The sequence below is a fragment of the Ranitomeya imitator genome, chromosome 3 (assembly GCF_032444005.1).
Source record: "Ranitomeya imitator isolate aRanImi1 chromosome 3, aRanImi1.pri, whole genome shotgun sequence".
In the NCBI taxonomy this organism is placed as follows: domain Eukaryota; kingdom Metazoa; phylum Chordata; class Amphibia; order Anura; family Dendrobatidae; genus Ranitomeya; species Ranitomeya imitator.
In genome coordinates, this window is record NC_091284.1 from 570,715,521 (window position 1) to 570,859,699 (window position 144,179).

Here is a 144,179-nt window from a genome sequence, read left to right on the forward strand (position 1 = left end):
GGCTACATTGCTTGACTAATCTCGTTAGAGATGATGCCCTACCGGTTGGTTGAAAGCGAAGCTTTCAAAGCCCTGATGGCCTAAACAGTACCACGCTATGACCTACCCAGTTGACACTTCTTTGCGAGAAAAGCCATCCCAGCACTCCACCAACATGTCAAAGAACGGATTATACATGCACTGAGGCAATCGGTCAGTAGAAAGGCGCACCTCACAACAGATGCATGGACCAGTAGGCATGGCCAGGGACGTTATGTGTCCATCACGGCACACTGGGTTAATGTGGTGGATGCAGGGTCCACAGGGAACAGCCATAGTGGCACAGTTCTGCCTAGCCCACAGTCTAGGAAACAGTTGGCTGTAGGCATTCACCCCCCCTCCTCCTCCTCCTCCAGAAGCGAAAGCTCGTCGACAGAGCGCAGTCGCATGACCACTCCATCCACTGCTGCCAGTGTTGCACCCCAGGTGTCCCATTATCGAACAGCTTGTGGTAAGCGTCAGCAGGATGTGCTGCAAATGAAGTGTTTGGGTGACAATAGACACACCGCAGAAGTACTGGCCGAGTACTTGCAGCAAGAAACTGAGTCATGGCTGGGCAGTGTACATCTTGAGGCAGGCAAGGTAGTCAGTGATAACGGAAGGAATTTTATGGTTGCCATAGCCCTTTCAGAACTAAAACACATACCTTGCCCGGCTCACACCTTGAACCTGGTGGTGCAGTGCTTCCTCAAAAATTACCCTGATTTACCAGCCCTGCTCCTGAAGATGCGCAGACTTTGCTCGCACATCCGCCGCTCGCCCGTACACTCCAGCCGTATGCTGAACCATCAGCGATTGCTGAATCTTCCCCAGCATGCCTAATAATCAACTTTGCAGCAAGGTGGAACTCCACACTGCACATGCTTCAGAAGGTGTGCGAACAGAGGCGTGCTGTCATGTATTTGTGGGAGGATACACATACACGGGCAGGCAGTTGGATGGCAGACATGGAGTTGTCTGGTGTGCAGTGGTCGAAGCTCCAAGACCTCTGTCAAGTCTTCAGTGTTTTGAGGAATGCACACGGCTGGTCAGTGCAGACGTCGCCATCATAAGCATGAGCATCCCACTAATGCGTCTGCTGATGCAAAGTTTGATGCACATCAAGGAGCAGGCGTCTGCGGCCGAGGAGGAGGGAAGCCTTGACGACAGTCAGCCATTGTCTGCTCAGGGAAGTCTCCGGGATGAGGTGGCAGATGAAGAGGAGGAGTAGGATGGGGATGAATATTTATGGGAGGAGGATGCTTCTCAGGGGGCAATAGAAACTGGTGGCATTGCAAGGTCAGGTACAGGGTTTTTGCGGGCCACAAGTGATGTAGATTTTCAAGAAAGTGCTCATCAACCCAGCACAAGCAGTGAATTGACACCCGGAACGTTGGCCCACATGGCAGAGTATGCCTTGCGTATCCTAGAATGGGACCCCCGCATTTTCAAAATGATGACCGGCGATGACGATTACTGGTTGGCCTGCCTCCTGGATCCACAATACAAAGGAAAATTACAAAATATCATGCCACATGAGTACCTTGAGCAAATATTGGCTACCAAACAAGCAACTCTTGTAGACCGTTTGGTTCAGGCATTCCCAGCACACAGCGGTGGTGATGGTTCTCACACGGGCTGTAGGGGGCAACATGACAGAGGTGTTAGAGGTGCACAAAGCCGAAATGGTGTTGGACAGAGGGGATTTATGACCAGGTTGTGGAGTGATTTCGCAATGACCACAGACATGACAGGTACTGCTGCATCGATTCAAAGTGACAGGAGACAGCATTTGGCCAGTATGGTTACCAACTATTTTTCCGCCATTATCGATGTTCTCCCTCACAGGTCATTCCCCTTTGATTACTGGGCATCTAAACTAGATACCTGGCCCGAATTGGCAGAATATGCATTACAGGAGCTCGCTTGCCCAGCTGCTAGTGTGCTCTCAGAAAGAGTGTTCAGTGCTGCTGGTTTAATACTGACCGAAAAAAGGTCACGTCTGGCTCCCCGAAATGTTGATGATCTAACCTTCATTAAAATGAACCAATCATGGATTTTGAACTATTTTGCCCCACCTTCCCCTGCTGACACGTAGCTTGCCAGAAAAATTTCTTGTTTTTGGGCTCCTCTTACTGATTGCTCCAATTCTGCCATTTGCAGGTGCCGAATGTCCACCATAGGCCATTTGTATACCTCCCTAAATGGGCTGACTCCCCTCACAGGGCCGTGGTCACAACTTGGCGCAAGCACCCGTGCGAGTGCCGTTTGCCTGGACAGGTGGGTGTGCCCACTCTGGGGCGACGCCACTGGCACAGGGTCCCTCATAGTACAATGAAGTGTCTCTGATGGTGGTGGTGCACAACCAATGTCAGACACACCGTCGTAATATGAGGGGCCCTGTGCCAGTACCACCGCACACAAGAGAGTGTTCCCCCCAGCTCAAACTGTGCTCTACCACTTGCAAAACTTACCTCTCCCTGCCCCACCACTGTGTAGTCTGTGCTGTTAAATCCTTAAATGGTACTGCCATTACAAATTTGTTGCAATGATAGATGATAGTAAAAATATACAGGGGCCCTGGCCTCCATTTAGATCCCTTAATACTTTGGGCCAACTACCACTGTCTGCAACTCTGCAGAGGAGCCAACCCCTGTACCTCGCTATGCCACCAGTTTATTTATGAACAATGCCTTGGCAGATATTTAGCCCACTTTAGCATTTTGGCCTACTAACTGTGTCAGCCACTTATAACAGTTGTCCTCCGCTGAACAAAGCTATGCCACCTGTATACTCCTGTTACCAATTGTGAACTGCATGTAGCCTACTTACTTATTTGTGCCTAGTAACTGTGTCAGCCTCTCATAACAGTTGTCCTCCCACGCTGAACAAAGGTAGGCCACCTGGTTAGTCCTGCTAGCAGTTTTGAACTGCATTCAGCCACCTTTTTTATGTTAGGCCTCTGTCTGTCTGTCTGCGCCACACATTATAACTGTCCCCCGCTGAAAAATGGTAGGCCGCCTGGTTTTTCCTGCTAGCAGTTTTGAACTGCATGAAGCCACCTTTTTTTATGTTAGGCCTCTGTCTGTCTGTCTGTCTGCGCCACACATTACAACTGTCCCCTGCTGAAACAACCTAGGCCGCCTGGTTTTTCCTGCTAGCAGTTTCGAACTGCATTTAGCCACCTTTTTTATGTTAGGCCTCTGTCTGTCTGTCTGTCTGCGCCACACATTACAACTGTCCCCTGCTGAAACAACCTAGGCCGCCTGGTTATTTCTGCTAGCAGTTTCGAACTGCATTTAGCCACCTTTTTTTATTTTAGGCCTCTGTCTGTCTGTGCCACACATTACAACTGTCCCCCGCAGAAACAAGCTAGGCTGCTTGGTTAGTCCTGCTAGCAGTTTTGAACTGCATTTAGCCACCTTTTTTATGTTAGGCCTCTGTCTGTCTGTCTGTCTGCGCCACACATTACAACTGTCCCCCGCTGAAAGAAGCTAGGCCGCCTGGTTATTCCTGCTAGCAGTTTCAAACTGCATTTAGCCACATTTTTTTATTTTAGACATCTGTCTGTCTGTCTGTCTGTCTGTCTGCGCCACACATTACAACTGTCCCCCGCTGAAACAAGATAGGCCACCTGGTTAGTCCTGCTAGCAGTTTTGAACTGCATTTAGCCACCTTTTTTATGTTAGGCCTCTGTCTGTCTGTCTGCGCCACACATTACAACTGTCCCCCGCTGAAACAAGATAGGCCGCCTGGTTATTCCTGCTAGCAGTTTTGAACTGCATTTAGCCACCTTTTTTATGTTAGGCCTCTGTCTGTCTGTCTGCGCCACACATTACAACTGTCCCCCGCTGAAACAAGCTAGACCGCCTGGTTATTCCTGCTAGCAGTTTCAAACTGCAAGCAGCCACCTTTTTTTATTTTAGGCCTCTGTCTATCTGTCTGTCTGCACCACACATTAAAACTGTCCCCCGCTGAAACAAGCTAGGCCACCTGGTTAGCCCTGCTAGCAGTTTTGAACTGCATTTAGCCACCTTTTTTATGTTAGGCCTCTGTCTGTCTGTCTGTCTGCGCCACACATTACAACTGTCACCCACTGATACAAGCTAGGCCGCCTGGTTATTCCTGCTAGCAGTTTCGAACTGCATTTAGCCACTTTTTTTATTTTAGGCCTCTGTCTGTCTGTCTGTTTGCACCACACATTACAACTGTCCTCCGCTGAACAAAGCTATGCCGCCTGTGTACTACTCAAACAAATTTTGAACTGACATTAGCCTACTTTTTTTATTTTAGGCCTACTCTGTCTGTCTGAGCCACTTGTTACAGTTGTCCTCCGCTGAACCAAGCTATGCCGCCTGTGTACTCCTCTTACCAATTTAGAACAGCATTTAGCCTACTTACTTATTTGGGCCTAGTAACTGTGTCAGACTCAGGGCCGGCGTCAGCACCCGGCACAGCGGGCAAATGCCGGGGCCTTGGGAAGAAAGGGGGGCCCACTAGCAGCTGGGAGAGCAGAGCAGGAGATAACATGCTCTCTCCGCCCACAAAGTCACTGCTGGCTGCGTTCTCTTAACCCCTATGTGCCAGCTCTGACACAAGCATCTTCTCACTCAGTCAGTGCAGCCAGGCAGGCACACATAGGGGTTAACAGAAGGCAGCCAGCGTGACTGTTTGTGGGCGGAGAGAGCAGTTCTCTGCTCTGGCCCCTGGCTGGCTGCAGACAGTGCTGCTGAGCTGAACTTATCAGGAAGATTCCGGAGGAGCTAGTCCTACCAGAGTGCAAAGGTATCCAGCAATAATTGCAGTTGGTCCTGTGGCTCAGTCTGCTGCTGTCTGTCTCTGCTGCCTAAAAATGTGGGTGATGTCTGGAGGAGCAGCTGGTGGGGTGCAGCCTGCAGCCACCCAGCTCTCCCAGAACCCCAGAATACATGCATGCTGCACCAAACCTGCACCAGTGGGGTAGGAAGAAGCTTAACCCCTTCCCATCTGTATGAAGGTTATTGCTAAACCTTAAATATAACAATCTGACCCGCATAAATGGGGTTAACCAGATGCCAGGAGGAAGGGGAGCTGCTGCCATGTGGGCTGTAGGTTGGGGCCCCGTGGCCCCATGCTGGTGACTGGAGGGACTCTGCCCAGTGCTGGCATGTGGGTGATTTCTGCTCCGGAGTCTCAGCTTCTCTCCTACACATCACACTGTGCAGTCACAGCAACATTGGTTGTGTCTGTCCAGGTCCCAGCAGCTGCCACCGCTCCCACCAAGGACATGGCATCACTTAACCCTTCCCCTGCAGCCACCGGCAACAAATCCACATTATTCCTTGATTAAATCAGGTTCCAACCCAATAGAGGAGCAGACATTTCCTGCTGCCATTAGGGTCCGGGAAGGGGTGACATTGGCTGCCCTGCTACTCTGTAGTGGGGGGTGACAAGTGTAACATGGGGTAACGATGAAGGAGAAATGCACAGGATAATAGTGAGCGCGACAGAGGGCAGTGTATGGTATGGAGCAGTCACGGGTGGGCTACAGGATCCCCCCATACTGTACATGATTGCTCGGGACAGGGAGGCGTTTAATGAGCTTCTAATGACGGGGCACTAATTGGGTCATTAGGGTTTGTGGAAAGGATTCAGCATCAGGTCCCTCATTAATGCCCGAGCGATGTTACTTTGTAGCACAGATCTGTTAGGGCCGCAAAACCAAACAACGTTGTTTATGTAGAAAAGTCTTTGTTTCATAGAAAAACTCAAAACAGAAAAGCACCTCTCCTGTATATATACACTGCACAGCACCTTTCCTCCTGTATATATACACTGCACAGTACCACTCCTCCTGTCCTGTATATATACACTGCAGAATTTACAATAGCTGTCACTCATGTAAGAAGTGAAATCTGGCATTGTACTATACATTTCTCTGCCATATCTGTGCATCATAAATCGGGTATGTGTTAAAGGGGGGGGCCCACTGAGACTCTTTCGCCCGGGGCCCTCAAAAACCTGGAGCCGGCCCTGGTCAGACTCTCACAACAGTTGTCCTCCACCACTGAACCCAGCTATGCCGCCTGTGTACTCCTCTTACTAATTGTGAACTGAATATAGCCTTCTTTTTTATTTTAGGCCTACGCTGTGTGTCAGAGCCACTAATTACACTTGTCCTCCTCTGCTGAACCACGCTATGCCGCCTGTGTACTCCTCTTACAAATTTTGAACTGCAATTAGCCACATTTTTATTTTAGGCATACTCTGTCTGTGTGAGCCACTTATTACAGTTGTCCTCCGCTGAACAAAGCTATGCCGCCTGTGTACTCCACTTTCCAATTTTGAACTGAATTTTGCCTACTTACTTATTTAGGCCTACTAACTGTGTCTGCCTCCCATTACAGTTGTCCTCCACTGAATTTGGCCTACTTCTTTGGTGGGGCCTACAAATGGTGTGTGCTGCTTGGTGTTCTCCACTGAATAAAGCTGAGCCTCAATTTTCATCCGGTGTCAGATATTAAACTGTATTTGGCATACTTCTTTGGTTGGGCGTACAAATGGTGTGCGCCGCTGCTTGGTGTTCTCCACTGAATAAAGCTGAGCCTCAATTTTCATCCGGTGTCTGAAATTACACTGCATTTGGCCTACTGGTTTGGTTACGCCTACTAACGGTGTCTGCCGCTGTTTGTTGTTCTCCTTCAACTGTACAAAGCTGAGCTTCAATTTTCATCCTGGTTAGGATATTAAACTGCATTTGGCTACTGGTTTGGTTACACCTACTAACGGTGTCTGCCGCTCCTTGCCTTTCTCCTCCACTGAACAAAGCTGAGCTTCAATTTTCATCCTGGTTAGGATATTACACTACACTTGGCGTACTGGTTTGTTAACGCCTACTAACGGTGTCTGCCGCTCCTTGCTTTTCTCCTCCACTGAACAAAGCTGAGCTTCAACTTTCATCCTGGTTAGGATATTACACTGCATTTGGTCTACTGGTTTGGTTACGCCTACTAACGGTGTGTGTTGTTCTCCTTCAACTGTACAAAGCTGAGCTTCAATTTTCATCCTGGTTAGGATATTACACTGCATTTGGCCTACTAGTTTGGTTAGGTCTACTAACGGTGTCTGCCGCTCCTTGCCTTTCTCCTCCACTGAACAAAGCTGAGCTTCAATTTTCATCCTGGTTAGGATATTACACTGCATTTGGCCTACTGGCTTGGTTACACCTACTAATGCTGTCTGCCGCTGCTTGTTGTTCTCCTGCAACTGTACAAAGCTGAGCTTCGATTTTCATCCTGGTTAGGATATTACCCTGCATTTGGCCTACTGGTTTGGTTACTCCTACTAACGGTATCTGCCGCTGCTTGTTGTTTTCCTTCAACTCTACAAAGCTGAGCTTCAATTTTCATCCTGGTTTGGATATTACACTGCATTTGGCCTACTGGTTTGGTTACGCCTACTAACGGTGTCTGCCGCTGCTTGTTGTTCTCCTTCAACTGTACACAGCTGAGCTTCAATTTTGATCCTGGTTAGGATATTACAAAGCATTTGGCCCTTTGGTTTGGTTACACCTACTAACGGTGTCTGCTGCTCCTTGCCTTTCTCCTCCACTGAACAAAGCTGAGCTTCAATTTTCATCCTGGTTAGTATATTACCCTGCATTTGGCCTACTGGTTTGGTTACGCCTACCAACGGTATCTGCCGCTGCTTGTTGTTTTCCTTCAACTCTACAAAGCTGAGCTTCAATTTTCATCCTGGTTTGGATATTACACTGCATTTGGCCTACTGGTTTGGTTACGCCTACTAATGGTGTCTGCCGCTGCTTGTTGTTCTCCTTCAACTGTACAAAGCTGAGCTTCAATTTTCAACCTGGTTAGGATATTACACAGCATTTGGCCTACTGGTTTGGTTATGCCTACTAACGGTGTCTGCCGCTCCTTGCCTTTCTTCTCCACTGAACAAAGCTGAGCTTCAATTATCATCCTGGTTAGGATATTACACTACATTTGGCCTACTGGTTTGGTTACGCCTACTAACGGTGTCTGCCGCTTCTTGCCTTTCTCCTCCACTGAACAAAGCTGAGCTTCAATTTTCATCCTGGTTAGGATATTACACTACATTTGGCCTACTGGTTTGGTTACGCCTACTAACGGTGTCTGCCGCTCCTTGCCTTTCTCCTCCACTGAACAAAGCTGAGCTTCAATTTTCATCCTGGTTAGGATATTACACTGCATTTGGCCTACTGGTTTGGTTACGCCTACTAACGGTGTCTGCCGCTGCTTGTTGTTCTCCTTCAACTGTACACAGCTGAGCTTCAATTTTGATCCTGGTTAGGATATTACAAAGCATTTGGCCCTCTGGTTTGGTTACACCTACTAATGGTGTCTGCCGCTCCTTGCCTTTCTCCTCCACTGAACAAAGCTGAGCTTCAATTTTCATCCTGGTTAGTATATTACCCTGCATTTGGCCTACTGGTTTGGTTACGCCTACTAACGGTATCTGCCGCTGCTTGTTGTTTTCCTTCAACTCTACAAAGCTGAGCTTCAATTTTCATCCTGGTTTGGATATTACACTGCATTTGGCCTTCTGGTTTGGTTACGCCTACTAACGGTGTCTGCCGCTGCTTGTTGTTCTCCTTCAACTGTATAAAGCTGAGCTTCAATTTTCAACCTGGTTAGGATATTACACATCATTTGGCCTACTGGTTTGGTTATGCCTACTAACGGTGTCTGCCGCTCCTTGCCTTTCTCCTCCACTGAACAAAGCTGAGCTTTAATTTTCATCCTGGTTAGCATATTACACTGTCTAGAACGGAACGACAAGGTTTCAGACATCAGAATAGGTTGTGTTATTATTGTGGCGATGCTTCTCATGTCATTTCTGTCTGCCCTAAGCGGACAAAGAGGATCGCCAGTTCAATTACCATCCGTACTGTACAACCTAAATTTTTGTTATCTGTGTCCTTGATCTGCTCATTGTCATCATTTTCTGTCATGGCGTTTGTGGATTCAGGCGCCGCCTTGAACTTAATGGACTTTGAGTTTGCTAAGCGTTGTGGTTTTCCCTTGCAGCCTTTGCAGAACCCTATTCCTTTAAGGGGCATTGATGCTACACCCTTGGCTAAAAATAAGCCCCAGTTTTGGACACAGGTGATGACGCCAGCCCATCAGGAAGATTGTCGATATCTGGTGTTGCATAATTTTCATGATGCTATCGTGCTGGGTTTTCCGTGGTTGCAGGTACATAATCCTGTGTTGGATTGGAAGTCCATGTCTGTGACTAGTTGGGGTTGTCAGAGGGTTCATAATGATGTTCCTTTGATGTCAATCACCTCTTCTTCCTCTTCTGAAATTCCAGAGTTTTTGTCTGATTTTCAGGATGTATTCGATGAGCCCAAGTCCAGTTTCCTTCCACCATACAGGGACTGCGATTGTGCTATTGACTTAATTCCAGGCTGTAAGTTTCCTAAGGGTCGGCTCTTCAACCTGTCTGTGCCTGAACATACCGCCATGCGGAGCTATATTAAGGAGTCTTTGGAGAAAGGGCATATTCGACCATCTTCTTCACCGTTGGGAGCGGGGTTCTTTTTTGTTGCTAAAAAAGATGGTTCCTTGAGACCCTGTATTGATTATCGCCTCTTGAATAAGATCACGGTCAAGTTTTAATACCATTTACCTTTGCTTTCCGATTTGTTTGCTAGGACTAAGGGAGCTAGTTGGTTTACGAAGATTGACCTTCAGGGGGCATATAATCTTGTTCGTATTAAGCAGGGTGATGAATGGAAAACTGCGTTTTAACACGCCCGAAGGCCATTTTGAATACCTTGTGATGCCATTTGGACTCTCTAATGCTCCATCTGTTTTTCAGTCCTTCATGCATGATATCTTCCGGACTTATCTTGATAAATTCTTGATTGTATGTTTGGACGATATTTTGATTTTTTCCGATGATTGGGAGTCTCATGTGCAACAGGTCAGGATGGTATTTCAGATCCTTCGTGACAATGCTTTGTTTGTGAAAGGGTCTAAGTGTCTCTTTGGGGTGCAGAAGGTTTCTTTTTTGGGCTTCATTTTTTCTCCCTCGTCTATAGAGATGGATCCGGTTAAGGTTCAGGCCATTCATGATTGGATTCAGCCCACATCCGTGAAGAGTCTTCAGAAATTTTTGGGTTTTGCAAATTTTTTCGCCGTTTCATTGCTAATTTTTCCAGCATGGTTAAACCCTTGACCGATTTGACGAAGAAAGGCGCTGATGTGGCGAATTGGTCCTCTGCGGCTGTCTCTGCCTTTCAGGAGCTTAAACGTCGATTTACTTCTGCTCCGGTGTTGCGCCAACCGGATGTTTCTCTTCCGTTTCAGGTTGAGGTTGACGCTTCTGAGATTAGGGCAGGGGCCGTTTTGTCTCAGAGGGATCCTGTTGGTTCCTTAATGAAACCGTGTGCCTTCTTTTCCCGTAAGTTTTCGCCTGCTGAACGCAATTATGATGTCGGCAATCGGGAGTTGTTGGCTATGAAGTGGGCGTTTGAGGAGTGGCGACATTCGCTTGAGGGAGCTAAGCACCGTATTGTGGTCTTGACCGATCATAAGAATCTGATTTACCTCGAGTCTGCCAAACAGCTGAATCCTAGACAGGCTCGATGGGCCTTGTTTTTTTCCCGTTTTGATTTTATGGTCTCGTATCTTCCGGGTTCTAAGAATATTAAGGCTGATGCCCTCTCTAGGAGTTTTGTGCCTAATTCTCCTGAGGTCTTAGAACCGGTCGGTATTCTGAAAGAAGGGGTGGTCCTTTCTGCCATTTCCCCTGATTTACGACGGGTTCTTCAGGAGTTTCAGGCTGACAAACCTGACCGCTGTCCTGTGGGGAAACTGTTTGTTCCTGACAGATGGACTAGTAGAGTGACTTCTGAGGTTCACTGTTCCATGTTGGCTGGTCATCCTGGCATTTTTGGTACCAGAGACTTGGTTGGTAGGTCCTTTTGGTAGCCTTCTTTGTTGCGTGATGTACATTCTTTTGTGCAGTCCTGTGGGACTTGTGCGCGGGCCAAGCCTTGTTGTTCCCGTGCTAGTGGGTTGTTTTTGCCATTGCCAGTCCCTGAGAGGCCCTGGATGCATATTTCGATGGATTTTATTTCTGATCTTCCGGTCTCCCAGAAGATGTCTGTTATCTAGGTTGTTTGTGACTAGTGTTGAGCATTCCGATACCGCAAGTATCGGGTATCGGCCGATATTTGCGGTATCGGAATTCCGATACCGAATTCCGATACTTCCCGCGTATCGGATACCGGAATCGGAAGTTCCCAGAATTCAAATTGAACGCAGCAGCCAATGAGGAATGAATGAAAGTGTGGGCACATCCTGTTTAGCATGGTGGGCATGTAAGTACTGGCAAGGCTGGGATTGGCTGCTGAAATGATGTCACTCTGCACTATAAAAAAGCGCTGCCGCCATTTTGCGCTCACTCTGCTGTGATTTCAGTTAGGGACAGGACGCTGTGTTCTAACTGAGGGCCAGTTGAGCTTGCTAACTGCTTTATTTTCCTTTCCAAAGGCTAATTTAGCAAAACGCTGTGTGTTCTTCACTGTTCACCTTGCTCTTGCCTTGCAGCGCTGTTTTAACAGCGTTCTGCAAGGTCTCTGTGTGTGTGTGTGTGCAGCTCACTCTGTAGTCTGTGTGCAGCCATATACCCGGTTGTATTCAGCTCAGGGGGGTTCACACTGCCTCACACAGTTGTTCTTTTTTGCTCTTAGTGCAGCCTGCTGCACATTTTTTCTCAAATTTCCTATTAGTGTTTTTCCATCAGTCTCCAGCTCTATTGTGGAAAAACACTACATAGGATAACCTAGAGGGGGGTTTTAGGGCCTTGCAGCGCCGTTTACGGCTGTCTGCACGGTCTCCGTGTGAGCCCAGCTCGCCCTGCAGTCTGTGTGCAGCCATAGCCGGTTGGATTCAGCTCAGGGTTCGTTACTGGCTCATACCTTGAGAAAAATTTTCCTTTTTTTCAAATAGTGCAGCCTGTTTAAAATTTGAAAAAAAAAATTCCTATTAGTGTCTTTCCACTCGTATCCAGCTAAATAGTGGAAAAACACTATATAGGATAACCTAGAGGAGGGTTTTTTGGCCTTGCAGCGCCGTTTACGGCTGTCTGCACGGTCTCCGTGTGAGCCCAGCTCGCCCTGTAGTCTGTGTGCAGCCATAGCCGGTTGGATTCAGCTCAGGGTTCGTTACTGGCTCATACCTTGAGAAAAATTTTCCTTTTTTTCAAATAGTGCAGCCTGTTTAAAATTTGAAAAAAAAAATCCTATAAGTGTCTTTCCACTCGTATCCAGCTAAATAGTGGAAAAACACTATATAGGATAACCTAGAGGGTTTTTTTGGGGCCTTGCAGCGCCGTTTACGGCTGTCTGCACGGTCTCTGTGTGAGCGCAGCTCGCCCTGTAGTCTGTGTGCAGCCATAGCCGGTTGGATTCAGCTCAGGGTGCGTTACTGCCTCATACCTTGAAAAACAATTTCCTTTTTTTCAAATAGTGCAGCCAGTTTAAAATTTGAAAAAAAAAATTCCTATTAGTGTCTTTCCACTTGTATCCAGCTAAATAGTGGAAAAACACTATATAGGATAACCTAGAGGAGGGTTTTTTGGCCTTGCAGCGCCGTTTACGGCTGTCTGCACGGTCTCCGTGTGATTTAAACTAGCTCTGTAGCCCAATCTGCACCAAAAAAAAAGTTAAGTTCACCAAACACAACTTAACACTTGTGTAGGCCACATTTGAAAAATAATAAAGTTTAGTCCACAATTTACAACATTAGTGTTTCTTACACCTGTTAGGAGGAGCATTACAGGAATAAGCACACTAAGGCCTTAGTACTTTTCTGCTTATCTTTATCTGTCAACCAAGATGAAGAGGGCAGGGAGTAAGGCACGTGGGCGTGGGCGCGGAGCAGGGAGAGGAGCAGGGAGAGGACGTGGTGATTCTGTGCCTGCTGCGGGCGCCGGTGACTCGTCGTCACTCAGTTTCAGCAGGGAACAGTCCTTCATGCGCAGCTTTGTCGGAGAGCGCCGTGCACCGCTGCTGCGTGAAGACCAAATTGAAGCCGTTGTCGGGTGGATGGCAGCTAACGCCTCGGCATCGACTTCAGTTAGTGCCACATCCTCTCAGGCACAGAGCACTGGAGAGCAGCCATCTGTCTCTTCACCACCTGCCAAATTGGCCAGGCAGTCAGAGAGCCCAGGACAGGAGCCGTCTCTACTTCTGTTCTCTGAATCTCTTGGCTTGGAAACAGGGGGCCAGCCAAGCAGCATTGGAGAAATGGAAGAAGAGGCAGTGTGCAGTGATGCCCAACACCTTTTTCTCTCTGACTCTGAAGAGGCAGGTGGGCCAGTGCCTCCGGTGACCACAGCGCAGTACGCATCTGATGATGAAACTCAGGTGCCGCTTTCTCGTGCGTACTGTGCTGCTGAGACTACCCAGGAGGAGCAGTTGGTGGCAGAGGGCAGTGGAGATGATGAGGTCCTTGACCCATCGTGGCGTGAGGAACAGGAAGGTGGTGGGAGCAGCTCAGAGGAAGAGCTTCCTCTTACGGGCCAAAGAGGGAGAGGGAGGGGGAAGACTGCGGAGCCTGTAGCCTCCACTTTGGCACCCGTTAGGAGCCTGTCTCTTTCCAAAGCCAAAAAGGGCGCTCCCAAGACTTGCAGTGCCTGGTCCTTTTTTGACACAGTTGCAGATGACATTTGTTTTGTCAAATGCAAGCTGTGTCATCATAAAGTAAAAAGAGGGAAAAATGTCAGCAACCTCAATACCACAAATATGTGGAAACATGTGCGGACCAGGCACGCGGTGGAGTTACAGAAACACACTGAAGATGTAGGCCAACCAACAGCGGCAGCTACCACCTCTTCAGCTCGTGTTGCCTCTTCCTCCAGCTCACGCACAGCTGGTTTGGCTTCCTCCCAGAGACCTTGTGTAATTCCACCCACAGCACCACCTTCCCAGTCATCCTCACACTCCCAGTCTACTCTACAGCCATCGGTAGTACAGGCATGGGAGAAAAGGCGGGCATTCTCGGCCAACCACCCACGAGCACAGGCTCTGAATGCAGGCATTGCCAAACTGTTGTCCCTGGAAATGCTCTCGTTCAGGCTGGTGGAGACTGACAGCTTCCGTGACTTGATGGCATTGGCAGTCCCACAGTACCAGGTGCCCAGCCGCTTTTACTTCAGCAGGCAGGCTGTCCCTGCCCTGCACAGGCATGTTGAGGCAAACATAAAACATGCGCTACTGAACGCCGTCAGTAGCAAGGTCCACCTCACCACCGATGCGTGGACCAGTCAGCATGGACAGGGGCGATATGTTTCCCTCACTGCCCATTGGGTTAATGTTGTTGAGCCAGGTACAGATCGTGCGAGTGGCGCAGGACGTGTCCTGCCCACTCCAAGGATTGCAGGAATCCAGTCTGTACGCATCGACTCCTCCTCTTACACCAGTTCCTCTGATTCCTCTCTGCAGGATCCGTCACAGTCCACCCCCACATGGACCCGTGAACGTTTACCTATGACCGACATGAGCACAGCCGTGGCCAAACGTCAGCAGGCCGTCTTGAAACTAGTTTCATTGGGGCATCGAAGCCACACAGCGCAGGAGCTCTGGAATGCCATCAAGCAGGAGAGCGATGTGTGGTTACTGCCAGCGAATCTCCAGCCAGGCATGGTAGTGTGTGACAATGGCCGAAATCTGGTGGCAGCTTTGGCCCTTGGCAACCTCACTCACATCCCATGTCTGGCACATGTGCTCAATTTGGTTGTGCAGAGTTTTCTGAGGGACTATCCGGATCTTGATGCCCTGCTGCACAAGGTCCGCCTAGAGTGTGCTCACTTGCGGCGTTCCAGCTTGGCCAGATCCCGCATTGCTGCTCTGCAGCGCAGATTCCGCCTTCCGGAACACCGCATCATATGTGACCTACCTACCCGGTGGAATTCCACGTTACATATGTTGGAGCGGTTGTGTGAGCAGCAGCAAGCAGTTATGGAGTACCAGCTGCATCAGGCGCAAAGAAGTCGCAGTCAGCGCCGATCAGACTTCACAACCACAGAGTGGGCCACTCTGAAGGACGTCTGCCAGGTTTTGCGTCCTTTTGATTATTCCACGCGGATGGCAAGTGCAGATGATGCACTAGTCAGCATGACTGTCCCCCTTATCTGCCTGCTTCAGCAAACTTTGCAAGGGTTAAGGGATGATGTGGTGGAAGAGGTGGAGGATGAGGAGTCACCTTTTCCATCAGCTTCTGGAGAGTCAGCGCCACGTGGTTCCTCACAAAGGGGTACGCAGGGGCCAATTTGTGAGGAGGATGAGGAGGAGTCAATGGACGAGGAAGAGCTGCGTCCAGAGGAGGGAGCGACACAATTGTCCAGTAGTCAGTGTGTACAGCGAGGGTGGGGTGATGACGAGCGGGCAGAGATCATGTCTCAAGCAGGGGACAGCGTTTCTGGGCCGGTTGGCACTCTGCAGCACATGGTGGATTTTATGCTGCAGTGCCTGAGAAATGACCGCCGCATCGACCACATTCTCAACATGCCTGATTATTGGGTGTTCACCCTCCTCGATCCTCGCTACCGGGACAACGTCCAAAACCTCATCCCTGCGTTGACCCGGGAACGTAAATTGCGGGAGTACCACGACACACTGGTGAATTCCATCATCTTCTCCTGTCCAACTGAGAGGAGTGCTGCTAGTGCTTTACAAAGCAGCTCAGTGCGTCGAGGCAGTGGGGGAGGCTCTGCCCAAAGAGGGAGCAGAAGCAGTGCCTCTGCCCAAGGCAAGCCGAGTATGGCACAACTCTGGCACACTTTTGTGTGCCCGCCCCAAATGTCTACACCATCACCGGCGGCTCCAGTCAACAGGAGGCAACGGTTCCGTCAGATGGTGACAGACTACATGGCTTGCCCTCTTACTGTACTCCCCGACGGCTCTTCCCCGTTCAAGTTTTGGGTCTCTAAGCTGGATACATGGCCAGAGCTAAGTCAGTATGCATTGGAGGTGCTGGCTTGCCCTGCGGCTAGTGTCTTATCGGAACGTGTCTTTAGTGCCGCAGGTGGTGTACTAACAGACCGTCGCATGCGACTATCCTCCGATAACGTTGACCGGCTTACTTTCCTGAAAATGAACCAGGCCTGGATCTCGCAGGAATTTGCCACTCCTCTGCCTGATTAATTAATTGGGTGTCATCCAGGTCTTCTGCTGTGTTCATCTTTCTACCACCTGAAATGCTATTCCTGGGCTCCAACACCGCCAGTTGCGGCTCAGAAGTGCAGGCTGCACAGTCAAAACATACGACCCAGTGTTATTGGGTTTCAGTAACGTCAGCTGATCCCCAGCTGTGTAGCCGGCAATGTGTCCTGCGACCGCTACGCTGGCACAACAACCTGAATGTAAGGGAACCTGCCCCCCCCCCCCGTCGTTTGTTACTGAAAGAGCCATCTTGTGCAGCAGTAATGCTGCACAAGGAAAAGGTAGCTATTTTTTTTGGGCTCCTTGCACACGCAGAACTTAACACTTATAAAATGTGTTCACTGATACCGTTATACCGTCCCAGAGCTGGGACTTTCCTTCGTAATGTGACGCAGCACAGCCGTCATTCCTACCCCCTTGGTGCCATGCGCTGCCTCCTCAGCGTTGTTTTAAGCTGTCACGGAGCCTGCGCTGTTCTGTTATCCCTTGGCCATGCCCTATTTGCGCTGCCTGTCTTCTGACATAATTTGGTGTCAGGCTGGCTGCGCCTGTGCGGCCGCGCTGCCATAGATCCCGCCTCGCAGTGTCTTCTGATTGAGTCACACTGCGGGCCTGGGATCCATGGGCATGCGCAGTGCATATCTTCCCCTCGGGCTCTCGCTCATTTCCCTCCGCCTTCTTTAGACTGTGCGCCGTCAGCTGATCCCTAATAGCATGCCACGGCCGTGACAACGCACAGTCTGAAGAAGAGGGAAGGAGGGGAGTGAGAGTCGAGGATATGCACTGTGCATGCCCATGGATCCAAGGCCCGCAGTGGGATTACGTTAGACGAGACTGCGAGGTGGGATCTGGAGCAGCGTGGACGCACAGGCACTGACAGCCTGACACCAAATTATGTCAGAAGACAGGCAGCGCTAATTGGGCATGGCCAAGGGATAACAGAACAGCGCAGTCTCCGTGACAGCTTAAAACAACGCTGAGGAGGCAGCACACGGCACCAAGGGGATAGGAATGACAGCTGTGCTGTGTCCCATTACGAAGGAAATTCGCACCTCCGTGACGGTTTAACGGTATAAGGGGACACATTTTTAGTGTTTACTTCTGTGTTTGCAAGGAGCATAATTAAAAGAGCAACCTTTTCCTTTTGCATCCTTAGCGCTGCACAAGATGGCTCTTTCAGCTACAAACGTCTTGGGGGGGGGTTAAAGGTTCCCTTTCAACTTGCTCCAATCAGGCTTCGGCCTACACTCTGTTCCTCTGCTCCTCCTGCTGTCCCTGGGCTCTAACACCGCCAGTTGGTGCCTGGAAGTGCTGTGTGCACAGTCAACAGTCGCTCCTCTGTTATTGGGGTTCAGTAACGTCAGCTGATCCCCAGCTGTGTGTGCGGTAATACCTCCAATCTGCTCCTCCTGCTGTCCCTGGGCTCTAACACCGCCAGTTGGTGCCTGGAAGTGCTGTGTGCACAGTCAACAGTCGCTCCTCTGTTATTGGGGTTCAGTAACGTCAGCTGATCCCCAGCTGTGTGTGCGGTAATACCTCCAATCTGCTCCTCCTGCTGTCCCTGGGCTCTAACACCGCCAGTTGGTGCCTGGAAGTGCTGTGTGCACAGTCAACAGTCGCTCCTCTGTTATTGGGGTTCAGTAACGTCAGCTGATCCCCAGCTGTGTATCCGGCAACGTGTCATGCGACCGCCACGCTGGCACAACTAAAATGTAAGGGGACCTGTCCCCCCCCCCCCTAGGCGTTTGTTACTGAAAGAGCCACCATGTGCAGCACTAATACTGCACAAGGGAAAGGTCGCTCTTGAAATTAGGCTCCTTGGAAACGCTGAACTACACACTCATGTAATGTGTCCCCTCACACCGTCCAACCGTCCCAGAGGTGGGACTTTCCTTTGTAATGTGACGCAGCACAGCCGTCATTGCTACCCCCTTGGCACCGTGCGCTGCCTCCTTAGCGTTGTTTGATTCCGTCATGGACCCTGCACTGTTATGTTATCCCTTGGCCATGCACAGTTTGCGCTGCCCGTCCTCTGACATCATTTGTTGTCGTCCTGGCTGCGCCTGTGCGTCCACGCTGCCCGAAATCCCACCTCGCAGTGTCGTCTAATGTGATCCCACAGTGGGCCTGGTATCCATGGCCATGCGCAGTGCATATACTAGCCTCTCATTCCCCATCTTCATGCTTCTTCAGACTAGGCGGCGTCAGCTGATCCCTAATAGCATGCCACGGCCGTGACGCCGCACAGTCTGAAGAAGCATGAAGGAGGTGAGTGAGAGGCGATGATATGCACTGCGCATGCCCATGGGTCCCAGGCCCGCAGTGGGATTACATTTGATGACACTGCAAGGTTGGATCTCGGGCAGCTTTGACGCACAGGCACTGCCAGCCTGACACCTAAATGATGTCAGAAGACGGGCACCGCTAACTGTGCATGGCCAAGGGATAACATTACAGCGCGGGCTCCGTGACAGAACCAAACAACGATGAGGAGGTGGCGCACGGCACCAAGGGGGTTGGAATGACGGCTGTGCTGTGTCACATTACAAAGGAAAGTCCCACTTCCGGGATGGTTTGAAGGTGTGAGGGGACACATTATATGAGTGTGTACTTCAGCGTTTACAAGGAGCATTATTTTCGGAGCCACCATTTTCGATGTGCAGTATTACTGCTGTACAAGATGGCTCTTTCAGCAACAAATGCCTGGGGGGGGGGTTAAAGGTTCCCTTTACACTTGCTCCACTGCAGGCTTCGGCCTACACTCTGCTCCTCTTTGATTCCCTGGGTTTCAACACTGTCAGTTGACACCTGGAAGTGTTGTCTACACAGAAAAAACACTAGGTGATGTGTCAGTGGGGTTCAGCACCGCCAGCTGTTCCCCTGCTGTGTAGTCGGCATCGTGTCCAGCACAAGCCACGCTGGCACAACCGACCAAAAGCTTCCACCAGTGCAGGCTTCGGCCTACACTTTGCTCCTCTCCTCCTCCTCCTGCTGACCCTGGGCTCTAACACCGCTAGTTTTTGCCCGGAACTGCTAGCTGCACAGAGAAAAACACCAGCCAATGTGTTAGTGGGGTTCAGCAACGCCAGCTGTTCCCCTGCTGTGTAGCTGGCAACGTGTCCTGCAAACGCCACGCAGGCACATGAACTGAAATTGAAGGGAGCCTGGCCCCCTCTCCCCCAGGTGTTTCTATGTATAACAGCCACCTTGTACAGCAGTACTGCTGCATTTGTACAAGGTGGCTGACTTTTTATCCTTGCCCACGTGGAACTCAACACGTACAAAATGTGTCTCTTTGAGACCATTCCACTGTCCCTGAGGTGTGACTTTCCTTTCTAATGATACGCAGCACCCCCCCTTGGTAACGCTTCCCGTCTTCTGACATCATCGGTTGACTAGTTGCGCCTGTGCGTCCGCCCTGCCTGAATAAAATGCTCCTCGTTGTCTTAATTATTTTGACTGCGAGGGTGTGATTGATGGGCACGAGCAGTGCATATCTTCGCCTGTCTTAACTCATCTCCTTCCGCCTTCTTCAGACTGTGCAGCCTCATGGCCGCGGCATGCGAGAAGGGATCAGATGAGGCCGCCCAGTCTGAAGCAGGTGTAAGGACATGTGTGAGCGGCAAACATATTTAGTGCACCAGGGCACGAATCCCAGCACCGCAGTGTGATTTTTTAAAAACACACTGTGGGTCTGGGATTCATGTCCACCGCTAACCGCAACGGCCAACATGAAATGAGGTCATAAGACAGGAAGCGCTCACAGCGCATGGCCAAGGGATCACACAATAGCGCAGACTCCTGTACAGCAAATAACAACGCTCAGGAATCTGCGCACAGCAGCTATGTGTTAATTTTGACACCTGTGCTGCATCTCCGTAAAAAGGAAAGTCACGCCTCCACTACTGTTTGACAGTATAATGGGCTAAACAGTGTACATGTTTTATTCATCGTGTGCAAGGAGCAAATTAAATAGAGCAACCTTTTACTTGAGCAGCATTAATGCTGCACAAGGTGTGGCTCTTGTACCTTGCAACACCTGAGGGGGGGGTTAAAGGTAACCTTTGAAATTGGTTCAACTAGGCTTCGGCCTACACTCTGCTCCTCTACTCCTCCTGCTGACCCTGGGCTCTAAAAACGCTAGTTTTTGCCCGGAAATGCTAGCTGCACAGAGAAAAACACCAGCCAATGTGTTAGTGGGGTTCAGCAACGCCCGCTGTTCCCCCGCTGTGTAGCCGGCATCGTGTCCAGCAAAAGCCACGCTGGCACAACCGACCAAAAGCTGCCACCAGTGCAGGCTTCGGCCTACACTTTGCTCCTCTCCTCCTCCTGCTGACCCTGGGCTCAAACACCGCTAGTTTTTGCCCGGAAATGCTAGCTGCACAGAGAAAAACACCAGCCAATGTGTTAGTGGGGTTCAGCAACGCCAGCTGTTTCCCTGCTGTGTAGCTTGCATCGTGTCCAGCACAAGCCACGCTGGCACAACCGACCAAAAGCTGCCACCAGTGCAGGCTTCGGCCTACACTTTGCTCCTCTCCTCCTCCTCCTGCTGACCCTGGGCTCTAACACCGCTAGTTTTTGCCCGGACATGCAATCTGCACAGAGAAAAACACCAGTCAATGTGTCAGTGGGGTTCAGCAACGCCAGCTGTTCCCCTGCTGTGTAGCTTGCAACGTGACCTGCAAACGCCACGCAGGCACATGAACTGAAATTGAAGGGAGCCTGCCCCCCACCCCCAGGTGTTTCTATGTATAACAGCCACCTTGTACAGCAGTACTGCTGCATTTGTACAAGGTGGCTGACTTTTTCTCCTTGCCCACGTGGAACTCAACACGTACAAAATGTGTCTCATTAGAGACCATTACAATGTCCCTGAGGTGTGACTTTCCTTTGTAATGACACGCAGCACCACCCTTGTTAGCGCTGCCCGTCTTTTGACATCATTGGTTAGCTGGCTGCGCCTGTGCATCTCCCCTGCTCGAAACAACGCCCCTCGGTGTCTTATTTTTTTGGACAGCGAGGGTGTGATTGATGGGCATGTGCAGTGCATATGTTTGCCTGTGTTCACTCATCTCCTTCCGCCTTCTTCAGACTGGGTGTCCTCATGGCCGTGGCAGGCGATAAGGGATCAGATGAGGCCGCCCAGTCTGAAGCAGGTGTAAGGACATGTGTGAGCGTCAAACATATTTACTGCACAAGGCCACGAATCCCAGCCACGCAGTGTGATTTTTTGAAAACACACTGTGGGTCTGGGATTCATGTCCATCGCTAACCGCAACGGCCAACATAAAATGAGGTCAGAAGACAGGAAGCGCTCACAGCGCATAGCCAAGGGATCACAAGAGCGCAGACTCCTGTACAGCAACTAACAACGCTCAGGAAGCTGCGCCCATGCAAAAAGGTGTTATTTTCGACACCTGTGCTGCTTTTCTTTAAAAAGACAAGTCACGCCTCCACTACTGTTTAACAGTATAATGGGCTAAATAGTGTACGTGTTGCATTCAGCGTGTGCAAGTAGACAAATTAATAGAGCAACCTTTTACTTGTGCAGCATTAATGCTGCAGAAGGAGTGGCTCTTGTACTTTGTAACACCTGAGGGGGGGTTAAAGGTAACCTTTGAGATTGGTTCAACTAGGCTTCGGCCTACACTCTGCTCCTCTCCTCCTCCTGCTGACCCTGGGCTCTAACACCGCTAGTTTTTGCCCGGAAATGCTAGCTGCACAGAGAAAAACACCAGCCAATGTGTTAGTGGGGTTCAGCCCCGCCAGCTTTTCCCCCGCTGTGTAGCCGGCATCGTGTCCAGCAAAAGCCACGCTGGCACAACCGACCAAAAGCTGCCACCAGTGCAGGCTTCGGCCTACACTTTGCTCCTCTCCTCCTCCTCCTGCTGACCCTGGGCTCTAACACCGCTAGTTTTTGCCCGGACATGCGATCTGCACAGAGAAAAACACCAGTCAATGTGTCAGTGGGGTTCAGCAACGCCAGCTGTTCCCCTGCTGTGTAGCTTGCAACGTGACCTGCAAACGCCACGCAGGCACATGAACTGAAATTGAAGGGAGCCTGCCCCCCACCCCCAGGTGTTTCTATGTATAACAGCCACCTTGTACAGCAGTACTGCTGCATTTGTACAAGGTGGCTGATGTTTTCTCCTTGCCCACGTGGAACTCAACACGTACAAAATGTGTCTCTTTGAGACCATTCCACTGTCCCTGAGGTGTGACTTTCCTTTCTAATGATACGCAGCATCCCCCTTGGTAGCGCTTCCCGTCTTCTGACATCATTGGTTGGCTACTTGCGCCTGTTCGTCCGCCCTGCCTGAATAAAATGCTCCTCATTGTCTTACTTATTTTGACTGCGAGGGTGTGATTGATGGGCACGAGCAGTGCATATCTTCGCCTGTCTTAACTCATCTCCTTCCGCCTTCTTCAGACTGTGCAGCCTCATGGCCGCGGCATGCGAGAAGGGATCAGCAGAGGCCGCCCAGTCTGAAGCAGGTGTAAGGACGTGTGTGAGCGGCCAAAATATTTACTGCTCAAGGCCACGAATCCCAGCACCGCAGTGTGGCTTTATGAAAAGACACTGTGGGTCTGGGATTTATGGCCATCGTTAACCGCACCGGCCAACATGAAATGATGTCATAAGATGGGCAGCGCTAACAGGGCATTGCCAAGGGATAACACAAGAGCGCAGACTCCTGTACAGCAAATAACAACGCTCAGGAAGCTGCGCCAAGCACCAAGGCGTTATTTTGGACACCTGTGCTGCGTCTCATCAAAAAACCAAGTCACGCATCCGCTACAGTTTGACTGTAGAATGGGGTAAATTGTGTATGTCTTTCATTCAGCGTGTGCAAGTAGACAAATTAATAGAGCAACCTTTCACTTGTGCAGCATTAATACTGCACAAGGTGTGTCTCTTGTACTTTGTAACACCTGAGGGGGGGGTTAAAGGTAACCTTTGAAATTGGTTCAACTAGGCTTTGGCCTACACTCTGCTCCTCTCCTCCTCCTCCTGCTTCAACACGGGCTCTAACATCGCTAGTTTTTGCCCGCAAGTGCTAGCTGCACAGAGAAAAACACACGCCATTGTGTTAGTGGGGTTTAGCAACGCCAGCTGTTCCCCCAGTGTGTAGCCGGCAAAGTGTCCTGCAAACGCAACGCAGACACAAAGCTGCCTCCAGTGCAGGCTTCGGCCTACACTCATCTCCCCCTGCTTACCCTTTGCTCCAACACCGCTAGTTGGGGCTCTAGGAAGACAATCTTTAATAGGCAACGCATCCGGGTTCCAGCACCGCCAGCTGGTTCTCGGCAGTGTTCTTGTCACAGGTACTCCCTCGTGCCAAGCCTGGTTTCAGCACCGTCAGCTGTTTCCGGGTTGTGTCAAGCTCACTGAGACGCCTATGCTTGCCCCGTCGTGGTGCGGTGGAGTTAGCCAACTCCAGGGTGCCTCCAGTTTAGGAGCTTCCTATGTGGGCTGCGTGAACTGGTAGTCAAGGCTGGTTCTGTAGTGCGAGTAGGCCCAGCTCCCCCTGTAGGACTGTTGGGGTTCGGTAACTGCGGCTGCCTCGCGGCCTAGCTGTTCTCTCCTCTCCTGTGGACCTTCGGGTCCACCACCTGGTTCCAGCACCGTCAGCTGGTTCCGGGCCGAGCCTTTGGCTTAGGTGCCTCCTCCTGGGTATCCGAGTTCCGCCAACGCCAGGCGGTCCTTGGTAGTGCTTTTAAGCGCGGGCACCTACAGCTTAGTAACCGGGTTCCAGCACCGTCAGCTGGTCCTCGGTCGTGCCATTGGCTCTTGCACACTGGGGCAACGCATCTGGGTTCCAGCACCGCCAGCTGGTTCTCGGCAGTGTTCTTGTCACAGGTACTCCCTCGTGCCAAGCCTGGTTTCAGCACCGTCAGCTGTTTCCGGGTTGTGTCAACTTCACTGAGACGCCTATGCTTGCCCCGTCGTGGTGCGGTCGAGTTAGCCAACTCCAGGGTGCCTCCAGTTTAGGAGCTTCCTATGTGGGCTGCGTGAACTGGTAGTCAAGGCTGGTTCTGTAGTGCCAGTAGGCCCAGCTCCCCCTGTAGGACTGTTGGGGTTCGGTAACTGCGGCTGCCTCGCGGCCTAGCTGTTCTCTCCTCTCCTGTGGACCTTCGGGTCCACCACCTGGTTCCAGCACCGTCAGCTGGTTCCAGGCCGAGCCTTTGGCTTAGGTGCCTCCTCCTGGGTATCCGAGTTCCGCCAACGCCAGGCGGTCCTTGGTAGTGCTTTTAAGCGCGGGCACCTACAGCTTAGTAACCGGGTTCCAGCACCGTCAGCTGGTCCTCGGTCGTGCCATTGGCTCTTGCACACTGGGGCAACGCATCCGGGTTCCAGCACCGCCAGCTGGTTCTCGGCAGTGTTCTTGTCACAGGTACTCCCTCGTGCCAAGCCTGGTTTCAGCACCGTCAGCTGTTTCCAGGTTGTGTCAACTTCACTGAGACGCCTATGCTTGCCCCGTCGTGGTGCGGTCGAGTTAGCCAACTCCAGGGTGCCTCCAGTTTAGGAGCTTCCTATGTGGGCTGCGTGAACTGGTAGTCAAGGCTGGTTCTGTAGTGCCAGTAGGCCCAGCTCCCCCTGTAGGACTGTTGGGGTTCGGTAACTGCGGCTGCCTCGCGGCCTAGCTGTTCTCTCCTCTCCTGTGGACCTTCGGGTCCACCACCTGGTTCCAGCACCGTCAGCTGGTTCCGGGCCGAGCCTTTGGCTTAGGTGCCTCCTCCTGGGTATCCGAGTTCCGCCAACGCCAGGCGGTCCTTGGTAGTGCTTTTAAGCGCGGGCACCTACAGCTTAGTAACCGGGTTCCAGCACCGTCAGCTGGTCCTCGGTCGTGCCATTGGCTCTTGCACACTGGGGCAACGCATCCGGGTTCCAGCACCGCCAGCTGGTTCTCGGCAGTGTTCTTGTCACAGGTACTCCCTCGTGCCAAGCCTGGTTTCAGCACCGTCAGCTGTTTCCGGGTTGTGTCAACTTCACTGAGACGCCTATGCTTGCCCCGTCGTGGTGCGGTCGAGTTAGCCAACTCCAGGGTGCCTCCAGTTTAGGAGCTTCCTATGTGGGCTGCGTGAACTGGTAGTCAAGGCTGGTTCTGTAGTGCCAGTAGGCCCAGCTCCCCCTGTAGGACTGTTGGGGTTCGGTAACTGCGGCTGCCTCGCGGCCTAGCTGTTCTCTCCTCTCCTGTGGGCCTTCGGGTCCACCACCTGGTTCCAGCACCGTCAGCTGGTTCTAGGCAGTGTCTTTTGCTCTTGTACCTTCTGCTCCCCATCCTGGTTCCAGTAACGTCAGCTGGTTCCGGGCAGAGCCTTTGGCTTAGGTGCCTCCTTCTGGGTATCCAAGTTCCACCAACGTCAGGTGGTCCTTGGTAGTGCTTTCAGGCACGGGTACCTCCTGCTTAGTAACCGGGTTCCAGTAACGTCAGCTGGTCCTCGGTAGTTCCATTGGCTCTTGGACCTTCGGCTACCCATCCGGGTTCCAGTACCGTCAGCTGGTTCTCGGCAGTGTCTTTTGCTCTTGTACCTTCTGCTCCCCATCCTGGTTCCAGTAACGTCAGCTGGTTCCGGGCAGAGCCTTTGGCTTAGGTGCCTCCTTCTGGGTATCCGAGTTCCGCCAACGTCAGGCGGTCCTTGGTAGTGCTTTTTAGCATGGGTACCTCCTGCTTAGTAACCGGGTTCCAGTAACGTCAGCTGGTCCTCGGTAGTTCCATAGGCTCTTGAACCTTCGGGTAGCCATCCGAGTTCCAGTTCCATCAGCTGGTTCTTGGCATTTTCTCAGCCTTCTTGTACCTTCTGCTACATTTCCAAGTTTAAGACCCTAAAGTCGACGACCCGGAAGACCACCCCGATGACGACTACGACGACGACCCGGAAGACCACCCCGATGACGACGACGACGACGGCGGAGACGACGACGACGACGGCGGAGACGACGACGGCGGAGACGACGACGGCGGAGACGACGACGGCGGAGATGACGACACTGAAGACGACGACCCTGGAGACGACGACATGGAAGACCGAGAAGCAGAAGAACAAGAGGCTGCAGAACAAAGAGCAGAAGAACATTAAGCATAACACTTAATATCAGAGCAAAAGATATTATCTAAATTATATGCAGAAGAAGACTAAGCAGTGTATGGGGGTGAGTCCGTTCCTCCTCGTGTTGCCCCTGGATAAAGCCTGATGCTGCAGGCCAAACTGAACGCGGACAAATGTAACTTTTGTGACTGGCAGAACGGAAGGTGTAATCTTCAAACTTTTATAGATAACAACTACGGGAATGCCTGTCACAAATGAGAATATGATGAAGAAGTAGAATAGGAAGAATAATAACAGTGGAATAAAAAGAATATGTAGAATAGGAAGAATAATAATAGTTGAAGAAAATGAATATGAAGAATGTAATAAAAAAAAAAAATAGGTAGAAGATGAAGAAGAAGATGAATAAGGTGAAGAAGTTGATGTCAAAGATGCTGATGATGATGAAGATGAAAGTGTGGGAAAAGGAAAAAAAAGAAGGGGAAGGTCGTGGAATAGTGAAACATCAATATCTGACAAAATAAAAAAAAATTTACATAGTCAATATCTTTTTCAATCCGAACGTCTTTAAAAAAAAAAAAATCATGCTATTCTATTTGATTGGGCTAATCCTCATTGCCTTTAATGTCTCCGCCACCTCCCCCAATACATCCTACATTATTCTTAGTTGTTTTCCTTCATGTAGAATGAACCTACAAGGAAAGAAAGGGTTTATTTTAATTCCGATATTTTGGTCCCATTGACTTGCATTGGGATCGGGTATCGGTATCGGCGATATCCGATATTTTTTGAATATCGGCCGATCCAAACCGATACCGATACTTTCCGATATCGGAAGGTATCGCTCAACACTATTTGTGACCGGTTCCCTAAGATGGTTCATTTGGTGCCTTTGCCTAAATTGCCTTCCTCTTCTGGTTTGGTTCCGTTGTTTTTTCAGCATGTGGTTCGTTTGCATGGTATTCCCGGAAAATATTGTGTCCGACAGAGGTTCCCAGTTTGTTTCTAAGTTTTGGCGGGCCTTTTGTGCTAAGCTGGGCATTGATTTGTCTTTTTCTTCTGCATTTGATCCTCAGACAAATGGCCAGACCGAGCAAACTAATCAGACTTTGGAGACATATTTGAGATGCTTTGTGTCTGCTGATCAGGATGATTGGGTGGCCTTCTTGCCATTGGCTGAGTTTGCCCTTAATAATCGGGCTAGTTCGGCTACTTTGGTTTCGCCTTTCTTTTGTAATTTTGGTTTTCATCCTCGTTTTTCTTCTGGGCAGGTTGAGCCTTCTGACTGTCCTGGTGTGGATTCTGTGGTTGACAGGTTGCAGCAGATTTGGGCTCATGTGGTGGACAATTTGGTGTTGTCTCAGGAGGAGGCTCAACGTTTTGCTAACCGTCGTCGGTGTGTTGGTTCCCGGCTTCGGGTTGGGGATCTGCTCTGGTTGTCTTCCCGTCATGTTCCTATAAAGGTTTCTTCCCCTAAGTTTAAGCCTCGGTTTATTGGTCCTTATAAGATTTCTGAGATTATTAATCCGGTGTCTTTTCGATTGCCGCTTCCGGCCTCTTTTGCTATCCATAATGTCTTCCATAGATCTTTATTGCGGAAATATGTGGAGCCCATTGTTCCCTCTGTTGATCCTCCGGCCCCTGTGTTGGTTGATGGGGAGTTGGAATATGTTGTTGAGAAGATTTTGGATTCCCATTTTTCGAGGCGAAAGCTTCAGTACCTTGTCAAATGGAAGGGTTATGGCCAGAAGGATAATTCTTGGGTTTTTGCCTCTGATGTCCATGCCGCTGATTTGGTTCGTGCCTTTCATCTGGCTCATCCTGATCGGCCTGGGGGCTCTGGTGTGGGTTCGCTGACCCCTCCTCAAGGGGGGGTACTGTTGTGAATTCTGCTTTTGGGCTCCCTCCGGTGGCTGTAGGTGGTAATGCAGTTGTCCCTGGCCTGCAGTTCTGGACAGGTGTATCTGCTGATTGCAAATCTGACTGGAGTATTTAGGTTTGCAGGACTCATTAGTCCTTGCCAGTTGTCAATGTTTCTTGTGAAGTGTTGGATCACTTTCTGGCTTCTCCTGCTTAGCTGCCAATTCAGCAACAGATAAGTGTCTGGTTCTTTTTCTGTGGCACACATGCAGTGTGCTTGTATTCTGTGTTATTCTTTTTTTTTTATCTTTTGTCCAGCTTAGACTGTGTCAGTTTTCTCAGTCTTGTTGGATTCTCTGGAGTTGCAGATATACACTCCACATATTTAGTTAGATGGTGGAGTTTTTGTATTTTCTGCTGTGGATATTTTGGGAAGGATTTTTAATACTGACCGCTTAGTATCCTGTTCTATTCTTTCCTATTTAGCTAGTGTGGCCTCATTTGCTAAATCTTGTTTCCTGCCTGTGTGTGTCTTTTCCTCTACTACTCACAGTCATTATTTGTGGGGGGCTGCCTATTCTTTGGGCTTCTGCTCTGAGGCAAGATAGTATTCCTATTTCCATCTATAGGGGTATTTAGTCCTCCGGCTGTGTCGAGGTGTCTAGGTTTTGTTAGGCACACCCCACGGCTACTTCTAGTTGCGGTGTTAAGATCAGGGTTTGCGGTCAGTATAGTTACCACCTACTCCAGTGAAAGTTTTCATGCTGCTCCAAGGTCACCAGATCATAACAGATATTACACTGCATTTGGCCTACTGGTTTGGTTACGCCTACTAATGGTGTCTGCCGCTCCTTGCCTTTCTTCTCCACTGAACAAAGCTGAGCTTCAATTTTCATCCTGGTTAGGATATTACACTGCATTTGGCCTACTGGTTTGGTTACGCCTACTAACGGTGTCTGCCGCTGCTTGTTGTTCTCCTTTACCTGTACAAAGTTGAGCTTCAATTTTCATCCTGGTCAGGATATTACACTGCATTTGTCCTACTGGTTTGGTTACGCCTACTAATGGTGTCTGCTGCTCCTTGCCTTTCTCCTCCACTGAACAAAGCTGAGCTTCAATTTTCATTCTTGTTTAGGATATTACACTGCATTTGACCTACTGGTTTGATTACGCCTACTACGGTTGTCTGCCGCTCCTTGCATTTCTCCTCCACTGAACAAAGCTGAGCCTCAATTTTCATCCTGTTTCGGATGTTAAACTGCATTTGGCCTACTTGTTTGTCTGGGCCTACTAACGGTGTCTGCTGCTGCTTCTTGTTCTCCTCCACTGAACAAAGCAATGCCCCCTGTTTACTCCTGTTACCAATTTTGAACTGCATTTAGCCTACTTTTTTATTTTAGGCCTACTAACTGTGTATGCCACTCATTACAGTTGTCCTCCACTGAACAAAGCAATGCCGCCTGTTTAGTCCTGTTACCAATTTTAAACTGCATTTAGGCTACTTTATTATTTGGGCCTATATCGGTGTTTCCTCCTCATCCTGCCCATTGCCCAGCCACTGCTAGATGAGTCTGCTGGTACATTGACCCAGACCACTACATTCCCCTTGCACTCTACACAGTCAGAATCTGACCCTGCTGAAAGTCAGGTTCCCCTTTCCGCATACTATACCACCTTACACGGGGACAAAGAGGAAGGTGCACATGAAAGTGCAGGTTCCTTCATCAGGTAGGGGGCATACTCGTTGGCGACATCACTGGCACAGGGCCCCTCATAGTAAGCAAAAGTGTCTCTGCCGGTGGGAGGTGCCCCTGCCGGCATACACACCGCCGTACTTTGAGGGGCCCTGTGCCAGTGCCAATGCGAACGAGTGGGCCCCCCTGCTTGCTCAGGATCACAGCACTTGCAAAGTTTAAATGCTTACCTCTCCCTGCTCCACTGCCGTGAAGTAGTCTGCGTTTCCTGGGCCCACAAAAAACTTGAACCAGCCCTACCCCCCACAACTGTAGCCAAATGACCCCCAATTTTCAATGACTAACTATTATTATAAGGTATATTAAGATTGACAAGCTTAAGTAACAATAATTGATGTTCTTGACATTAAAATGGGCACTGTAGGTGTTTTCCTGTCCTCCACTCACTGTCGACTTTGATTCCCCATTGACTTACATTGGGTTTCATGTTTCGGTCGCTCCACGACTTTTTGCAATAATCGGCCGAATTCACCCTATTTTTTACAAAGTCGGGTTTCGTTCAAGCCGACTCGATCTGAAAAAAGGAGTAGTCGCTCAACCCTAGTTATCACCAAAAAGAGCTATCTTCATCTCATAAGACCAGAGAATCTTATTTCTCATAGTCTGTATGTCCTTCATGTGTTTTTTAGCATATGTCTTCCACTGAGGAACAGCTTACATCGGGCCACTCTGCCATAAAGGCCCGACTGGTGGAGGGCTGCAGTGATGGTTGACTTTGTGGAACTTTCTCCCATCTACATACTGCATCTCTTGAGCTCAGCCACAGTGGTCTCAGCGTTCTTCTTTGCCTCTCTCATCAAGGCTCTTCTCAGTTTGGCTGGACGGCCAGGTCTAGGAAGACTTCTGGTGGTTCCAAACTTCTTCCATTTAAGGATTATGGCGGTCACTGTACTCTTAGGAACCTTGAATACTGCACTTTTTTTGCAATTTCACCGCACTTGGAATTTTTATCCCATTTTCTAGTACATGACATGCTAAAACCAATGATGTCATTCAAAAGTACAGCTTATCCTGCAAAAAATAAGACCTCATATGGCCATATTGACAGAAAAATAAAAAAGTTATGACTCTGGGAAGGAGGGGAGCGAAAACAAAAACGAAAAAATGAAAATACCTTGGGTCAGGAAGGGGTTAATGTCCTGCGGTGGGAAGGAGGTTGTCATTCAGGATTTTACGCTACACGGCTCCATCCATTCTCCAATTGATGTGGTGAAGTAGTCATGTGCCCTTAGCAGAGAAACATCCCCAAAACATAATGTTTCCATCTCCATGCTTGACAGTTGCGACAATGTTCTTTGGGTCAAAAGCAGCATTTCCTTCCTCCAAACGGCGAGTTGAGTTAATGCCAAAGACCTCGAATTTTTTGTCTCAGCTGACCATAGCACCTTCTCCCAATCACTCACAGAATCATCCAGGTGTTCATTGGCAAACTTCAGATGAGCCTACATATGTGCCTTCTTGAGCAGGGGGACCTGGAGGATTTTAAACCTTTACGGCGTAATGTGTTACCAATGGTTTTCTTGGTGACTGTTGTCGCAGCTGCCTTGGATCATTAACAAGTACCCCCATGTAGTTTTAGGCTGATCTCTCACCTTCCTCATAATCAAGGATACCCCACGAGGTGAAATTTTGCATTGTGCCCCAGATTGTTGTCAATTGACAGTCATTTTGTATTTCTTCCGTTTTCTTAGTATTGCACCAATGGTTGTCTCCTTCTCACCCAGCATCTTATTTATGGTTTTGTAGCCCATTCCAGCTTTGTGCAGATCTATGATCTTGTCCCTGAATCTTTGTAAAGCTCTTTGGTCTTGCCCATGTTGTAGAGATTAGAGTCTGACTGATTAATTGAGTCTGTGGACGGGAGACTTTTATAAAGGTGACTATGTAAGTCCTCTTTCACACTTCCATCTTTCAGCTCCCGTCACAATCCGTCGATTTTTGAGAATGCAGGAGTCTGCAAAAAATTTTTCTCACAGACTTGTATTAGCGATGGATTGTGACGGATGGCCATCTGTTTCATCCATCGTACACTGGATCCTGCGTAAAAAAAAATGTCCATTGGGCAGAGAAAACGTTCAGAGGAACGCTTTTTCTGCACGTCGGAAAATCGGTCAGCGACGCATCCTGCGCTGCCCGTCTCTGGCTACAATGGAAGCCTATGGTCGCAGGAAGCGTCGCTGAGTGTGAAAAGCAGAAATCCAGCGATGGGTCCCGTTTAGAGTTGAGTGACTTGTACTTTTTTACTTTTTTCGGATCGAGTCGGGTTTCGCGGGTGAAATTGGCCGATTATTGCTAAAAGTCGGGGGCCGACTGAAACAAGAAACCCAATGCAAGTCAAAGGGGAATCAAAGTCGGCACTGAGTGGAGGACAGGAAAACACCTACAGTGCCCATTTTAATGCCAAAAACATCAATTTTTATTACTTAAGCTTGTCAATCTTAATTTACTTTATAATAATAGTTAGGCATTGAAAACTGGGGGTCATTCGGCTAAAGTTGTGGGGGTGTAGGGCTGGCTCAAGATTTTTGTGGGCCCAGGAAACGCAGAATACGTCACGGCGGTGGAGCAGGGAGAGGTAAGTATTTAAACTTTGCAAGTGCTGTGATCCTGAGCAAGCAGGGGGGCACACTCATTGGCACTGGCACAGGGCCCCTCATTAGTACGGCGGTGTGTTTGACGGCGGGTGGCACCTCCCACTGGCAGAAACACTTTTGCGTACTATGAGTGGCCCTGTGCCAGTGACGTCGCCAACGAGTATGCCCCCTACCTGATGAAGGAACCTGCACTTTCATCTGCACCTTCCTCTTTGTCTCCGTGTAAGGTAGTATAGTATGCGGGAAGGGGAACCTGACTTTCAGCAGGGTCAGATTCTGGCTGTGTAGAGTGCAAGGGGAATGTAGTGGTCTGGGTCAATGTACCAGCAGACTCATCTAGCAGTGGCTGGGCAATGGGCAGGATGAGGAGAAAACACAGATATAGGCCCAAATAATAAAGTAGGCTAAATGCAGTTCAAAATTGGTAACAGGACTAAACAGGCGGCATTGCTTTGTTCAGTGGAGGACAACTGTAATGAATGGCAGACACAGTTGGTAGGCCCAAATAATAAAGTAGGCTAAATGCAGTTCAAAATTGGTAACAGGACTAAACAGGCAGCATTGCTTTGTTCAGTGGAGGACAACTATAATGAGTGGCGCAGACACCGTTAGCAGGCCCCAAAAAAAAGTAGCCTAAATGCAGTTCAAAATTGGTAACAGGACTAAACAGGTGGCATAGCTAGGTATAGGGGTGGGCTCCTCTGCTGAGTAGCAGACAGTGGTAGTAGGCGCAAAGTATTAACTGGTCTAAATGGAGGCCAGGGCCCCTGTATATTTTAACTATCATCTATCATTTCAACAAATTTGTATTGGCAGTGCCATTGAAGGATTTAACAGCACATACTATACAGTGGTGGAGCAGGGAGAGGTAAGAACTGCAAGTGGTAGAGCACTGTTTGACCTGGGGGGGAACACTCTCTCGTGGGCGGCAGTACTGGCACAGGGCCCCTCATATTACGATGGTGTGTCTGACGTTGGTTGTGCACCACCACCATCAGAGACACTTCATTGTACTATGAGGAACCCTGTGCCGTCGCCCAAGAGTGGGCACACCCATCTGTCCAGGCAAACGGCACTCGCATGGGTGCTTGCACCAAGTGGTGACCACGGCCCTGTGGGGGGAGTCAGCCCATTTAGGGAGGTCTAAAAACAGCCTTTGATGAACATTCAGCAGCTGCAAATGGAGGAATTGGAGCAGTCAGTAAGAGGAGGCCAAAAGCAAGACATTTTTAAGGCAAGCTACGTGTCAGCAGGGGAAGGTTGGGCAAAATAATTTGAAATCAATGATTGGTTCATTTTAAAGAAGGTTAGATCATCAACCTTTTCGGGTAGCCAGACATGTCCTTTTTTCGGTCAGTATTGAACCAGCAGCACTGAAGACTCTTTCTGATAGCACACTAGCAGCTGGGCAAGTGAGCTCCTGTAATGCATATTCTGCCAATTCAGGCCAGGTGTCTATTTTAGATGCCCAGTAATCAAAGGGGAATGAGCTGTGAGGGAGAACATCGATAAGGGAGGAAAATTAGTTGGTAATCATACGGGACAAATGCTGCCTCCTGTCACTTTGAATTGATGCAGCAGTACCTGTCATGTCTGCGGTGATTGCGAAATCACTCCACAACCTGGTCATAAAACCCCTCTGTCCAACGCCACTTCGGATTTGTGCACCTCTCACACCTCTGCCATGTTGCCCCCTACAGCTCGTGTGAGAACCTTCACCGCCTCTGTGTGCTGGGAATGCCTGAACCAAACGGTCTACAAGAGTTGCTTGCTTGGTAGCCAATATTTGCTCCAGGTTCTCATGTGGCATGATATTTTGTAATTTCCCTTTATAGCGAGGATCAAGGAGGCAGGCCAACCAGTAATCGTCATCGGTCATCATTTTGATAATGCAGGGGTCCCTTTTTAGGATATGCAAGGCATACTCTGCCATGTGGGCCAATGTTCCAGGTGTCAATTCACTGCTTGTGCTGGGTTGAGGAGCACTTTCTTGAAAATCAACATCACTTGTGGCCCGCAAAAACCCTGTACCTGACCTTGCAATGCCACCAGTTTCTACTGCCCCCGAGAAGCATCCTCCTCCCATAAATATTCATCCTCCTTCTCCTCCTCTTTGTCCGCCACCTCGTCCAGGAGAGTTCCCTGAGCAGACAATGGCTGACTGTCATCAAGGCTTCCCTCCTCATCTGCTGCAGACGCCAGCTTCTTAATGTGCGTCAAACTTTGCATCAGCAGACACATTGGTGGGATGCTCATGCTTATGATGGCATCGTCTGCACTTAGCAGCCATGTGCATTCCTCAAAACACTGAAGGACTTGACAGAGGTCTTGGAGCTTTGACCACTGCACACCAGACAACTCCATGTCTGCCATCCAACTGCGTGTCCGTGTATGTGTATCCTCACACAAATTAATTACAGCATGCCTCTGTTCGCACAGCCTCTGAACCATGTGCAGTGTGGAGTTCCACCTTGTTGCAACGTCGATTATTAGGCGGTGCTGGGGAAGTTTCAACGATCGCTGATGGTTCAGCATATGGCTGGAGTGTACGGGCGACCGGCGGATGTGTGAGCAAAGTCTTCGCAGCTTCAGGAGCAGGGCTGGTAACTCCGGATAATTTTTGAGGAAGCACTGCACCACCAGGTTCAAGGTGTGAGCCAGGCAAGGTATGTGTTTAAGTTCTGAAAGGGCTATGGCAGCCATAAAATTCATTCCGTTATCACTGACTACCTTGACTGCCTCAAGATGTACACTGCACAGCCATGACTGAGTTTCTTGCTGCAAGTACTCGGCCAGTACTTCCGCGGTGTGTCTGTTGTCGCCCAAACACTTCATTTCTAACACAACCTGCTAATGCTTACAACTAGCTGTTCGATAATGGGACACCTCGTGTGCAACACTGGCCGCTGCGGATGGAGTGGTTGTGCAACTGCGCTCTGTGGATGAGCTTTTGCTTCTGGAGGAGGAGGAGGAGGAGGGGTGGCGAACGCCTACAGCCAACTGTTTCCTAGACCATGGGCTAGGCAGAACTGTCCCACTATGGCTGTCCCCTGTGGACCCTGCAACCATCACATTAACCCAGTGTGCCGTGATGGACACGTAACATCCCTTGCCATGCCTACTCATCCATGCATCTGTTGTGAGGTGCACCTTTCTACTGACTGATTGCCTCAGTGCATGGACAATGCGGTCTTTGACATGCTGGTGGAGGGCTGGAATGGCTTTTCTCGCAAAGAAGTGTTGAATGGGTAGGTCATAGTGTGGTACTGCGTAGGCCATCCGGGCTTTGAAAGCTTCGCTTTCAACCAACCAGTAGCGCATCATCTCTAATGAGATTAGTCTAGCAATGTGGGCGTCCAAACCCTGTGTATGCGGATGAGAGGATGAGTACTTTCTTTTCCTAATGAGAGTTTCTTGTAGGGTGAGCTGGACTAGAGAGGTGTATATGGTGGAACTAGCGGTGATGGTGAACATGGCGGATTGAGAGAGGGTTGGTGATGGTATTCTCAATGTTGGCCTACATACAGTGTTTCCTACCAATAACCTTGTGATTCCCTGACTGCTTTGGCCTTGCGACGATACCTCCATATTTACTACTGCTGGTGTCCTAACAGGTGGGCTTACAGTGAGGGAAGCAATGTAGCGTTGCTGACTACCTTCATTCTGAGCAGGTGGACCAACGGTACGGGACATTTGGTAGTTAGTCCAGGCTTGCAAGTGCATGCTGGTTAAATGTCTAAGCATGCATGTTGTATTTAAATTTTGAAGATTCTTCCCTCTACTAAAGGTCTTTGAGCATTTCTTACAGATAACTTTTGACTGATCATTTGGATCTTGGTTAAAAAATTGCCACACTGCACTCTTCCTACTATGGAATACCTTTTTAGGCATTGCACGCTGTGCTACTTTCACCGCATGGCCACGTTGTCCTAAAACTGTTTTTGTTTTTGACAAACGGTTTTGGCCTGATACGGGCCTGCCAGATGAGAAGCTGTTGCTATGTAGATGGCTGCTGCGGATCATCCTCCTTCTGAGCTACTGGCAGCGGCAACCTCTTCCTCCAATGGCTGCCAATCTGGGTCAACAACTGGGTCATCTATCACCTCCTCTTCAATGTCATGTGCATCTTCCTCTGTGTCACCGTGTAATGTGCTATAGCGTTCGGGACGGGGCACCATAGTCTCATCAAAGTCAGATTCTGGCTCAGTACACTGCAAGGGCAATGTAGTGATCTGAGTCAATGGAACAGCATTATAATCTAGCTGTGGCTGTGCATCAGTGCACTCCATGTCCGATTCATCTTGTAATGGGCAGTTAACAATTTCCCGTTGTAACCCAGGCACGGTATGTGTAAAGAGCTCCATGGAGTAACGTGTAGTGTTACCTGATGCATCCTTCACTTTTGGTTTGGGTGAAGGACACAAGGAAACGTCTTGTTCCTGACCGGGAGCATCCACTGATGACTCGCTGCTTTTATATTTGGAACTTTCTGAATAGGAGGCGAAAGAGCTAGAGGCTGAGTCAGCATGGAAAGCCAAAACTTTTTCCTGCTGCTCCGGCTTTAAAAGCCATTGTCCTACTCCCAGATAAGGGAGCCTTCGAGGCCTTGTGTAGCCAGACGATGACGCTGGCTCAACACCTCCAGCCTTGGGTGCTATTGTGCTTTTGCCACTACCACCAGATGCACCACCACCACCATTAGTACCAGCTCACAACCACCGCCCACGGCCTCTTCCACCTGACTTCCTCATTTTATGGAACATCTAACCAAAATAACAACCGTTATATGGTACTGTAAAGAAGGTAGAGGGTGTATATAAACGTGTTGAGATTTTAAATCTCCCTTTTTTTGGGGGAGACTGAACAAAAAATCAGGCCCTGTGCAAAAAAACAACACAATGTAAGTGGCTGAAAGTGGCTGGCTGATATACCATAAACTAACAGGACTGCAGTATATCCACTTTGTGATAATTTGAATCTCACTTTTTTGGAGGGGAGAATAAACTAAACCTCAGGCCCTGTGCATAAAACAATACAATGTAAGTGGCAGAAAGTGGCTGGCTGATCTACCACAAACTAACAGGACTGCAGTATATCCACTTTGTGATAATTTGAATCTCACTTTTTTGGGGGGGAGACTAAACCAAACCTCAGGCCCTGTGCATAAAACAACACAATGTAAGTGGCAGAAAGTGGCAGGCTGATATACCACAAACTAACAGGACTGCAGTATATCCACTTTGTGATTATTTGAATCTCACTTTTTTTGGGGGGAGACTAAACCAAAACTCAGGCCCTGTGCATAAAACAATACAATGTAAGTGGCAGAAAGTGGCTGGTTGATATACCACAAACTAACAGGACAGAAGTATATCCACTTTTTGAGAATTTGAATCTCCCTCTTTTTTGGGGAGCCTGAACCACAGCTTAGGCCCAGTGTATATAACAACGCTATCTAAGTGGCAGAAAGTGACTGGCCGATATAAGACAAACTAACATGACAGAAGTATATCCACTTTGTGAGAAATTGAATCTCCCTTTTTTGGGGGTGAGACTGAACCACAACTTAGGCCCAGTGTATATAACAACGAAATCTAAGCGGCAGAAAGTGGCTGGCTGACATATGACAAACTAACAGGACTGAAGTATATCCACTTTGTGAGAATTTGAATCTCACTTTTTTGGGGGGGAGAAAACCAAAACTCAGGCCCAGTGTATAAAGCAACATAATGTAAGTGGCAGAAAGTGGCTGGAAGATATATGAAAAAATACAAGGACTGTAGTACAATTTCAATCTCCCTACAATGATCTCAGGAAAAGTATGGCAGCAATAAAAAGGACTGCTGCACACAAAATTGTGGACAAATAAACAAGATAACTGTGCAGAAAGGAGCAACAGGTTTTTTGCTTTTAAAAAAGCAGTTGGTTTGCACAGCGGCGAGCAAACAGCAATGCAGCTATCAGGGAGCCTTATAAGGCAGCCTAATAAGCTACAGAGCTGATGCACAAAAATATAGCCTCCACTGTCCCTGCAAACAAATGGTGGTGTTGGACAGTGGAAATCACTACAGCACAAGCAGTTTCGGGTCTTAATCTTCCCTCCCTAACTATATCCCTTATTCTAATGCAGCTGCGGCAACCTCTCCCTATGCTACGATTGGCAGGAGTAAGATGGAGGTCGGCGTGCACACCCCTTTATAGCCCCTGTGATGCCGCAGAAAGCAAGCCAATCACTGTCATGCCCTTCTCTAAGATGGTGGGGACTGAGACCTATGTCTTCTCGCTGCCCACACTCTGCGTCCTCCTTCATTGGCTGAAAAATGGTGCTGAAAGCGTCATACGAAACGCGACTTTGTCGCGAAGATCTACGACCTCATGGCCAATCCCACACTAGGATCGGGTCGGGTTTCATGAAACCCGACTTTGCCGAAAGTCGGCGATTTTTGAATTTGTCCGATCCGTTTCGCTCAACCCTACCCTAGACTTATTGAGGAGGGAATCCAAGTGGATTTATAATTTGCATAGTCTGGCCCCAGCTGGTATTAATAAGGAGCTCCTCTATACGGGTTTTTACAAACAGACTTAGTAGGATAGTAAATATGTTGTATCAGTATAATGCCCCCCTTTTTTGACTTGTATTCCTTTATCTTTTCAGATTGATTTGTTACTAATGTTCTATTGTTCTCCCTACGCAAGCATCACACGAGTACATCTGGATTCCCACGTCGTCTTCGAAATGTATACAGAATATGTGTTTTTATCTGTGTACTGTATATCTTGTAAGAGGTTTATTTATGTTGCTACCAGCTGTACCCGCCCCTGTATAGGGATTTACCTTCCCCTATTTGACCTTGACATTTGTCCTTACTCTTTTGGTTTGGGGAAGGTTCCGGCATGTAGGGTGGTACTATGCTTGGGGGTGTGTGTGTTATATTATATATTTTTACCTCTATTAGATAACAAATGAAGCAGAGTAGGCACTTTTTTACCTATGGTTGGGCTCTCTATGGTCAAAATAACAAGAAAGGATATAATTGAAAGATCAATCTGGTGTCCGTTGTGACTATTCAGTTGATTAGGGGGTTGTGGTCCTTTTGATATCTATGAGGGATTTGACTATGGGGAATTATTTATTCCTCGCTGATATGACCCCACTCAACCTACTTCAAGGGATGTTCTTTTTGAACATCCTTTTCTAGGAGTCTATTCACATGGATCCTATGTATGGGCACATTTTTTGCCCTCACTTAAATCTACGTGCATACTGCTGATGGGGTCGGCTTGGATCCCTGTGGTATTTCTCTCTCCCTATACCCCTATTGGTTGAAGTGGTGTGGGTATATTGTTTGCTTTCTAGGGAGCTTGAGCCCTTGGGGTAATATGTGAGGTTTATACCTTCGGGCCTCCACTGCCTGCGATTCTGGGGAAATGCTTCTCCCTTTTTTATGTGTGTGGTTTCACTGGAGTGTGGGTTTAACATTTATATATAGACCTGTAATACAAGCACATGAATGCGACTGAATATTGACATGATATTCCCTTGCCATCGGTGTAAAATAAGATTGCAAACACTTAATAGCGTTGCCTCTGCGATAAACTTATATGATTAGATTTGCAGGTGCAATGGGTAAGAACCTTAATGCTATCCATTATTATAGGGTCTTGTGCGCTGGCGAAATTAGTTCCGGCGTGCATTCGTATCATTCTCACATGATCGGTATTGACTGGGGGCTTGCGTCATAAGTGCCGGTCACTTATTTATGGCTGATAAAGGAGTGCCAAGGTTCATTGTTCATGGGCCTGTACAAAAGGACATATGTTGTCATAGGTGATGTATTATACTATGCAGTATTGGGGGACGACCCTATTGGCTGTAATCTGAGCAACTAATGGCTGTCAAGGTGATCTCTGCACATGCGCAATATGCTAGCTGAGTGCTTTGAATTGTATGTACGTTTGTGGTTTCCTTCCATTCTTACCATACACGCAGCCTTGTAAATAGTTATGTGTTCACACTGTTCTCACTGCAAGGGTGCAAGCGCGCTTAGCAATAGCTGTGGCATTTGCTGTCGCTATGGTGGTTTGTGCGCAGACGCACTTGATCTCGGCGCATTTGCTATGGGAATATATACGTGCATGCGCCTATCGGGATAGGGGGTGAGTGTATTTTCCCGGAAGTTCTTTTGAATGAACAGCAAGACGTGAGGTCCCTGCACGCTGCCGTACCCTCACAGGTGATGATTATTCTATGGTAATATTTCTATATAAATTCGGCGGGGTTGAGTATGACTTACATTTCCCCTGAGGAAGACACATTAGCAGCGTTGATGCGCGTGGGGCTATGGTTCCTCCACGGACAACACGTGGTAATGCGTGATTGCACTTGCAAATCTGACCACCATTATGGACTTTGTACACCGGCCATTCGTAGAGGGTTAGTGGTATTAGCCAGGATGCTCTGTCTAGGCTGGACATTATTTGTATGGCGGCGGGGGGTCAGTAGGACTTATGTTACCAGGCACCAGGTGGCGTTTTTGGTAGTGCATTGTAACTTTATATAATATAGGGTTGGCAGGATGCATGGGTGTTATACTTTACCTGAACAGGATACTTATTGCTGTATTTCCCATGTCCTTGTACCAAAACCTGTGTGATACTATCAATGGTATATATTGGGTCAGCTGGCAGCACACTGAATAGTGTTTTGATATCTAGTCAATGAGATGTATATTTGTTTGCCTGTATTTAGCCTGTTTATACCGTGTATTTTTCCATATGTATGCAGTACCATGAAAATGTTTTTCTGTCCGTTTGGGGTGACCATGTTTGGGCTACTTAGCCCTTTTGACTTTTAAATGTTTTTAAATGTGTTACTTATCTTGCCTTTTCTGTATAGCTATAATAATAAAATTTAATATTCAGGTTGATCCCATTGGTGTGCATATCCTTTTCTTGTCTTATTCTTCTGTGTTGTTCCATATGCACATAGTAACATAGTAACATAGTAACATAGTTAGTAAGGCCGAAAAAAGACATTTGTCCATCCAGTTCAGCCTATATTCCATCATAATAAATACCCAGATCTACGTCCTTCTACAGAACCTAATAATTGTATGATACAATATTGATCTGCTCCAGGAAGACATCCAGGCCTCTCTTGAACCCCTCAACTGAGTTCGCCATCACCACCTCCTCAGGCAAGCAATTCCAGATTCTCACTGCCCTAACAGTAAAGAATCCTCTTCTATGTTGGTGGAAAAACCTTCTCTCCTCCAGACGCAAAGAATGCCCCCTTGTGCCTGTCACCTTCCTTGGTATAAACAGATCCTCAGCGAGATATTTGTATTGTCCCCTTATATACTTATACATGGTTATTAGATCGCCCCTCAGTCGTCTTTTTTCTAGACTAAATAATCCTAATTTCGCTAATCTATCTGGGTATTGTAGTTCTCCCATCCCCTTTATTAATTTTGTTGCCCTCCTTTGTACTCTCTCTAGTTCCATTATATCCTTCCTGAGCACCGGTGCCCAAAACTGGACACAGTACTCCATGTGCGGTCTAACTAGGGATTTGTACAGAGGCAGTATAATGCTCTCATCATGTGTATCCAGACCTCTTTTAATGCACCCCATGATCCTGTTTGCCTTGGCAGCTGCTGCCTGGCACTGGCTGCTCCAGGTAAGTTTATCATTAACTAGGATCCCCAAGTCCTTCTCCCTGTCAGATTTACCCAGTGGTTTCCCATTCAGTGTGTAATGGTGATATTGATTCCCTCTTCCCATGTGTATAACCTTACATTTATCATTATTAAACCTCATCTGCCACCTTTCAGCCCAAGTTTCCAACTTATCCAGATCCATCTGTAGCAGAATACTATCTTCTCTTGTATTAACTGCTTTACATAGTTTTGTATCATCTGCAAATATCGATATTTTACTGTGTAAACCTTCTACCAGATCATTAATGAATATGTTGAAGAGAACAGGTCCCAATACTGACCCCTGCGGTACCCCACTGGTCACAGCGACCCAGTTAGAGACTATACCATTTATAACCACCCTCTGCTTTCTATCACTAAGCCAGTTACTAACCCATTTACACACATTTTCCCCCAGACCAAGCATTCTCATTTTGTGTACCAACCTCTTGTGCGGCACGGTATCAAACGCTTTGGAAAAATCGAGATATACCACGTCCACATGGCAGATCCCTGTTGTGGATATTTATGCGGTGCCCGCTATATATCTTCTTTTTTACGCCACACGCATCACATATCACTGCGTTAAATATTGTACAATTTTAGTACTACAAATGTTTTATTTTAGTGTCATAACCTAGATATTGACACACTTTTGATGGGCCCAAAAAAATCAAGGCCATCTTTTGATCACTCTGTTATCTCCGTCAGATACACGGTGTATCTGTAGTGTCCAAATCCTTGCTTTGCAGGCATATATTGCATTTTTTGGTCTGCTACCCTTGCTGTATACAGTATTTTGTTGTTTTTAAAATTGTAAAAAATACAGTCCACACATTGAAACAGTCTGTTATCTCAGACACGTTTGGTCTATCTGTCGTCTGCAAATCTTGGCTTTTCAGCCATAAGTTACAGTCTTTGGGCTGATACCCTTAGTGTATACATTATTTGTGGTTTTAAAAAAATTGTAAAAATACAGGCCACATATTGAAACAGTCTGTTATCTCCATCAGATGCCGTTCTATGTGTGGTTTAAAAAAGGTTGTTTTTCATGCATACATTCCAATTTTTTGTCTGTCTAATACCCTAGGTCTATACACTATCTTGGTAAAAAAAATACAACATAAATTACAGTGTGGTAGTTCCTCATCTATCTGTGGGATGCAAAGTGTGCTTTTGAGGCTTCAATTCTCCTTTTTTGCGGTGTGTTACCCTAGCTCTAAACACTATTTAGCATTAAAAAAAATATATACAGGCCAATAGTCTGGTATCTCAGTCAAACACCAGATGTATCTGTGGCCTACAAATTGTGGTATTTCAGGGCTATATTCCACTGTATTTGCTGTCTTGACCTGATTTCTATGCACTATTTTGGGGGCCAAAATAGTAACACAGGCCACATATTTTACAGTGTGGTATCTACGTGACACCTCTCATATATCTTTGGTCTACAAAGAGTGCTTTTCTGGCTTCCATTCTCCTTTTTTTTGGTGTATGTTACCCTAGCTCTAAACAGTAAACACTATTTGGGGCCGAATTTAAAAAAAAATAAATTACTTCCCATGGGGAAATGTTTCATAGTTACATAGTTACATAGTTATTAAGGTTGAAGGAAGACTATAAGTCCATCTAGTTCAACCCATAGCCTAACCTAACATGCCCTAACATGTTGATCTAGAGGAAGGCAAAACAAAATCCATGTGGCAAGAGTAGGCTCCACATTGGGGAAAAAAATTCCTTCCCGACTCCACATACGGCAATCAGACTAGTTCCCTGGATCAACGCCCTATCAAGGAATCTAGTGTATATACCCTGTAACATTATACTTTTCCAGAAAGGTATCCAGTCCCCTCTTAAATTTAAGTAATGAATCACTCATTACAACATCATACGGCAGAGAGTTCCATAGTCTCACTGCTCTTACAGTAAAGAATCCGCGTCTGTTATTATGCTTAAACCTTTTTTCCTCCAAACGCAGAGGATGCCCCCTTGTCCCGGTTTCAGGTCTATGATTAAAAAGATCATCAGAAAGGTCTTTGTACTGTCCCCTCATATATTTATACATTAACATAAGATCACCCCTTAGTCTTCGTTTTTCCAAACTAAATAGCCCCAAATGTAATAACCTATCTTGGTATTGCAGACCCCCCAGTCCTCTAATAACCTTGGTCGCTCTTCTCTGCACCCACTCTAGTTCAGCTATGTCTTTCTTATACACCGGAGACCAGAACTGTGCACAGTATTCTAAGTGTGGTCGAACTAGTGACTTGTATATCGGTAAAATTATGTTCTCCTCATGAGCATCTATGCCTCTTTTAATGCATCCCATTATTTTATTTGCCTTTGTAGCAGCTGCCTGACACTGGCCACTGAATATGAGTTTGTCATCCACCCATACACCCATGTCTTTTTCATTGACGGTTTTGCCCAGAGTTTTAGAATTAAGCACATAATTATACATCTTATTACTTCTACCCAAGTGCATGACCTTACATTTGTCCCCATTAAAGCTCATTTGCCATTTATCAGCCCAAGCTTCTAGTTTACATAAATCATCCTGTAATATAAAATTGTCCTCCTCTGTATTGATTACCCTGCAGAGTTTAGTGTCATCTGCAAATATTGAAATTCTACTCTGAATGCCCCCTACAAGGTCATAAATAAATATGTTAAAAAGAAGAGGGCCCAATACTGACCCCTGTGGTACCCCACTGCTAACCGCTACCCAGTCCGAGTGTGCTCCATTAATAAACACCCTTTGTTTCCTATCCCTGAGCCAGCTCTCAACCCACTTGCACATATTTTCCCCTATCCCCATTATTCTCATTTTATGTATCAACCTTTTGTGTGGCACCATATCAAAAGCTTTTGAAAAGTCCATATACACTACATCCACTTGGTTCCCTTGGTCCAATCCGGAACTTACCTCTTCATAGAAACTGATCAAATTAGTCTGACATGAACGGTCCCTAGTAAACCCGTGCTGATACTGGGTCATGAGGTTATTCCTCTTCAGATACTCCAGTATAGCATCCCTTAGAATGCCCTCCAGGATTTTACCCACAGTAGAGGTTAAGCTTACTGGCCTATAATTTCCGAGTTCAGTTTTTGTCCCCTTTTTGAATATTGGCACCACATTTGCTATACGCCAGTCCTGTGGTACAGACCCTGTTATTATGGAGTCTTTAAAGATTAAAATTAATGGTCTATCAATGACTGTACTTAATTACTGCAGTACTCGAGGGTGTATCCCATCCGGGCCCGGAGATTTGTCAATTTTAGTGATTTTTAGATGCCGCCGCACTTCCTGCTGGGTTAAGCAGGTGACATTTAATTGGGAATTTTTATCACTAGTCATTTTGTCTGCCATGGGATTTTCTTGTGTAAATACTGATGAAAAAAAGTCATTTAGCATATTGGCTTTTTCCTCATCCTCATCCACCATTTCACCCAGACTATCTTTAAGGGGGCCAACACTATCATTTTTTAGTTTCCTACTATTTATGTAGTTAAAGAATATTTTAGGATTATTTTTACTCTCTCTGGCAATGAGTCTCTCTGTCTCAATCTTTGCTGCCTTGATTTGCTTTTTACAGAATTTATTTAATTTTCTATATTTATTTAATGCCTCATCACTACCTACTTCCTTTAATTCTCTAAATGCTTTCTTTTTGTCACTTATTGCGCCCCTTACAGCTCTATTTAGCCATATTGGTTTCCTCCTATTTCTAGTATGTTTATTCCCATACGGTATATACTGTGCACAGGTCCTATCCAGGATGCTAATAAACGTCTCCCATTTACTTTGTGTATTTTTGTGTCTCAGGATATCGTCCCAGTTAATTGCACCAAGATCCTCTCTCATCCGTTGGAAATTTGCCCTCCTGAAGTTTAGTGTCCTTGTAACCCCTCTATTACACATCTTTTTAAAGGATAATTGAAAAATTATTATTTTGTGATCGCTATTACCCAAGTGACCCCCAACCCTTATATTTGATATGCGGTCTGGCCTGTTGGTTAATATTAGGTCTAGCAGTGCCCCCCTTCTTGTTGGGTCCTGAACCAGTTGTGAAAGGTAATTGTCTCTCATAGTTGTCAAAAACCGATTACCTTTGCTGGAACTGCAGGTTTCTGTTCCCCAATCTATTTCAGGGTAGTTGAAGTCCCCCATAATAATGACTAGGGTTGAGCGACCTTGACCTTTTTAGAGTCGAGTCGTGTTTCGCGAAACCCGACTATCTTAGAAGTCGAGTCGAGTGGAATCGGCCGATTATGGCGAAACGTCGGGTATCGCCCGAAACACGAAACCCAATGCAAGTCAATGGGGGAGCATAGTCGGCAGTGAGTGGAGGCCAGGAAAACACCTACACTGCCCATTTTAATGGCAAAAACATCCATTCTTGTTACAGAAGCTTGTCAATCGTAATTTAGCTTATAATAATTGGAAGGCATTTGAAATTGGGGGTCATTTGGCTAAAGTTGTGGGGGGTAGGGCTGGTTCAAGTAATTAGTGGGCCCAGTAAATCTGGACCACGTCACGGCAGTGGAGCAGGGAGAGGTAAGTATTTCAACTTTGCAAGTGCTGTGATCCGGAGCAAGCAGGGGGGGCCCACTCGTTGGCATTGGCACTGGCACAGGGCCCCTCAAAGTACAGCGGTGTGTTTGCACGGCGGGGGCGCCTCCCACCGGCAGCAACACTTTTGCATACTATGAGAGGCCCTGTGCCAGTGACGTCGCCAACTAGTATTCCTCCCCCCACCTGATGAAGGAACCTGCACTTTCATCTGCACCTTCCTCTTTGTCCCCGTGTAAGGTGGTATGGTATGCGGGAAGAGGAACCTGACTTTCAGCAGGGTCACAATCTTGCTGTGTAGCGTGCACGGGGAATGTTGCGTTATGGGTCAATGTACCAGCAGACTCATCTATCACTGGCTGGGCAATGGGCAGGATGAGGAGGAAACACAGATATAGGCCCAAAGAATAAAGTTGGCTAAATGCAGTTCAAAATTGGTAACACAGGACTAACCAGGGGGCATTGCAGTGGAGGACAACTGGAATGAGAGGCTGACACAGAGAGTAGGCCCAAATCAGTAAGTAGTCGAAATGCAGTTCAAAATTGGCAACCGTAGTAAACAGGCGGCCCAGCTTTGTTCAGTGGAGGAGAACAGCAAGGAGTGGCAGACACCGATAGTAGGCCCCAACCCAACTAGTAGGCCAAATGCAGTCTAACATTAACAACTACTTAACGAGAGCCTGAAAATGGAATTTCAGGACAGGAAACCAGGAGAACAGCAAGGAGTGGCAGACACCGATAGTAGGCCCTAAACCAACTAGTACGCCAAATGCAGTTGTTCCATTTAACCACAATTTAATGAGAGCCTGAAGATAGAAGTTCAGGAAAGGCAACCTGGAGAACACCTTGGAGTGTAACACACCATCTCTCTACACCCCATACCCAATTTGTAGGCCTAATGCAGTGTAGTTTTCTACAACTACTAAACGAGAGTCGGAAGACCGAAGCAATGTGGACGAAACCTGGGGAACACCTTGGAGTGGAACACACCATCTCTCTACACCCCATACCCAATTTGTAGGCCTAATGCAGTGTAGTTTCCAACAACTACTAAACGAGAGCATGAAGATCGAAGCAATGGACAGGAAACCTGGGGAACACCTTGGAGTGGAACACACCATCTCTCTACACCCCATACCCAATTTGTAGGCCTAATGCAGTGTAGTTTCCAACAACTACTAAACGAGAGCAGGAAGATCGAAGCTCAGGAAACGCAACCTGGAGAACACCTTGGAGTGGAACACACCATCTCTCTACACCCCATACCCAATTTGTAGGCCTAATGCAGCGTAGTTTCCAACAACTACTAAACGAGAGCATGAAGATCGAAGTAATGGAGAGGAAACCTGGGGAACACCTTGGAGTGTAACACACCATCTCTCTACACCCCATACCCAATTTGTAGGCCTAATGCAGTGTAGTTTCCAACAACTACTAAACGAGAGCCAGAAGATCGAAGCTCAGGAAAGGCAACCTGGAGAACACCTTGGAGTGGAACACACCATCTCTCTACACCCCATACCCAATTTGTAGGCCTAATGCAGCGTAGTTTCCAACAACTACTAAACGAGAGCATGAAGATCGAAGCAATGGAGAGGAAACCTGGGGAACACCTTGGAGTGTAACACACCATCTCTCTACACCCCATACCCAATTTGTAGGCCTAATGCAGTGTAGTTTCCAACAACTACTAAACGAGAGCCGGAAGATCGAAGCTCAGGAAAGGCAACCTGGAGAACACCTTGGAGTGGAACACACCATCTCTCTACACCCCATACCCAATTTGTAGGCCTAATGCAGTGTAGTTTCCAACAACTACTAAATGAGAGCATGAAGATCGAAGCATTGGCGAGGAAACCTGGGGAACACCTTGGAGTGGAACACACCATCTCTCTACACCCCATACCCAATTTGTAGGCCTAATGCAGTGTAGTTTCCAACAACTACTAAACGAGAGCATGAAGATCGAAGCATTGGCGAGGAAACCTGGGGAATACCTTGGAGTGGAACACACCATCTCTCTACACCCCATACCCAATTTGTAGGCCTAATGCAGTGTAGTTTCCAACAACTAGTAAACAAGAGCATCAAGATCAAAGTAATGGAGAGGAAACCTGGGGAACACCTTGGAGTGTAAAACACCATCTCTCTACACCCCATACCCAATTTGTAGGCCTAATGCAGTGTAGTTTCCAACAACTACTAAACGAGAGCATTAAGATCGAAGCAATGGTGAGGAAACCTGGGGCACACCTTGGGGAGGCAGACACCGTTAGTAGGCCCTACCAAAGTTGTACCCCCAATGCAGTTTTAAAATTCCTAGAGGCTGAAAACAAGACTATTGACGCTCAGCTTTTTTCAAAGGAACACAGCTGAATTGAGTGGCGCAGACAGACACAGGTAGCCAAAAATGTGGCTCACTGCAGCTTAAAAAAGTTACAGGGGTACACAAGCAGCAGTGCTCTGGGCAGTGGAGGACAATTTCAATAGTGGACCGCAGACAGACTTTGTACGCCTACTATTAAAAAAAGGATGCTCTATGCAATTAAAAATAGGTTCCAGGGGTCCACGGGCAGCAGTGGTGTGGTCAGTGGACGAGTATTGGAAGGAGGGACCGCAGACAGGCGTAGTAGGCCTAACATAACAAAATTAGGCTGTAGACACTGTAAAATTGGTTCCCGGGGTACACGGGCAGCAGTGGTGTGGTCAGCGGAGGAAAATTGGAATTAGGGACTGCAGACAGACTTTGTAGGCTGTCCCCTGTGGACCATGCATCCAACACATTAACCCAGTGCGCCGTAATGGACACGTAACTTTTTGTGGACATGCCTACTGGTCCATGCGTCTCTTGTCAGGTGCACCTTTCTACTGTTTGATTGCCTGAGTGCTATGACAATGCAGACTTTTTCATGCCGCTGGAGGGCTGGGATGGCTTTTCTCGCAAAAGAAATGTCGACTGGGTAGCTTGAACCGTTGCACAGCGTAGTTCATCTGGGCTTTCTAAATATAAAACAAAGAAAAAAAGGAGGCTACATGCACTTTCAGCTGGGTTCCAGGGGTACACAGCCAGCATTGGTCTGGTCAGTGGAGAACTATTGGAAGGAAGGACCGCAGACAGGCATCGAAGGCGTAACATAATAACAGATGGCTGTAGGCAATTTTAAATTGGTTCCAGGGTTACACGGGCAGCAGTGGTGTGGTCAGTGGAGGCCTAGTGGAAGGAGTGACCGCAGACAGGCATCGAAGGCGTAACATAATAACAGATGGCTGTAGGCAATTTTAAATTGGTTCCAGGGTTACACGGGCAGCAGTGGTGTGGTCAGTGGAGGCCTAGTGGAAGGAGTGACCGCAGACAGGCATCGAAGGCCTAACATAATACCAGATGGCTGTAGGCAATTTTAAATTGGTTCCATGGGTACACGGGCAGCAGTGGTGTGGTCAGTGGAGGCCTAGTGGAAGGAGTGACCGCAAACAGGCATCGAAGGCCTAACATAATAACAGATGGCTGTAGGCAATTTTAAATTGGTTCCAGGGGAACACGGGCAGCAGTGGCCTGGTCAGTGTAGTAGTAGTAGAAAGAACGGACCGCAGACAGGCTTCGAAGGCCTAACATAAAAAAATTGGGCTGGCTGTAGGCAATTTTAAATTGGTTCCAGGGGTACACGGGCAGCAGTGGTGTGGTCAGTGGAGGCCTAGTGGAAGGAGTGACCGCAGACAGGCATCGAAGGCCTAACATAATAACACATGGCTGTAGGCAATTTTAAATTGGTTCCAGGGGAACACGGGCAGCAGTGGCCTGGTCAGTGTAGTAGTAGTAGAAAGAACGGACCGCAGACAGGCATCGAAGGCCTAAAATAAAAAAATTGGGCTGGCTGTAGGCAATTTTTTTTTTTTTTTTTTAAACAATAAATTTTTATTGAAAGTTTTCGGTTTACATTTACGTGATAATCAAGATAATCAAAAAAAAAATCAGGATAAGTCTTTACATACAATCTGAACAATAGTGCATGTGGTTAACTGACATGCAATCATACAACCTAACCAAAGTAAGGGAAAGGGGGAGTGGGGGAGGGGAGCCCGAGTAAAGAGGTGTATAACGTCTAAAGGGTTTGGTAGGTTATTCTGAATCCGACTGAATGTAGTTAGTTGGGTATAGTACCGGTGTGGCAAAAGGGGTATGGTTGGTGTATTCCGCCCAGGGGAGCCATATTTTCTCGAATTTTCCAACTTTGTCCATTAGTATAGCCGACAATTTCTCATTGATCATGTACCAGGTGAGGCGTGTTTTGACTGCGGAAAAGTCTAAGTTTGGTTTTTTCCATGCCAAAGCAATGATTTGTTTCGCTGCTAAAAATATAAATGAGATAAGGGATCGGGTATGATTAGGGATGTTGGGGATGCGCTTGTTAAGTAGTGCCTCCCATGGGTTTTTTTTAAGGTTAATGTTCGCTATGGAAAAAACCAAATGGTATATCCTAATCCAGAACCTTCTGACAATCGGGCAAAGCCACCATATATGGAACATGTCTCCTGTTGAATTGCAACCTCTGAAGCAATTTGGGGAGTGGTTAGCCACAGCTTTAGCTACTCTAGCGGGGGTCAGATACCATCGGGTTAACACTTTGTAGTTGGTTTCTAACATAAGTGTGTTTAACATTCCTCCAGTAGATGAGGACCAAATTTGGGACCATTCCGAGTCTGTCAGGGTAGATCCGATGTCCGACTCCCAACGAACGGTATATTTCAAACAATGCCTATGGGAAGGGGCATTAATGTATGAGTAGAGGAGAGAAATAATCCCCGAGGCATGTGGGTTTTGACGACACTTTTGTTCAAAAGGGGTCATGGAGTAAGGAGGGGTAGAATTTTTTAATAAGGAGTTGGCAAAGTTTTTTAATTGTAAGTATCGAAAGATTTCTCCGGAGGGGAAGTGGTACTTTTCCTGTAGAGCCGCGAATGGGATTATCCCATCAATATTGAACAGCTGGTGAACCCTGGTTATGCCGGCTTCGACCCATCTATAAAAACTTTTGATAGATCCCACGCCTGGGGGGAATAGGGTATTACCCCAAATGGGAGCGAGGGGTAAAAAGGGTGAGATCAGTTGTGAGGAATATTTTAAAGTGTCCCAGATTGTAAGAGAATGCTTTATAATGGGGTTCGAGATATGTTTGCGTTGAGTTGGGAGGATCCATAGTACTGTGTCTAGAGTACTGGGTTGCATTTCGAATGCTTCCAGGGATAGCCATAATGGGGGTTCGTTATAAGCATGGTATAAAGTCAGTTGGCCTAATTGAGCTGCGCGGTAATATTTCAAGAGGTTGGGGACTCCCAAACCCCCTTTTAGGCGATGGCGGTATAAAGTAGCCTTGTTAACTCTCGGGATGCCTCCTCTCCATACGAAGGTGTCTATAGACCTTTGGGCCATTTTAAGGAAGTGTGAGGGGATAGGTATAGGCAGAACGCGAAATAGATAGAGCAATTTAGGGAGGATTGTCATTTTTAGCGCACGTACTCGGCCCAACCAAGAGAGATGTAGTTTCTCCCATGATTGGAGCAGAAGGCGAAGTTTCCGGAGCATAGGAGGATAATTAGCCGCATAAAGGGAGTCTAGGTTAGCTGTTAGTTTAATCCCCAAATAGTCCAAATGGTCAGTGGCCCATTGGAACGGAAAGTTGTGCTGAAGTAGTGAAACAGTAGGTCGCGAAAGGGATATGTTCATAGCGTAGGATTTGCTGGTGTTTAAGTGGAGGCCGGATATAGTTTCGAAGCTTTCTAGGGTATGTAAGAGGGCCGGCAAGGAAGTCTTAGGGGACGACAAAAGCAAAAGCATGTCGTCAGCAATTAAAAGAAGTTTATGAGAAACTGACGCCACTTCCACTCCCTGAACTTCAGAATTAAGGCGCATATGAATAGCTAAAGGTTCAAGCGCCAAAAGAAACAACAGGGGTGAAAGGGGACATCCCTGCCTGGTTCCCCTACTAATAGGGAAATACGTGGAGGAAAAGCCATTATAACGTACGTAGGCCGAAGGGGAGCTATAGAGAGCGTAAATCCAAGAGAGAAAGTGGTCGGGAAACTTCCATCTCCGCAGCACCGCAAACAAATATGGCCATGAGATAGAGTCAAAGGCTTTCTTGAAGTCTAATGACAGTAGCATACTTGGTATGTCACGGTGTTTGCAGAGGTGCAACAGATGGGAGACCCTCCGTATATTGTCTGAAGCTTGTCTCCGAGGGACAAAACCCACTTGATCTTTGTGGATTAGGGTACCCAGGCCAGAGTTCAGTCTTTGGGATAATATTTTGGCTAAAATTTTGAGATCTATGTTGATAAGGGATATTGGTCTATAATTAGACCAGAGTAGGTGGTCTGTGTTGGGTTTAGGTATCATAGATATTGCAGCAATTAGAGAGGCTGCACCTGGCTTATTGCCTTCTCTCAAAGAGTTAAAGTAATTAGTGAGGTGGGGGATCAGAATTGGAGCATATTTCTTATAGTAGAGGGCCGTAAAACCATCGGGGCCTGGTTTTTTATTGGTTTTCAAGTGTTGAATGGCTAGTTCGATTTCACTTGGCGTTACGGCTTGGTTGAGGAGTTCAATCAAATCGGAGCTAAGAGCTGGAAGGGGAATAGAGTCTAAAAATGTCTCTATCGTTTCTGAATTCGAGGTAATTGGGGCCTTGTACAGCTGCCTAAGTTTTTGTTGGAAAAAGTGGGAAATTTGTTGTGGATTAGATGTGATACCAGCAGGTGTGCGTATTCGAATAGGGGGCCTGGGTAAGGGTAGGCATTTTAAGCGTCGAGCTAAATTAGAGTTATTTTTATTATTGAGAGCGTAGAAGCGTTGCTGTGACCATCGTATGGCCCGGTCTGCGATCTCAGTGAGACTAAGATCTAATTCAGTGCGAGCATGGAGAAGGTCGCGATACGTAGTTGGTGAAGGAGTGCTTTTCATCTGAGACTCTAAGGCTGACACCCTGCCCTCCAGTTCAGCTATCCTCGCGTTCCTGTCTTTTTTCTTGCGGGAGGCCTCTTGAATGCAGAGACCTCTAAGCACTGCTTTATGTGCTTCCCAAAGGGAGATTGGCGATGTAGCTGAATGTTGATTCAAGGAGAAATAATCATCAATGTGATTTTTCAGCCTTTGAGAAATATCGGGATAAGAGAGCAGTGAGTCATTCAGAGCCCAGTTGAATGAACGGGGCCGTGGGTGGAGCGTCGAGCATGTGAGGAGATTTGGGGAGTGATCCGACCAGGGTGTAGAAAGAATGGATATATTAGAGATGTTTGGGAGGAAGGATGGGTTAGCGAATATGTGGTCGATTCTAGTGTGCACTAAGTGGCGTGCGGAGAAGTACGTGTAGTCTCTATTGGAGGGGTGGATCTCCCTCCATAAGTCCACCCAGTGGTGTTGGGCGAGAATCTTATTAAGAGCGGTTGAATCCGCAGAAGGGTAAGGCTGCGGGGGATTAGAGGAATGGGGACTTGAGGATTTATGGAGGCTAGCTTTCAGTATGCAATTGGAGTCTCCACATAGTATTGTGGTGCCTTGGGCATGTTCGGAGACTAATTCCAATAACTGGGAAAAGAAGGCAGCTTGGTGGGAGTTGGGAGCATAATAGGAGACTAAAGTGACCAGTTCATCTGATATCAAACCTGTCACCATGATATAGCGTCCTTCCTTATCAGCCACTGACGACTTAAAAACGAAGGGGACAGATTTTTTAAAACAGACCGCGACTCCTTTGGTTTTATTTGGGGCGTTCGCCATGTAGAAAAGTGGATACGAAGTGGACATAAATTTGGGGTAGGAGCTGGTTGAGAAGTGCGTCTCTTGGAGGCAAACCACATCTGCCTGTTGGGATCTATAATAACGAAAGGCCTTAGTGCGTTTGTGAGGGGAATTTAGGCCCCTCACATTGTGTGATAGGATCGTTAATGGCATGATAGATGGTTGTTGAATTTGCTTATGTTGGCAGTAAGTTTTGGGTCGTTGGCGGAGTTAGAGAAATTATTGTTAGGTGGACCAAATTGGTAGAGTGTACTCGGGCGAGTAGTAGGGATGGAAGGGAGGGCAGGTTGAACAATAACTATGATTAGGAAAGGGTAGGAAGAACTCGTTGGGAAGGGGGGGGTGGGACTGTTGTTGGCTAAGCACATAGTGCGAAGCATCAGTGTACAAGGACACTGTGGGGTCATGAGGGTCCGCTAGGGGGCACAATGAAACATATTTAAATGTCGTGAAGAACGGGAGTGAGAACGAGATAGTGGGTTAAGTTAAACTGGAAATTCAATTTCACAGGCTAGGAGTGGGCTTTTCATAGTGCCGGGGGAATTAGGGATAGAGGGCGTAGTGCGAGACCTGAAAATAACCATTATATTAAACATAGCTAATTAACGCCTTAATATGGTCTAGTGAAATATTTGAAACCTGGCTGCCCATTTAAAAGGCCTGACAGAATTCTACAACTTAACACGCTATAAAGAGGAGAAAAGAGAAAAAAAAAAAAAAAAAAACACTATGAAAACTCGTGTAATAAACATAGTCACTTGTCTGAAGTGAAGAGCAAGTCAAATGGCGTTGTCAGTCTGGAAGTTCGGTTGAAGCGAAAGCTGTAACGGCTTCTGTAGGGTAGGTAGTGGAGCTGTACGCTCCAAGAACGCCTGTAACAATAAACTGAAAAAGAACACATATGAACTATTTGTTCCATTGAACATTATAACGTATAGGCTAGCGTGTTGTATCCGGGACTACGCTATGAGGTTGTCCTGAAGAGAAGCCTATGGAGTAGTATAGGCACGAACTAAAGTTAGTGGATATCCAGCACGTCATGGGGGAGCCGGAGGATCACGTGGTCTGGGACGGAGGGTCGCAGGTTGGGGCCTCGAGGAAGAAGGTGGGGGGGATGATGGGAGGTCCATGAGTTGTAGTTTAGACAAGCAACGGCTCGCTCCTTCAGGGGAGAGAACTGTATGGACCATATCGAGATGAGAGAAGATCAGTTTAAATGGGAAGCCCCAGCGGTACTTGATGTTGTTGGAGCGTAGGACCTCCAGGTATGGTTTCATAGCACGTCTTTTGGCGATGGTAGTAGGGGCCAAGTCGGAGAACAGTTCATATGAGTGGCCTTGGAATACCAGCGGTGACGAATTTCTTGCTGCCTGTAAGAGCTGTTCCTTGGTTTTGTAATGATGTAATTTAAGGATGATATCCCTTGGTGGACCTTCCGGTTTGCGTTTGCTCAGGGCTCTATGAATTCGGTCCATTTCTAGGCGCTCTATAGGGATTCCTGGTATTAGTTCTTGAAAGAGAGCCATCGCCGTGGACTGGAGATCGGTGATTGTTTCGGGTATGCCCCTGATTCTGATGTTGCACCTGCGGGCTCGATTTTCGAAATCCTCCAGTCTGTTGTTGAGGGTGTGAATTTCGTCGTGTAGCATCTCGATGTCTTTCTCGTGAGTAGCAAGGGTTGTGTGGGTAGCGTCCATTTTGTCCTCCAGGTCAGAGGTACGGGAACCGAGTTCTCTGATCTCCTTGGTTAAATCCTTGGTCAATTTTTCTGACATTTTGAGTAATTCTGAGTGTAAAATTGATTGAAACTGTGATAGTAAGGCAGATTGATCTGAGGTTGAGGTATTAGGGGTCTTGGTTGTTAAAGCTGGAATCATTTCAGAGTCCGCACCCTCAGGTATAGACGAGTTAGAGGATTCTGACTGGGAGAAGGGGCCAGAAGACATATCGCCGTCCAGATCTGTTAAAGCGGCAAATCTGTTGCTGGGTTGTTTTGAGCTGGCTCTGCGTGCTTTAGGCATGAGGGCGAGTTGAGTAGGAAAGGGCCTCCGTGGTGCTTATCCCGTTCAAGGAAAGAGGGTCAGTAGGAGGGCATATTGCAGAGCGACCCCTAGCGGATATAGGGGGGGCACTTTAAGGCATTACAAAAGTCTTAAGGTGTATTATAAGCTGGGCTTATTTGGGGTGGAGACTGCGATGGGAGGGTTGGTATGATGGTATATAGCCGAGAGGATGATTTTTAAAGTAATCCTCATAATGTGCACGGAATTAGAGCTCAACATGGACACTAGGTGTCGCTATTGTATCAGTGAAGACGGTTGGTGACCAGCTGAGTCTTTTTTGTGTATTATAGAATGTATCACCAGTTCTTAGATTGAGCACTAGGTGTCACCAAACGTCTTTCTTCTAGGGCACCCTCTTTATCCCACTGTATATGACACTTTAGTGGAATGCAGACAGAATTAGCCTAGCTTGCCAGAGTATACTTGTATAGCTCAATGTAGCTATGGAGCCTGCAGGCTCAGCAAAACAGTGCACTGTAAAGTCAGTAAATTGTTGCAATTATGACCCCAGGGGAGAGGAGGGTCAGGGAAGCAAGGCTGAGAACCAAAAGAGTCCAGCATACAGTATACAGTATCTCTGTTCAATGCACTCCCTTCCTCTCTGCAGCGTAATGAGAGATAACAGTAGCCCCAGCGATAGGAGACAACAGAAACTCAGCAGGGTGAAAGATAAGTTGGATCTCTAGCAGGTTTATCCTCAGTGCAGGCTGAGGGAGCAGAGGGGAGGAGCACAGACAATAATGCAGACTAATGCAGACGCTGGGAGCCGGCCAGTGTTTATGTAGTTAATGAGGGAGCAAGGGTCCCCGTCTCTCAGGGCACTCAGGGCACACACTGCACATTCCCCCTCTCATACCTCCAGGATTTCCAGCTAGTCCGTCCAGAGCCAAGTACCAGCACTCCGAGTCCCTCTCCTTCCAGGTGCACTGTTAGAAAATGGCTGCCGCCTCATGCAGACACTGCTCTCCACCAAGGTATCTCTGAATTAAATCCAGCTGCGGCCGTGATACCGACCTCCTCAGAAGCCGGATGCCTCCAGGTGCCCAGGGGAGCCCAGCGATACCGGTACCAGAACTCTCTGGGTAATATAGCTGCGGGTTATGGTTCAGGGTAATCAGAGCTCCAGCCAGGCACGTCTTTCCTGCTCCACTACAAAGCCACGCCCCCATCTGTGGCTGTAGGCAATTTTAAATTGGTTCCAGGGGTACACGGGCAGCAGTGGTGTGGTCAGTGGAGGCCTAGTGGAAGGAGTGACCGCAAACAGGCATCGAAGGCCTAACATAATAACAGGTGACTGTAGGCAATTTTAAATTGGTTCCAGGGGAACACGGGCAGCAGTGGCCTGGTCAGTGTAGTAGTAGTAGTAGAAAGAACGGACCGCAGACAGGCTTCGAAGGCCTAACATAATAAAATTGGGCTGGCTGTCGGCAATTTTAAATTGGTTCCAGGGGTACACGGGCAGCAGTGGTGTGGTCAGTGGAGGCCTAGTGGAAGGATGGACCGCAGACAGGCTTCGAAGGCCTAACATAAAAAAATAGGGCTGTTGGCAATTTAAAATTGGTTCCAGTGGTACAAGGGCAGCAGTACAATGGTCAGTGGAGGCCTAGTGGAAGGAGGGACCGCAGACAGGCTTCGAAGGCCTAACATAAAAAAATAGGGCTGTTGACAATTTAAAATTGGTTCCAGTGGTACAAGGGCAGCAGTACAATGGTCAGTGGAGGCCTAGTGGAAGGAGGGACCGCAGACAGGCTTCGAAGGCCTAACATAAAAAAATAGGGCTGTTGGCAATTTAAAATTGGTTCCAGGGGTACACGGGCAGCAGTACAATGGTCAGTGGAGGCCTAGTGGAAGGAGGGACCGCAGACAGGCTTCGAAGGCCTAACATAACAAAAATGTCAATACAATGGTATTGTCAGTGCCAGGCATTGAAGGATGTCAGCGCATAGACTAAACATTGGTGGAGCTGTGAGAGATAATTTTGCAAGTGGTAGAGCACTGTTTGAGCTGGGGGGGTGGGGGAACTGTCTTGTGGCCGGCGGTACAGGCCCAGGGCCCCTCATATTACAACGGTGTGTCTGACGTTGGGTGCGCACCACCACCGCCAGAGACACTTTATTGTACTATGAGGGACCCAGTGGCAGTGCCGTCGACCAAAAGCGGGCACACTCACCTCTTCAGACAAACAGCACTCTCACGGGTGCTGGCGCCAAGTGGCGATACCACGGCCCCGTGTGGGGAGTTTGGCCATTTAGTGAGGTGTAAACATGTCGTATGCTGGACAATCAGGTGCAGAAAATTACGAGATTGGAAAAGTCATTCAGAATAGTCCACAGGCAAGACCTTTTCATAGGAAAGCTAGGTGTCAGCCGGGCAAGGTGGGGCAAAAGATTTCGAAATCCAGTTGTGGTTCATTTTAATGAAGGTTAGATCATCTACATTTTGGGTAGCCAGACGAGTCCTTTTTTCTGTTAGTATTGAACCTGCAGCACTGAATACTCTTTCTGATAGGACACTAGCTGCCGGGCAAGCAAGCTCCTGCAATGCATATTCTGCCAATTCTGGCCAGGTGTCTAATTTGGATGCCCAGTAATCAAATGGGAATGACGGTTGAGGGAGAACGTCGATAAGGGATGAAAAATAGTTTGTAACCATACTGGACAAATGTTGTCTCCTGTCACTTTGAATTGATGCTGCAGTACCTGTCCTGTCTGCGGTCATAGCAAAATCACTCCACAACCTGGTCAGAAAACCCCTCTGGCCAACGCCACTTCTGATTTCTGCCCCTCTAACACCTCTGGTCTGCTGGCCCCTGCAGCTCATGTGAGAACGATCACGGGCGCTGTGTGCAGGAAATGCCAGAAGCAAACGGTCAACAAGAGTTGATTGTTTGGTTGCTAATATTATTTCCAAGTTGTCATGTGGCATTATATTTTGCAATTTGCCTTTATAGCGAGGATCAAGGAGGCAGGCCAACCAGTAATCGTCATCGTTCATCATTTTAGTAATGCGTGTGTCCCTTTTGAGGATACGTAAGGCATAATCCACCATGTGGGCCAAAGTTCCAGTTCTCAAATCTGCGGTTGTGCTTGGTTGAGGGGCAGTTTCAGGCAAATCCACGTCACTTGTGTCCCTCCAAAAACCAGAACCCGGCCTTGCCGCGCCAACAATTTCCAGTGGCCCCGGAAAAGCTTCCTCATTAAAAATATAATCATCCCCATCATCCTCCTCGTCCTCCTCCTCCTCTTCGCCCGCTACCTCGTCCTGCACACTGCCCTGGCCAGACAATGGCTGACTGTCATCAAGGCTTTCCTCTTCCTCAGCTGCAGACGCCTGATCCTTTATGTGCGTCAAACTTTGCATCAGCAGACGCATTAGGGGGATGCTCATGCTTATTATGGCGTTGTCTGCACTAACCAGCCGTGTGCATTCCTCAAAACACTGAAGGACTTGACACATGTCTTGAATCTTCGACCACTGCACACCTGACAACTCCATGTCTGCCATCCTACTGCCTGCCCGTGTATGTGTATCCTCCCACAAAAACATAACAGCCCGCCTCTGTTCGCACAGTCTCTGAAGCATGTGCAGTGTTGAGTTCCACCTTGTTGCAACGTCTATGATTAAGCGATGCTGGGGAAGGTTCAAAGAACGCTGATAGGTCTGCATACGGCTGGAGTGTACGGGCGAACGGCGGATATGTGAGCAAAGTCCACGCACTTTGAGGAGCAGGTCGGATAACCCCGGATAACTTTTCAGGAAGCACTGCACCACCAGGTTTAAGGTGTGAGCCAGGCAAGGAATGTGTTTCAGTTGGGAAAGGGAGATGGCAGCCATGAAATTCCTTCCGTTATCACTCACTACCTTGCCTGCCTCAAGATCTACAGTGCCCAGCCACGACTGCGTTTCTTTCTGCAAGAACTCGGACAGAACTTCCGCGGTGTGTCTGTTGTCACCCAAACACTTCATAGCCAATACAGCCTGCTGACGTTTGCCAGTAGCTGCCCCATAATGGGAGACCTGGTGTGCAACAGTGGCAGCTGCGGATGGAGTGGTTGTGCGACTGCGGTCTGTGGATGAGCTCTCGCTTCTGCAGGAGGACGAGGAGGAGGAGGAGGGGGTGCGAACGGCTACAGCCAACTGTTTCCTAGACCGTGGGCTAGGCAGAACTGTCCCAAACTTGCTGTCCCCTGTGGACCCTGCATCCACAACATTCACCCAGTGTGCCGTGATGGACACGTAACGTCCCTGGCCATGCCTACTGGTCCATGCATCTGTTGTCAGGTGCACCTTTGTGCTCACAGATTGCCTGAGTGCATGGACGATGCGCTCTTTAACATGCTGGTGGAGGGCTGGGATGGCTTTTCTGGAAAAAAAGTGTCGACTGGGTAGCTCGTAGCGTGGTACAGCGTAGTCCATCAGGGCTTTGAAAGCTTCGCTTTCAACTAACCGGTAGGGCATCATCTCTAATGAGATTAGTCTAGCTATGTGGGCGTTCAAACCCTGTGTACGCGGATGCGAGGCTAAGTACTTCCTTTTTCTAACCATAGTCTCATGTAGGGTGAGCTGGACTGGAGAGCTGGAGATCGTGGAACTAGCGGGGGTGCCGGTGGACATGGCAGACTGAGAGACGGTGGGAGATGGTATTGTTGCCGCCGGTGCCCTAGATGCAGTGTTTCCTACTACGAAACTGGTGATTCCCTGACCCTGACTGCTTTGGCCTGGCAAAGAAACCTGCACAGATACTGCAGGTGGTGCGGAAAATGGTGGCCCTACACTGCCGGAAGGGATGTTGCGTTGATGACTAGCTTCATTGGCCGAGGGTGCTACAACCTTAAGGGACGTTTGGTAGTTAGTCCAAGCTTGCAAATGCATGGTGGTTAAATGTCTATGCATGCAACTTGTATTGAGACTTTTCAGATTCTGCCCTCTGCTTAAGGTAGTTGAACATTTTTGACAGATGACTTTGCGCTGATCAATTGGATGTTGTTTAAAAAAATGCCAGACTGCACTCTTTCTAGCATCGGATACCTTTTCAGGCATTGCAGACTGAGCTTTAACCGGATGGCCACGCTGTCCTCCAACAGGTTTTGGCTTTGCCACGCGTTTTGGGCAAGATACGGGCCCGGCAGATGGAACCTGTTGCGATGTTGATGCCTGCTGCGGCCCCTCCTCCTCCGCTTCAGAACTGCTGCCGCCTGCACCCTGTTCCCCCAATGGCTGCCAATCGGGGTCAAGAACTGGGTCATCTATTACCTCTTCTTGTAGCTCGTGTGCAACTTCATCTGTGTCACCGTGTCGGTCGGTGGTATAGCGTTCATGATGGGGCAACATATTCTCATCAGGGTCTGAATCTTGATCATTACCCTGCGAGGGCAATGTTGTGGTCTGAGTCTAAGGACCAGCATAGTAGTCTGGCTGTGGCTGTGCATCAGTGCACTCCATGTCAGATTCAACTTGTAAAGGGCATGGACTGTTAACTGCTTCACTTTCTAAGCCAGGGACGGTATGTGTAAAGAGGTCCATGGAGTAACCCGTTGTGTCGCCTGCTGCATTCTTCTCTGTTGTTGTTTTTGCTGAAGAGGACAAGGAAGCGACTTGTCCCTGACCGTGAACATCCACTAACGACGCGCTGCTTTTACATTTACCAGTTTCACGAGAGGAGGCAAAAGAGCTAGAGGCTGAGTCAGCAAGATAAGCCAAAACTTGCTCTTGCTGCTCCGGCTTTAAAAGCGGTTTTCCTACTCCCAGAAAAGGGAGCGTTCGAGGCCTTGTGTAGCCAGACGACGAACCTGGCTCCACAGCTCCAGACTTAGGTGCAATATTTTTTTTCCCACGACCACCTGATGCTCCACCACTACCACTACCCTCATTACCAGCTGACAATGAACGCCCCCGGCCACGACCTCTTCCACCAGACTTCCTCATTGTTTTAAAAACGTAACCAAACTAACGGTATTTGTTGCTGTCACACAACTTACACGGTGAGTTATAACTTCAGTATGATTTAGCTACCCCTTTACAGGTGGGTGAGACCACAACGATAATCAGGCACAATGTTACACACTCTGTTTTTGGTGGCACCAAATGAGAGAGATGCCACACACGCAGGACTGTCACTGAAGCACAAATGTTAATATTAATCTCCCACTGTTTTTTTTTATTTTTTATTTTTTTTTCAGGGAGACTTTAGAAACAAAATAAAATAAAATGATTTTTTCAGGAAGAATTTAGAAACCAAATAACATAAAATGATTTTTCCAGTGACAATTTAGAAACCAAATAAAAAAAAAATAAAAAAAAAGGCTTTCTATGCCCCACTGAGTGAGAGATGCCACACACAGGAGTCAGGAGTGGCACACAAGCCCAGAGGCCAATATTTTTCTCCCAATGATTGATGTAGTGATTTTTTCAGGTAGATTTTGGAACCCAAATCAAGCAAAAAAAATAATAGGCTTTCTATGGCCCAAAATTGGAGAGAGAGAGATGGCACACCCAGGAGTCAAGACTGGCACACAAGCAGAAAGGGCAATATTAATCTCCCACTGTTTTTTTTTTTTTTTCAGGGAGACTTTAGAAAAAAAAATAATAGAATAAAATGATTTTTTCAGGAAGAATTTAGAAACCAAATAAAATAAAATGATTTTTTCAGGGAGAATTTAGAAAACAAATAAAACAAAAAATAGGCTTTCTATGGCCCACTGAGTGAGAGATGACGCACACAGGAGTCAGGAGTGGCACACAAGCCCAGAGGCCAATATTGTTCTCCCAATGATTGATGTAGTGATTTTTTCAGGTAGATTTTGGAACCCAAATCAAGCTAAAAAAATAATAGGCTTTCTATGGCCCACAATTGGAGAGAGAGAGAGAGATGGCACAGCCAGGAGTCAAGACTGGCACACAAGCAGAAAGGGCAATATTAATCTCCCACTGATTTGTTTTTGTTTTTTTTTTCAGGGAGACTTTAGAAAAAAAAATAATAGAATAAAATGATTTTTTCAGGAAGAATTTAGAAAACAAATAAAATAAAATGATTTTTTCAGGGAGAATTTAGATAACAAATAAAACAAAAAATAGGCTTTCTATGGCCCACTGAGTGAGAGATGACGCACACAGGAGTCAGGAGTGGCACACAAGCCCAGAGGCCAATATTGTTCTCCCAATGATTGATGTAGTGATTTTTTCAGGTAGATTTTGGAACCCAAATCAAGCTAAAAAAAATAATAGGCTTTCTATAGCCCACAATTGGAGAGAGAGAGAGAGAGATGGCACACCCAGGAGTCAAGACTGGCACACAAGCAGAAATGGCAATATTAATCTCCCACTGATTTTTTTTTTTTTCAGGGAGACTTTAGAAAAAAGAAATAATAGAATAAAATGATTTTTTCAGGAAGAATTTAGAAACCAAATAAAATAAAATGATTTTTTCAGGGAGAATTTAGAAAACAAATAAAACAAAAAATAGGCTTTCTATGGCCCACTGAGTGAGAGATGACACACACAGGAGTCAGGAGTGGCACACAAGCCCAGAGGCCAATATTGTTCTCCCAATGATTGATGTAGTGATTTTTTCAGGTAGATTTTGGAACCCAAATCAAGCTAAAAAAATAATAGGCTTTCTATAGCCCACAATTGGAGAGAGAGAGAGAGATGGCACACCCAGGAGTCAAGACTGGCACACAAGCAGAAATGGCAATATTAATCTCCCACTGATTTTTTTTTTTTCAGGGAGACTTTAGAAAAAAAAAATAATAGAATAAAATGATTTTTTCAGGAAGAATTTAGAAACCAAATAAAATAAAATGATTTCTTCAGGGAGAATTTAGAAAACAAATAAAACAAAAAATAGGCTTTCTATGGCCCACTGAGTGATAGATGACGCACACAGGAGTCAGGAGTGGCACACAAGCCCAGAGGCCAATATTTATCTCCCATTGATTGATTTAGTGATTTTTTCAGGTAGATTTTGGAACCCAAATCAAGCAAAAAAAATAATAGGCTTTCTATGGCCCACAATTGGAGAGAGAGAGAGAGATGGCACACCCAGGAGTCAAGACTGGCACACAAGCAGAAAGGGCAATATTAATCTCCCACTGATTTGTTTTTTTTTTATTTTTTTCAGGGAGACTTTAGAAAAAAAAAATAATAAAAAAAAATGATTTTTTCAGGAAGAATTTAGAAACCAAATAAAATAAAATGATTTTTTCAGGGAGAATTTAGAAAACAAATAAAACAAAAAATAGGCTTTCTATGGCCCTCTGAGTGAGAGATGATGCACACAGGAGTCAGGAGTGGCACACAAGCCCAGAGGCCAATATTGTTCTCCCAATGATTGATGTAGTGATGTTTTCAGGTAGATTTTGGAACCCAAATCAAGCAAAAAAAATAATAGGCTTTCTATGGCCCACAATTGGAGAGAGAGAGAGAGATGGCACACCCAGGAGTCAAGACTGGCACACAAGCAGAAATGGCAATATTAATCTCCCACTGATTTTTTTTTTTTTCAGGGAGACTTTAGAAAAAAAAAATAATAGAATAAAATGATTTTTTCAGGAAGAATTTAGAAACCAAATAAAATAAAATGATTTTTTCAGGGAGAATTTAGAAAACAAATAAAACAAAAAATAGGCTTTCTATGGCCCACTGAGTGAGAGATGACGCACACAGGAGTCAGGAGTGGCACACAAGCCCAGAGGCCAATATTGTTCTCCCAATGATTGATGTAGTGATTTTTCAGGTAGATTTTGGAACCCAAATCAAGCTAAAAAAATAATAGGCTTTCTATAGCCCACAATTGGAGAGAGAGAGAGAGATGGCACACCCAGGAGTCAAGACTGGCACACAAGCAGAAATGGCAATATTAATCTCCCACTGATTTTTTTTTTTTTCAGGGAGACTTTAGAAAAAAAAAATAATAGAATAAAGTGATTTTTTCAGGAAGAATTTAGAAACCAAATAAAATAAAATGATTTCTTCAGGGAGAATTTAGAAAACAAAAAAAACAAAAAATAGGCTTTCTATGGCCCACTGAGTGAGAGATGACGCACACAGGAGTCAGGAGTGGCACACAAGCCCAGAGGCCAATATTTATCTCCCATTGATTGATTTAGTGATTTTTTCAGGTAGATTTTGGAACCCAAATCAAGCAAAAAAAAATAATAGGCTTTCTATGGCCCACAATTGGAGAGAGAGAGAGAGATGGCACACCCAGGAGTCAAGACTGGCACACAAGCAGAAAGGGCAATATTAATCTCCCACTGATTTGTTTTTTTGTTTTTTTTTCAGGGAGACTTTAGAAAAAAAAATAATTAAAAAAAATGATTTTTTCAGGAAGAATTTAGAAACCAAACAAAATAAAATGATTTTTTCAGGGAGAATTTAGAAAACAAATAAAACAAAAAATAGGCTTTCTATGGCCCACTGAGTGAGAGATGACGCACACAGGAGTCAGGAGTGGCACACAAGCCCAGAGGCCAATATTGTTCTCCCAATGATTGATGTAGTGATTTTTTCAGGTAGATTTTGGAACCCAAATCAAGCAAAAAAAAATAATAGGCTTTCTATGGCCCACAATTGGAGAGAGAGAGAGAGATGGCACAACCAGGAGTCAAGACTGGCACACAAGCAGAAAGGGCAATATTAATCTCCCACTGATTTTTTTTTTTTTCAGGGAGACTTTAGAAAAAAAAATAATAAAAAAAAATGATTTTTTCAGGAAGAATTTAGAAACCAAATAAAATAAAATGATTTTTTCAGGGAGAATTTAGAAAACAAATAAAACAAAAAATAGGCTTTCTATGGCCCACTGACTGAGATATGGCACACACAGGAGTCAGGAGTGGCACACAAGCCCAGAGGCCAATATTAATCTCCCACTTTTTTTTTTTCAGGGAAAATTTATAAACCCAATAAAAAAAATTATAAATAGGCTTTCTATGGCCCACTATTTGTGAGAGAGATGGCACGCTTAGGACTGGCACACAAGCCCAAAGGCCAATATTAATCTCCCACTGATTGATTTATTGATTTTTTCAGGTAGAATTTAGAACCCAAATAAAGCAAAAAAAAAAAAGGCTTTCTATGGCCCACTGAGTGAGTGATGATGCACACAGGAGTCAGGAGTGGCACACAAGCCCTGAGGCCAATATTTTTCTCCCACTGATTGATGTAGTGATTTTTTCAGGTAGATTTTGGAACCCAAATCAAGCAAAAAAATAAATAGGCTTTCTATGGCCCACTGACTGAGAGATGGCACACACAGGAGTCAGGAGTGGCACACAAGCCCTGAGGCCAATATTTTTCTCCCACTGATTGATGTAGTGATTTTTTCAGGTAGATTTTAGAACCCAAATCAAGCAAAAAAATAAATAGGCTTTCTATGGCCCACTGAGTGAGAGATGGCACAGACAGGGATGGCACTCTAGCAGAAATGCCAATCTTAATCTCCCACAAAAAAAAAGGAACTGTCCTTCAATTACTATCTCCCTGCAGTAATCTCAGCCAGGTATGGCAGGCAGCAATAAGGAGTGGACTGATGCACAAATTAAATAAAAAGTGTGGACAAACAAACAAGATAGCTGTGCAGAAAGGAAGGAACAAGAGGATTTGTGCTTTGAAAAAAGCAGTTGGTTTGCACAGCGGCGTACACACAGCAATGCAGCTATCAGGGAGCCTTCTAGGGCAGCCCAATGAGCTACAGCGCTGAGGGAAAAAAAAAAAATGTAGCTTCCACTGTCCCTGCACACCGAAGGTGGTGTTGGACAGTGCAAATCGCTGCAGCACAAGCGGTTTGGTGGTTAATGGACCCTGCCTAACGCTATCCCTGCTTCTGACGAAGCGGCAGCAACCTCTCCCTAAGCTCAGATCAGCAGCAGTAACATGGCGGTCGGCGGGAACGCCCCTTTATAGCCCCTGTGACGCCGCAGACAGCAAGCCAATCACTGCAATGCCCTTCTCTAAGATGGTGGGGACCAGGACCTATGTCATCACGCTGCCCACACTCTGCGTTTACCTTCATTGGCTGAGAAATGGCGCTTTTCGCGTCATTGAAACGCGACTTTGGCGCGAAAGTCGCGTACCGCATGGCCAACCCCGCACAGGGGTCGGATCGGGTTTCATGAAACCCGACTTTGCCAAAAGTCGGCGACTTTTGAAAATGAACGACCCGTTTCGCTCAACCCTAATAATGACTTCTCCTTGAGTCGCAGCTTCATCTATTTGCTTTATGAGGATATTCTCCATTGCTTTCATTATTTTTGGAGATTTATAACAAACCCCTATCAGTAATTTATTATTTTTTCCCCCTCCCCTTATCTCCAGCCACAAGGATTCTACATTTTCATTAAATTCACCTATATTATCATGCAGGATGGGTTTTACGGACGATTTTACATATAGACATACCCTACCCCCTCGCTTATCTGTATGGTCATTTCTGAACAGGCTATAGCCCTGCAAGTTAACAGCCCAGTCATGGCTCTCATCCAGCCATGTCTCAGATATCCCCACCATATCATAATTATGCTCCAACAACATTAGTTCTAATTCGTCCATTTTGTTGGCGGGGCTTCTGGCATTAGTATACATACATTTTATGTATCTCTCTGCACCTCTATTCTTTCTTAAATTATTAACTGTTCTAACCCCACCCCCCATGCCAACGCCACCCCCAACTTCCTTATTTGTGCCCATTTCTCTGTCTGCACTATCTTCCCCTCCTATAAATTGAATACCCTCCCCCCCAATTCCTAGTTTAAACACTCCTCCAACCTTCTAGCCATTTTCTCCCCCAACACAGCTGCAGCCTCCCCATTGAGGTGCAGCCCGTCCCTAGCGTAGAGCCTGTAGCCAACTGAGAAGTCGTCCCAGTTCTGCAGGAACCCAAACCCCTCCTTCCTACACCAATTCTTGAGCCACTTATTAACCTCCCTAATCTCCCGTTGCCTCTCTGGCGTGGCACGTGGTACAGGCAGTATTTTGGAAAATACCACGTTGGAGGTCCTTGCTTTCAGCTTGCAGCCTAATTCCCTGAAATCATCTTTAAGGACCCTCCACCTACCTCTAACTTTGTCATTTGTGCCAATGTGCACCATGACCGCTGGGTCCCCACCAGCCCCTCCCAGTAATCTGTCCACCCGATCAGCAATGTGTTGGACTCGAGCGCCTGGAAGGCAGTACACCGTTCGACGATCCCTGTCTTTGTGACAGATTGCCCTATCTGTTCCCCTAATAATTGAGTCACCCACTACCAGCACCTGTCTGGCCTGCCCTGCTCTCCTATTTCCCTCCTTACTGGAACAGTCACTCCTCCGGCTTTCAGAGGACATGCCTGGCTGCAGCAGTGCTACCCCTGTACTGGCACCCCCCTCATCTGCCAACTTAGCAAACTTATTGTGGTGTTCCAGATCAGGACTAGCCTCCCTGGCACTCTTCCCTCTACCCCGCTTCCTAACAGTCACCCAGCCTGCTACTTCATCGTCCTGCAGCTCCATCCCACCATCCCCCCCCCATCTGTCCCATTGAGCGTCTGCTCAGTGAGCAGAACACTCCTCTCCATATTGTCTATGGATCTCAGTGTTGCCAGCTGCACATTTAGATTCAGAATCTGGTTTTCCAAATGCACAACGTGCTCACATCTCGCACAGCAGTATGCACCCTCGATCGGCTGCTCAAGGACTGCATACATGTGGCAAGATGTACACTGGATGGCATTATCAAGAGTGGAGCACATTTCCTAATGGGGATTGCACCAGACAGAAAAGTTAAATAAAAAAAAAAAAATTAAATACAAAGTATTAATAAAAAAAAAAAAAAACAGACAGCAATTCAGTAATTCCTCCCTTGGAAACTCCCTGACTCCAAAGTCACTGAATCACAAGTCACACTTACCGCTGTTCACACTTACACTCAGCTCACACTCAGCTCGCTCACACTCGCTCTGCTGAAGATTTATAGATTTTTTTTTCTCTAGTTCCCTTAACAGCAATCCACCTTGCTGTCCAAATGCACTTCCAAAAAGGACAGCTTTTAGTGCACGGGCATTTCAAGTCTAGGAGACCCGCCCCTTTAAATTGGAACTAGTTTTTAATGAGGCCTTCCTCCACATCTTATCATCCACTGCCACTAGATTACCAAGGTTAACGTGTTCCGTGCTGCTACTGTCAGTCAATTTTTTGGCAAGTGTGTCTATGATCCCCATAAAAAAAGTTTAAAAAATTCCCTCCTATTGGTAAATGTTTGTCAGCCCATACACTTATTGTATGGGCATTACGAGTCTAGGAGACCCGCTCTTTTGTAATGTGACTTTTTTTATGAGGCCCTTCTCCATGTTTCTTCCAAAGGGGGATTGGGGTGCGTGCAAATTTGGGTCAAGGCGGCCCTTGTATTCAGTGCATAAGGAAATTGTATGGCAGGACCAACTGAAGACTGTGAAGTGGGTTTTCCTGTGGCCATCCAGTACCTGGGTTCAAAATTTATTGGGTTGCATATGACTTGATAGCAGGGCAGGCCTTGCATTCAATTCAATATTTTTTCAGGAAGACCTCCTGTACCTCTCGTGAAAGGGGTATTGGGTGCGTTGTAATTCTTGGCAGCCAAGCCACTCACTACATAGGCAATAACAGCATAAGAGATCCACTGTTTAATAATGGAACTTTAAGAATTTAATGCTGCATGATGCCCCCCTAAAAATAGGCTTTGTGACTTTAGGAGTCCCTCCTTCAGAATTGAAACAAGATGTGTCTCCTTATGTGTCACACACCACATGGCCACCTAGGGATGTTAAATGTTACAATGACATTTCCCAGTGAATATATATGTATTGGTTGAAAGCAATGTTAAAGTTGAAAAACGCATCAAAAACACTGCGTGTGAAGATAGCCCAAGAGCTGGAGGAACATTTTGGTCTGGGGTAAATAATTTTGTTTTATATACAAGTCATTAGCCTGGAAAGGATGTACCTTAACATATTTCCCAGCAATATCCATTTTGGTTTAGTTTTGTATGTTTTTGGGTGCATCTGTAAAAATGGCGTGAAACTCTGACAACATTACTTACAGCTGTGACCTAAGAGTCAGAAACGCTTCCAGGGGCGATCCCCGTGATGTTCCTGTGTCATTTGAACAGTGTTACAATCATTTTCAGATGGTTTTAGACCTTAAAAGGACCCCTGGGGGATCGCAGTAAAAATACTCGAGTTTCCCATAGACTTACATTGAGCTCGTTGCTCGGGTCGAGTACCCGAGTATTCCAATTTGCTCGACCCGAGCAACAAGCACTCGAGTATTTTAGGCTACTTTCACACTAGCGTCGGTAAGGAGCCGTCGCCATGCGTCGGCCCGACGTACCGACGCACGTTGTGAAAGAAATGAACAACGGGGCAGCGGATGCAGTTTTTCAATGCATCCGCTGCCCCATCGTAATGTCCGGGGAGGAGGGGGCGGAGTTTCGGCCATGCATGTGCCGTCGAAAATGGCAGACTCGATGCACAAAAAAAAGTTATATGCCCGTATTGTATGTTCACTGTCACATGGATCACATAATGATATTTAACTTATAAAAAGTGTATGGTATTAGTAATATGGTTAAAGAGATGCAATTGCACAATACCTCACTATTTGCACTTGTACCTTGCTTGAGGAAGGTTCTGTGCCATTAGGGCTTTATATAGTTCACCTTTCTTTTGCATTTTGAATTGAAGTCTTGCCTCCCTTTACATATTTTATTCCAGAGATATCCATATTTTTCATATATGTAAAAGTGCTGTTCGGGGCTATAGGCTGGACACAAATCTTCCTGACAATCTGCATCCAGAGCTTATTTTAAATGAAAAGGGCATTACCAGTGTGATGTGCAATGGATGCTCTCTGCTCTCCTGATCTTACTGTAAAACTCTGTGTGTTTATAATGGCCACATCTGCAGGTTCTTCTCAGCTTCCATCTCACAGACAGACAATGTTACATTATTGATATAATACAGCAGAGGTGTGAGAGCTGCAGCTGCTAGCATGTTTGTTACTAGAAAAAGTTCAGTTCTAGAGTTATGTGTTAGTTACTTGTCTCACACTGATAACACCCCTTTAATTTAAAATAATCTCTGGAGGCAGATTCTCATGCAGATCAGTGTCTTGCCTAGCTCGTTTACATATCAGAAAAACAAACAGTTCTCTGCAATACGACATTAAATCGCAAATATCAGGGTATCATTTTATTCAGCTTCCTATGGTCTATATCACCATAAAAATTGTTTGGGAGTATTGCTCCTACTGATCAATTCCCTTTAACAGTTTTTAAATGTGCCTTGAAAAAGGATCAGGGCATAGCTAATGGTAGCAATACAATGCACCAAATTTAAGCTATGAAAAATATTGGCACAATACATTGTTTTTTTGCGCACACTAGACGAAACATAGACTTAGAAAAATAAATATATTTCACATAACTAGTGAGTAGAACCAAATTGTTTTTTTCTGGCCAACTAATAACACTGGGGAACAATTTGAAAAAAAATTTCTGTTGAGTTAGGTTTTTGAGCTGATTTATACTAAAATTGGCATGCTGATTCCAAAAATGTAGTCAGTTTTTTTCTAGCACGTCAAGTTTTTCCTCCACAACTTACCTGCCAGAGAAGCACAATTGCACTGATATCTGTAATAAGACTTGTTATCTGATTACAATTCGACTCATATAGAGCAACTTGTAAGAGTAGTCACAACTGAGACAGTGTGGTGAGAGGTGTGTGCAGCTCCCAATACGTCATAATTATCAATATCTTTACACAAAAAATTTATCATAGTAGGAATAAATAGGATTTGTGATAGCTTTTCTCTTTACATTGGGCGCTTAGTTGTAATTTATATATCTTTTATGATTTTTTTCTTTGTTAGTTTTCAAAGCTTGTAACTTTCCATCTCAGTGTTTTATTTACATATGTACTTATTTCCTTTGTTTCAGATCATGTCTGCTCCTTCTTCCTTTCGTCGTAAATGCCTATTTGTACTATTTAAAAAAAAACACTTTTTAGGTACAGTAGTTTACGTATTTTTGAGAAGACAAAAATCCTATAGTTCAAAAACTTGACGTGATAGAGAAAAACTGAGATCATTTCTGGATTCAGCATCCAAAAATTAGTTAAGAACAGTTGTCTGACCTAACTCCTAAAAAATTGTGTTCCCCAGTGTAATGCATACATGTAACAGTTCTGATACCTGTCTTCTCCTTATACAGAGCGACAGTAAATTTTAGTACAGATTTTTACTAGTCATGTAATGAAGCCTCAGATACTTATATCATTTTTGTATCCATGAAGATTAAAGCTAATAAGTCGTCTGCAATTTAAACTCCTTAGCTTAAGTGCAGTCCTCCGGAGAAAAGTCTGTTAACTAAATTGGACCATATAAGTGAAATCCAGTAATTGCATCCTGTAAAAGAAAATGTCCTTATAACACACCAATTTTGAAGCTCATTAATTTTTCTAGCAGATCATGTATGTATGTTGAATATGATTGTAAAACCTTAGGAGTTCTTCATTCTCAAAGGGATAAGAATATAATTACTTGTTATTCAACAAGATTCACATTATTCAGAATGATCCCTTAGAACAGGGGTGTCAAGCTGCATTCCTCAAAGGCTGCAAACAGGTCATGTTTTCAGGATTTCCTTGTACTGCACAGGTGATAATTTAATCACCTACACACATAATGATTGCAGCACCTTGTGCAATGCTAAGGAAATCTTGAAAACACGCATGGTTTGCGGCCCTCGAGGAATGCAGTTTGACACCCTTGCCTTAGAAACTATCCCTAAGGAATTGCAATAAAACATGTACAAGAACCAGCATTCTTCTATTTATACTTTATAAGTGGAACACAATTGTGAAGTTGAACGAAATTTATTGGTTATTTTACACTTCTTTGGGAATTCAAAAACTGAAAATTGGAGCGTGCAATATTTTTCGGCCCCTTTACTTTCAGTGCAGCAAACTCACTACAGAAGTTCTTTGTCGATCTCTGAATGATCCAATGTTGTCCTAAATGCCTAATGATGATAAATATAATCCACCTGTGTGTAATCAAGTCTCCGTATAAATGCACCTGCTCTGTGATAGTCACAGGGTTCCGTTTGAAGCACAGAGAGCATCATGAAGACCAAGAAACACAACAGACAGGTCCGTGATACTGCTGTGGAGAAGTTTAAAGCCAGATTTGGATACAAAATGATTTCCAAAACTTTAGACATCCCAAGGTGCACTGTGCAAGCAATCATATTGCAATGGAAGGAGCATCATGCCACAGCAAATCTACCAAGACCCGGCCGTCCCTATAAACTTTCATCTCAAACAAGGAGAAGACTGATCAGAGATGCAGCCAAGAGGCCCATGATCACTCTGGATGAACCGCAGAGATCTACAGCTGAGGTGGGATAGTCTGTGTTAGGGCTAGCGGAACGCACCAAGTAAAAATAGATGTTTATTATAAATGGTGCATTCGCAGCCCGGGGTCCACCGTGCAGGAGAACCTGCTGCTAGTGAATGGTGGCACTGTTTGGCAGTATAGACTAGCTCTGTTACCTCACAGAGCAGCCGTGAGAGGAAAGCACTGTTAGCCTCACAGGACCACAAGCTTGCTGACGAACTGATAGCAGTCAGTGGTTATGCACACACACAATCTCCTCACCGGAGAAGCCAGTATTCTAGGGGCTTATTTCAGCCAGGTCCCTGAACACACTCATGCATAACCACACTGGCGCAAAGCACATATATGAATTGACACTAGCGCATGGCTGTTTGGCCATGCGAGCCTTATATAGCTGCAGCAAGTAAAAGACCTTCCTAGAAGGACCAGTGAAAGACTGCCATACCTGAGCATGTGACCCTAAATCTCCACTGAGAGATCTTGCCCTGGGCATGCTCAGTGTGCAAAGCAGGACTTAGTCCTAGCACCTACAGGACCTTCCTGAAAGGACCAATGGACTTAGCTGCAGTATCTGACCATGTGACCCTCGATCTCCACTGAGAGATCTTACTCAGGGCATGCTCAGAATGAGAAAAGTCCCAGAAGTCTCTGCTCGCCGCTGCCCAGCACTGACTTCAATGGCAGAAGCAGGAAAAGCAGCAGTAACTCTTTGTACAGAGTGGGACTGAGCAAGACGCTGGGACTGACGTCCCCGCTGAGCAGGCTCCACTGCGGCAGGAGAAGAATGGGAGACCGCAGCGGAGATGGCCCAAGATTCCCCCTGTGCAGAGGCGGGAACTCGACCCCTAACATGGCCCCCCTCCTTGGGCCTTGCTACACTCGAAGGCGGCAATGAGCTGCGGAGCCCGAATGTGCTCAACAGGCTCCCAGGACCTATCCTCAGGACCGTAACCCTTCCAGTCCCCCAAATACATTTTTTTGCCACGTACCACCTTGCACCCCAAAATAGTGTTCACCTCGAAATCGTCCGTAGACAAACTCGATGTCCTGGCAGATGACTCAGAAAACCGGGACATGTATACGGGTTTAAGGAGGGACACATGAAAGGTGTCGGTGATACCTAGGCGTGGAGGAAGGGCTAGACGGTAGACCACAGGATTAACCTGTTCGAGGACCTTGAAGGGACCCATTTAGCGAGGTGCAAACTAAGTGGACTCTACACGCAGCCTGATGTTACGGGCGGAGAGCCACACCAAATCGCCAGGAGCAAAGGTCGGGGCAGGGCGCCAATGTGCATCAGCGGAGGACCTCATTCTCTCCTTGGAGGCCCGGATGGCATCCTGAGTGCAGTCCCAAATGTCCCGTGCCTCCACTGCCCAGTCTGCCACCCTGGAGTCAGCGGAGATGGCCCAAGATTACCCCTGTGCAGAGGCGGGAACTCGTCCCCTAACAGTCTGTCCATGGGACAACAATCAGTCGTACACTGCACAAATCTGGCCTTTATGAAAGAGTGGCAAGAAGAAAGCCATTTCTCAAAGATATCCATAAAAAGTGTTGTTTGCAACAAGCCACCTGGGAGACACACCAAACATGTAGAAGAAGGTGCTCTGGTCAGATGAAACCAAAATCAAACTTTTTGACAACAAAGAAAAACGATATGTTTGGTGTAAAGGCAATGCAGCTCATCACCTTGAACACACCATCCCCACTGTCAAACATGGTGGCAGAATCATGGTTTGGGCCTGCTTTTCTTCAGCAGGGACAGGGAAGATGGTTAAAATTGGTTAAAGTTGATAGGAAGATGGATGGAGCCAAATACAGGACCATTCTTGAAAAGAACCTGTTTGAGTTCGCAAAACACCTGAGACTGGGGCGGATATTTGTCTTCCAACAAGACAATGATCCCAAACATAAAGCAAAATCTACAATGGAATGGTTCAAAAATAAACGTATCCAGGTGTTAGAATGGCCAAGTCAAAGTCCAGACCTCAATCCAATCGAGAATCTGTGGAAAGAGTTGAAAACTGCTGTTCACAAACTATTTCCATCAAACCTCACTAAGCTCGAGCTGTCATATTGAAAAAATTCATTTTTTTCCAAGAAAATCTTGTTTTAGACCTGAATTTCTCACGTTTATCAGAAATAACATCAAAAAGTGAACCCCACAATTCATTACCCACTTTATTATGAGCGCAGTGATATCCCATATTTAGTCAAAAAGTTCTGTTTGGACAAATGGCAGGGCTTGGACAGAAAGGGGCACAATGTGACAAATTTGGCTTTATTTGAAATAGATTGTTATACTAGCAGACCCTTTATGGTTCAAGAGCAACAGAAATCCCCCATAAATGTCTTTTTTTATAAATTGTACCCTCCAATCTATTTATCTAGGGAGGTAATGAGAAGTTTGATGCCACCATTTTTTTATGCAGTTGATGAAGCTTGAAAATTTACAATTTGCATTTTTTTCACTGTCTCTTTTATGATTCTTTTTTGTAAGTTCTGAGGAACACACCTCAAATTTTATTTCACTAATTTTTAAGTGTTCAGAAATACATCCAATATGGCACCAATTTGAGTACTGGTGACAAAGCAGTGTCTATAATAGATGGCACACCATTTGGTCTTTATGGTGAAATTGAAGATCCAGGACCCATTCAAAGCTTCTAGAGACATTGAGCAAGCAAGAAAGTCCTTCCAGGAATTATTACTCACAGAGGGAGGCATTTTCCTAAAACACATTGGCTGATTATAAAATTGGTCTTGCTAACAAAACAGTTGTCCTGCATTTGCATATATTGTAGCAGGAAGAATAAACTGTACTGGAATGAAGGGCAAAATGTGGAGGAAAATGCAGCCAACTATGTGGCAAAGCGGAGTTTGTTCCAAAGATGAAAGAACGCCATCAGGGCTAGAATGACACACACTTTCAGAGACTGGTCGTACAACGTCCTTTTAGCTCTATCAATCCCAATATGAGAGACAAATGTGCCAATAGACGTGGTACACCATAGCAAGCTCCCACCCGCCAAGGTCAGAACGGCTATATGCACAAAACAACCAGTTCTCTATAGAAAGTATTGTCTGGTACCAGAGGTTCGGCAAGAACCATAAAGTAAAGCCCATAGTGTATAAGTACGGACCTTCCTAATTTTTTAGAAATCCTACAATAAAATGATCATGCCCGTATCATCAACATAAATATAAGTAATATAAATGGAAGCCAAAGTTTTGTGTAGCAAGACAGTCGTAAAAACAGTCAAAGTTAGATGGTCAAAAATGTTTGTGAGTAATCAAGTCCTAGCATTCATTTTCAGATGATCTCACTTTTCAAGATCATATCTGGGGTCCACATTCTAACGCTTATTGACGTGAGTACGTGGACGAGAATTTGTTGGAATAGTAGTTTGGTATGGGATTGATCGAGTCCTAGAATTTTCAGATGACCTGACTTTGCAAGAACATTTGTGGGGTCCACACTCTAGATCGCACAGACGTGGGTACGTGGATGAGAATTTGTTGGGATAGTAGTTTGGTATGGGATTGATCAAGTTCTGGAATTAATTGTGAAATGGGGTAAAATGGGATCTACTAATTAAAATATTCTTTATCAATTGTTCCAAATTGTTCTACTAGAGCCACTAAGCAGAAAATAAAAATTATTGAAAAAACAAACAAACTAATAATTGTAGGTGGTGTGGTAGGTCTCAAAACAGGGGGAAATACAAAGGCCTGGTTGGAATGGGCATATGGAGCAAAAGAATTGGAAATCACTCCGTCTCCCATGGTTTCTGCAAACTCGGCATCTTTTTTGAGGATACCTTTGGGTGGGAGTGAAAGGGACAGGGTGGGGAAAATGGCATTCTGCAAGTCTCCGGGAATCCTCAAAGTCGAAGGCTTCCCCCGGTGCCATTGACTCAAATATGAGGCTCTTAACAACTCTTTCCTGAAAGTGCAGGAATGTAAGTGGTCCTTGGTAGGGTTGAGCGAAACGGGTCGGCCTTTTTCAGAAGGTGCCGACTTTTGGCAAAGTCGGGTTTCATGAAACCCGACCCGACCCCTGTGTGGGGTCGGCCATAAGGTCGGCGATCTTCTGAATCTGGTATCGGAATTCTGATACCGAGTTCCGATATGTTTGCACTATCGGAAATCGGTTTCGGAATCCATATTTAAGTGTAAAATAAAGAATTAAAATAAAAAATATTGCTATACTCACCCTCTGACACGCCCTGGTACTAACCGGCAACCTTCCTTCCTTAGAATCAGCGCGTGAAAGACCTTAGATGACGTCGCGGCTTGTGATTGGTCGCGCGACCGCCCATGTGACCGCTCACGCGACCAATCACAAGCCGCGATGTCACCGAAGGTCCTTCAAGCGCTGATTCTTAGGAAGGAAGGCTGCCGGAAAGAAGCAGGGCGCCTCCGAGGGTGAGTATATACCTAATAGGAATATACCTAATAGGAATATACTCACCCTCGGAGGCGCCCTGCTTCTTTCCGGCAGCCTTCCTTCCTAAGAATCAGCGCTTGAAGGACCTTCAGTGACGTCGCGACTTGTGATTGGTCGCGTGAGCGGTCACATGGGCGGTCGCGTGACCAATCACAAGCCGCGACGCCATCTAAGGTCTATTACGCGCTGATTCTAAGGAAGGAAGGCTGCCAGTTAGTACCAGGGCGCATCAGAGGGTGAGTATAGCAATATTTTTTATTTTAATTCTTTATTTTACACTTAAATATGGATCCCAGGGCCTGAAGGAGAGTTTCTTCTCCTTCAGACCCTGGGAACCATAGTATCCCATTGCACTGCATTGGGTTTCGTGTTTCGGCCGACCTCGACCCCAACTTTTCTATAGGATCGGCCGATTTCACTCGACCCAACTTTTGAGAAAGTCGGGTTTCGTGAAACCCGACCCGATCCTATAAAAGTAAAAGTCGCTCAACCCTAGTCCTTGGGACTTTTTATACAGGACAAAGCTGTTATATGTGGCAGTTTGAATAAGGTAGATTACCACCTTTTTGTACCAGGCCCTGGTCTTCCTCTTGACCAGGTATGGTTGCAGAACCTGGTCAGACAAGTCTACGCCACCCATATATTTGTTATAGTCTGTGATGCAGACTGGTTTTTCCTTGTCCCTGGTGGCACCCCTCTCTCTGACCATCACATTGGTGTCCGCATGCAGTGTGGAAAGCATGTAGACGTCCTTCCTGTCTTTCCACTTCACTGCAAGAAGTTGGTCACTTGCGAGTGAGAATGATGCCCCCCTCAACAAACGTCTGGACACCAACTGTGACAGAAATCCCACTCTGTTTTTCCTGACTGTCCCACAGACCCCTGTATTTGCAGCATGGAGAAATTTGTATAGGGGGATGCTCGTGTAGTAGTTGTCAGTATACACGTGGTACCCTTGATGGAGAAAGGGCGTCATTATCTCCCAGACAATTTTGCATGGGATACCAATTGTCTGGGGGCAGTTTGGGGGGGTTATTTGGTGGTCCCTACCTTCATAAATTAGGAAGGTGGATGTGTACCCTGATGAGCTCTCACAAGTTTTGTATAATTTTATGCTGTATTTGGCTCTCTTGGAGCGAATAAATTGGCGCAATGACAGACGGCCCTTGTAGCTCATCAAGGACTCGTCGACTGCCACATTTTGCTCTGGGGTATAGGAATTTAGAAATGACGTTTTTAGGAGGGAAATTAGGGGTCTCAATTTATTTAGCCGATCGTAGTTGGGGTCAGTTCTTGGGGGGGCTTGGGAATTGTCACTGAAGTGGAGCAATCTCATCAGGGCTTCATAACGGACTCGGGACATGACGGCTGCAAATACAGGGCTGCTGTGGACAGCTTTTGTTGCCCAGTAAGAGCGGAGTGTGTTTTTTTTTTTTTACAAAACCCATATTCAGGGTGAGGCCTAAGAATTTTTTTTATTTCGGGGACATTTGTGGGGACCCAGGAATGGGAATGAAAGGCAGTGGGTTTTTGGGAAATATATTGCTGGGCATATAGGTTTGATTGGTGGACGATTAATTGCAGGACTTTGGGGCTAATGAAAAAAATCAATGGGGGTAAAAGTGGCGACATCTACTCTTATTCCAGGGATTGCAGAAAAAAGGGAAATTTGAGGGGAAAATGAGGTGTCATTAATTATACCACAGTGGTGGGGGGACTGCGGTACTTGGTCCTGCCTCTGAAGCTTCAGCAATGATGACCTACTCCGCTACCACCGGGCTGGGGGATCCCGTGGAGGAAGAGTCATCATCACTGTCTGAAAGCTGCTCAGCTTCAGAGGCAGATTCTGTTTCACTGCCGAAGCTGCCGGAGCAAAGTAGGCTGTAAGCTTGCTCCGTGCTGAAAGTTCTGCGGACCATTTTATTTATTTCCTCTGCTAACCCTAATATGTGTAACCCTAACCCTAATGTGTAACCATAACCCTAATATGCGTAACCCTAAACCTAATGTGTGTAACCCTAAGATGCGTAACCCTAACCCTAATATGCGTAACCATAATATGCATAACCCTAACCCTAATATACGTAACCCTAAGCCTAATATGTGTAACCCTAAAAAATAAAAAAAAAGTATTAGAAAAAAAATTATAATTTTTTTTTTATTTTTATAATCCTCTGCTGATGATGCAGGGATTACGGAGAACGGGGGTGGGTAAATGGGATGCTGGCGGATGCAGAAATGATGTTTTTTATCACTGACAGGGCAGCACTTGAAATGTAGTCTCTCTCTCTCTTCTCTCCCAGAACAACTACAAGGAGAGAAGAGAGAGGTACAGCCCAAGTGCTGCCATATTTATCAAATATTAGGGATTTTCATCACTGTGATAGGACATATCACAGTAATCAAAACCCAGCAACCAATAAAAAAATTCTCACTGGTTGCCGGGTGTCCGCTGGCAGATCTTGGTGGGCGCACTGCGCATGTGCCCGCCATTTTCTTCCAGCCGAGAAGAAGGGGGTCGGGAGCTGTAGGCCGGGGGCCAGAGACCAGGGACTGGGGATCATCATCTGTGGGGACTAATAGGTACCGTGGGGGGCTCGGGGGACCCTATTTCTCTCCCCTCTGATGTGTGATCACATCAGAGGGAAGAGAAAATGCAAAACAAACTTTTTTATATATATACTAGCTGAAGAGCCCGGCGTTGCCTGGGCATAGTAAATATCTGTGGTTAGTTATAGCACCTCACATCTCTTATTTTCCCATCATGCCTCTCATTTTCTCCCTTACACCTCTCATTTTCTCCCTTACACCTCTCATTTTCCCCCCTCACTCCTCTTATTTTCCCCATCACTCCCCCCTAACACTTGTCATTTCGACCTCACATCTGTCATTTTCCGATCACTCCACTATTTTCCCTCACTCCTCTCATTTTGCACTCACACCTTTTCATTTTCACCTCACACCCCTCATTTTCACCTCAGTATATACATGTTTGTCATCTCCCTTATATATAGTATACACCTGTATGTCATCTCCAGTATATAGTATATACCTGTATGTCATCTCCCCTGTAAATAGTATATACCTGCTGTATGTCATCTCCTCCTGTATATTGTATATACCCATGTGTCATCTCTTCCTGTATATATTATATACCTGTATGTCATCTCTTCTGTATATACTATATACCTGTATGTCATCTCCTCCTATATATAGTATATACCTGTATGTCATCTCCTGTATATAGTATATACCTGTAAGCAGTTTCTACCTTGTGGTAATAAAAGGACTAGAAATAGGAAAACCCAATGTGGCTAAAGAAAGAAGTAAGACAGGCAATTAACAGTAAAAAGAAAGCATTTGCACTACTAAAGCAGGATGGCACCATTGAAGCTCTAAAAAACTATAGGGAGAAAAATACTTTATCTAAAAAACTAATTAAAGCTGCCAAAAAGGAAACAGAGAAGCACATTGCTAAGGAAAGTAATCCCAAACTGTTCTTCAACTATATCAATAGTAAAAGAATAAAAACTGAAAATGTAGGCCCCTTAAAAAATAGTGAGGAAAGAATGGTTGTAGATGACGAGGAAAAAGCTAACATATTAAACACCTTCTTCTCCACGGTATTCACAGTGGAAAATGAAATGCTAGGTGAAATCCCAAGAAACAATGAAAACCCTATATTGAGGGTCACCAATCTAACCCAAGAAGAGGTGCGAAACCGGCTAAATAAGATTAAAATAGATAAATCTCCGGGTCCGGATGGCATACACCCACGAGTACTAAGAGAACTAAGTAATGTAATAGATAAACCATTATTTCTTATTTTTAGGGACTCTATAGCGACGGGGTCTGTTCCGCAGGACTGGCGCATAGCAAATGTGGTGCCAATATTCAAAAAGGGCTCTAAAAGTGAACCTGGAAATTATAGGCCAGTAAGTCTAACCTCTATTGTTGGTAAAATATTTGAAGGGTTTCTGAGGGATGTTATTCTGGATTATCTCAATGAGAATAACTGTTTAACTCCATATCAGCATGGGTTTATGAGAAATCGCTCCTGTCAAACCAATCTAATAAGTTTTTATGAAGAGGTAAGCTATAGGCTGGACCACGGTGAGTCATTGGACGTGGTATATCTCGATTTTTCCAAAGCGTTTGATACCGTGCCGCACAAGAGGTTGGTACACAAAATGAGAATGCTTGGTCTGGGGGAAAATGTGTGTAAATGGGTTAGTAACTGGCTTAGTCATAGAAAGCAGAGGGTGGTTATAAATGGTATAATCTCTAACTGGGTCGCTGTGACCAGTGGGGTACCGCAGGGGTCAGTATTGGGACCTGTTCTCTTCAACATATTCATTAATGATCTGGTAGAAGGTTTACACAGTAAAATATCGATATTTGCAGATGATACAAAACTATGTAAAGCAGTTAATACAAGAGAAGATAGTATTCTGCTACAGATGGATCTGGATAAGTTGGAAACTTGGGCTGAAAGGTGGCAGATGAGGTTTAACAATGATAGATGTAAGGTTATACACATGGGAAGAAGGAATCAATATCACCATTACACACTGAACGGGAAACCACTGGGTAAATCTGACAGGGAGAAGGACTTGGGGATCCTAGTTAATGATAAACTTACCTGGAGCAGCCAGTGCCAGGCAGCAGCTGCCAAGGCAAACAGGTTCATGGGGTGCATTAAAAGAGGTCTGGATACACATGATGAGAGCATTATACTGCCTCTGTACAAATCCCTAGTTAGACCGCACATGGAGTACTGTGTCCAGTTTTGGGCACCGGTGCTCAGGAAGGATGTAATGGAACTAGAGAGAGTACAAAGGAGGGCAACAAAATTAATAAAGGGGATGGGAGAACTACAATACCCAGATAGATTAGCGAAATTAGGATTATTTAGTCTAGAAAAAAGACGACTGAGGGGCGATCTAATAACCATGTATAAGTATATAAGGGGACAATACAAATATCTCGCTGAGGATCTGTTTATACCAAGGAAGGTGACGGGCACAAAGGGGCATTCTTTGCGTCTGGAGGAGAGAAGGTTTTTCCACCAACATAGAAGAGGATTCTTTACTGTTAGGGCAGTGAGAATCTGGAATTGCTTGCCTGAGGAGGTGGTGTGTTGTGAGTTCTGTGATCAAGCTCCCTCCTGTGGTCACGAGTGGTACTGCGGCTTCTGAGTTTCCTTCCTCAGGTCATGAGGTTAAGTCGTTAGGTGCTGCTCTATTTAACTCCACCTAGTGCTTTTATCCTGGCCTCCAGTCAATGTTCTAGTATTGGTCTTGCTTCCTCCTAGATCGTTCCTGTGGCCTGTCTGCTCAGCATAAGCTAAGTTCTGCTTGTGTTACTTTTTGTTGCTTTATTTTCTGTCCAGCTTGCGTTTTTGGTTTTGCTTGCTTGCTGGAAGCTCTGAGACGCAGAGGGAGCACCTCCGTACCGTTAGTCGGTGCGGAGGGTCTTTTTGCCCCTCTGCGTGGTTGTTTGTAGGTTTTTGTGTTGACCTCAAAGCTATCTTTCCTATCCTCGGTCTATTCAGTAAGTCGGGCCTCACTTTGCTAAATCTATTTCATCTCTGTGTTTGTGTTTTCATCTTACTCACAGTCATTATATGTGGGGGGCTGCCTTTTCCTTTGGGGAATTTCTCTGAGGCAAGGTAGGCTTATTTTTCTATCTTCAGGTCTAGCTAGTTTCTCAGGCTGTGCCGAGTTGCATAGTGAGCGTTAGGCGCAATCCACGGCTACCTCTAGTGTTGTTTGATAGGTTTAGGGATTGTGGTCAGCAGAGTTCCCACGTCTCAGAGCTCGTCCTATGTTTTGTGGTTTTTGTCAGGTCACTTGTTGTGCTCTAAACTTCAAGGTCCATTGTGGTTCTGAATTACCTATTCATAACAGTACTGGAGGCCCAAAGTACAATGCTTCTCAATAGAGGGAAAAAAGAAGTTATGAGACCATTTTTTTTTCTTTGCACTGTGTTTTGCCTTTTTTTTCCCCTAGACATTTGGGTGGTTCAGGACACAGGTGTGGTGATGGACATTAAAGGTCTGTCTTTATGTGTGGATCTTCTCACTGCAAGAGTACAAAATATTCAAGACTTTGTGGCTCAGAATTCTATGTTAGAACCAAGAATTCCTATTCCTGATTTGTTTTCTGGAGATAGAGCTAAATTTCTGAGTTTCAAAAATAATTGTAAACTGTTTCTGGCGTTGAAACCTCGCTCCTCTGGTGACCCAGTTGAACAAGTTAAGATCATTATTTCTTTATTACGTGGCGACCCTCAAGACTGGGCATTTTCCCTTGCGCCAGAAGATCCTGCATTACGTAATATTGATGCGTTTTTTCTGGCGCTCGGATTACTGTACGATGAACATAATTCAGTGGATCAGGCAGAGAAAAATTTGCTGGCTCTGTGTCAGGGTCAGAATGAGATAGAGATTTATTGTCAGAAGTTTAGAAAGTGGTCTGTGCTCACTCAGTGGAATGAATGTGCTTTGGCAACAATCTTCAGAAAGGGTCTCTCTGAAGCCCTTAAGGATGTCATGGTGGGATTTCCTATGCCTGCTGGTCTGAATGAGTCTATGTTTTTGGCCATTCAGATCGGTCGACGCTTGCGTGAGCGTAAATCTGTGCACCATTTGGCGGTATTATCTGAGCATAAACCTGAGCCTATGCAGTGCGATAGGACTTTGACCAGAGCTGAAAGGCAAGAACACAGACATCAGAATGGGCTGTGTTTCTACTGTGGTGATTCCACTCATGCCATCTCCGATTGTCCTAAGCGCACTAAGCGGTTCGCTAAGTCTGCCACCATTGGTACGGTACAGTCGAAATTTCTTTTGTCCGTTACTTTGATCTGCTCTTTGTCTTCCTATTCTGTCATGGCATTTGTGGATTCAGGCGCTGCCCTGAATTTGATGGACTTGGAGTTTGCTAGGCGCTGTGGGTTTGTCTTGGAGCCCTTGCAGTGTCTTATTCCATTGAGAGGAATTGATGCTACGCCTTTGGCCAAGAATAAGCCTCAGTATTGGACCCAGCTGACCATGTGCATGGCTCCTGCGCACCAGGAGGATATTCGCTTTCTGGTGTTGCAAAATCTGCATGATGTGGTCGTGTTGGGGTTGCCATGGCTACAAGTCCATAACCCATGCCAAAAGGAGAGCAATTCAGAGCAATGATTTATAAAACAAACTTTAATTGTCATAAATAATACAAAAACATATATCAAAATATTACACTATCTAATGACTAGAGCACAGGATGAATGTCCCAGGAATGCTGGAAAAGCGCCCATCCCCCCGCTCCCCCAGATGTAAATACCCTTGTAATGGTATGCATAAGAAAAAGCACCTACACTATCCAACCAAAGTCACCCCAAAGCAGTGGGACTCTATAGTAATGCCATTAAGTATGGTGGTGGAAAAAGGGTGCTAGCACTTACCACTACACAGAGGTAGGGGGGGGCGGTCAGGCGATGGTCCATCGCCTGACCGCCCCCCCCTACCTCTGTGTAGTGGTAAGTGCTAGCACCCTTTTTCCACCACCATACTTAATGGCATTACTATAGAGTCCCACTGCTTTGGGGTGACTTTGGTTGGATAGTGTAGGTGCTTTTTCTTATGCATACCATTACAAGGGTATTTACATCTGGGGGAGCGGGGGGATGGGCGCTTTTCCAGCATTCCTGGTACATTCATCCTGTGCTCTAGTCATTAGATAGTGTAATATTTTGATATATGTTTTTGTATTATTTATGACAATTAAAGTTTGTTTTATAAATCATTGCTCTGAATTGCTCTCCTTTTGGCATGGTTTGTTTTGAGCTGATTTGGTGAGGTCGGGGTCTTTTGGCGTATTTACTGCCAGACCCCGTGCGCTCACAATATGTATTTGGGAGTTTTGTATTCAAGTCCATAACCCAGTATTAGATTGGAAATCTATGTCTGTGTCCAGCTGGGGTTGTCAGGGGGTACATGGTGATGTTCCATTTCTGTCTATCTCATCATCCACCCCTTCTGAGGTCCCAGAGTTCTTGTCTGATTACCGGGATGTATTCGATGAGCCCAAGTCCAATGCCCTACCTCCGCATAGGGATTGTGATTGTGCTATCGAGTTGATTCCTGGCAGTAAGTTTCCTAAGGGGCGACTGTTTAATTTATCTGTACCTGAGCACGCCGCTATGCGGAGTTACGTAAAAGAATCCTTGGAGAAGGGTCATATTCGCCCGTCGTCATCGCCATTGGGAGCAGGGTTCTATTTTGTGGCCAAGAAGGATGGTTCGCTGAGACCTTGTATTGATTACCGCCTTCTAAATAAAATCACGGTCAAATTTCAGTACCCCTTGCTGCTGCTATCTGATTTGTTTGCTCTGATTAAGGGGGCTAGTTGGTTCACCAAGATAGATCTTCGTGGTGCATATAATCTTGTGCGTATTAAACGGGGCGATGAATGGAAAACTGCATTTAATACGCCCGAGGGCCATTTTGAGTACCTAGTTATGCCATTCGGACTTGCCAATGCTCCATCAGTGTTTCAGTCCTTTATGCATGACATCTTCCGAGAGTACCTGGATAAATTCCTGATTGTATACTTGGATGATATTTTGGTCTTCTCGGATGATTGGGAGTCTCATGTGAAGCAGGTCAGAATGGTGTTCCAGGTCCTGCGTGCTAATTCTTTGTTTGTGAAGGGATCAAAGTGTCTCTTCGGTGTTCAGAAGGTTTCATTTTTGGGGTTCATTTTTTCCCCTTCTAACATCGAGATGGACCCTGTTAAGGTCCAGGCTATTTATGATTGGACTCAGCCGACATCTCTGAAGAGTCTGCAAAAGTTCCTTGGTTTTGCTAATTTTTATCGTCGCTTCATCTGTAATTTTTCTAGTATTGCTAAACCATTGACCGATTTGACCAAGAAGGGTGCTGATGTGGTCAATTGGTCTTCTGCTGCTGTGGAAGCTTTTCAAGAGTTAAAGCGTCTTTTTTCTTCTGCCCCTGTGTTGTGTCAACCAGATGTTTCGCTTCCATTCCAGGTTGAGGTTGATGCTTCTGAAATTGGAGCGGGGGCTGTTTTGTCGCAAAGAGGTGCTGATTGCTCGGTGATGAAGCCATGCGCCTTCTTTTCCAGGAAGTTTTCGCCTGCTGAGCGAAATTATGATGTTGGCAATCGAGAGATGCTGGCCATGAAATGGGCATTCGAAGAGTGGCGTCATTGGCTTGAAGGAGCTAAGCATCGCGTGGTGGTCTTAACTGATCACAAGAACTTGACTTATCTCGAGTCTGCCAAACGGTTGAATCCTAGACAGGCTCATTGGTCGCTGTTTTTCTCCCGTTTTGACTTTGTGGTTTCGTTCCTTCCGGGCTCTAAAAATGTGAAGGCGGATGCCCTGTCTAGGAGTTTTGTGCCCGACTCTCCGGGTTTGCCTGAGCCGGCGGGTATTCTCAAAGAGGGAGTAATTGTGTCTGCCATCTCCCCTGATTTGCGGCGGGTGCTACAAAAATTTCAGGCTAATAAACCTGATCGTTGCCCAGCAGAGAAACTGTTTGTCCCTGATAGGTGGACGAATAAAGTTATCTCTGAGGTTCATTGTTCGGTGTTGGCTGATCATCCTGGAATCTTTGGTACCAGAGATTTGGTGGCTAGATCCTTTTGGTGGCCGTCTGTCGCGGGATGTGCGTTCTTTTGTGCAGTCCTGTGGGATTTGTGCTCGGGCTAAGCCCTGCTGTTCTCGTGCCAGTGGGTTGCTTTTGCCCTTGCCGATCCCGAAGAGGCCTTGGACACGTATCTCTATGGATTTTATTTCGGATCTCCCCGTCTCTCAAAAAATGTCGGTCATTTGGGTAGTTTGTGATCGCTTCTCTAAGATGATCCATTTGGTACCCTTGTCTAAATTACCTTCCTCCCCTGATTTGGTGCCATTGTTCTTCCAGCATGTGGTTCGTTTACATGGCATTCCAGAGAACATCGTTTCTGACAGAGGTTCCCAGTTTGCTTCAAGGTTTTGGCGAGCCTTTTGGGCTAGGATGGGCATTGATTTGTCTTTTTCATTGGCTTTCCATCCTCAGACAAATGGCCAGACTGAACGAACCAATCAGACCTTGGAAACATATCTGAGATGTTTTGTTTCTGCTGATCAGGATGATTGGGTGTCCTTTTGCCGTTGGCTGAGTTCGCTCTTAATAATCGGGCCAGCTCGGCTACCTTGGTTTCACCGTTTTTCTGCAATTCTGGGTTCCATCCTCGTTTCTCTTCAGGGCAGGTTGAGTCTTCTGACTGTCCTGGTGTGGATACTGTGGTGGACAGGTTGCAGCGGATTTGGACTCATGTAGTGGACAATTTTACCTTGTCCCAGGAGAAGGCTCAACGTTTCGCTAATCGCAGACGCTGTGTGGGTCCCCGACTTCGTGTTGGGGATTTGGTTTGGTTGTCATCTCGTTATATTCCTATGAAGGTTTCCTCTCCTAAGTTTAAGCCTCGTTTTATTGGTCTGTATAGGATTTCTGAGGTTCTTAATCCTGTGTCTTTTCATTTGACCCTTCCAGATTCTTTTTCCATCCATAATGTATTCCATAGGTCATTGTTGCGGAGATACGTGGCGCCTGTGGTTCCATCTGTTGATCCTCCTGCCCCGGTTTTGGTGGAGGGGGAGTTGGAGTATATAGTGGAGAAGATTTTGGATTCTCATGTGTCGAGACGGAAACTCCAGTATCTGGTTAAGTGGAAGGGTTATGGTCAGGAAGATAATTCCTGGGTCTTTGCCTCTGATGTCCATGCTGCCGATCTTGTTCGTGCCTTTCATATGGCTCATCCTGGTCGGCCTGGGGGCTCTGGTGAGGGTTCGGTGACCCCTCCTCAAGGGGGGGTTACTGTTGTGAGTTCTGTGATCAAGCTCCCTCCTGTGGTCACGAGTGGTACTGCGGCTTCTGAGTTTCCTTCCTCAGGTCATGAGGTTAAGTCGTTAGGTGCTGCTCTATTTAACTCCACCTAGTGCTTTTATCCTGGCCTCCAGTCAATGTTCTAGTATTGGTCTTGCTTCCTCCTGGATCGTTCCTGTGGCCTGTCTGCTCAGCATAAGCTAAGTTCTGCTTGTGTTACTTTTTGTTGCTTTATTTTCTGTCCAGCTTGCGTTTTTGGTTTTGCTTGCTTGCTGGAAGCTCTGAGACGCAGAGGGAGCACCTCCGTACCGTTAGTCGGTGCGGAGGGTCTTTCTGCCCCTCTGCGTGGTTGTTTGTAGGTTTTTGTGTTGACCGCAAAGCTATCTTTCCTATCCTCGGTCTATTCAGTAAGTCGGGCCTCACTTTGCTAAATCTATTTCATCTCTGTGTTTGTGTTTTCATCTTACTCACAGTCATTATATGTGGAGGCTGCCTTTTCCTTTGGTGAATTTCTCTGAGGCAAGGTAGGCATATTTTTCTATCTTCAGGTCTAGCTAGTTTCTCAGGCTGTGCCGAGTTGCATAGGGAGCGTTAGGAGCAATCCACGGCTACCTCTAGTGTTGTTTGAGGGATTGCGGTCAGCAGAGTTCCCACGTCTCAGAGCTCGTCCTATGTTTTGTGGTTTTTGTCAGGTCACTTTTTGTGCTCTAAACTTCAAGGTCTATTGTGGTTCTGAATTACCTATTCATAACAGTGGTGATGGCGAACTCAGTCGAGGGGTTCAAGAGAGGCCTGGATGTCTTCCTGGAGCAGAACAATATTGTATCATACAATTATTAGGTTCTGTAGAAGGACGTAGATCTGGGGATTTATTATGATGGAATACTGTATAGGCTGAACTGAATGGACAAATGTCTTTTTTCGGCCTTACTAACTATGTTACTATGTTACTATGTATGTCATCTCCCCTTTATATATTATATACCTGCTGTATGTCATCTCCTCTATATACCTATGTGTCATCTCCTCTTTTATATAGTATATAGCTGTATGTCATCTCCTCCTGTATATAGTATATACGTGTGTCATCTCCTCCTGTATTTAGTATATACCTGTGTATCATCTGCTCCTGTATATAGTATTTACCTGTGTTTCATCTACTCCAGTATATAGTATATACCTGTATGTCATCTCCTCCTGTATATAGTATATACCCTTGTGTCATCTCCACTGTATATACCTGTGTCATCGCCCCTGTATACCTGTATATAGTATGTACCTGTATGTCATCTCCCCTGTATATAATATATACCTGTAAGTCATCTCCTCCTGTATATAGTATATACCTGTATGTAATCTCCTCCTGTATATAGTATAAACCTGTATGTCATCTCCTCCTGTATATAGTATATACTTGTGTGTCATCTCCCCTGTGTTAGGTCTCGAGTTTCCGCTTCTGCGCAGGGGGAATCTCGAGCCATCTCCGTGCGGTCTCCCATTCTTATCCAGCCGCAGTGGAGTCTGCTCAGCAGGGACGTCGGTCCCAGCGTCTTGCTCAGTCTCACTCTGTACAGAGAGTTACTGCTGCTTCTTCAGCTTCTGCCATTAAAGCCAGTGCTGGTCAGCAGCGAGCGGACTTCTCTGGGACTAAGTCCTTGTCTGCACACACTGAGCATGCCCAGGGCAAGATCTCCCGTTGGAGATCGAGGGTCATGTGCTCAGGCTCTGCAGCACATTCCATTGGTCCTCTTGGCAGGTCTTGGAAGGGCAAAGTTTCTGTGGCCACTTCCTGTGCTGCAACTATATAAACTGCGCATGACCGCACGGCCATGGGCTAGTGTACATTTGCAGACGTGTGTTTGTTGTGAGTGCAATTCGTCCTTGGATACCCCTTCCCTATTGAATGTCTGTTCGCGGAAGGTGTATGGTTGCTATCTAGCGCCCGACTTATCCTACAGCACAAATCACACATTACAGCGTCCAGTTGCTGTGACCGCCAGTACGGCGCCGTGCACTTCATCTGTGCTTTCCTTACCCAAGCCTGGGTGGTTAGTGGCGTTCGTCAGTGCGGCACCGCATGCACTCTTGTGCCTTAATATTGTTATTGAGTTTCCTTACACACCCAGTTGCGGTGTTGTGCCAGCAAGGGTCTAATCGGACTTCAATCCTAGTTGGGGTTGAGTTTGCTGACTACTTGCTCGCGCTCTATGTGCGGTACCGCGGTCCTGTGATGCAACAGGATCGCTTCCTTCACGCTGGGTGAAGTTTAACCCACGTGTGTATACTTATGAGTACCGCCATATAGTCCGTCATTACTTGGCAGCAGGTTCCATCTCTGCACGGTGGACCCCGGGCTGCGAACGCACCATACTCTATCTGTCTTATTATTTGGTGCGTTCCGCTAGCCCTAACACTACACTAGCGCCGGGGTCAGGCTAGTAATGACGGACAAACAGCAATCCTTGCGGTATTCCAGCAGCTGGAGCGTAGGTTGGCGGCTCTTGAGAGCGCAACCTCAGCTGTGGATGTTACCGCAGTTGCTGTACAGGCTGCTAGCGTGGCTGCAGCAACCCTGTCCATTGCCACCCCTGCTCCAACATTTTCTCGCCTCCCGCTGCCAGAAAAATTTTCTGGTGATAGCAAATTTTGTAGGGGATTTGTGAGTCAGTGCTCTATTCATCTCGAGCTCCTGGCTGCACGTTTTCCCACAGAGCAGGCTAAGGTGGGATTTATAGTGTCTCTCTTGTCGGACAGGGCATTGGAATGGGCTACGCCGCTATGGGAGCGTGGCGATCATGTGGTGCAGAGTGCTCCGCTGTTTCTGAGCACTCTGAAACAGGTCTTTTTAGGACCTCAAGTCACCCATGATACTGCGCTCCAACTGCTGGCATTAACTCAGGGTGAGTCCTTGGTCAGTCATTTTGCCGTCCAATTCCGCACTTTAGCTTCTGAGCTGGATTGGTCAGATAAAGCTATTATCCCCATATTTTGGAGGGGCCTGGCTGATCACGTTAAGGACGCTCTGGCCACTAGGGAGATTCCTGCCACACTGGAGGAGTTAATAACTGTCTCCACTCGAATTGACGAGCGGAGGTTAGAGCGAGCCCAGTGTAGGCAGAGGTTTCGTCTGGCTCCTACCTTCGCCAATCCTCTGGAATCTCCGGTCCTGGTTCCTGAGTCACATGAGGCCAGGGAAGTGTCACAAGCGGGATCTAAGTCCCAGACCGCTTGTGCACTCAAGGTCTGTCATGTTTGCCAGCAGTCAGGACATCTAGCCACCAGATGTTCTCAGCGGTCGAGGAAACGTCAGCGTCTAGTGGTAGTAGGTGGAGGTACACTAGACACGGCGACGTTTGCCTCTAAATTGTCCTTTAAGGGGACAATTACTATAGGCTCATTCTCCCACTCGGTAGAGCTCTGCGTGGATTCTGGGGCGGAGGGCAATTTTATGTCTTCTGCCTTCGCCCAACGTCACGCAATACCCCTGGTTATGCTAGCTCAACCAGTAACGGTACGAGTGGTGAATGGGTCGACACTGCCCTCACAGATAACACACCAGAACATCCCCTTTACTCTGTCCATGTCACCATCTCATCAGGAGATTATATCTCTGCTCGTCATTCCTGAGGGAATTGATGAGGTCCTGTTGGGAATACCTTGGCTACAGTACCACTCTCCTCATATCGAGTGGTCCTCTGGCAGAATCCTGGGATGGGGCGAATCTTGTGGGGGTAGGTGTCAGAGGGAGTGCGTTCAGGTTGCTACTACAGAGGTACCCGCAGATCTTTCCTCTCTCCCCAAGCAGTATTGGTCTTATGCAGACGTGTTCTCCAAAAAGGCGGCGGAGATCTGTTGTGAATTCTGTGGCTGAGTTCACTTCTGTGGTCACAAGTGGTATTGCAGTCTCTGGGCTTCCTCCCTCAGGTGTTTTGGTGAGCTCGTTGGCTGCCTTGCTATTTAGCTCCACCTGAGTCTGTCTTCCTTGCTCCTTGTCAATGTTCCAGTGTTGGATCTGAGCTACTGCATCTTTCCTTGGGCCTGCTGCTCTGCTAGATAAGTGCTTCTAGTTTGTTTTCTGTTTTTTTCTGTCCAGCTTGCTATTGTCTTTTGCTGGAAGCTCTGAGAAGCAGAGGGGTGCACCGCCGTGCTGTTAGTTCGGCACGGTGGGTCTTTTTGCCCCTTTGCGTGGTTTTCGTTTTAGGGTTTTTTGTAGACTGCATAGTTCTCTTTGCTATCCTCGCTCTGTCTAGAATATCGGGCCTCACTTTGCTGAATCTATTTCATTCCTACGTTTGTCTTTTCATCTTGCTAACAGTCATTATATGTGGGGGGCTGCCTATTCCTTTGGGGTATTTCTCTGAGGTAAGTCAGGCTTGTATTTCTATCTTCAGGCTAGTCAGCTCCTCAGGCAGTGCCGAGTTGCATAGGTAGTTGATAGGCGCAATCCACTGCTGCTTCCAGTTGTGTGAGGATAGATCAGGTACTGCAGTCTACAGAGATTCCACGTCTCAGAGCTCGTCCTATTGTTTTTGGTTATTGCCAGATCTCTGTATGTGCGCTGATTACTACACGCTGTGTTGCCTGATTGCCAGCCATAACAGAGATCCTTCTGCCCCATCGCCCCTATGACTGTCCTATTGATCTCTTGCCTGGTGCTGAGCCTCCCCGGGGTCGAGTCTATCCGCTATCTCTCCCGGAGACTGAGGCCATGTCACAGTACATCCAGGAAAATCTGGCAAGAGGATTCATTAGGAAGACAGTGTCACCTGTTGGGGCAGGGTTCTTCTTCGTGCAGAAGAAGAATGGGGAACTACGTCCATGCATAGACTACAGGGGTCTTAACTAGGGTTGAACGACCTTCACTTTTATAGGATCGGGTCGGGTTTCACGAAACCCGACTTTTGGAAAAGTCGGGTCGAGTGAAATCGGCCGATCCTATAAAAAAGTCGGGGTCGGCCGAAACTCGAAACCCAATGCAGTGCATTGGGTTTCCATGGTTCCCAGGGTCTGAAGGAGCGGAAACTCTCCTTCAGGCCCTGGGATCCATATTTAAGTGTAAAATATAGAATTAAAATAAAAAATATTGCAATACTTACCCTCTGACGCGCCCTGGTACTAACCGGCAGCCTTCCTCCTTCGAATCCGCGCTTCTAGGACCTTGCCGTGACGTCGCGGTGACGTCGCGGCTTGTGATTGGCCGCGCGGCCGCCCATGTGACCGCTCGCGCGGCCAATCACAAGCCGCGACGTCACCCGCGACGTCACCGAAGGTCCTGGAAGGGCTGATTCTTAGGAAGGAAGGCTGTCGGAAGGAAGCAGGGCGCTTCCGAGGGTGAGTATATTCCTATTAGGTATATACTCACACTCGGAAGCGCCCTGCTTCCTTCCGACAGCCTTCCTTCCTAAGAATCAGCCCTTCCAGGACCTTCGGTGACGTCGCGGGTGACGTCGCGGCTTGTGATTGGCCGCGCGAGCAGTCACATGGGCGGCCGCGCGGCCAATCACAAGCCGCGACGTCACGGCAAGGTCCTAGAAGCGCGGATTCGAAGGAGGAAGGCTGCCGGTTAGTACCAGGGCGCGTCAGAGGGTAAGTATTGCAATATTTTTTATTTTAATTCTATATTTTACACTTTAATCTGAATTCCGATACCAATTCCCGATATCTTAAACATATCGGGAATCGGGATCGGAATTCCGATTCCAGATTCAAAAGATCGCCGACTTCATGGCCGACCCCCCACTGGGGTCGGGTCGGGTTTCATGAAACCCGACCTTGCCAAAAGTCGGTGATTTTTGAACAATTTCGACCCGTTTCGCTCAACCCTAGTCTTAACGCCATCACCGTTAAAAATAAGTATCCTTTGCCCTTGATATCTGAGCTCTTCGATAGGCTTCGGGGAGCAAGGGTATTTACTAAACTAGATCTGCGGGGTGCTTACAACCTGATTTGCATCCGTGAGGGGGACGAATGGAAGACGGCTTTTAACACCATGGATGGGCACTATGAATATCTGGTGATGCCCTTCGGGCTCTGTAATGCCCCAGCCGTTTTCCAAGACTTTGTGAACAATATCTTCCGGGATATGCTTTCCACCTCGGTCGTAGTCTATCTGGATGATATTCTCATCTACTCTCCGGATATTGACTCCCACCGGAGAGATGTTTGCAAAGTCTTCGACCTCCTACGGGCAAACTCCCTCTATGCCAAGTTGGAGAAGTGTATGTTTGAGCAGGAGTCCTTACCTTTCCTGGGCTACATCATCTCTGCCCAGGGGTTGGCTATGGATCCTGCCAAACTACAGGCTGTGATGGACTGGCAGGAACCCCATTCTCTTAAAGCGGTGCAGCGCTTTATGGGATTCATTAATTATTATCGCCAGTTCATTCCGCACTTCTCAACTTTGGTAGCTCCCTTGGTTGCCCTCACCAAGAAGGGGGCGAATCCCAAATTGTGGTCTGAGGAGGTCTCCAAGGCCTTTAACTCCATAAAGTCACACTTCGCTAGCTCTCCCATCCTACATCGCCCCGATGTTGATAAGCCATTTATCATGGAGGTGGATGCCTCTTCTGTTGGTGCTGGAGCAGTCCTCTTCCAAAAGGATGCTCATGGTCGGAAGCATCCTTGCTTCTTTTTCTCCAAGACCTTCTCACCAGCAGAGAGGAATTATTCCATCGGGGACAGGGAGTTGCTAGCCATGAAGTTGGCTTTCTCGGAGTGGAGACATCTCTTGGAGGGAGCACGTTTTCCCTTCCAAGTCTTCACAGACCATAAAAATTTGGTGTACCTGCAGACAGCCCAGCGGTTGAATTCTCGCCAGGCCAGATGGTCCTTATTCTTCTCCCGGTTTCATTTCACCCTCCATTTTCTTTCTGGGGAGAAGAACACTCGGGCCGACGCTCTCTGTCGCTCCGTTGTGTCATCTGCGAAGGAGGAGGAGGAGCCTCGGCTTATTGTCCCCACCGAGAGCTTGAGAACTGTGGCCCCGGTTTCGCTAGAGTCTGTGCCCCCGGGCAAGACTTTTGTTCCATCCAGTTTGCGACCGGAGGTTCTCTCTTGGGGACACTCGTCCAGGGTGGGTGGACATTTTGGTACCAAAAGGACATCTGAGTTACTGGCGAGGACATACTGGTGGCCGCATATGGCTCGTGATGTCGCAGAGTATGTTCGGGCGTGTGTGTCTTGCGCCAAGAACAAGACTCCGCGGCAACGGCCAGCTGGTTTGCTTTATCCTCTGCCGGTGGCGGACAGGCCCTGGGAGATGGTCGGGATGGACTTTGTGGTGGGCTTACCCAAGTCTCGTAACTGCACCATTATCTGGGTGATCACCGACCATTTTTCCAAAATGGTGCACTTGGTGCCTCTTCCACGGCTACCTTCTGCACGGGCGTTGGCTGTCTTGTTCGTCAAGCATATCTTTCGCCTACACGGTATGCCAGACAAAATTGTTAGTGACCGGGGTCCCCAGTTTGCGTCTCGATTCTGGAGAGAGCTTTGTCGTCTGCTCAGTATTGAGTTGAATCTCTCTTCGGCATATCATCCCAAGACGAATGGGTTGGTAGAGAGGGCCAACCAGACCTTGGTCACATATTTACAACATTTTGTTTCTGCCAGGCAGGATGACTGGGCATCCTTGCTACCGTGGGCAGAGTTTGCACTTAACAATGTCGTAGCCGACTCCACCGGTCAGACTCCATTCCTCCTAAATTACGGCCAGCATCCGCGTGTTCCTGTGCCCATGCCTGTGTCTTCTGCTGACTCCAGGGTGGCAGACTGGGCTGTGGAGGCACGGGACATTTGGGACCGCACGCAGAATGCCATTCGGGCCTCCAAGGAGAGAATGAGGTCCACTAAGTTTGCTCCTCGCTACTTGGGTCCCTTCAAGGTTCTCGAACATGTTAATCCTGTGGTCTACCTTTTGGCTCTTCCTCCACGCTTGGGTATCACCGACACCTTTCATGTGTCCCTCTTGAAACCCGTATACATGTCCCGGTTTTCCGAGTCATCTGCCGGGACATCGGGTTCGTCTACGGATGATTACGAGGTGAACGCTATTTTGGGGTGCAAGGTGGTACGCGGCAAAAAGTTCTATCTGGTGGATTGGAAGGGTTATGGCCCAGAGGACAGGTCATGGGAGCCTGCTGAAAACATTCGGGCCCCACAGCTCATTGCTGCCTTCGAGAGTAGCGAGGCCCAAGGAGGGGGGGGCACTAGGAGGGGAGGTAATGTTAGGTCTCGAGTTTCCGCTTCTGCAGAGGGGGAATCTCGAGCCATCTCCGCTGCGGTCTCCCATTCTTATCCAGTCGCAGTGGAGTCTGCTCAGCAGGGACGTCGGTCCCAGCATCTTGCTCAGTCTCACTCTGTACAGAGAGTTACTGCTGCTTCTTCAGCTTCTGCCATTAAAGCCAGTGCTGGTCAGCAGCGAGCGGACTTCTCTGGGACTAAGTCCTAGTCTGCACACACTGAGCATGCCCAGGGCAAGATCTCCCGTTGGAGATCGAGGGTCATGTGCTCAGGCTCTGCAGCACATTCCATTGGTCCTCTTGGCAGGTCTTGGAAGGGCAAAGTTTCTGTGGCCACTTCCTGTGCTGCAACTATATAAACTGCGCATGACCGCACGGCCATGCGCTAGTGTACATTTGCAGACGTGTGTTTGTTGTGAGTGCAAGTCGTCCTTGGATACCCCTTCCCTATTGAATGTCTGTTCGCGGAAGGTGTATGGTTGCTATCTAGCGCCCGACTTATCCTACAGCACGAATCACACATTACAGCGTCCAGTTGCTGTGACCGCCAGTACGGCGCCGTGCACTTCATCTGTGCTTTCCTTACCCAAGCCTGGGTGGTTAGTGGCATTCGTCAGTGCGGCACCGCATGCACTCTTGTGCCTTAATATTGTTATTGAGTTTCCTTACACACCCAGTTGCGGTGTTGTGCCAGCAAGGGTCTAATCGGACTTCAATCCTAGTTGGGGTTGAGTTCGCTGACTACTTGCTCACGCTCTATGTGCGGTACCGCGGTCCTGTGACGCAACAGGATCGCTTCCTTCACGCTGGGTGAAGTTTAACCCACGTGTGTATACTTATGAGTACCGCCATATAGTCCGTCATTACTTGGCAGCAGGTTCCATCTCTGCACGGTGGACCCCGGGCTGCGAACGCACCATACTCTATCTGTCTTATTATTTGGCGCGTTCTGCTAGCCCTAACACCCTGTATATAGTATATATGTGTGTGTCATCTCCTCCTGTATATAGTATATACCTGTGTGTCATCTCCTCCTGTATAAAGTATATACCTGTGTGTCATCTCCTCCTGTATATAGTATATACCTGTATGTCATCTCCTCCTGTATATAGTATATGCGTGTGTTATCTCCTCCTGTATATAGTATATACCTGTAAGTCATCTCCTCCTGTATATAGTATGTATATAGTATATACCTGTGTGTCATCTCCTCCTGTATATAGTATATACCTGTGTGTCATCTCCTCTTGTATATAGTATATACCTGTGTGTCATCTCTCCTGTATATAGTATATATCTGTGTGTCATCTCCCCTGTATATAGTATATATCTGTATGTCATCTCCTCCTGTATTAGACCGTGTTTACACGTTATTTGGTCAGTATTTTTACCTCAGTATTTGTAAGCTAAATTGGCAGCCTGATAAATCCCCAGTCAACAGGAAGCCCTCCCCCCGGCAGTATATATTAGCTCACACATACACAATAGACAGGTCATGTGACTGACAGCTGCTGTATTTCCTATATGGTACATTTGTTGCTCTTGTAGTTTGTCTGCTTATTTATCAGATTTTTATATTTGAAGGATAATACCAGACTTGTGTGTGTTTTAGGGCGCGTTTCATGTGTTAAGTTGTGTGTGTTGAGTTGCATGTGGCGACATGCATGTAGCGACTTTTGTGAGATGAGTTTTGTGTGGCGACGTGCGTGTAGCAACTTTTTGTGTGTCGAGTTGCATGTGACAGGTTAGTGTAGCAAGTTGTGTGCAGCAAGTTTTGCGCATGGCAAGTTTTGCGTGTGGCGAGTTTTATGTGTGGTGCGTTTTGAGTATGTGCAAGTTTTGTGTGAGGCAACTTTTGCATGTGTTGCAACTTTTGTGCATGTGTCAATTTTTCCGCGTATGCAAGTTTTGCGTGTGGCGAGTTTTCCATGAGGTGAGTTTTGCGCATGGCGAGCTTTGAGCAGCGACTTTTGTGTTTCGACTTTTATGTGGCGAGGTTGGTGTATGTGTGGTGAAATGTGTGCTGAGGGTGGTATATGTGTTCAAGCACATGGTAGTTTGTGGCGCCTTTTGTGTGTGTGTTCATATCCCAGTGTGTGGTGAGTATCCCATGTCGGGGCCCCACCTTAGCAACTGTACGGTATATACTCATTGGCGTCATCGCTCTCACTCTTTAAGTCCCCCTTGTTCACATCTGGCAGCATTCAATTTGCATCCAACACTTTTCCTTTCACTTTTTCCCCATTATGTAGATAGGGGCAAAATTGTTTGGTGAATTGGAAAGTGCGGGGTTAAAATTTCACCTCACAACATAGCCTATGACGCTCTTAGGGTCCAGATGTGTGATTGTGCAAACTTTTGTGGCTGTAGCTGCGACGCCTCCAACACTTTTCCTTTCACTTTTTCGCGCAGGGTTAAAATTTCGCCTCACAACATAGCCTATGACGCTCTCGGGGTACAGACGTGTGACTGTGCAAAATTTTGTGGCTGTAGCTGCGACGGTGCAGATGCCAATCCCGGACATACACACACACACACACACACATTGAGCTTTATATATTAGATATATATATGCTATATGGGGCGATCGCAACCCCGGGTGTCTGTAAAGACCCCCGGGATTGTGATCGTTCCTGGGGTCGGTAAAAACCAACCCCAATCAACTGCCAATTCCGGGGGAAACTAGATTTTGGTGGACGCATCTGCACATGCGCCCGCCATTTTGTTAATGCCAGAGGAGACAAAGGAGGGCTGGGGACCGGGGGACAGCTTTTTCGGTACATAAGGTACCGTGGGGGGCTCAGGGGACCCTATTTCTCTCCCCTCTAATGTGCTATCACATCAGATGGGAGAGAAAATAAATGCAAAACCTGATTTTTTTTTTGCAATCGCCGGTAAACGGTTAATTACCGGCAATCGCAAAAGCGGGGTCGGTAAAAACCAACCCGAATCATGTTCTCTGGGGTCTCGGCTACCCCGGCAGTCAAGAACCCGGAGAAAATCGGACTCTGGGGGGCGCTATTCACTTTTTTCACAGCGCCGTTAATTAACGGCGCTGTGGTTTACGTACCTTTAATGACCGCCGTTAAAAGGCGTAGCGGTCATTAAGGGGTTAAATAGAGTCTGCACATACCTAAAGTATCGGAAATAACAAATATTATTGTATTGGAAGATATACATAATTTATTAGTCGTGGGGATAGCCTATTACAGCCCAACCAAATGTTTAAGGAAACTAACTAATTACTATTTGTAGTCACATACATCAGTTGCATAGACTGACTGTGTTGATGATATGGGCAGATACCTTGGACTAGATATTCTTTTCTGGTGAACTTTACTATTTGCAAGTGGTTTAACTTTTAATAAATCTTAATTGCAAAGAAATGAATCCCACCCTGTGCTTTTCTATTTGTTTAGTTTATGACAGTTTAAGAGAAATGATGCATGAGAACAGTAAGTGCTTATGGAATTAATGTAATTTTCACAAGTGTAACAAGAGAAAATGGACCACAAAATGTGTTGTGCAATATCTTCTGAGTACACCACAGAACTTGATAGCATTAGGTCATCATATTGAATATATGGTCATTAGTGTTGAGCGCAAGTGCTCGCTACTCCAGTTTGTATCGGGTGTTTGGTTATGCACCAAATATTGTGGGTGATCGAGTGATATGCTAAAGTCCCCACCCGCATGTTTTGCTGCTATTAGAAACCCAAAAAATCCATAGGGATCCGGAATACTCTGTGCATACCCGAGCACTCAATGCAAACTCGAGTAGCGAGCACGTTCACTCAACACTAGCCATCATAACGTCATCATGGGGTTTTTTTTAGTCTTGAAACTAACATAGCGTCTGTCACAGTGATCAAAAAGAATCAACTGGAAAAATTCAGTATTGTTGCTGGGTACTGGCCGGCAGATCTCGGTGGGCTCACTTTTTATCCATAAAGAAGACATGGAGGGCCGGTGATGTCGCAGGAGGGCCTGGGGTTGGCGCAGTGGACCCCATTTCTCTCTACTCTGATATGTGAGATTATTTCAGAGGAGAGAAAAATGAATTTTAAATATGACATTTTTGTGATCTCAGTTATTTGCCAAATAACAAATCACGTGACACGGGACTGAAAAAAACGGCACTGATCATGTTCTCCAGGGTCTCAGCTATCCACGATAACCGAGACCCCGAAGGTTTTTCAACTCAAGGGGGCACTATACCCTTGTTTCTCAGTGCCATTAAAAAGTGGCGCTGAGGAATAAATACCCTTAACTGGCATGTTCAAACTTACATACAAAACAGTATCTGAATGTCATGAAGGAATATCTCCATCTGTAATCTGAGAGCCTTAACCCCTTCCCGACCTTTGACGCCACGTAGGCGTCATGAAAGTCGGTGCCATTCCGACCCATGACGCCTATGCGGCGTCATGGAAAGATCGCGTCCCTGCAGATCGGGTGAAAGGGTTAACTCCCATTTCACCCGATCTGCAGGGACAGGGGGAGTGGTAGTTTAGCCCAGGGGGGGTGGCTTCACCCCCTCGTGGCTACGATCGCTCTGATTGGCTGTTGAAAGTGAAACTGCCAATCAGAGCGATTTGTAATATTTCACCCATTATAACGGGTGAAATATTACAATCCAGCCATGGCCGATGCTGAAATATCAGTGTGCCCCCACCCCACCCCTCCGATCGCACCCCCAGCCCTCCGATCTGGCCGGTACACTGCTCCGGCTCCCCTCCGTCCAGTGCTCCGCTCCCCCCCGTGCTCTTGTCCGCTCCCCCCGTGCTCCAATCACCCCCCCGTGCTCCAATCACCCCCCCTGCACTCCGATCCACCCCCCCCCCGGTGCTCCGTTCCACCCCCCCGTGCTCCATTCCAGCCCCCCTGTGCTCCGTTCCACGCCCCCCGTGCTCCGTTCCACCCCTCCCGCACTCCGATTCCCCCCCCCGTGCTCCGATCCGCCCCCCGTGGTCCCCCCCACCCCATCATACTTACCGATCCAGCCGGGGTCCCGTCCGTCTTCTCCCTGGGTGCCGCCATCTTCCAAAATGGCGGGCGCATGCGCAGTGCGCCCGCCGAATCTGCCGGCCGGCAGATTCATTCCAAAGTGCATTTTGATCACTGAGATATAATCTATCTCAGTGATCAAAATAAAAAAAATAATAAATGACCCCCCCCCCCCTTTGTCACCCCCATAGGTAGGGACAATAAAAAAATAAAGAAATTTTTTTTTTTCCACTAATGTTAGAATAGGGTTAGGGTTAGGGGTAGAGTTAGGGCTAGGGGTAGGGTTAGGGTTAGGGCTAGGGGTAGGGGTAGGGGTAGGGTTAGGGTTAGGGCTAGGGTTAGGGTTTCGGTATGTGCACACGTATTCTGGTCCTCTGCGGATTTTTCCGCTGCGGATTTGATAAATCCGCAGTGCTAAACCGCTGCGGATTTATGGCGGATTTACCGCGGTTTTTCTGCGCATTTCACTGCGGTTTTACAACTGCGATTTTCTATTTGAGCAGTTGTAAAACCGCTGCGGAATCCGCACAAAGAAGTGACATGCTGCGGAATGTAAACCGCTGCGTTTCCGTGCAGTTTTTCCACAGCATGGGCACAGCGATTTTTGTTTCCCGTAGGTTTACATTGAACTGTAAACTCATGGGAAACTGCTGCGGATCCGCAGCGTTTTCCGCAGCGTGTGCACATACCTTTAGAATTAGGCTATGTGCACACGGTGCGGATTTGGCTGCGGATTCGCAGCAGTGTTCCATCAGGTTTACAGTACCATGTAAACATATGGAAACCAAATCCGCTGTGCCCATGGTGCAGAAAATACCACGCGGAAACGCTGCGTTGTATTTTCCGCAGCATGTCAATTCTTTGTGCGGATTCCGCAGCGTTTTACACCTGTTCCTCAATAGGAATCCGCAGGTGAAATCCGCACAAAAAACACTGGAAATCCGCGGAAAATCCGCAGGTAAAACGCAGTGCCTTTTACCCGCGGATTTTTCAAAAATGGTGCGAAAATATCTCACACGAATCCGCAACGTGGGCACATAGCCTTAGGGTTAGGGTTGGAATTAGGGTTGTGGTTATGGTTAGGGGTGTGTTGGGGTTAGGGTTGTGGTTAGGGGTGTGTTGCGGTTAGGGTTGTGTTTAGGGTTATGGCTACAGTTGGGATTAGGGTTAGGGGTGTGTTGGGGTTAGTGTTGGAGGTAGAATTGAGGGGTTACCACTGTTTAGGCACATCAGGGGTCTCCAAACGCAACATGGCGCCACCATTGATTCCAGCCAATCTCGTATTCAAAAAGTCAAATGGTGCTCCCTCACTTCCGAGCCCTGACGTGTGCCCAAACAGTGGTTTACCCCCACATATGGGGTACCAGCATACTCAGGACAAACTGCGCAACAATTACTGGGGTCCAATTTCTCCTGCTACCCTTGTGAATCAAAAAAAATGCTTGCTAAAACATAATTTTTGAGGAAAGAAAAATGATTTTTTATTTTCACGGCTCTGCGTTGTAAACGTCTGTGAAGCACTTGGGGGTTCAAAGTGCTCACCACATATCTAGATAAGTTCCTTGGGGGGTCTAATTTCTAAAATGGGGTCACTTGTGGGGGTTTCTACTGTTTAGGCACACCAGGGGCTCTGCAAACGCAACGTGACACCCGCAGACCATTCCATCAAAGTCTGCATTTCAAAAGTCACTACTTCCCTTCTGAGCCCCGACGTGTGCCCAAACAGTGGTTTACCCCCACTCATGGGGTATCAGCGTACTCAGGAGAAACTGGACAACAACTTTTGGGGTCCAATTTCTCCTGTAACCCTTGGGAAAATAAAAAATTCTGGGCTAAATAATTATTTTTGAGGAAAGAAAACGTATTTATTATTTTCACGGCTCTGCATTATAAACTTCTATGAAGCACTTGGGGGTTCAAAGTGCTCACCACACATCTAGATAAGTTCCTTTCGGGGTCTAGTTTCCAAAATGGGGTCACTTGTGGGGGGTTTCTACTGTTTAGGCACATCAGGGGCTCTGCAAACGCAACGTGACGCCCGCAGAGCATTCCATCAAAGTCTGCATTTCAAAACGTCACTACTTCAATTCCAAGCCCCGGCATGTGCCCAAACAGTAGTTTACCCCCACATATGGGGTATCAGCGTACTCAGGAGAAACTGGACAACAACTTTTGGGGTCCAGTTTCTTCTGTAACCCTTGGGAAAATAAAAAATTCTGGGCTAAATAATTATTTTTGAGGAAAGAAAACGTATTTATTATTTTCACGGCTCTGCATTATAAACTTCTATGAAGCACTTGGGGGTTCAAAGTGCTCACCACACATCTAGATAAGTTCCTTTGGGGGTCTAGTTTCCAAAATGGGGTCACTTGTGGGGGGTTTCTACTGTTAAGCCACATCAGGGGCTCTGCAAACGCAACGTGACGCCCACAGAGCATTCCATCAAAGTCTGCATTTCAAAACGTCACTACTTCACTTCCGAGCCCCGGCATGTGCCCAAACAGTGATTTACCCCCACATATGGGGTATCAGCGTACTCAGGAGAAACTGGACAACAACTTTTGGGGTCAAATTTCTCCTGTTACCCTTGGGAAAATAAAAAATTGCAGGCTAAAAGATCATTTTTGAGAAAATAATTTTTTTTTTTTTCATGGCTCTGCGTTATAAACTTCTGTGAAGCACTTGGGGGTTCAAAGTCCTCACCACACATCTAGATTAGTTCCTTTGGGGGTCTAGTTTCCAAAATGGTGTCATTTCTGGGGGATCTCCAATGTTTAGGCACACAGGGGCTCTCCAAACGTGACATGGTGTCCGCTAATGATTGGAGCTAATTTTCCATTTAAAAAGCCAAATGGCGTGCCATCCCTTCCGAGCCCTGCCGTGCGCCCAAACAGTGGTTTACCCCCACATATTGGGTATCTGCGTACTCAGGACAAACAGGACAACAATATTTGGGGTCCAATTTCTCCTATTATCTTTGGCAAAATAGGAAATTCCAGGCTAAAAAATTTTTTTTGAGGAAAGAAAAATTATTTTTTATTTTCATGGCTCTGCGTTATAAACTTCTGTGAAGCACCTGGGGGTTTAAAGTGCTCAATATGCATCTAGATAAGTTCCTTGGGGGGTCTAGTTTCCAAAATGGGGTCACTTGTGGGGGAGCTCCAATGTTTAGGCACACAGGGGCTCTCCAAACGCGACATGGTGTCCGCTAACAATTGGAGCTAATTTTCCATTCAAAAAGTCAAATGGCGCGCCTTCCCTTCCGAGCCCTGCCGAGTGCCCAAACAGTGGTTTACCCCCACATATGAGGTATCGACGTACTCGGGAGAAATTGCCCAACAAATTTTATGATCCATTTTACCCTACAGCCCATGTGAAAATGAAAAAATTGAGGCGAAAAGAATTTTTTTGTGAAAAAAAAGTACTTTTTCATTTTTACAGATCAATTTGTGAAGCACCTGAGGGTTTAAAGTGCTCACTAGGCATCTAAATAAGTTCCTTGGGGGGTCTAGTTTCCAAAATGGGGTCACTTGTGGGGGAGCGCCAATGTTTAGGCACACAGGAGCTCTCCAAACGCGACATGGTGTCCGCTAACGATGGAAATAATTTTTCATTCAAAAAGTCAAATGGCGCTCCTTCCCTTCCGAGCCTTACCATGTGCCCAAACAGTGGTTTACCCCCACATGTGAGGTATTGGTGTACTCAGGAGAAATTGCCCAACACATTTTAGGATCCATTTTATCCTGTTGCCCATGTGAAAATGAAAAAATTGAGGCTAAAAGAATTTTTTTGTGAAAAAAAAGTACTTTTTCATTTTTACGGATTAATTTGTGAAGCACCTGGGGGTTCAAAGTGCTCACTATGCATCTAGATAAGTTCCTTGGGGCGTCTAGTTTCCAAAATGGGGTCACTTGTGGGGGAGCTCCAAGTTTTAGGCACACGGGGGCTCTCCAAACGTGACATGGTGTCCGCTAAAGAGTGGAGCCAATTTTTGATTCAAAAAGTCAAATGGCGCTCCTTCCCTTCCAAGCCCTGCCGTGTGCCCAAACAGTGGTTTACCCCCACATATGAGGTATCAGCGTACTCAGGACAAATTGGACAACAACTTTCGTGGTTCAGTTTCTCCTTTTACCATTGGGAAAATAAAAAAATTGTTGCTAAAAGATAATTTTTGTGACTAAAAAGTTAAATGTTCATTTTTTCCTTCCATGTTGCTTCTGCTGCTGTGAAGCACCTGAAGGGTTAATAAACTTCTTGAATGTGGTTTTGAGTACCTTGAGGGGTGCAGTTTTTAGAATGGTGTCACTTTTGGGTATTTTCAGCCATATAGACCCCTCAAACTGACTTCAAATGTGAGGTGGTCCCTAAAAAAAATGGTTTTGTAAATTTCGTTGTAAAAATGACAAATCGCTGGTCAAATTTTAACCCTTATAACTTCCTAACAAAAAAAAATTTTGTTTCCAAAATTGTGCTGATGTAAAGTAAACATGTGGGAAATGTTATTTATTAACTATTTTGTGTCACATATCTCTCTGGTTTAACAGAATAAAAATTCAAAATGTGAAAATTGCGAAATTTTCAAAATTTTCGCAAATTTCCGTTTTTATCACAAATAAACGCAGAATTTATTGACCTAAATTTACCACTAACATGAAGCCCAATATGTCACGAAAAAACAATCTCAGAACCGCTAGGATCCGTTGAAGTGTTCCTGAGTTATTACCTCATAAAGGGACACTGGTCAGAATTGCAAAAAACGGCAAGGTCTTTAACCCCTTTCTGCCATCAGACGTACTATTGCGTCCATGGGGGGTGGGCCCTACTTCCCAAGGACGCAATAGTACGTCATATGCGATCGGCAGCGCTCACGGGGGGAGCGGCGCCGATCGCGGCCGGGTGTCAGCTGCCTATCGCAGCTGACATCCGGCACTATGTGCCAGGAGCGGTCACGGACTGCCCCCGGCACATTAACCCCCGGCACACCGCGATCAAAGATGATCGCGATGTGCCGGCGGTGCAGGGAAGCACCGCGCAGGGAGGGGGGCTCCCTGCGGGCTTCCCTGAGACCCCCGCAGCAACGCGATGTAATCGCGTTGCTGCGAGGGTCTTGCCGCCCTCCCTCCCTGCTCCAGGTCCCGGATCCAAGATGGCCGCGGATCCGGGTCCTGCAGGGAGGGAGGTGGCTTCACAGAGCCTGCTCAGAGCAGGCACTGTGAAGCCTGCACTGCTGCATGTCAGATCAGTGATCTGACAGAGTGCTGTGCAAACTGTCAGATCACTGATCTGTGATGTCCCCCCCTGGGACAAAGTAAAAAAGTAAAAAAAAATTTTCCAAATGTGTAAAAAAAATAAAAAAAAAATATTCCTAAATAATGAAAAAAAAAAAAAAATATTCCCATAAATACATTTCTTCATCTAAATAAAAAAAAAAAAAAACAATAAAAGTACACATATTTAGTATCGCCGCGTCCGTATCGACTCGCCCTATAAAACTGGCACACTAGTTAACCCCTTCAGTAAACACCGTAAGAAAAAAAAAAAAAAAAACGACGCTTTATTATCATACCGCCGAACAAAAAGTGGAATAACACGTGATCAAAAAGACAGATATAAACAACCATGGTACCGCTGAAAGCGTCATCTTGTCCCGCAAAAAACGAGCCACCATACAGCATCATCAGCAAAAAAATGAAAAAGTTATAGTCCTGAGAATAAAGCGATGCCAAAATAATTATTTTTTCTATAAAATAGTTTTTATCGTATAAAAGCGCCAAAACATAAAAAAATGATATAAATGAGATGTCGCTGTAATCGTACTGACCCGAAGAATAAAACTGCTTTATCAATTTTACCAAACGCGGAACGGTATAAACGCCTCCCCCAAAAGAAATTCATGAATAGCTGGTTTTTGGTCATTCTGTCTCACAAAAATCGGAATAAAAAGCGATCAAAAAATGTCACGTGCCCGAAAATGTTACCAATAAAAACGTCAACTCGTCGCGTAAAAAACAAGACCTCACATGACTGTGTGGACCAAAATATGGAAAAATTATAGCTCTCAAAATGTGGTAACGCAAAAAATATTTTTTGCAATAAAAAGCGTCTTTCAGTGTGTGACGGCTGCCAATCATAAAAATCCGCTAAAAAACCCGCTATAAAAGTAAATCAAACCCCCCTTCATCACCCCCTTAGTTAGGGAAAAATAAAAAAATGTATTTATTTCCATTTTCCCATTAGGGCTAGGGTTAGGGCTAGGGTTAGGGCTAGGGTTAGGGCTAGTGTTAGGGTTAGGGCTAGGGTTAGGGCTAGGGTTAGGGCTAGGGCTAGGGTTAGGGCTAGGGTTAGGGCTAGGGTTAGGGTTAGGGCTAGGGTTAGGGTTAGGGTTAGGGCTAGGGTTAGGGCTAGGGTTAGGGTTAGGGCTAGGGTTAGGGCTAGGGTTAGGGCTAGGGTTAGGGCTAGGGTTAGGGCTAGGGCTAGGGTTAGGGTTGGGGCTAGGGTTAGGGCTAGGGTTAGGGCTAGGGTTAGGGCTACAGTTAGGGTTGGGGCTAAAGTTACAGTTAGGGTTTAGATTACATTTACAGTTGGGAATAGGGTTGGGATTAGGGTTAGGGGTGTGTCAGGGTTAGAGGTGTGGTTAGGGTTACCGTTGGAATTAGGGTTAGGGGAGTGTTTGGATTAGGGTTTCAGTTATAATTGGGGGGTTTCCACTGTTTAGGCACATCAGGGGCTCTCCAAAAGCGACATAGCGTCCGATCTCAATTCCAGCCAATTCTGCGTTGAAAAAGTAAAACAGTGCTTCTTTCCTTCCGAGCTCACCCGTGTGCCCAAACAGGGGTTTACCCCAACATATGGGGTATCAGCGTACTCAGGACAAATAGGACAACAACTGTTGGGGTCCAATTTCTCCTGTTACCCTTGGGAAAATACAAAACTGGGGGCTAAAAAATAATTTTTGTGGGAAAAAAAAGATTTTTTATTTTTACGGCTCTGCGTTATAAACTGTAGTGAAACACTTGGGGTTCAAAGTTCTCACAACACATCTAGATAAGTTCCCGGGGGGGTCTAGTTTCCAATATGGGGTCACTTGTGGGGGGTTTCTACTGTTTAGGTACATTAGGGGCTCTGCAAACGCAATGTGACGCCTGCAGACCATTCCATCTAAGTCTGCATTCAAATGGCACTCCTTCCCTTCCGAGCCCTCCCATGCGCCCAAACAGTGGTTTCCCCCCACATATGGGGTATCAGCGCACTCAGGACAAATTGGACAACACATTTTTGGGTCCAATTTCTCCTGTTACCCTCGGGAAAATACAAAACTGGGGGCTAAAAAATAATTTTTGTGGGAAAAAAATTTTGTTTTATTTTTACGGCTCTCCATTATAAACCTCTGTGAAGCCCTTGGTGGGTCAAAGCGCTCACCACACATCTAGATAAGTTCCTTAGGGGGTCTACTTTCCAAAATGGTGTCACTTGTGGGGGGTTTCTACTGTTTAGGTACATTAGGGGCTCTGCAAACGCAATGTGACGCCTGCAGACCATTCCATCTAAGTCTGCATTCAAATGGCACTCCTTCCCTTCCGAGCCCTCCCATGCGCCCAAACAGTGGTTTCCCCCCACATATGGGGTATCAGCGCACTCAGGACAAATTGGACAACACATTTTTGGGTCCAATTTCTCCTGTTACCCTCGGGAAAATACAAAACTGGGGGCTAAAAAATAATTTTTGTGGGAAAAAATTTTTGTTTTATTTTTACGGCTCTCCATTATAAACCTCTGTGAAGCCCTTGGTGGGTCAAAGCGCTCACCACACATCTAGATAAGTTCCTTAGGGGGTCTACTTTCCAAAATGGTGTCACTTGTGAGTGGTTTCTACTATTTAGGTACATTAGGGGCTCTGCAAACGCAACATGGCGTCTCATCTCAATTCCTGTCAATTTTGCATTGAAAAGTCAAACGGCGCTCCTTCCTTTCCGAGCTCTCCCATCCGCCCAAACAGTGGTTTACCCCCACATATGGGGTATCAGCGCACTCAGGACAAATTGTACAACAACTATTGGGGTCCAATTTCTTCTCTTACCCTTGGAAAAATAAAAAATTGGGGGCGAAAAGATAATTTTTGTGAAAAAATATGATTTTTTTATTTTTACGGTTCTGCATTATAAACTTCTGTGAAGCACTGGGTGGGTCAAAGTGCTCACCACACCTCTAGATAAGTTCCTTAGGGGGTCTACTTTCCAAAATGGTGTCACTTGTGGGGGGTTTCAATGTTTAGGCACATCAGTGGCTTTCCAAACGCAACATGGCATCCCATCTCAATTCCTGTCAATTTTGCATTGAAAAGTCAAACGGCGCTCCTTCCCTTCCGAGCTCTCCCATCCGCCCAAACAGTGGTTTACCCCCACATATGGGATATCAGCTTACTCAGGACAAATTGTACAACAACTATTGGGGTCCAATTTCTTCTCTTACCCTTGGAAAAATAAAAAATTGGGGGCGAAAAGATAATTTGTGTGAAAAAATATGATTTTTTATTTTTACGGTTCTACATTATAAACTTCTGTGAAGCACTTGGTGGGTGAAAGAGCTCACCACACCTCTATATAAGTTCCTTAGGGGGTCTACTTTCCAAAATGGTGTCACTTGTGGGGGGTTTCAATGTTTAGGCACATCAGGGGCTCTCCAAATGAAACATGGTGTCCCATCTCAATTCCTGTCAATTTTGCATTGAAAAGTCAAATGGCGCTCCTTCGCTTCCGAGCTGTGCCATGCGCCCAAACAGTGGTTTACCCCCACATGTGGGGTATTGGCGTACTCAGGACAAATTGTACAACAATGATTGCGGTCCATTTTCTCCTGTTACCCTTGGTAAAATAAAACAAATTGGAGCTGAATTAAATTTTTTGTGAAAAAAAGTTAAATGTTCATTTTTATTTAAACATTCAAAAAATTCCTGTGAAGCACCAGAAGGGTTAATAAACTTCTTGAATGTGGTTTTAAGCACCTTGAGGGGTGTAGTTTTTAGAATGGTGTCACACTTGGGTATTTTCTATCATATAGACCCCTCAAAATGACTTCAAATGAGATGTGGTCCCTAAAAAAAAATGGTGTTGTAGAAATGAGAAATTGCTGGTCAACTTTTCACCCTTATAACTCCCTAACAAAAAAAAATTTTGGTTCCAAAATTGTGCTGATGTAAAGTAGACATGTGGGAAATGTTACTTATTAAGTATTTTGTGTGACATATATCTGTGATTTAATTGCATAAAAATTCAAAGTTGGAAAATTGCGAAATTTTCATAATTTTCGCCAAATTTCCGTTTTTTTCACAAATAAACGCAGGTACTATCAAAGAATTTTTACCATTGTCATGAAGTACAATATGTCACGAGAAAACAATGTCAGATTCACTGGGATCCGTTGAAGCGTTCCAGAGTTATAACCTCATAAAGGGACAGTGGTCAGAATTGTAAAAATTGGCCCGGTCATTAACGTGCAAACCACCCTTGGGGGTAAAGGGGTTAAGGTCAAAATAGGCTGGGTCATGAAGGGGTTAAAAATACTAATATTTAATTGCCTTACCCTGAACAGAGGCACAGAATATGTAGAAGAGGTAGATAGCTATACAGTACATGTAGCCCAGAAGTATAGATCAGTACATACATAAAATAGAAAGCAGTACATGCAGTATAGGTGCACAATAATCCATGTATTATAGGCAGAGATCAAGCAGTCCATATAGGGCAAGGAGATATCAGCACAATAGATGTAGCAAAGGTAAAAATTGTAGCATTTTGGATGCTTTAAAATCAAAGAACAGAATAGTACATGAAGAACAGGTAGACAGAAATCCATCATATACAACTCTGGCAAAAATTAAGAGATCACTGCAAAATGTTCAGTTTGTTAGATTTTTCTCTTTATAGGTCTATTTTTGAGGAAAATGTAAATTGTTCTTTTATTCTATAAACTATTGACAACATGTCTCCGAATTTCCAAGCAACAAATTTTGATCTGGGGATGCTTCACCAAGGCTGGAATTGGGCAGGTTAATCTTTGCAAAGGACGCATGAATCAAGCTGCATACAAGGTTATCCTGGAAAGGGTGTTTGTAATGACACACGGTTCTGCTCTACTCCACTCTTTCACTTGTAGTACAAGCTAGCTGTGAAATCAGTGAGCAGAGCAGTGTCATTACATGTCTCCCACAAAGAAAGCCAAGTTGAACCTTGTCTGAGAGCATGTTTTTATCTCTTGTATGATGCCTCCTGCTTATGATTGGTCAACGTCATGTAGGGAAAAAAGAAATTACTACCAAATATTTGCTAATGCCCCCTTGATTTAGTAAAAAATAGAATATAAATAGTGATGAGGGAATATACTCGTTACTCCAGATTTCTCAAGCACCCTCGTGGGTCCTCCGAGTATTTTTTAGTGCTCGGAAATTTAGTTTTTCTGGCCGCAGCTGAATGATTTACATCTGTTAGCTAGCATAAGTACATGTGGGGATTCCCTAGCAACCAGGCAACCCCCACATGTAATAAGCTGGCTAACAGATGTAAAACATTCAGCTGCGGCAATAAAAACTAAATCTCCGAGCACTAAAAAATACTCGGAGGACCCCCGAGCGTGCTCGGGAAATCTCGAGTAATTAAGTATATTCGCTCATCACTAAATACAAACTTTACAAGCTAATTTATTGCATGTATTGTTATTTATTTTTCTATTATGTAGATCAGCATGTGTGCTCGTGCAAACGACCATATTTTCAGCACAGAGTTTGTCTGAGGAAAAGTTTGCAACATGCCGGAGTTAAATCTGATATTCGGATCGCACTTGGCTATGCATGTCAGTGGGTCGGAGGAAATAATCAGACTGCATTTGGATGACCTCTGAGTGCAGTCCGATTTTCATGGATGGACAGAATGGAGAAGATGAAGAATTTTTTTCCCATCTTTTCCTCATCCGAGGAAATTGAATCACACTTTGATCAGAGTTGGATCAAAATGTGATAAGCATAATCGGCTCTATTCTCTCAGATGAGAGGAAATATGATGACGTGACCCTAGACCCTACAAATGGTAAAAATACAGCAGATATAAAACAGATTTAAATAAAACACTTCTTAGACACACAGATTATTGAAATATATATTTTTTTTCATTTCATTTTTGGATCCAAGTGTTGTTGACAAAAGATATGACAAAATTATAGAAATGTAACTGCTTTCACCTGAACTTTACCTGATCAATGAAAACACAGTTATTCCTTCCAATATTCTTGTATTACTTTCCTTATAATGATAGTATAGTTACAATGCTTCCCTTGTTGCGAGTGACAAATATGAGAATCAACTGGTTTATAACTTTGGAATTTAAATGTATATAGGAGCTGAAAGTGTGGAAGATTCTATAGCACAAACGCAAGAAAAGGTTAATTTTCCACTTTGTACTTTTCCTTTGCAATATAATTTCTAAGAGCACTCTCAGAATATCTCCAAGCAACTGGGAAGTAGCAAGTAATGAGGATCAAACCAAGAACAAGTTGTTGCTAAGCAACAGTTGTACATAAATGCATTGTGACAAAAATGGAAATGCTGCACCACACATTTTGTTTTTCAAAAAATAACAACAAGCCAGATTAGAAAGTTAACCCATTACCTCCATGAGATATTTGATTGCCTGCATATCTACTGTATAGAACATACATCTTTGGACACATATTGGACAACCCTTGTAGGGTATATATTTTACAGCTAAATTAGGAAATGGGTAAGGTGATGTATACTGTATACATTGTGTCCAAGTTTTAATACCTGAAAATAGGTTGCTTGACTGAAAGCAAGGATGCCACATATAATGCAATCAGATAATAGGTTCCAACTGCTTTCAATATTGAATTTTGACAAACCCCTGTATATTACGGTATATGTTTACACGGAAAAAGCTACGGCACTTCTTCAATATCCATATACAATACACTGCTCGCTAACTCGTCCTTTAATGGGAGCTGTCATTGAAGAGTGTGCCGCCTTCCAAGCAAAATAAAAGCATACGTAAAACTCCAATACTATTACAGAAAAGTCAAAATTACATGTGCTAGGCATGCTAAAGCTGTCATTACCTATTGAAAAACTGGCACTGTATGTGCAGGGAAATAGGAGATTTTACTTCTGCTCTTACATTGGGAGAATGACTGCACAGTACATTATAATTCAATATACCCAGAGGCAGGTATGATATTTATTCCACTGATGGTCAGACCACACATAGTGGCTGATATAGAGTCTAAGGGCAGAGACAGACTGCCGTATAACTCGTGCGAGGATCGATTCCCACTGCACGCACTGGCCTGGCACCTCTCCTGACCTGAGCAAGACAGTATGATGTATTTCTATGCAGCTGTCAAGCTCAGGTCAGGAGAGCCACACTGAACCAACTGGCCTGGCACCTCTCCTGACCTGAGCAAGGCAGTATGATGTATTTCTATGCAGCTGTCAAGCTCAGGTCAGGAGAGCCAACAGCCAGTACGAGGTTTACGATGCAATTCTCCCACAAGAAATACAGCAGTCTGTCTCTGCCCTGACACTGCGCCCAACGCTCCTGCCAAGTAAACAAAATTGTGCAGACATTGACCAATACAGCAACCCTTAACTCATGTTCACACAGTGCATTTGTAATTTTATGACATTTTTATAAAATTACAGTAGAAAAACACTGCTATCATAACATTTGAGCATAACCTTAGACTATGTTCCCATTGTGTATGCATCCTGTGTATTTTTCCCTACGTATTTGCATGGCGGGGGAAATGGAGGACATTACAGTTTCAGCAAACTGGAGGAGATTTCTATAAATCTTATGCCATCTGCGCTTACTGCGGTTACTGCGCATACTGTAGAAATTGACCAGTGGTGTGATTTTGAAATCCGCAGCATGTTATTTTCTATTGTTGTAGATATCCAGTTTATATGCAGGAGTTCTATAAAGACTTCAATGAGGTGCAGAAAATGAATAAACAAAAAGTGTACATATGTTTTTATCATGTTTTCATTGCAATATCACAGTAACAATACATGCAATCCACACTTTTTATTCTATGTTACTTGACAGATAGGAGGTTTCCTGTTGTGAATTCTGTTATCGAACTTCCTCCTGTGGTCATGAATGGTACTTCGGCGGGTTCTGTCCATGGACTCCCTCTGGTGGCTGTGAGTGGAGCTGCTGCTTCTGAGGTTCCTTCTACAGGTGACTTTATTTTATTTTTATTCTTTGGCTGGCTGCTCTATTTAACTCCACTCAGATCGTTACTCCATGCCAGCTGTCAATGTTCTTGTACTGGTTCAGTTCGCGCTTGGATCTTTCTGGTGACCTGTCTACTCCAGCAGAAGCTAAGTCCCTGCTTGTTAATTATTTGTTCATTGTTTTCTTGTCCAGCTTGCTATCATGATTTTGCCTTGCTAGCTGGAAGCTCAGGGATGCAGAGTGCGCCCTCTGCGTGGTCTTTTTGTAGTTTTTTGTGCTGACCGCAAAGTTACCTTTCCTATCCTCTGTCTGTTCAGTAAGTCGGGCCTCACTTTGCTAAATCTATTTCATCTCTGTGTTTGTAATTTTCATCTTAACTCACAGTCACTATATGTGGGGGGCTGCCTGTTCCTTTGGGGAATTTCTCTGAGGCAAGGTAGGCTTTATTTTTCTATCTTTAGGGCTACCTAATTCCTTAGGCTGTGACGAGTTGCATAGGGAGCGTTAGGAGCAATCCACGGCTATTTCTAGTGTGTGTGATAGGATTAGGGATTGCGGTCAGCAGAGTTCCCACGTCTCAGAGCTTGTCCTGTATTATTAGTAACTATCAGGTCATTCCGTGTGATCTTAACCACCAGGTCCATTATTGTCCTCACCACCAGGTCATAACAGGCTGCCTTTTCCTTTGGGGAATTTCTCTGAGGCAAGGTAGGCTTTATTTTCTATCTCTAGGGCTAGTTAGCTCTTAGGCTGTGAAGAGGCGTCTAGGCAGAGTTAGCTACGCTCCACGGCTATTTCTAGTGTGTGTGATAGGATTAGGGGTTGCGGTCAGCAGAGCTCCCACTTCCCAGAGCTTGTCCTGTGTTAGTTTAACCACCAGGTCCATAACAGTTTCCAGAACAAAACTTGACCTACTAAAAAGGCAAAATCCAGAGCAGAAAAAATGCAATAAACACAATGCAATAAACACACTAAAAACCACAATTAAAAGCAAAAGTAATTTCTAAAAGTTAATTAGTGTCAAAATGTCTGGCAGATATATTTTAGGAGTGTCTTAGTTATGTATAGTGGTACTTAGTATTGCTTATTCAGCCATGCTAAACTGTGCTCTAATTGGTAGCTCTATCATTGGAAATACTTTATGTAAAAACATAAAAAAGCTAAATAAAAAAATATGCTATTAATCCCTTAGCAACCAAGACAATTTTGACCTTAACCCCTTAATAACCACCGATACACCTTTTAACGGTGGCAGTTAAGGGTATTTATGCCTCAGTGTTGCTTTTTAAAGGCGCTGAGAAATAAGTGGCTAGCGCTACCCAGCGTTGGATATTCTCCAGGGTCTCAGCTACCGGGGATAGCTGAGACACCAGAGAACATTATTCAGGTTGATTTTTACCGACTCCAGTTTTCCATAAATAACAGCAACTGCAAAAAAAAAGTCAGATTTCCTAAATAATTTATCTCTCCTCTGATATGATTCCCCCCAGTAACTCCGATATCCCTAGACTCTCCTGCATCCCCGTGTGATGTCAACTGGCCGGTATTGGCAGCAGAATAAAATGGCGGGAGCATGCGCAATGCGCTTGCCGAGATCTGCTGACCGGCACCCAGCAACAAAAATAAATTTTTCCTATTGGTTCATTTTCATCACTGTGATAGACCCTATCAAAGTGATCAAAATAAAAAAAAAAATTAAACCCCCCTTAATCACCCCCTAAGGCTAGTTTCACATTTGCGTTAAAAAACGCAGCGTTTTTAACGCAAACGCAGGTGGTGCAAAAAACACATGTAAATGCGTGCAAACGCTGTGTTTTTTAGACGCATGCATTTTTGCATGTGGTAAAAAAAGCGGTGTTTTGATGCGTTTACATGCATTTTTTCCTGCGTTTGCGTTTTTGAAACGCATGATGAGAAGTGTGTGACAGCTGCCAATCATCAAAATCAACTAGAAAACCCACTATAAACAGAAATACCTAGGGTTAGGGTTAGGGTTAGGATCCCTAGGGTTAGGGTTAGGATCCAAAGTAACCCTAGGGATCCTAACCTTAACCTTAGGGATCCTAACCCTAACCCTAGGGATCCTAACCCTAACCTTAACCCTAACTCTAGGGATCCTAACCCTAACCCTAACCCTAGGGATCCTAACCCTAACCCTAACCCTAGGTATTTCTGTTTATAGGGTTAGGGTTGGGCTAGGGTTAGGGTTGGGCCAGGGTTAAGGTTGAGGCTAGGTTTAGGGTTGGGCTAGGGTTAGGGTTGGGGCTAGGGTTAAGGTTGGGCTAGGTTTAGGGTTGTGGTTAGAGTTATGTTTAGCATTGAGATTACGGTTATGGGTGTGTTGGGGTTCGGATTGTGGTTAGTGGTATAGTTAAGGTTGGGATTAGGGTTAGGGGTGTGTTGGGGTTAGGGTTGGAGTTAGAATTGGGGGGTTTCCACTGTTTAGGTACATCAGGGGGTCTCCAAATGCAACATGCGCCCACCATTGATTCCTGCCAATTTTGCATTAAAAAAATCAAATGGTGCTCCCTCCCTTCTAAGCCCTGCTATAGGCCCAAACAGTGGCTTTCCCCCACATACAGGGTAACAACGTACTCAGGAGAAATTGCACAACAAATTTTTTGGTTACTTTTCTCCTGATACCCTTGTGAAAATTAAAAAAATGTTTCCAAACTAAAGTTTTTGTGAAAAAAATGTTCATCTTTTCCTTCTACTTTACTTTAATTCCCGTGAAGCACCTGAAGGATTAATAAACTTCTTGAATGTAGGTTTGCGCACCTTGAGGAGTACTATTTTTTAGAATAGTGTTACTTTTAAGTATTTTCTGTTATATTGACCCCCAAACTTACTTGAAATATGAGGTGGTCCCTAAAAAATGGTTGAGTAAATTTATAGGAAAAATTAGAAATCGCTGGTCAACTTTTAACCCTTATAATTTCCTAGCAAAAAAAATTGTTTCAAAAATTGTGCTGATGTAAGGTAGACGTGTGGGAAATATTATTTGTTAACTATTTTGTGTGACACAACTCTCTGATTTAAGAGTACAAAAATTAAAAATTTGAAAATTGCAAAATTTTCAAAATTTTTGTAACATTTCAATTTTTTTCATAAATAAACGCATGTTATATAGAGTAATTTTTACCACATACATGAAGTACAGTATGTGGTGAATGAAACATTGGGATACGTTGAAGCGCTCCAGAGCTATAACCTCATAGTGACAGTGGTAAGAACTGTAAAAATTGGCATGGTAATTAAGTACCAAATTGGCTCTGTCACTAAGAGGTTAATGCCCAAGCCAAATTTTACAATTATGTCTACTTTCACTTAATGTGCTGAAATGCTTCAACATATCCCAATGATTCTAAGATTGTTTTTTCTTGAGATATCGTAGTTCATGATAATGGTAACATTTCTTCAATATGACTTGTGCTTATTTTTGGAATAAAATAAAAATTTGGCAGAAATTTTTAACATTTTTCAAAGTTTCAAACTTTTATGTTCAGAAAGTAATATCACACAAAATTGTTCATAAATGACATTTCTCACATTTCTACTTTATATCAGCACAATTTGGAAGCATAACTTTTTTTGTTAGGAAGTTAGAAGGGTTAAAAGTTAACCAGCGATTTCTCATTTTTCCAACAAAATTAACAAAACCATATTTTTTGGGGACCACATCCTATTTGAAGTGACATTGAGGGGCCTACAGTGGGGGAAATAAGTATTTATTCCATTGCTGATTTTGTAACTTTGCCCACTGAAAAAGACACAAACAGTATATAGTTTTAAGGGTAGGTTAATTTTAACATTTAGAGATAGAATATCAAAGATAAAATCCAAAAAATCACATTGTATAAATTCTATGCCCTGTTGAGGGCAGATCGAAGTACTGCAATGTGCAGGTGTCAGGAAAGCTCAGAGAGGCCAGCGCCTGCGCACTGCAGTACCTTACTCTGCCCTCAGCAGGGCAAATCAATACCCCTGCGCAGGAGCCGTGACACGAAGCAAGGAGGATGACAACATAGTTTGAAGATGGGAGGCGCCAGACCCGGACCTGCGAAGCCCATCGGACCCAGACAGCACCAGACCGCCCCTGGGTATATATAATCTAACTTGTTTTTCTTATCTTTTCAGGTTACATCAGGAGCTTATCTACAGCATTACAGAATGCTGTAGATAAGCCCCTAATGGCGGTGGCTGCAGCTTATATGCGAAAAATGAGGTAACAGATTCACTTTAATACTTGGAGGCAAAACCCTTGTTGGCAAGCACAGCAGTCACATTTTTTGTAGTTGATGATGAGGTTTGTGCACGTCAGGAGGAATTTTGGTCCACTCCTCTTTGTAGATAATCTCTAAATCATTAAGATTTTGAGGCTATCACTTGGCCACTCGGAGCTTCAACTCTCTCTGTAAGTTTTCTATGGGATTAAGGTCTCGAAACTGGCTAGGCCACTCCATAACCTTAATGTGCTTCTTTTAGAGCCACTCCTTTGTTGCATTGCTTGTATGTTTTAGGTCATTGTCTTGCTGGTAGACCCAGCCAAGACCCATTTTTAATTTCCTGGTGGAAAGAAGGAAGTCTTGCTGGCAGACCCAGCCAAGACCCATTTTTAATATCCTGGTGGAGGGAAGGAGGATGTTACTCAGGATTGGATTTTATGGTATGTGGTTCCATCCATTGTCCCATGGATGCGGTGAAGTAGTCCTGTGCCCTTAGAAGAGAAACACCCCCAAAACATAATGTTTCAACATAAATGATGGACAGTGGGGATGGTGTTCTTATGGTCATAGGCAGCATTTCTCTTGCTCCAAAAACAGCGGGTTGAGTTATGCCAAATACCTCATTATTTGTCTCATTTGGACACACCACCTTCTCCCAATCACTCACAGAATCATCCAGGTGTTCATTGGAAAATTTCAGACATGTGCCTTATTGAGCAGGTGGACCTTGCGGGCACTGCAGCATTTTAAACCTTTACGGCGTAATGTGTGACCAATGGTTTTCTTGGTGACTGTGGTCCCATCTGCCTTGAGATCATTAACAAGTTTCCCCATGTAGTTTTAGGCTGATATCTCACCTTCCTCATGATCAAGTATTCCCCACAAGGTGAGATTTTGCATGGTGCTCCAGATTGATGTCGGTTGACAGTCATTTTATATTTCCTCCATTTTCTTACTTTTGCACCAATGGTTGTCTCCATATCAACAAGCATCTTACTTATGGTTTTGTAGCCCATTCCAGCTTTGTTCAGGACTATTATATTGTCCCTGACATCCTTAGAAAGCTCTTTGGTCTTGCCCATGTTGTAGAGATTAGAGTCTGACTGATTAATTGAGTCTGTGGACAGGAGTCTTTAATAAAGGTGACTACGTAAGGCAGCTGTCTTTAATGCAGGTAACGAGTTGATTAGGAGCGTCTAACTGGTCTGTAGGAGCCAGAACTCTTAATGATTGGTATGGGATCAAATACTTGTTTCTCACTGCAAAATGGAAATAAAATTATATAAAATTTTAAACAATGTGATTTTCCGGATTTTATTTTTGATATAATATCTCTCAATGTTAAAATTAACCCACCCTTGAAATTATAAACTGCTACTGTCTTTGTCAGTTGACAAACTTGCAAAATCAGCAAGGGATCAAATACTTATTTCCCCTACTGTATATGACAGAAATTAGACAAAAGTGACATCATTCTAAAAATTGCACCCCTCAAGATACTCAAAACCGCATTCAAGAAATTTTCTAACCCCTCATTTACCTAATGAGATTTTAAGCAATGAGAAGGAAAAAATGAAAATGTAACTTCTTTCACAAAAAATGTGAAACTTTATGCTCAAACTGTTTTATTTTCACAATGATAACAAGAGAAAATTGACCACAAAACTTGTTGTGCCATTACTCCTGAGCAAGCTTATACCCAATTTTTGAGGGAAGTATACTGGTTGGGCGCCCGATGTCAGGGCTAGCGGAACGCACCAAATAATAAGATAGGTAGAATAAGGTGCGTTCGCAGCCCGGGGTCCACTGTGCAAAGATGGAACCTGCTGCCAAGTAATGACGGACTATATGGCGGTACAATGTGAATACACATGGGTTAACTTCACCCTGTGTGAAGGAAGCGAACCCTGTTAAGTCACAGGGCCGCGGTACCGCACACAAGAGCACAAGCAAGGAGTCTCCGAGCTGAGTCCAGAGACTTGGGATCTGAGTCTGTGAAGACTTCTTGCGGTCGACACCGCAACTGGGGTGTCAGCGTAACCAAAATAATAACAAAGGAATGCACGAGAGTGCGTGCGGTGCTGCACTGGCGGACGCCACTAACCACCCAGGCTTGGGTCAGGAAAGCGCTGTGAAAGCGCACGGCGCCGCACTGGCGGACACAGCAACTAGACGCTGTATTAGTGTGTAATGTGCTGTTGGATAAGTTGGGCGCTAGATAGCAAACATACACCTTCCGCGAACAGTCATCCAATAGGGAGGGTTATTTAAAGAGCGACTTTCACTCACAACACACACACGTTTACAAATGTACACTAGCACATGGCTGTGTGGCCATGCGAGCCTTAATTAGCTGCAGCACGTACAGGACCCTTCAAAGAAGGACCAATGGAATTGCTGCAGTACCAGAGCATGTGACCCTAGATCTCCACTGAGAGATCTTGCCCTGGGCATGCTCAGTGTGCAAAGCAGAACTTAGTCCTAATACCTGCAGGACCTTCCGTGAGAAGGAACAATGGAAGTCGCTGCAGTACCTGAGCATGTGACCCTAGATCTCCACTGAGAGATCTTTCCCTGGGCATGCTCAGTGTGTGCAAAGTAGGACTTAGCCCCAGAAGCGTCTGCTCGCCGCTGCCCAGCACTGGCTTCAATGGCAGAAGCTGGAAAAGCAGCAGTAACCCTATGCACAGAGTGAGACTGAGCAAGACACTGGGACCGACGTCTGCGCTGAGCTGACTCCACTGCGGCTGGAGAAGAATGGGAGACCGCAGCAGAGATGGTTCGAGATTCCCCCTGTGCAGAGGCGGGAACTTGACACATAACATTACCCCCCCTCCTAGGGCCCCCCTCCTTGGACCTTGCTACGCTCGAAGGCAGCAATGAGCTGTGGAGCTCGAATGTGTTCAGCAGGCTCCCAGGACCTGTCCTCTGGGCTATAACCCTTCCAATCCACCAAATAGGATTTTTTGACACGTATCACCTTGCACCCCAAAATAGCGTTCACCTCGTAATCGTCCGTAGATGAACCCGATGTCCCGGCAGATGACTCGGAAAACTGGGACATGTATACGGGTTTCAAGAGGGATACATGAAAGGTGTCGGTGATACCCAGGCGTGGAGGAAGGGCCAGACGGTAGACCACAGGATTAACCTGTTCGAGGACCTTGAAGGGACCCAAGTAGCGAGGTGCAAACTTAGTGGACTCAACACGCAGCCTGATGTTACGGGCGGAGAGCCACACCAAGTCGCCAGGAGCAAAGGTCGGAGCGGGGCGCCGATGAGCATCGGCGGAGGACCTCATTCTCTCCTTGGAGGCCCGAATGGCATCCTGAATGCGGTCCCAAATGTCCCGTGCCTCCACAGCCCAGTCTGCCACCCTGGTGCCAGCGGAAGACACGGGCATGGGCACAGGGACACGCGGATGCTGGCAGTAATTTAGGAGGAATGGAGTCTGACCAGTGGAGTCGGCTACAGCGTTGTTAAGCGCAAACTCTGCCCACGGTAGCAAGGATGCCCAGTCATCCTGCCTGGCAGAAACAAAATGTCGCAAATATGTGACCAGGGTCTGGTTGGCCCTCTCTACCAACCCATTCGTCTCGGGATGATAAGCCGAAGAGAGATTCAACTCAATACTGAGTAGACGACAAAGCTCTCTCCAGAATCGAGACGCAAACTGGGGACCCCCGTTACTAACAATTTTGTCTGGCATACCGTGTAGGCTAAAGATATGCTTGATGAACAACACAGCCAGAGCCCGTGCAGAAGGTAGCCGTGGAAGAGGCACCAAGTGCACCATTTTGGAAAAATGGTTGGTGATCACCCAGATAATGGTGCAGTTACGAGACTTGGGTAAGCCCACCATAAAATCCATCCCGACCATTTCCCAGGGCCTGTCCGCCACCGGCATGGGGTAAAGCAACCCAGCTGGCCGTTGCTGAGGAGACTTGTTCTTGGCGCAGGAAACACATGCCCGAACATAGTCTGCCACATCACGATCCATATGCGGCCACCAGAACATCCTCGCCAAGAGCTCAGATGTCCTCTTGGTCCCAAAGTGTCCACCCACCATGGACGAGTGAGACCAAGAGAGAACCTCCGGTCGCAAATTAGATGGAACGAAAGTCTTGCCTGGGGCACAGACTCTAGCGAAACCGGAGCCACCGTTCTCAGGCTCTCTGAAGGGACAATAAGCCGAGGCTCCTCCTCCTCCTCCACAGATGACACAACGGAGGAGAGAGAGCGTCGGCCCGAATGTTCTTCTCCCCAGAAAGAAAATGGAGGGTGAAATGAAACCGGGAGAAGAACAAGGACCATCTGGCCTGGCGAGAATTTAATCGCTGGGCTGTCTGCAGGTACACCAAATCTTTGTGATCTGTGAAGACTTGGAAGGGAAAACGAGCTCCCTCCAAGAGATGTCTCCACTCCGAGAAAGACAACTTCATGGCTAGCAACTCCCTGTCCCCGGTGGAATAATTCCTCTCTGCTGGTGAGAAGGTCTTAGAAAAGAAGAAGCAAGGATGCTTCCGACCTTGAGCATCCTTTTGGAAGAGGACTGCTCCAGCACCAACAGATGAGGCATCCACCTCCATGATAAATGGCTTATCTACATCGGGGCGATGTAGGATGGGAGCGCTAGCGAAGTGTGACTTTATGGAGTTAAAGGCCTTGGAGACCTCCACAGACCACAATTTGGGATTTGCCCCCTTCTTGGTGAGGGCAACCAAGGGAGCTACCAAAGTTGAGAAGTGCGGAATGAACTGGCGATAATAGTTTATGAACCCCATAAAGCGCTGCACCGCTTTAAGAGAATGGGGTTCCTGCCAGCCAATCACAGCCTGTAGTTTGGCAGGATCCATAGCCAATCCCTGGGCAGAGATGATATATCCCAGGAATGGTAAGGACTCCTGCTCGAACATACACTTCTCCAACTTGGCGTAGAGGAAGTTTGCCCGTAGGAGGTCGAAGACTTTGCACACATCTCTCCGGTGGGAGTCAATATCTGGAGAGTAGATGAGAATATCATCCAGATAGACTGCGACCGAGGTAGAGACCATATCCCGGAAGATGTCATTCACAAAGTCTTGGAAAACGGCTGGGGCATCACAGAGCCCGAAGGGCATCACCAGATATTCATACTGCCCATCCCTGGTGATAAAAGCCGTCTTCCATTCGTCGCCCTCACGGATGCGAATCAGGTTGTAAGCACCCCACAAATCTAATTTAGTAAATACCCTTGCTCCCCGAAGCCTATCAAAGAGCTCAGATATCAAGGGCAAAGGATACTTATTCTTAACGGTGATGGCGTTAAGACCCCTGTAGTCTATGCATGGACGCAATTCCCCATTCTTCTTCTGCACAAAGAAGAACCCTGCCCCAGCAGGTGACACTGACTTCCTAATGAATCCTCTTGCCAGATTTTCCTGGATGTACTGTGGCATTGCCTCCATCTCCGGGAGAGATAACGGATAAACTCAACCCCAGGGAGGCTCAGCACCAGGCAAGAGATCAATAGGACACTCATAGGGGCGATGGGACGGAAGGGTCTCTGCCGCCTTTTTGGAGAACACGTCTGCATAAGACCAATATTGCTTGGGGAGAGAGGATAGATCTGCGGGTACCTCTGTAGTAGCAACCTGAACGCACTCCCTCTGACACCTACCCCCACAAGATTCACCCAATCCCAGAATTCTGCCTGAGGACCACTCGATATGAGGAGAGTGGTACCGCAGCCAAGGTATTCCCAACAGGACCTCATCAATTCCCTCAGGAATGACGAGCAGAGATATAATCTCCTGATGGGATGGCGACATGGACAGAGTAAAAGGGATGGTCTGGTGTGTTATCTGTGAGGGCAGTGTCGACCCATTCACCACTCGTACCATTACTGGTTGAGCTAGCATAACCAGGGGTTTTGCGAGACGTTGGGCGAAGGCAGAAGACATAAAATTGCCCTCCGCCCCAGAATCCACGCAGAGCTCTACCGAGTGAGTGAATGAGCCTATTGTTATTGTCCCCTTAAAGGACAATTTTTAAGCAAACATCGCCGTGTCTATTGTACCTCCACCTACTACCACTAGACGCTGACGTTTCCTCAACCGCTGCGAACATCTGGTGGCAAGATGTCCTGACTGCTGGCAAACATGACAAACCTGGAGTGCACGAGCAGTCCGGGACTTAGATCCCGCTCGTGACACTTCCATGGCCTCATGTGACTCAGGAGCCTGGACTGGAGATTCCAAAGGTTTGGCGAAGGTGGGAGCCAGCTGAAACCTCTGCCTACACTGGGCTCGCTCTAACCTCCGCTCATGAAAACGGAGGTCAATACAATTGGACACAGCTATTAACTCCTCCAGTGTGGCGGGAATCTCCCTAGTGGCCAGGGTGTCCTTCACGTGGTCAGCCAGCCCCCTCCAAAATATCGGAATTAGGGCTTTATCCGACCACTCCAGCTCAGATGCTAGGGTGCGGAAGTGGACGGCAAAATGGCTGACCAAGGACGAGCCCTGAGTCAATGCCAACAGTTGGAGCGCCGTATCATTGGTGACACGAGGTTCTAAAAAGACCTGTTTCAGAGTGCTCAGGAAAAACGGAGCACTCTGCACCACATGATCGCCACGCTCCCACCGCGGCGTAGCCCACTCTAAAGCCCCCGTCACACATAGCGAGATCGCTAGCGAGATCGCTGCTGAGTCACAAGTTTTGTGACGCAACAGCGACCTCAGTAGCGATCTCGCTATGTGTGACACGTAGCAGCGACCAGGCCACTGCTGTGAGATCGCTGGTCGTGTCGGAATGGCCTGGACCGTTTTTTGATCGTTGAGGTCCCGCTGGGTAGCACACATCGCTGTGTTTGACACCTTACCAACGACCTCGTTGACAGGACGTCCCATTGAATCATCATGAAATAGCATCGTTGTACAGGTCGCTACAGGTCGCCGCATCGCTGCTGCGTCGTTGGAGAGATCGCACTGTGTGACATCTCACCAGCGACCACATAGCGACGCAGCAACGATCCCTGACAGGTCGTATCGTTGTTGGGATCGCTTAAGCTTCGCTATGTGTGACGGGGCCTTTACGCCCTGTCCGACAGGAGAGACACTATAAACCCCACCTTTGCCCGCTCTGTAGGGAAACGAGAGGCCAGAAGCTCGAGATGTATAGAGCACTGACTCACGAAACCCCTACAGGACTTACTATCACCAGAAAATTTTTCTGGCAGTGGGAGGCGTGATAGAGTCGGTACAGGGGTAGCAGTGGACAAGGTTGCTGCAGCCACGCTAGCAGCTTGAACAGCAACTGCGGTTACATCTACAGCTGAGGTTGTGCGCTCGAGAGCCGCCAACCTACCCTCCAGCTGCTCGATGTACAGCAGGGATTGCTGTTTGTCCGTCATTACTAGCCAGACCCTGGCGCTAGTGTAATGTCAGGGCTAGCGGAATGCACCAAATAATAAGATAGGTAGAATAAGGTGTGTTCGCAGCCCGGGGTCCACCGTGCAGAGATGGAACCTGCTGCCAAGTAATGATGGACTATATGGCGGTACAATGTGAATACACACGGGTTAACTTCACCCTGTGTGAAGGAAACGAACCCTGTTAAGTCACAGGGCCGCGGTACCGCACACAAGAGCACAAGCAAGGAGTCTCCGAGCTCAGTCCAAAGACTTGGGATCCGAGTCTGTGAAGACTTCTTGCAGTGGACACCGCAACTGGGGTGTCAGCGTAACCAAAATAATAACAAAGGAATGCACGAGAGTGCGTGCGGTGCCGCACTGGTGGACGCCACTAACCACCCAGGATTGGGTCAGGAAAGCGCTGTGAAAGCGCACGGCGCCGCACTGGTGGACACAGCAACTAGACGCTGTATTAGTGTGTAACGTGCTGTTGGATAAGTCGGGCGCTAGATAGCAAATTTACACCTTCCGCGAACAGTCATAGAATAGGGAGGGTTAATTAAAGAGCGACTTTCACTCACAACACACACACGTTCACAAATGTACACTAGCGCATGGCCGTGCAGCCATGCGAGACTTAAATAGCTGCAGCACGTACAGGACCCTTCAAAGAAGGACCAATGGAATTGCTGCAGTACCAGAGCATGTGACCCTAGATCTCCACTGAGAGATCTTCCCCTGGGCATGCTCAGTGTGCAAAGCAGAACTTAGTCCTAATACCTGCAGGACCTTCCGTGAGAAGGACCAATGGAAGTCGCTGCAGTACCTGAGCATGTGACCCTAGATCTCCACTGAGAGATCTTTCCCTGGGCATGCTCAGTGTGTGCAAAGTAGGACTTAGCCCCAGAAGTGTCTGCTCGTCGCTGCCCAGCACTGGCTTCAATGGCAGAAGCTGGAAAAGCAGCAGTAACCCTATGCACAGAGTAAGAATGAGCAAGACGCTGGGACCGACGTTTGCGCTGAGCAGACTCCACCGTGGCTGGAGAAGAATGGGAGACCGCAGCAGAAATGGTTTGAGATTCCCCCTGTGCAGAGGCGGGAACTTGACACCTAACACCCGGCAGGGCTGGGAAGGGAGAAGCACCATTTGACCTTTTGAATGCAAAATTGTCTGGAATCGAGAGCGACGCTATGTCATGTTTGGAGAGCCCCTGATGTGCCTAAACAGTTTAATTCCCCCACAAATAACCCCATTTTGAAAACCACACCCCTCAAGGATTTTATTCAGGGGTATAGTGAGCATTTTGAACCCACAGGTACAACACAGATTTTGATTACATTAGGTTGTCATATTGAATATGTCGTCATTAGTATCCAGCGCACGTGCTCGCTACTAGTGATGAGCGAGCATGCTCACCACTACTTGGTACTCGCCCGAGTATCATGGTAATCGGTGTACTTGGTAAGCACCAAGCATTTTCGGGATTATTCGTCGGGAGTTCTGGTCTCCGCCCTGCAATTTTGGTGCTCTTTGGAGCACAAATGAACATGCAGGGATTATCTGCCATGCACTGTAGTACCGCAGCCATCTTTGTTGTGGTATTACAGTGATTGGCTGGATGCAGAGTGTCATCAGGTCTATAAGCGACCTGACGCCGCCCTGCTCGGTACATTCTGCTCCGGACTCAGCTAGTGTAGGGAGAGCTGCTGCTGAGATAGGGTCAGATTCTTTCTTTTATTAGTTAGTGTGGGTCTACCATCACAGAAAAAACAAATCCTGATAAACCAACAGTCCTTTTTAGGGCTAATTAGGGGGTATATTGATTGCAGTGCTAGGTAAGCAGGGTAGTGTATGTGCGCATATCCACATCAGTGCAAGGCATGCAGACACTGTATGTGAGTATATAGATCTCACTGCATACATCAAGAGCATCCATTACTGTCTGCTGCCTATTATATATATATATATACTGTATATATTCCTAGCTGCAGGTATCTGTGGCTAGGAATAATTTTTTTTCGGCACCTGAATGCTGCTAATTTTATTACAAAGCAAGCCACAGCCCCTTTTTTTCTACATTTATTTGCTTGGTCACACTGCAGACTACAGCCAGGTCATTTTAATACAACAGTGTGAAAATCAAGCAATTTCAAACTGCTTTTTTGTCCTAGGCATCACATCTGAGTGCGCAGAAAATTCTGCCCTTTTTTTGTACTGTAGTATTTTTTGGAGTGTCTTGCAACATTTTTGGACACCATTTTGCTGACCAAAAAATATTTAGCTACAGTTCTTATATTTATCACTGTGTATTGTCCGCCACATGCATCGCATATCATTGCGCTAAATATTTTATAATTTTAGTACTCCCACATTTTTTTTAGTGTCATAGCCTACTTATTGACACAATTTTGGTGGGCCCAAAAAAATGCAGGCCTCATTTTTAACAGTGTTCTATCTCCGTCAGACTCCAGGTCTATCTGTGCTCTCCAAATGGTTGCTTTACAGATCTACATTCCACTTTTTTGACTGTCTGCTACCCTAGTTCTCATCTCTATTTTGGGGTAAAAAATAAAAAAATACAGGACCGTATATTACAGTGTAGTATTTCCATGACACGCCTCATCTATCTGTGGGCTACAAAGTGTGCTTTTGAGGCTTCCATTCACCTTTTTTTGCTATGTGTTACCCTAGCTCTAAACACTATTTTGGGGTGAAAAAAAACCATACAGGCCACATATATTATAGTGTGGTATTTCCGTGACATGCCTCATCTATCTGTGGGCTACAAAGTGTGCTTTTGAGGCTTCCATTCACCTTTTTTGCTGTGTGTTACCCTATCTCTAAATGCTATTTTGGGGTAAAAAATAAATATATAGGCCACATATAACGGTGTTGTATCTCAGTCAAGCACCAGATGTATCTGTGGCCTACAAATTGTGGCCTTTCAGGGCTACATTCCACTGTATTTCCTGTCTTTCACCCTATTTCTATACACTATTTTTGGGGACAAAATAAAAACACAGGCCACATATTTTACAGTGTGGTATCTCCGTGACACGCCTCATGTATCTTTGGGCTACAATTTATTTAATTTGAGGCTTCCATTCACTTTTTTTTAGCTGTCTGTTACCCTAGGTCTATATGTTATTTTGGGGGAAAAAATAAAAAAATACAGGCCACATATTGAATAGTTTGGTATCGTCACACGCCTGATCTATCTGGGGGCTAGAAATTGTGGAATTTAAGGCCTACATTCCACTGTATTTGTTGTTTGTTACCTTAGGTCTATACACTATCTTGGGGGAAATAATAAAAACTCGGGCCACATATTGAACAGTGTGGTATCTTGGTACAAACAAATAGTTATGTTTCAAGTTGTTATGGCTGCTTCATGACTGTGTCTTAAATGCACAAACTGTTGTGAATTCTGTTGTCGGGCTCCCTCCTGTGGTCATGAATGGTACTTCGGCTGGTTCTGTCCATGGACTTCCTCTGGTGGGTGTTTCTGAGTTTCCTTCCACAGGTGACGAGGTTAATTCGTTAGCTGGCTGCTCTATTTAACTCCACTTAGATCTTTGCTCCATGCCACCTGTCAATGTTCCAGTATTGGTCTAGTTCACTCCTGGATCGTTCTTGTGACCTGTCTTCCCAGCAGAAGCTAAATTCTTGCTTGTATTTTCTTTGGTTTGCTATTTTTCTGTCCAGCTTGCTATTTTTATTGTTGTCTTGCTTGCTGGAAGCTCTGGGACGCAGAGGGAGCGCCTCCGCACCGTGAGTCGGTGCGGAGGGTCTTTTTGCGCCCTCTGTGTGGTCTTTTTGTAGGTTTTTGTGCTGACCGCAAAGCAACCTTTCCTATCCTCAGTCTGTTCAGTCTGTTCAGTAAGTCGGGCCTCAGTTTGCTAAATCTATTTCATCTCTGTGTTTGCATTTTCATCTTTACTCACAGTCATTATATGTGGGGGGCTGCCTTTTCCTTTATGGAATTTCTCTGAGGCAAGGTAGGCTTTATTTTTCTATCTTCAGGGCTAGCTAGTTCCTTAGGCTGTGCCGAGTTGCATAGGGAGCGTTAGGAGCAATCCACGGCTATTTCTAGTGTGTTTGATAGGATTAGGGATTGCGGTCAGCAGAGTTCCCACGTCCCAGAGCTCGTCCTTTATTATCAGTAACTATCAGGTCATTCCGTGTGCTCTTAACCACCAGGTCCATTATTGTCCTGACCACCAGGTCATAACAGTACAGGTGGCCCAAAGTACTAATGCATCTCAATAGAGGGATAAGAGAAGTTCTGAGACCATTTTTTTTTCTTTGCAGTGTGTTTTGTCTCTCTTTTCCCCTTTACCTCTGGGTGGTTCAGGACACAGGTGTAAACATGGACATTCAAGGTCTGTCCTCTTGGATGGATAATCTCACTACAAGGGTACAAAACATTCAAGATTTTGTGGTTCAGAATCCGATGTCAGAGCCTAGGATTCCAATTCCTGATTTGTTTTTTGGTGATAGATCTTGAATTTCAAAAACAATTGTAAATTGTTTCTTGCCTTGAAACCTCGCTCCTCAGGTGACCCTGTTCAACAAGTAAAGATCATTATTTCTTTGTTACGTGGTGACCCTCAAGACTGGGCATTTTCCCTTGCGCCAGGAGATCCGGCATTGCGTGATGTTGATGCGTTTTTCCTGGCGCTTGGATTGCTTTATGACGAACCTAATTCAGTGGATCAGGCAGAGAAAATCTTGCTGGCTCTGTGTCAGGGTCAGGATGAGGTAGAGATATATTGTCAGAAGTTTAGAAAGTGGTCTGTGCTCACTCAGTGGAATGAATGTGCCCTGGCAGCAATCTTCAGAAAGGGTCTCTCTGAAGCCCTTAAAGATGTCATGGTGGGATTTCCCATGCCTGCTGGTCTGAATGAGTCTATGTCTTTGGCCATTCAGATCGATCGATGCTTGCGTGAGCGTAAAGCTGTGCACCATTTGGCGGTACTATCTGAGCATGGGCCTGAGCCTATGCAATGTGATAGGACTTTGACCAGAGCTGAACGGCAAGAACACAGACGTCGGAATGGGCTATGTTTTTACTGTGGTGATTCCACTCATGTTATCTCCGATTGTCCTAAGCGCACTAAGCGGTTCACTAGGTCTGCCACCATTGGTACGGTACAGTCTAAATTTCTATTGTCCGTTACTCTGATTTACTCTTTGTCATCCTATTCTGTTATGGCATTTGTGGATTCAGGCGCTGCCCTGAATTTGATGGACTTGGAGTATGCTTGGCACTGTGGTTTTTTCTTGGAGCCCTTGCAGTATCCTATTCCATTGAGAGGAATTGATGCTACGCCTTTGGCCAAGAATAAGCCTCAGTACTGGACCCAATTGACCATGTGCATGGCTCCTGCACATCAGGAAGATATCCGCTTTCTGGTGTTGCATAATCTGCATGATGTGGTCGTTTTGGGGTTGCCATGGCTACAGGTTCATAATCCAGTATTGGACTGGAAATCTATGTCTGTGTCCAGCTGGGGTTGCCAGGGGGTACATGGTGATGTTCCATTTTTGTCTATTTCGTCTTCCACTCCTTCTGAAGTTCCAGAGTTTTTGTCGGATTATCGGGATGTATTTGATGAGCCCAAAGCCAGTGCCCTACCTCCTCATAGGGATTGCGATTGTGCAATTAATTTGATTCCTGGTAGTAAGTTTCCTAAGGGCCGATTGTTCAATTTATCTGTGCCAGAACACGCCGCTATGCGGAGTTATATAAAGGAATCCTTGGAGAAAGGCCATATTCGCCCGTCGTCATCACCGTTAGGAGCAGGGTTCTTTTTTGTGGCCAAGAAGGATGGTTCTTTGAGACCTTGTATTGATTACAGCCTTCTTAATAAAATTACAGTCAAATTTCAGTATCCTTTGCCGTTGCTGTCTGATTTGTTTGCTCGTATTAAAAGGGCTAGTTGGTTCACCAAGATAGATCTTCGAGGGGCGTATAATCTTGTGCGTATTAAACAAGGCGATGAATGGAAAACAGCATTTAATACGCCCGAGGGCCATTTTGAGTACCTGGTTATGCCATTCGGGCTTTCCAATGCTCCATCAGTATTTCAGTCCTTTATGCATGACATCTTCCGAGAGTACCTGGATAAATTCCTAATTGTGTATTTGGATGATATTTTGGTCTTTTCGGATGATTGGGAGTCTCATGTGAAGCAGGTCAGAATGGTGTTCCAGGTCCTTCGTGCGAATTCCTTGTTTGTGAAGGGGTCAAAGTGTCTCTTTGGAGTTCAGAAGGTTTCATTTTTGGGGTTCATTTTTTCCCCTTCTACTATCGAGATGGACCCTGTTAAAGTCCAGGCCATTTACGATTGGACTCAGCCGACATCTGTGAAGAGCCTGCAAAAGTTCCTGGACTTTGCTAATTTTTATCGGCACTTCATCGCTAATTTTTCTAGTGTTGCTAAACCGTTGACTGATTTGACCAAGAAGGGTGCTGATGTGGTCAATTGGTCTTCTGCAGCTGTAGAGGCTTTTCAGGAGTTGAAGCGTCGTTTTTCTTCTGCCCCTGTGTTGTGCCAGCCAGATGTTTCGCTCACGTTTCAGGTTGAGGCTGATGCTTCTGAGATTGGAGCAGGAGCTGTTTTGTCGCAAAGAAGTTCTGATGGCTCGGTGATGAAGCCATGTGCTTTCTTTTCTAGAAAGTTTTCGCCTGCTGAGCGTAATTATGATGTTGGTAATCGAGAGTTGTTGGCCATGAAGTGGGCATTCGAGGAGTGGCGTCATTGGCTTGAAGGAGCCAAGCATTGCGTGGTGGTCTTGACAGATCACAAGAATTTGACTTATCTTGAGTCTGCCAAATGGTTGAATCCGAGACAGGCTCGATGGTCGTTATTTTTCTCCGGTTTTAATTTTGTGGTTTCATACCTTCTGGGCTCTTAGAATGTGAAGGCTGATGCCCTGTCAAGGAGTTTTGTGCCTGACTCTCCGGGTGTTCCTGAGCCGGCGGGTATTCTCAAAGAGGGGGTAATTTTGTCTGCCATCTCCCCTGATTTGCGGCGGGTGCTGCAAAAATTTCAGGCTGATAGACCTGACCGTTGCCCAGCGGAGAAACTATTTGTCCCTGATAGATGGACTAGTAGAGTTATCTCTGAGATTCATTGTTCAGTGTTGGCTGGGCATCCTGGAATCTTTGGTACCAGAGATTTGGTGGCTAGATCCTTTTGGTGGCCGTCTTTGTCACGGGATGTGCGTTCTTTTGTGCAGTCCTGTGGGACTTGTGCTCGGGCTAAGCCCTGCTGTTCTCGTGCCAGTGGGTTGCTTTTGCCCTTGCCGGTCCCGAAGAGGCCCTGGACGCATATTTCTATGGATTTTATTTCGGATCTCCCCGTCTCTCAAAAGATGTCGGTCATTTGGGTGGTTTGTGATCGCTTTTCTAAGATGATCCATTTGGTACCTTTGTCTAAATTGCCTTCCTCCTCTGATTTGGTGCCATTATTTTTCCAGCATGTGGTTCGTTTACATGGTATCCCGGAGAACATCGTTTCTGACAGAGGTTCCCAGTTTGTTTCGAGGTTTTGGCGTTCCTTTTGTGCTAGGATGGGCATTGATTTGTCTTTTTCCTCGGCTTTCCATCCTCAGACAAATGGCCAAACCGAACGAACTAATCAAACTTTGGAAACATATCTGAGATGCTTTGTTTCTGCTGATCAGGATGATTGGGTGTCCTTTTTGCCATTGGCTGAGTTCGCCCTTAATAATCGGGCCAGCTCGGCTACTTTGGTTTCGCCGTTTTTCTGCAATTCTGGTTTCAATCCTCGTTTCTCTTCAGGGCAGGTTGAGTCTTCGGACTGTCCTGGTGTAGATACTGTGGTGGATAGGTTGCAGCAGATTTGGACTCATGTGGTGGACAATTTGACATTGTCCCAGGAGAAGGCTCAACGTTTCGCAAACCGCCGGCGTTGTGTGGGTCCCCGACTTCGTGTTGGGGATTTGGTTTGGTTGTCGTCTCGTTATGTTCCTATGAAGGTTTCCTCTCCTAAGTTTAAGCCTCGTTTCATTGGTCCGTATAAGATTTCTGAGGTTATCAATCCTGTGTCATTTCGTTTGGCCCTTCCTGCTTCTTTTGCCATCCATAATGTGTTACATAGGTCGTTATTGCGGAGATACGTGGCGCCTGTGGTTCCATCCATTGATCCTCCTGCCCCGGTGTTGGTTGAGGGGGAGTTGGAGCATGTGGTGGAGAAGATTTTGGATTCTCGTGTTTCGAGATGGAAACTCCAGTACCTGGTCAAGTGGAAGGGTTATGGTCAGGAAGATAATTCCTGGGTTTTTGCCTCTGATGTTCATGCTGCCGATCTGGTTCGTGCCTTTCATTTGGCTCATCCTGGTCGGCCTGGGGGCTCTGGTGAGGGTTCGGTGACCCCTCCTCAAGGGGGGGGGGTACTGTTGTGAATTCTGTAGTCGGGCTCCCTCCTGTGGTCATGAATGGTACTTCGGCTGGTTCTGTCCATGGACTTCCTCTGGTGGGTGTTTCTGAGCTTCCTTCCACAGGTGACAAGGTTAATTCGTTAGCTGGCTGCTCTATTTAACTCCACTTAGATCTTTGCTCCATGCCACCTGTCAATGTTCCAGTATTGGTCTAGTTCACTCCTGGATCGTTCTTGTGACCTGTCTTCCCAGCAGAAGCTAAGTTCTTGCTTGTATTTTCTTTGGTTTGCTATTTTTCTGTCCAGCTTGCTATTTTTATTGTTGTCTTGCTTGCTGGAAGCTCTGGGACGCAAAGGGAGCGCCTCCGCACCGTGAGTCGGTGCGGAGGGTCTTTTTGTGCCCTCTGCGTGGTCTTTTTGTAGGTTTTTGTGCTGACCGCAAAGCAACCTTTCCTATCCTCAGTCTGTTCAGTAAGTCGGGCCTCACTTTGTTAAATCTATTTCATCTCTGTGTTTGTATTTTCATCTTTACTCACAGTCATTATATGTGGGGGGCTGCCTTTTCCTTTGGGGAATTTCTCTGAGGCAAGGTAGGCTTTATTTTTCTATCTTCAGGGCTAGCTAGTTCCTTAGGCTGTGCCGAGTTGCATAAGGAGCGTTAGGAGCAATCCACGGCTATTTCTAGTGTGTTTGATAGGATTAGGGATTGCGGTCAGCAGAGTTCCCACGTCCCAGAGCTCGTCCTTTATTATCAGTAACTATCAGGTCATTCCGTGTGCTCTTAACCACCAGGTCCATTATTGTCCTGACCACCAGGTCATAACAACCAACTACTACCACCATCATCATCTTCTGCCTAGAGGCAGTCACTGCACAGATAGAAAGTCTGAGGAGCAGAGGGTGAATGCTAGGGCTGTGTTGTTCTCTGTCTCTGGATTACAAAGGTGAAATCTTCTAGATTAAATCATGACTTGAAGAGCGAGAGCAAGAGCACGTGTAAGAGCACGGGGCCAACTACTGAAGCCTTGTGTTCCTTGGCCGGATTCTGACAATCCATCACTTACTAATACTGAACTTGTTGGACAATTATGTCAAAAAGGAGCCCCTACAGTTGCTAGAACATAAGCTAGATATTTTGGCATTTCGGCAATATTTCAAGAAGTGTCAATTGGAGAGTGTGGTGGTCGAAGATGTGACATCTACTATATGGTTGTTTCCACTAGACAATCCATCCAACGTGTTATTGAATCAAAATGTTTTCTCACAACTATTTTCAGCTGTGAAAAAACTATGTCAAATTGGTAGTGGGTCTTGTCACAGTGTCATGTTGACTACAGTCCACAGATGTTATGTAGATCCCTAATCCCACCTCTACTTTACCAGCATGATGAATTAATAGGAAAAGCATGTGGTATTGATAAAGCTGTTGTTTTCTTGCCAAAGAAGCAAAATAAGATCAATGAGGTGGTTACCTGAACACTAGAGTTGAGAGACTTTTAATTTTTTTGGATCGAGTCAGTTTCGCAAAACTCGACTTTGTCAAAAGTCGGGTCGGGTGAAAACGGCCGATTATTGCGAAAAGTCGGGGCCAACTAAAACACGAAACCCAATGCAAGTCAATGGGGAATCAAAGTCGGCAGTGAGTGGAAGCCAGGAAAACACCTACAGTGCCCATTTTAATGCCAAAAACATCAATTCTTATTACTTAAGCTTGTCAATCTTAATTTACTTTATAATAATAGTTAGGCATTGAAAACTGGGGGTCATTTGGCTAAAGTTGTAGGGGGGTAGGGCTGGCTCAAGATTTTCTTGGGCCCAGGAAATGCGGAATACGTCACGGCAGGGGAGCAGGGAGAGGTAAGTATTTCAACTTTGCAAGTGCTGTGATCCAGAGCAAGCAGGGGGGCCCACACGTTGGCACTGGTACAGGGCCCCTCATAGTACGGTGGTGTGTTTGATGGCAGGTGGCGCCTCCCACTGGCAGAGACACTTTTGCATACTATGAGGGGCCCTGTGCCAGTTACGTCGCCAACATCTGCACCTTCCTCTTTGCCCCCGTGTAAGGTGGTATAGTATGCGGGAAGGGGAACCTGACTTTCAGCAGGGTCAGATTCTGGCTGTGTAGAGTGCGAGGGGAATGTAGTGGCCTGGGTCAATGTACCAGCAGACTCATCTAGCAGTGGCTGGGCAATGTGCAAGATGAGGAGGAAACACAGATATAGGCCCAAATAATAAAGTAGGCTAAATACTGTTCAAAATTGGTAATAGCACTAAACAGGCGGCATTGCTTTGTTCAGTGGAGGACAACTGTAATGAGTGGCAGACACAGTCAGTAGGCCCAAATAATAAAGTAGGCTAAATGCAAAACAACAAAATTCACAAAATTGAATAAATGTCCACCATCAAATATAAACCAATGTCAAAGTGAACATAAGGCAATGATCACAATAAGGTATAAAAATATAATGTTATTACAAAAAATAATAACAAACAAAAAAACAGTACAAAAAAGGTAACAACCAACAATACTACAGCATATAAAGGATATACCGAATGAGGAGACCAAATCCATATAATAAAAAATATATACTAGAAAAACAATATATAGCCCTCCAAGGTGCAGAAGATGGATGAAAAAAGAAATGGACAATCCATCTTAATAAAGTGCATATGCTTTCATAATAAATAGTCTAATCAAGACAAAAAAAGTGCATAAAACCTCTGGAGCAATACTAGTACCAGTGTGAAGATGATCTGTGACCCTCAAGGACTCCGACTCCAACATATGTTTCGCCTAAGTGGCTTTTTCAAGAAGTCGCCAACATCTGCACCTTCCTCTTTGCCCCCGTGTAAGGTGGTATAGTATGCGGGAAGGGGAACCTGACTTTCAGCAGGGTCAGATTCTGGCTGTGTAGAGTGCGAGGGGAATGTAGTGGCCTGGGTCAATGTACCAGCAGACTCATCTAGCAGTGGCTGGGCAATGGGCAAGATGAGGAGGAAACACAGAAATAGGCCCAAATAATAAAGTAGGCTAAATGCTGTTCAAAATTGGTAATAGGACTAAACAGGCGGCATTGCTTTGTTCAGTGGAGGACAACTGTAATGAGTGGCAGACACAGTTAGTAGGCCCAAATAATAAAGTAGGCTAAATGCAGTTCAAAATTGGTAAAAGGACAAAACGGGCAGCATTGCTTTGTTCAGTGGAGGACAACTGTAATTAGTGGCAGACACAGTTAGTAGGCCCAAATAATAAAGTAGGCTAAATGCAGTTCAAAATTGGTAACAGGACTAAACAGGTGGCATAGCTAGGTACAGGGGTGGGCTCCTCTGCTGAGTAGCAGACAGTGGTAGTAGGCGCAAAGTATTAACGCGTCTAAATGGAGGCCAGGGCCCCTGTATATTTTAACTATCATCTATCATTTCAACAAATTTGTATTGGCAGTGCCATTAAAGGATTTAACAGCACAGACTACACAGTGTTGGAAAAGGGAGAGGTAAGTATTGCAAATGGTAGAGCACTGTTCGAGCTGGGGGGGAAACACTCTCTAGTGGGCAGCGGTACTGGCACAGGGCCCCTCATATTATGACGGTGTGTCTGACGTTGGTTGTGCACCACCACCGTCAGAGACACTTCATTGTACTATGAGGGACCCTGTGCCAGTGCTGTCACCAAAGAGTGGGCACACCCACCTGTCCAGGCAAACGGCACATTCACGTATGCTTGCTCCAGGTGGTGATCACGGCCCTGTGGGGAGAGTCAGCCCATTTAGGGAGGTATAAAAATGGCCGATGGTGGACATTCAGCAGCTGCAAATGGAGGAATTGGAGAAGTCAGTAAGAGGAGGTCAAAAGCAAGACATTTTTCAGGCAAGCTATGTGTCAGCAGGGGAAGGTGGGGCAAAATAATTTGAAATCCATGATTGGTTTATTTTAATGAAGGTTAGATCATCAACATTCTGGGTAGCCAGACACGTCCATACCCTACGGTTCGTGTGGGAACCATCACCACCGCTGTGTGCTGGGAATGCCTGAACCAAACGGTCTAAAAGAGTTGCTTGTTTGGTAGCCAATATTTGCTCAAGGTTCTCATGTGGCATTTTGTAATTTTCCATTATATCATGCATCCAGGAGGCAGGCCAACCAGTAATCGTCATCGATCATCATTTTAATAATGCGGGGGTCCCTTTTTAGGATACGCAAGGCATAATCAGCCATGTGGATCAATGTTCCAGGTGTCAATTCACTACTTGTGCTGGGTTGAGGAGCACTTTCTTGCAAATCAGCATCAGTTGTGTCCCGCAAAAACCCAGTACCTGACCTTGCAACGCCACCAGTTTGTATTGCCCCCTGAGAAGCATCCTCCTCCATAAATATTCATCCCCATCATCCTCCTGCTCCTCCTGTTCGTCCGCCACCTCGACCAGGAGAGTTCCCTGAGCAGACAATGGCTTCCCTCCTCCTCGGCTGCAGAAGCCAGCTCCTTAATGTGCATCAAACTTTGCATCAGTAGAAGCATTAGTGGGATGCTCATGCTTATGATGGTGTCGTCTGTACTTACCAGCCATGTGCATTCCTCAAAACACTGAAGGACTTGACAGAGGTCTTGTAGCTTCGACCACTGCACACCAGACAACTCCATGTCTGCCATCCAAGTGCCTGCCCGTGTATGTGTATCCTACCACAAATTAATTACAGCACGCCTCTGATCGCACAGCCTCTGAACCATGTGCAGTGTGGAGTTCCACCTTGGTGCAACGTCTATTATTAGGCGGTGCTGGGGAAGATTCAGCGATCGCTGTTGGTTCAGCATACGGCTGGAGTGTACGGGTGACCGACGGATGTGCGAGCAAAGGCTTTGCACCTTCTGGAGCAGGGCTGTTAACTCCGGATAATTTTTGAGGAAGCACTGCACCACCAGGTTCAAGGTGTGAGCCAGGCAAGGTATGTGTTTAAGTTCTGAAAGGGCTATGGCAGCCATAAAATTCCTTCCGTTATCACTGACAACCTTGCCTGCCTCAAGATGTATACTGCCCAGCCATGACTGAGTTTCTTGCTGCAAGTACTCGGCCAGTACCTCCGCGGTGTGTCTGTTGTCGCCCAAACACTTCATTTGTAACACAGCCTAATGGCGCTTACCACTAGCTGCTCGATAATGGGACACCTCGTGTGCAACACTGGCAGCTGCGGATGGAGTGGTCGTGCGACTGCGCTCTGTGGATGAGCTTTTGCTTCTGGAGGAGGAGGAGGAGGGGTGGCGAACGCCTACAGCCAACTGTTTCCTAGACCGTGGGCTAGGCAGAACTGTCCCACTATGGCTGTCCCCTGTGGACCCTGCATCCACCACATTAACCCAGTGCACCGTGATGGGCACGTAAAGTCCCTGGCCATGCCTACTGGTCCATGCATCTGTTGTGAGGTGCACCTTTCAACTGACTGATTGCCCCAGTGCATGGACAATGCGGTCTTTGACATGCTGGTGGAGGGCTGGTATGGCTTTTCTCGCAGAGAAGTGCCGACTGGGTAGGTCATAGCGTGGTGCTGCGTAGGCCATCAGGTCATTGAAAGCTTCGCTTTCAACCAACCGGTAGGGCATCATCTCTAACGAGATTAGTCTAACAATGTGGGCGTTCAAACCCTGTGTACGCGGATGAGAGTCTCTTGTAGGGTGAGCTGGACTGGAGAGCTGCATATGGTGGAACTAGCGGTGGTGGTGGTGGACATGGCGAATTGAGAGAGGGTTGGTGATGGTATTCTTGATGTTGGCCTACATACAGTGTTTCCTACCAATAACCTTGTGATTCCCTGACTGCTTTGGCCTTGTGATGATACCTCCACATTTGCTGCTGGTGGTGTCCTAACCGGTGGCCGTCCAGTGGGGGAAGCAGTGTAGCGTTGCTGACTACCTTCATTCTGAGCAGGTGCACCAACGGTACGGGACATTTGGTAGTTAGTCCAGGCTTGCAAGTGCATGCTGGTTAAATGTCTAAGCATGCACGTTGTATTTATATTTTGAAGATTCTTCCCTCTGCTAAAGTTCTTTGAGCATTTCTTACAGATAACTTTTGACTGATCATTCGGATCTTGGTTAAAAAATTGCCACACTACACTCTTCCTACTATGGAATATCTTTTCAGGCATTGCACGCTGTGCTACTTTCACCGGATAGCCACGCTGTCCTAAAACTGTTTTTGTTTTTGACAAACGTTTTTGGCCTGACACGGGCCTGCCAGATGACAGCTGTTGCGATGTAGATGGCTTCTGCGGATCATCCTCCTCCGCTTCTGAGCTACTGACAGTGGCACCCTCTTCCCCCAATGGCTGCCAATCTGGGTCAACAACTGGGTCATCTATCACTTCCTCTTCAATGTCATGTGCACCTTCCTCTGTGTCACCGTGTAAGGTGCTATAGCATTCGGGACGGGGCACCATAGTCTCAGCAGGGTCAGATTCTGGCTCAGTACACTGCGAGGGCAATGTAGTGATCTGAGTCAATGGAACAGCATTGTAATCTAGCTGCGGCTGTGCATCAGTGCACTCCATGTCCTATTCATCTTGTAATGGGCAGTTAACAATTTCCCTTTCTAACGCAGGCACGTTATGTGTAAACAGCTCCATGGAGTAACCTGTAGTGTCACCTGATGCATCCTTCACTTTTGGTTTGGGTGAAGGACACAAGGAAACGTCTTGTTCCTGACCGGGAGCATCCACTGACGACTCGATGCTTTTATATTTGGAACTTTCTGAAGAGGAGGCGAAAGAGCTAGAGGCTGTGTCAGCAAGGAAAGCCAAAACTTTTTCCTGTTGCTCTGGCTTTAAAAGCTATTTTCCTACTCCCAGATAAGGGAGCCTTCGAGGCCTTGTGTAGCCAGAAGATGACGCTGGCTCAACACCTCCAGCCTTAGGTGCTATTGTGCTTTTGCCACTACCACCAGATGCACCATCACCACCATCAGTACCAGCTGGCAACCACCGCCCACAGGCTCTTCCACAAGACTTCCTCATTTTTTGGAAAATCTAACCAAAATAACAACCGTTACATGGTACTGTAAAACAAGGTAGAAGATGTATATAAACTTGTTGAGAATTTAAATCTCCCTTTTTTTGGGGGGAGACAGAACCAAAACTCAGGCCCAGTATATAAAACAACACAATGTAAGTGGCAGAAAGTAGCTGGCTGATATACGACAAACTAACAGGACTGCAGTATATCCACTTTGTGAGAATTTGAATCTCACTTTTTTGGGGGGAGACTGAACCAAAACTCAGGCCCAGTGTATAAAACAATGCAATCTAAGTGGCAGAAAGTGACAGGAAGATATATGAAAAAATACAAGGACTGTAGTACAATTTCAATCTCACTACAATGATCTCAGGAAAAGTATGGCATTAATAAAAAGGACTGCTGCACACAAAAGTGTGGACAAATAAACAAGATAACTACAGAAAGGAGCAACATGATTTTTGCTTTAAAAAAAGCAGTTGGTTTGCACAACAGCGTGCAAACAGCAATGCAGCTATCAGGGAGCCTTACATGGCAGCCTAATAAGCTACAGAGCTGATGCGCAAAAATATAGCCTCCACTGTCCCTGCAAAAAAATGGTGGTGATGGACAGTGGAAATCGCTACAGCACAAGCAGTTTCCGGGCTTAATCTTCCCTCCGTAACTATATCCCTTCTTCTGATGAAGCTGCAGCAACCTCTCCCTATGCTTAGGTCGGCAGAAGTAAGATGGCGGCCGGTGTGCACGCCCCTTTATAGCCCCTGTGACGCCGCAGAAAGCAAGCCAATCACTGTCATGCCCTTCTCTAAGATGGTTGGGACCGAGACCTATGTCATCACGCTGCCCACACTCTGCGTCCTCCTTCATTGGCTGAAAAATGGCACTGAAAGCATCATACGAAACGCGACTTTTGTGCGCAGATCGCCGACCTCATGGCCGATCCCACACTAGGATCAGGACGTGTTTCATGAAACCCGACTTTGCCGAAAGTCGGCGATTTTTGAATTTGTCCGATCCGTTTCGCTTAACCCTACTGCACACGCAATGGAGAAATAATCAAGATGACAATTACTTTCACATTTCAGTTAACATGCACTTCACCAACTTGCTTTCACTTTTACAACATTATATTCCAAAGCCTTGAAGAAGAAGATGAATATATTGTGAAGTAAATAAGTATGAATAATTATCACCCAAATGATGTAACAGAAGTCAGAACATACACAATCTATCTGTGGAGAAATTATTTACCACCGAAATTTTGAAGTATGAGACTAGTGAAACTGTCCTGGAGACAATTTGCTCATGAAAATTAGA